This window comes from Leucoraja erinacea, chromosome 18 (genome assembly GCF_028641065.1).
Source record: "Leucoraja erinacea ecotype New England chromosome 18, Leri_hhj_1, whole genome shotgun sequence".
Lineage (NCBI taxonomy): Eukaryota > Metazoa > Chordata > Chondrichthyes > Rajiformes > Rajidae > Leucoraja > Leucoraja erinaceus.
The window spans coordinates 35,756,084-35,884,950 of NC_073394.1; the positions used below are offsets into that span (position 1 = coordinate 35,756,084).

The window sequence follows — 128,867 nt, forward strand, 5'->3', positions numbered from 1 at the left end:
GTGGTAGAAATAATTACAGATCTAAAGGACAATAGGATTGAGCAGAAACTGCATTAATGTCTTTTCAAGCTGTGTCTAATGAATTCAATAAAGGGGAATCAGTGGTGGTGTATTTGGATCTGTGGAGGATTTCACAGAGAAATGACCAATACATGGAATGGTGGGTACTGTACTTAAAGAAATTGAGAATTGGTTATAAAAAGGAAACAATGAAAGGGAATAAATAATCCTCCTCAGGTTACCAGGCAGCGACTCGTGGGGATAAATGCTTGGGCACCAAATACAATTTTTTAATCAATAATTTGGCTGGGGATTAAATATCATGTTTCTAATTTTGCTGACCAAACTAAACCAAGTGGGATTGTGAAAGATGTAGTGGTGTAGGAGCTGATGCATTTTGATGCACAAAACAGAAATGCAAACTATTCAGGAAAACGGTGAAAGATTGGGTGGTGTTGATATTCAAAGGGATCGAGGTTTTCTACCCAAGTCACTGCCAGCCAACATGCAGGTGCAGTAGGTGACGGATGTTAATTGGCATGTTGGCCATCTTTACAAAAATGGAGTTAAGTACAGGAATAATCTAATGGCCTCAGTATTGTGCATAATAGGTTTCCTTTCTCTATGCTGCTGTGGGAGTGCAGCAAATAATCACTAAATTGTTCTAGGGATGGCGGGTTTCCTGCATGAGGAAAGATTGAGTAGACTGGAACTACGCTCAAGAAGTTAGAAGAATGGCAGAATTCTCATTGAAATTTACAAACTCATATACGGTTCACCAGGCTGAATGCAGGGATGGAGTTACCCAATGTCAAGGAGTCTAGAAATAGAGGGCAGAGTCTCAGACTAAGGGATGGGCCATCTCAGGACTGAGATGAAGAGACATTTCTTCACAGAGAGTAGTTGCTCTTTGGCTCTCTCTACCCAGGCGGCTGTGGACGCTCCATCATTAAGTTCAAGTTCAAGTGAGTTTATTGTCATGTGTCCCTGTATAAGACAATGATATTCTTGCTTTGCTTCAGCACACAGAACATAGTAGGCATTTACTACAAAACAGATCAGTGTGTCCATATATCATAATATAAATATATACACACATGAAAATAAATAAACTGATAAAGTGCAAATAACAGATAATGGGTTATTAATAATCAGAGTTTTGTCCGAGCCAGGTTCAATAGCCTGATGGCTATGGGGAAGTAGCTATTCCTGAACCTGGTTGTTGCAGTCTTCAGGCTCCTGTACCTTCTACCTGAAGGTAGCAGGGAGATGTGTGTGTGGCCAGGATGATGTGGGCCTTTAATGATACTGCCAGCCTTTTTGAGGCAGCGACTGCGATAAATCCCCTCGATGGAAGGAAGGTCAGAGCCGATGATGGACTGGGCAGTGTTTACTACTTTTTGTAGTCTTTTCCTCTCCAGGGCGCTCAAATTGCCGAACCAAGCCACGATGCAACCGGTCAGCAAGTTCATTCATTTCTGAATATAGATGGAATAGAGGGGTTGGTGATAGTGGAGGGAAATTGTGCTGCAGTAGAAAATCATCCATTACCTTGCTGAATGCTGGAACGAGCTCAAAGCGCTGGATGGCCGACTCCTACTCCAATTCCCTATTCTCCAACATTCCTGATGGGCAGCAGGTGAAGTGAGGGAGTGCTGCCCAGTACATGCTGCTGCCTCTGCACTGTTGTGTGCTTGGCACACGTTATCCCTGTCTTCGTTCTCTGACATGGTTCGGATCCTGATTAACATTGTTTTTTCCATCCTTACACAATTTGGATAGATCGGAAGTCTGAGCTGACTTCTGTTGGAGATGGGGCCATTTTGAGTATTAACCTCAGGCTCCCAGGTTTGGGAAGGGGGTAGTCATGCAATGTCAGCTTTCCAGAAAGATCACTCAAGATGGTGGCAACCATAGAGTCATATGAAGCATAGAAATAGGCCCTTCGGCACTGCTTGTCCTTGCCGACCAAGATGTGTTCCTGAGTTAGTCTCATTGGTTGCATTCATACCAAGTCAATAAATGGGGACCTGCTCAATAGAGCCACTAATAGCTACAAGGTTTGCACAGGTAATGAGCCTTCACTGTGCATTGCAAGTGTTATTGAACAAAGTTCAACGAGACAGAGGCAATGTTGGGATATGGGGATATTGGGTTAGCCTTGGACAAAGGTAGAGTTAGAAAGAAGGTGGAGGAGCAGAGAGATTGGGAGTGAATTCCAAACCTTAGGGACATAGCACTAAAAGGACCCACTGCCTATGGTGGAGTGTTAGATGATTAAAAGACTGGAACTAGGAAAGTGGATCTTGGGAGAAGAGAGCTGGATGTGATTCTAGAGTCATGGAAGATGAAAGTGTAAGGAATTCAGGAACTATGAAAGCCCACAGTGATCAGAAGCAAGTATTGGATCCAAATACTGAATACTAGACTGGGAGGAGAAGAGGAAAAGGAGGAAAGAGGAAGAGAGGAAAAGGAAAGGGGAGGAATGAGGATGGGGAAAAGGAGGGTACTTAATCTATCCTCAAGGTACCAAAATATTATCAGCTTGTCTCTTGTACCACTGGGCAACAGAACACCCTCAACCACTGCCACACATCCATAAAAAATGCCTGCCTCTCCAGTTCTGGCCACATTTCAGGAACATCTGATCATCTAGCTGTTCTTCTACTCCCTGCTTACAAACAGAGACTGAAGCTGAAAGATCTGGTACAGAAAGTCATTCAATGTTGGTCTGAGGACATGGATGATGACCTACGCGACTGCTTTGAGTCAATGGACTGGTCCATTTTGAGGGAATCTGCGGCCAACCTGAATGAGTACGCTACTGCTGTGACAGACTTCATTAGTAGGTGTGTAGAGGAATGCAACCGGAAACCATGGATTAGCCGTGAGGTACATTCCCAGGTGAAGGCCAAGACCACTGGCAATCAGGAATGCCAAGACCACTGGCAATCAGGAATGCCAAGAGACAAACTTGAGTCCCAGCATAACCACTCAAACACCCGTTGACTATGGCAAGAGTTGAATACTATAACAGGCTACAAAATGGTCAGGCAGCCTCGCTTTTGATAGTACAGCCCTCTCTGATGAAAAATGCATTCTATGCTTGCCTTGTGTTGGAGGCAAACATGGCGATGACATGAGTCCCGACAGACTCGAGTGTGCCTGTTCCCACAGTCACTGTTGCAGAAGTAAGTTCAACCTTCCTGAGGAAAGCCTCCCATGGAAAGCAATAGGCCCAGATGGAGTCCAAGTCCATGTCCTCAGGAACTGCACAGAACAACTAGCAGGAGTCTTCACGGACATATTTAATCTTTGCCCACTCTGTTCTGAGGAACCCCGCTGTGGAAATAGCAGGATGATAGAAGACCACTATCAATCTGGTGCCAGTTCTCATGCTTTAATGACTACTCTCCAGTGGCCTTGACATCCACTGTCATAAAATGCTTTGCGAGTTTGGTTATGGCACACTTTAACTCAAGCCTACTAAGCAGCTTTGACCCACTGCAGTTTGCCACCGTCACAACAGGTCAATGGTTGATGCCATCTCCCTGGCACTTACACTCATCTCTGGAACACATGGATAAGAAGGACACCTACGTCAGACTCCAATTAATCGATTATATCTCTGCTTTCAATACAATTATCCCAACCAAGCTCATCTCCAAACTCATGGAATTTGTAGTCAGCACACCTCTATGCAACTGAATCCTTGGCTTCCTGTCCAAGAGACAATCAGTGGAGGTTGGTGTCAAAACATTCTCCATGATAATTCTCAAGCAAGGTTGTGTTCTCAGCCCTATACTATACCCCTTATGCACTCACGACTGTGCAGTCAAATACCAATTGAACTCAATCTACAAGTTTGCAGATGACACCACCGTAGTGAGCTGGATGTCGCATAATGATGAGGTGGAGTACAAAATGGAGATTGAGAACCTGCATCTTGGTGCCAAGCCAGCAACCTCTCCCTCAATGTCAGCAAGACAAAGGATCATGTGATTGATTATAGGAAGCGAAACAGTACGCACACAACAGCTTACATTGTTGGCACCAAAGTAGAGATGGTCGAACGCTTCAAGTCCCTAGGAGTAAATATCACCGGCAATTTGTCCTGGAGCAGCCACCTTAAAGCTACGGCCAAGAAAAAACACCATGCGTCTACTTCCTTAGAAGGATTAGGAAGCTTGGCATGTCCCCAACAACCCTCACTAACTTCTACAGATGAGCTGTAGAAAGCGCCTTATTGGGGTCACAACCTAGTTTTGGAACAGCTCCTTCCAAGATTGCAAGAAATTGTAGAGAGTTGTGGACGGTGCTCAGACCATCATACAGACCAACCTCCCTTCCATTGATTGCATCTATACCATGCCATCTCAGCCAAGCTGCCCGAATGATCAAGGACCATTCTCACCCTGGTTCTCACTTCCCTTTCCTATAAGGCAAGAGGTACAGAAGTTTGAAAATGCATACCTTCATATTCAGGAACAGTCTCTTCCCAACTGTTATCAGACAAGTTGAGCACTCCTCTCATTAGTAGGGTACGGTCCTGATCTTCCATCTGCCTTATTGGAGACTTTTGAACTATCTTTAATCGGACTTTATCAGTTTTCAATTTTAGTGGACTTCAATCTGGCCCTAAATGTTGTACTCTTTATTCTTAATCACTGCACTGTGGATTGCTTGATTATATTAATGTATCACACTGGAGGGCTGGTCACCTACGCAATATTCCACCTCTCCACCAATTCCAATACTGCTCACGTGGGGTGGGGGGGCTGTCTGTTGCGCTAGTATGGGTGTTGCGGGCCGAAGGTACTGCTTTCCAGAGGGCTAGTATAGACATTGTGGGCCGTATGGATGCTTGGGCAGGCATCCAACTTTTGCAATGATTTTAAAAGCCAAGCCAAGGCAAACAATTGGGCTGCAGACACCCGACAACCAAAATTAATTTAGTGAACACAAACTTTTTAAAAAGGGCTGCAGCCACTTTACAGCCGCTTCGAGGGGACTCACCGTGTAGTAGACGTGCGTTCAGTGTTATTCGCAGCTCAGAGAGCCATGACCCTCTCGCTTCCTGGGTCTGGCAGAGACTGTGAGGCACGACACTTCCAAGTTTTATAGTCCCTCCCCCTGCCGCCAGCGGGGGCAGCAGAGAGAATGGGGAATTTTGTAAAAACATTAATATCTCTCTCATTTTTAATCGACGGTAAAAATCCTCCACACTCATATGGCGGAGGGGGGCTCTGAGCGAGGTGGCCAAAAATGACGGCCGTAGGTGGCGGCGTTCTCTCGGTAATCGCAGCACAGGCGGCCAAAAGCGCTCAAGATCAGAGATTTAGTAATATAGTCTTTTCCTTGACCGGATAGCATGCGAACAAAAAGCTTTTCAATATACCTCAGTTCATGAGACAATAAACAACTAAACTAAACTAAAAAGTGGAAGTAAAGGAGAGGGGTTTGGGACAAGAGTGGATAAGAATCATGCTTGTGAATTCTTGTTGAACCATAGATAGGGATACTGTGAGACGATAGTTGAAATTTGGTTTGCATCATTGAGGGGTACAGACGGGTTATGACATTGTGACAGGGACTGGGTAAGGTGATGCAGGACACAAGAGGTTAACAGTGAGGTGATGTGTGCGCAGGTATATAACAAATATCCCGGCCACGAGAAGTTGAAGTAAGCTTCTGGGGAAAGGTGATTAAGTTGGAGAGGAACTAAATGCTTTTAATAATCCTGATTTCAGAGAATACAGCTTCCGACAAAGCCACAGCAGCCAGAAACTTCCTGTAAAGTGCAGAACTTGGGGTGTGGGTTTCTGAACAAAGGGGAAGAGCCTGGGAGCTGAGCTGCTCTCAGACAAAGTGGCTGGGAGTGTGGTGAACCTGAAGAATGAGGGACGCAGGAAAACACTGCAGTCAGAACACACGCCACCCCAGTCAGGTGTGGGGCCAGGGCTGACATCTTCCCCTGTGCCCCCGCACTGGAGGAACAAGATTACAAGCACCTTAAGTAGGAGGAGGCTATTTGGCCCATCACACCTGTGTCATTCAATAGGATTATGCCTGAACTTTAATCTCACTGCACCTTTTCCTGGACTAACCCTGTAGCCCTGAAAAATCTGTCAATTTCTTGAATATACTAGTGATGGGAGTGCCCACATCCCTTGCAGGCAGTGACTTTAGGACTGAGATGAAAATTGCTTCTCATCTCAATATTGAATGCCCATTCAACTTAATTTGAGACTGTGACCTCTGATTGTGGATATCCCAGGCCAGGGAAACATCACTGCTATCCTACCCTGACAAGCCAAGAAAGATTTGGCATGGTTTAGAACACCTCTGAACTTCAGAGTTCAGGTGTAGGCTGCTAACCTCACCTCATATGCCAACCTCATGGAACTATGACACTTGGTTCCATTCCCAAATATCTGGTCAGGTGAGGGATTGCCAGGAGTACCTTCCTCTTTCCCCACCTACGCTGCTGCCACTGGCATTCCGCAGGATCTACCATTGGTGCCCTTCTCTTTCTCAACACCTTGCCAAACCTTGAGAAGATCATCTGAAAACTTGTCAGTGTTCCTACATTGTCAGACCATGTGTCTGATCTTCAATACTGGGTCAGCAGTAACTCCATGGAGCTTCATTGACCCTAAATGTCACCCATTCCTTTTCTCCAGAGATGCTGCCTGACCCGCTGAGTTGCTCCAGCATTTTGTGTCTATCTTCAGTGTAAACCAGCATCTGCAGTACCTTCCTACAAATATTCCAACAGACACCTGTCCAACCTCCTTCTTATTGCTTAAATAAGCTCACCTGTCATTGTTGATCATGTCCCAACTCCCACCACATTCCATCCACCCTCAATTCTGTGTTCCTAGTTGGGCAACTTCCACCACAACCACCCATTTTCAAACCCTGCTACCTTTCCCCTCCATATCCCTGCAACCATTTAATATGTTTGGACTCATCCAAGCTCTACACACGCTCCTACCCAAAGTTAATCACTCCACCATCAGGTCTAAAACAGGCCATTCAGTCCACCACATCCACATCCACATTGACCAATCGGCACCCAACCATATTGATACCACCTTCCAGCATTTTGTCCATAGCCTTCTATAAGTGAGTGTTTTAAGGTCACATCAGGTAGAAAAAAATGCTGGAGAAACTCAGCGGGTGCGGCAGCATCTATGGAGCGAAGTATTAGGCAACATTTCGGGCTGAAACCCTTCTTCAGAAACCCTTCCATCAGTCTGAAGAAGGGTTTCGGCCTGAAACGTTGCCTATTTCCTTCGCTCCATAGATGCTGCTGCACCCGCTGAGTTTCTCCAGCATTTTTGTCTACCTTCGATTTTCCAGCATCAGCAGTTCCTTCTTGAACATAAGGTCACATCTGGGCACTTCTTAAATGCTGTCAGTGACTCTGCTTCCATCAGTAGTGTATCCCTGGTATTTACCACTCTCTGTGCGAAAAAGGTCTCCACAGGCCCCTTCTGAATCTCTTACCCCTTCCCCAATATCTATATCCTTCAGTTTTATCTAACTCTGCAATGAGCAATAGGTTCCTGTAATCTATCCTATTTATACCTATCTTAATTTTATATACATCAGTCATGTTCCCAGTTAGCTTCCTCTGCTCCAAGCCTGCCTAGTCGCTCCTCATATCTGAAATGTTCCATTGCAGGCAATGTCCTGGTGAATCTCCTCCATGTAGTTAGTGTCCATCACTGGGAGACGTGGGTCCAGCTGCCATTACTCTATGCCCCAGAATTCCCACCCTACCACCGAACCTATCTAAACCTACCTCTCTCCCACATCCTTAACACTTGGTACTGACCAAGCTTTTGGCCTGGTTTAATATCTCTTTATGGGATGGGGTCTCTGTCTGTTAATTGTGCGAGAACTCTGTCTTGTGTGGGAACATTAATAGGGTGAATCTTTGGGATGGTTTGACACGGGACACGCGCTGAGGGCTGATCATCCTGCAGCGGGCCGCCTTTGTGGAGGGTGTATAGTGTTAAAAGGCCGAAACACCCAGTGATGCAAGGGTACACTACTGATGATGTGTCCTGTGCCCAACTATCCTGAAGGTTACACAGGCCAAGATATACGTATCACCCCCCCGCCCCCCCACCGGTGTTGAGCGTCTACCACTCTCAACAATCAACGAATGTCGTGAAATGCTCACCACCTATTGGCACAAGGGACTTTTAACATCTAGTCCTGTGTATTTGATTCTTCTAGAGTGAAGTTGCTAAATACTAGGAAGTTGCTTCTTTTGGGATTCCAATAGTTAAGGGAGTTCACGAACAAAACGTAGACACTGAAAATTCTCTGGTTGTGTTTATCAGCTTTTAATGACTGCTCAGGTAAGCACATGTGCAAGCTTACCCAAAGTGACCAAAGCAAACTAAGAACTTCACTCTCATGGAGCTGAGAAACATTGCATCGTGCCTGACACCTTTCCATGTTCACTGAGAGAATGGCACATTAAGGGTGTAATAGGACAGGTTAGAAGCTCAGCTTTCACATTAGAGAGGCACTTGGCAACAATAGGTAGAGCAGGAATGTCGGGCCTTCCCAAGGCATGGCAGCGATGGCCTGCACTCATCAGCCGCCTTGGGCTCTATCAGTGGCCCAGCATCCAAGACAAATTGCAAAATCGTTACCCCTACATTGGACATCTCGTGATCAACAGTACCACTGGAGGGACTGCAAATTGATCCAACGCTCAAGTGTCTGCCGTCCACAAGGAGGGCTGGGTCCTGAGGATGAGTCAAAGCAAGAAAAGGGCTGTTTCAGGCAATGAGGTGACTAGTTCAATCACAGAAGTGGAGAGTTGGCTGAAGTGGGACATTACGCCACATGGTGCAGAGGCATAGAAACAGTGGCAGACATTGAAACATGTCCTTCATGATTCTTAAATTAAAGACATAGAATTACTTCAGAATGGGTGATTAATTAAAGAATCCTGACCCGAACATCGTCCATTCATTTTCCTCCACAGATGCTGCCCAAGTTAAAGTTGGTATCAGTTTGAAAGAAAAATGCGAAAGAATTGTGGAAAAACCCAGAAAAGTACGAGGAAAATAAAATTGCTAAAGAGGTGAAAATACCATATGAGTGTGAGAGAACAGAAAGGAAATGCACTCACAGAGGCAGACCATGAGGAACTGTGAGGAGTGATCATTGCAACATTAACCTGGGACAGAATTGGCAGTCATTTGGATTGACCCTAGGAGACCAGCAAGCACTTGTTGAAGGCAAATCCTGTGGAATTTGTTTTGATGAATCAACAGAGAGAAATGGGGTTGAAGTGGTTTATATGGACTCGAACACCCAGGAATGGAGAAGATTGCAAAAGTGGTGAAAACTGCCCAGTATTTCACGAATACAGACCTCCCCACCATCAAAGGGACCCACAATCTTGACTTGACTCTCTTGATGCTTGGATTTCAAAAAGGCTTTTTATAAGTTGCCAGAGATACCAAAGGTGCCAAAGGCAATGGAACAAAAATGGAAAATAGTCTCAGTAATAACAAACAGTGCAGGATGCTTTGGGATGGGCAGGCAAGTGTGCAACTGGACTTTCACAGGAGGCAGGACCAAAGACCATATATTAATGGGAGGGGAAGAGGCATGTGTGTGGACGGGGAGGTGTAGGAGGGGGGGAGGGGGGTGGGGGCGAGGGTGTGTGTGTGGGGAGGGGGGTGTGTGTGGGGGGAATGTGTAGGTGGGGGGGAGGTGTGTGTGGGTGGGAGAGGTGTGGGAGGGGAGCAGGGATGTGGGAGGGGGGTATGTGGTGGAGGGTGTTTGCGTGTGGGAGGGGGTTGTGGGTGTGGGTTGTTGGGGGAGGGTTGTGGGGGGAGGGGAATGCGGGCAGAGGGGTTGCGGGGGGAGGGGTGTATGGGGGTGTGGGGGTGGAGGGGGGGGGGGTTGTGGGGGGGGGGGGATGTGGGGGAGGGGGTTTGTGGGGGAAGGGTGTGGGCGGCGGGGTGGTGGGTGTGTGGGAGGGGGAGTGTGTGGGTGTGTGGGGGGTGGGCATGTGTGGGGGGTGGTTTGTGGGGGGGGGTAGGTTTGTGGGGGGAGGGGGTTTGTGGGGGGTAGGTTTGTGGGGACAGGGGGTTGTAGGGGCGGGGCGGGTTGTGAGGACGGGAGGGTTGTGGGGGGAATGTGAGGGCGCGGGGGTGTGGGGGGGGGGGGGTGTGTGGGGCGCGGGGGGTGTGGGGGCGCGCCAGGATGGGGGGTGTGTGTAGAGGGATGGAGCCAGCGAGGGGGACCAGAGGGGTAGTGGCTGGAATTGGCGGTGTGATGGGGATTCACAGCGGGCGCTGGTCACTGGTCGTTCTCCTCTGCCAGGATCAGAGTCTCCGCTTTCCGTTTAGCGACATCAGCAACATCTCCGACTCTGGGCTGGGCTGGGTCTCCCACGCTGGGCTGGGCTGGATCGGATCTCCGACGCTGGACTGCTCGGGGCTGGGCTGCTGCTTGGGGCTGGGCTGCTGCTTGGGGCAAGATTGCTTCGGGCCCCTCCGAAAGTCCGGTTTGAAAACTCTGCCGGCTTTCCTCAGCTCCATTAAAGACACGATGGCGCAGGAAGGGGCGGACCGTCCCGGTGAGTGACAGGGGAAGAGATGATTCCGCGCTGCACTGGAAGGCAGGAGAAGAGATCGATCTGCGCACGCACGGTGTAACATTTTTTTAAACCTCGCTAACTTTTACGACATTCAACCCATCGGAACAAAACTTGGTGCAATCGCAGCACAGGAGAACGGTGAGTGAACTGATGAAAAATCGTAGCGCTATTGCGAACTGTTTTTGGGCAAATAGAATGACCGCCAAACTGCAATATAACAAGATCAGAGTTTTGGTTATGTATAGATTTACTTTGAACAGTATTTATTGACCATTCCTGATTGCCATATAACTAGTGCTGTTGGGAAGAGATTCCAGGAGCTAGACCCAACCACATTGAAGAAGTGCCAATGTATTTCTAAAACAGCCTGGGGTGTTGCAGGTGGTGGTGTTTCCCTGTCTCTGCTGTGCATGTCCTTCTTGGTGTTACAAGTCATGAGTGTGGAATGTGCAGTTGATATAGCCTGGGGAGAAACTGCAGTGGTCAATGTAGATGATGCACACCTTCCACTGCACACCTTCCACTGCACAACAGCCACTGCACACCTTCCACTGCACACCAGCCACTGCAATCCAGTGGTGGATGGAATGAATGTTTAGGGTGGTGGATGGGGTGCCATGCAAACTAATGCTTTATCATTTGGTCATAAAAAGCTCATGTAACTCAACGGGTCAGGTGGCATTTCTGGAGAAAAGGAATAGGTGACGCTTCGGGTCACACATTTTGTTCGATGCTACACATTTTGTCAAGGGTGGTGTTGAGCTTCTTGAGAGCTGTTGCAGCTGCTACACTCATCCAGCACTGTGGAGGATGCTCGATCACACTTCCGACTTGTGGATTGTGGGGAAACCTTGGGGAGTCAAGGATGTTAGTCACTCCCGACAGGATGCCTAGTCTCTGCTTTGCTCCTATGGCTGGTTCATTGGTGGGTATAAAAAGAGGCACAGGGTAAAAGAGCAAGGATGTAATGATGAACATTCATTTAAACAAATACAAAGTGCTGGAGTAATTAAACCCCGAAGCAGGGTCCTGACCTGAAACACTGACTATTCATGTTTTCCAGAGAAACTGCTAGACACGTTGAGTTACTCCAGTACTTTGCATCTTTTTTTGTAAACCCGCATCTGCATTTCCATGTGAGAATATTTATAAATGGTGTTTTGGGGCCACAGTGGTGGTTTTGTCTTTATTTCCAGGCACTACACCTTGGAAAGGGTGTGAGGACTTTGGAGAGGGCATGGGAGGGTTAATGGCTGTGAAAGAATATAGTTACTAGCTTGTTCTTCAACCCAGGGGGCGATTGCAAGGGTATTCGATTCAAGTACTTAAATCACGAGGGGTGGAGAGAGATAAAGCAGAGAGTGAAGAGGTCAGTGGTGCAGGACTAACAAAATTGCTGTTACATAGAACTGGACTAATGTGCGATAGACTCATTGGACCAAACGGCCTCATGCCTTCTATTGTGATTCTCTGATTCTACAGAAAGAAAGTGAGTGGCAACAGTTAATGTGGGTCCCTTAGAAGCTGAGGTAGGGGAATTAGTGAAGGAAATTGGGAAGACATTAAACAAATATTTTATCTGCCTTTTACAGCACAAGGCAGTAAAAACATACCAAAAATAGCAGGTAACCGAGACACAAACGAGAATGGGGAACTTTAAATCGGATCACATCAGAAAATGTGCTAGGCAAATTAATGGAACCGCGGGCTGACTAAACCCCAGAACTGAGGCTTTGTATCTGGGTTAGAAGGGGTTGGCTGCAGAGAGAGTAGATGCATGTGTTGGCATTTTCCAATATACTTTGATTCTGGAGAATTGCAGCTGATTGAAATGCAGCAAATACAACACTTCCATTGAATAAAGTGGAAAAATGTAGGGTCACCTGTTCAAAACAGATGAGGTGGGGGTTTTTTCTCTCAAGGTTGTGAAACTCTCTTCCTCCCAGGGTAATAGGAGCAGACTGAATAGTTTTAAGGTAGAGGTAAAAACAGGGGGAAAGACTATAAGACTATCACAAGTTGAGAGGTTTGCAGCAAAGATCTTATAGCAGAGCTCCGCTATAAGATCTTTGGTTTGCAGGTTAAGGTTGGATCACCATTCTCTTATGAATTAAATGTTGCAACATAAAATTAGTAGTTGGGGAGGGGGAGGTGTAATTTGTTCACAGGCTCTGGTAAAAATGCAAGGTGCTGTCGAAAATCTATCTAACCCAGAATGGAGAAATTTTTATATATTTCCAAGTCTTTTAAAACCTCTCAGGAATTTTATCTTCTCGTTCTCAATGTTAAATGCCTCCAAATTACATCAGCAGCAGAACGAACAAGAATAATTCCCGTTTGCACCCTTTTGTCTTCTGCATATGAAGATGTGGAGCAGGTTGTGGTTGGAGTCATTGCAGTCTGGAAGAATGAGTGGGGATCTCACTGACACAAGTAAAACTCTGGTTCTACATTTCAATCTCCTATAAGATGGCGCCAGAGCATGGCCATTCTACCTGCTGGTTTCAAAAGAAGATCTACAATCATTCACTGCATCTCTCCCACTTTTTATCAGGGTTTCTAAAAGTACTAACAGTATTCTCTTTAATCTGCCTTCAGGTCTGGCAATCTTAAGACATCTGAGATCAAACGATTTCCCAGACCGGCTACTGGATCCAAAAGGACATGACTAGTAGTAAGGCTAGAAATATTAGCAGGTGGAAAACATTTGTGCCTTCCTACCTGTTCCATGTCCAGTAAGATTATGGGTGAACTTTTACCTCAGCTATACTTTCCTGCACAACTTCATATCCCTTTGATTCCCTTAGTATCTAATAATCCACCAATCCCTGCCCTAAACATACTCAGGCACTGAACCTACATGGTCCCCTTGGGCTGAGAATTCCAAAAAGTTACCACATTGTGGGTGAAGAAAGTTCTTCTCAAGTCAGTCCTGAAAGGTCAATCCCTCGTTCTGTAATTAGCCTATTCAAACAGTTGAAGATTCCTCAGCCAAGGTACCCATCTTCTCTGTTTCTACGGTGCCAAGCTCCAAAAGACTCTTGCATGTTTCAATGTAATCACCTCTCATTCTTCCAAATTCCAGAGAATGGACCCAGGCTGCTTAAATAACTCCCCATTTGACAATCTTACCATCCCAGGAATTAATGTAATGCACTCCCATTATCAATAGCAGTATTTTTAGGTAGGAAAACCAGAGCTGTGCACAAGATCCTAAGCAGCTGTACATCTTTTTCTTTGTACTCAAATCCCTCCACCACATGTATTTGCCTTATCAATAATTTGCAGTATCTGAGCATTAACTATCAATAGTTCCAGCACAAACATACACAGTTCCTTTCAACACCAACAATTGCCAATCCCCAACACTACTGCAATGGTAGTCCATAGTTCTCTGGAAGCTGCACCATCTCTCTTTCAATCTTGCCAGAGAGGATGAAGTTTGAGCCAGAGTGTCAACAACCTCACTTAAATGGAGCAACAGAGGTCAGAAATAGACCCCACAGCACACCTTCCCCACATGACCATCTACGCTGATCACTAGTAAATGCAAATCCAAATAAAAACTGCAAGAGATGCATGTTCGAAATGAAAACAAAAAAACATTGCAAAAACTCAGCAGTTCAGGAAGTATCTGCGAGAAGAGAAACGGGTGATGTTCCTTCATCAGAACTGGGAAGGAGGGAGAGAAGTAAATGTAACATCAACCATTAGCTCTGTTTCTTTCTCCAGACACAGGTAGAGCTGCAGGGCATTTTCATCCTTGTTATTGTTGGTTCTGGGGATGGGATGGGCTGGGGAATTGGCGGGAAGCTGGAATGGGATGGGTTTCAGGATCAGGTGTGGGAGGATGTGCTAACCACCTTTGTTCAGTTGCAGGTGACAAGGAAGGACAACAGTGGGCTGCGGGCTGCAGAGCAGTGGCCCTGTGATGAATAAGGCAATGGGCAGGGCAGGATCACGATCTGAGATGCCAAAGGGCAGGAGTCATGCGATGAGCAACTGCTTCAGTTCCCGTTTCACCCAGTAAGTTGCAGCAAGTTGTGCCATATCTTGGGACAATGGGTATGATATGGAACTGCTGAACTAAAATTTACAACAGTGCTCAGAGTTCTCACACCAGTCTGGGAAACCACTAAATGCTAAAGTGTATGGAGTGTATTAAGAGTGAGCTGTGCAGTCTCCACAACCTTACTCAAAGCAAAACTTTCAGTTCCCATGTGTGGGATTGGGGAGTGTGTTTTTCACTGGATGAAACTCGCCAGCAAAAACTCTCAAAGGCATTCAGCCAGTTTCTTTTTAGGACAAAGGGCTTCTCCTATTCCACTGTTCCTTCAACTTCCTCACCAAAGTCATGTCAAACTGGCGACCATGTTCCAATTCAGACTTCAAGCCCTGCGGAGCTTGCTGGGGGTGTGCTGTGAGAGGCTCCATCTCGCTAACTGCACCAGCACAAAGTATCATGAAAACCTGTAGCGAGACTGCAATATGGTGACTACAATAATACTGTAGCAATAGCATGATTGCAGAGAGAGTCAGAGTCATATAGCGTGGAAACAGGCCGTCCCGCCCACTTTCCCACGCCGACCAACATGCCCCATCTACTCTTATCCCAACTGCCCGTCCTCGGCCCATATCCCTCTATTCCAGCAGCTGATGGGCAGTTATAGGAAGAGATGTAACGCCGGGCTAACTGCAATAAAGGCAAGGTTGTATAAAAGGTTGTGTCCATGGGAGGAATAAAAGGAAGATTGCGTTAATCGGATACAGGAGTTTAAACTACAGGATTATTAACCAACAAGTACATTGCATCATAATTCTGTTAGCAGGACCATGATTGTTAAAATGTCGAAACCAATTCTAACAGTGCATTAACAGATAGACAATAATATAACAGTAATGTTAAAAACAGGTAATTGGAGGAGTGTTACAGGTTGAGTACAACAGCAAGAGATTGTGACGGCAATGGCTAGGTAACTGGCGACGTGTAACAAGCGAATGGGAATAATTTAATCATGATTTCAACAAGTAAATTGTAGCAGCTCTAATGTCGGGATAATTTTAGTATCAGGAGCACAGTACTGAGATGGTAATAATAACAAAAGTGCAACATAATCAGACGCTGAATGAGTGGGGAAGTGTGACTTTGCAAAACCACAGCAATTAATAACCGGAGGGACTTAAATGTCCGGACTGGTGATGAATAGTTTCGTATGAACAAAGTTACAGTGCGTAGCCTGACGTCCACTGGAAGGCTCGTCAGAGAAATATAACAGGCAGGAACACGGTCACGGGAGGTTTTCCAGTATTGGGGTGATGACAATGTGTGGAGAATGATTTCAATAGGGGCCACATTACATTATAGAACACGCTTGGTACAAAAGCCCGCTCCAGCAACGAGGGAATTGTGAAAGTGGAAGGAGTGTTGTGAAAGAAAGTGGCATTGAGACTAGTTTCTGCAGGCAACGTGGTGTGTGTATTCTTGACACAGCAGAAGGATAGGGTCAACATAGAGTGTAGTAACGGGGAGAATGACAAGGAGTAACATGGGAGGGATGGTAATAACGGGTGTAGAGTAATGATGAACTAAAACCCACAACAGGACTCGGAGTTCTCACACCAGTCTGGTAAAAGAGTAAAGGACAAATAAAAACTTTGGTCTGGTCAGAGAAGAGGTTGTGAGAATGAGTTGTGGATGATTGGACGTTTGCAACAACAGTTCCAGGAACACAATGACCAGTTTGTTAAATGAAGCAGTGCAAAGATACGCCTGTGTAAGGAGCAGTTTTGGTCAGTGTTCCGCTCCAACCACTGGACGAGAGCGATCACTCCGGCGGGCCGGGCGTCAGACCCAATGGAACCATCACATGTCTCTGTCTTCACAGACGCTGCCCGCCCCGCTGAACACTTTCTGTTCCACAAATAAAAAACCTTCTCTCCCAGAGTGCCACCAAACAATTCTCTCTCCATCCACATTTCACAAAGTGTCCTCTTTGCACACATTAGCAGCGCGGTTCCCACAAGCTAAGAGGGAAGGGGCGCATTGCGCTGAATACTCAGGTACACAGTGAGGACGCGAATGGTGCCACATAACGCAGCCCGTTACAACATCGTGCCTCGGACAAAGCATCTTGACCGTCACCCAACACATTCTTGATGGCACTGGGGGAGCCAACAGTGGGAACACAAAACTGTTCCAGCCAGCTCTCTCCCAGTGCGGACACACGTGATCCCCTGTCCACATGGAGAGGGCTTATGGAGAGAAGGTCCCTGTTTCTGGTGACCCTTCCCCCCGCATTACCCGCAGCAGGTCCCAGGGTGGACCTCCTCAAGGGCTGGGCTGGGCCGGCAGTCACTGCCTCTGAGCCCAGGGGTGGAGTCTGTGGTAGAAGGCCGACCGGGAGGTTCCTGTTTATCTGCCGTCGATGCTGACCCCAGTGTCAGACGCTGATCATCCTTCTCGCCGGCCTGGGCTATCTGTCTCCCAGCCCAACGCGCTGGAAAAGGCGTGCGCTCAATCCGACAACGTCCAGGTGTTGGAGGAAGGTGGGAGATGTTAGTAGCGGCCTGAAGGACGTCCCGCTCCGGCCCACAGCGCTGCCCCGTCCTGTGACCAGAGGGGGGAGAGCTATGGAGGGCTACCTCATTGCTCCGGTAAGCACCCCCTTGACATGTCCTGCACGGGTTGGTCCTGGCTAGGTGCTGGTGAGAGGTGACAAGTGAGCCTGTCTCTTTCAATTGCAGTATCCCGAGGAAATGGTCACCTATGACAGCGATGTGTATAGGCAGCCGGAATACTACACCTACCTGAGTAGCGATGGGGAGAGCCATGGTGGTGAGTTGCTGCTTCACTAAGTGCGAGGTCACCTCGCATACCCAGGGGCGTGGGAGGGGAGGGGGGATCTGGCGAGGCGATTTCCTGCATGGACACTGACCCCGGGCACGTTTTATTTCTGGAGTATTGTGTACAGTCTTGGTCTCCTAATCTGAGGAAAGACATTCTTGCCATAGAGGGAGTACAGGGAATGTTCACCAGACTGATTCCTGGGATGTCAGGACTTTCATATGAAGAAAGACTGGATAGACTAGGCTAGTCCTCGCTAGAATTTAGAAGATTGAAGGGGGATCTTATAGAAACTTACAAAATTCTTAAGGGGTTAGACAGGCTAGATGCAGGAAGATTATTCCCGATGTTAGGGAAGTCCATAACAAGGGGGTCACAGTTTAAGGATAAGGGGGAAGTCTTTTAGGACCGAGATGAGAAAAACATTTTTCACACAGTGGTAAATCTGTGGAATTCTCTGCCACAGAAGGTAGTTGAGGCCAGCTCATTGGCTATATTTAAGAGGGAGTTAGAAGTGGCCCTTGTGGCTAAAGGGATCAGGGGGTATGGAGAGAAGGCAGGTACAGGATACTGAGTTGGATGATCAGCCATGATCACATTGAATGGCGGTGCAGGCTCGAAGGGCCGAATGGCCTACTCCTGCACCTATTTTCTATGTTTCTATGCATCTATGTAAGTAAGATGTCAGTAGGAATTGGGACCTCGGAATGGTTATTGGGTGAGGGCGAGGAAAATTAATCACGGCGGGAAGAAATGCTATTTAAGTTGTAAAAGAAAAGGATGTTTCTGATGTTGAAAGAGAGCACACTTTAATCCGCGAGCCCAGGAGTGTGGGACAGGGCGAGGAGTCGGAGACTCTTCCACAATCGTCTAGACTTTACAAACTTTACCCATGACTTGTCGAGATTGGCAGTTTCTGTCTGCCATGAGTTGGTGACTAATAATTACCCCGCAATGTAACCACGCTTCTGTGGGACTGAGTCTGAGACTGCACAGTCTGAAGAAGGGTCTCGACCCGAAACGTCACCCATCCCTTCTCTCTATAGATGCTGCCTGTCCCGCCGAGTCTTGTCATGTGTGGGATCCTATTGCGCACAAACTAAACGCCGCCTTACCCATATAACATGAGGGGTTGGGTTGGCTTGATGTTGCGGCAGATAATACAGGAATATAATCCATCCTCAATAAAATAGATGTGAGGGGAGGCCATTGGCCCTTCATACCTGTCCCACATTCAGTAACATCAGGGCTGGTCGTTCACCCCCTTTCCTGCACCAACCTCACAATCCTCTGATTCCCTAATATCTAAAGATCAATAGAGATACCGGTCTGAAGTATTTGGTGGAAAGTTTAGAGGGGAGGATGATGGAACATTTCTACACCTACAAAGTGGTGGGGGTGTGAATGTAGATGGAGAGGCGTTAGCTGCAGGTCTGTAGATGGACCCAGCGCTGGAGGGGGAGATCAGACCGGAGTCCCCACTGACCCACCCAGACGCAGCAAGTCAAACGGCCTCCTTCTGTGTAATATCTTTCCCGTGATTATCGAACTCCTGGTCAAAAATACAAACTAATCCGAGTTATTGGGGTACAGCAGGATGTAGAGACGTGACAACTATCTCCACATCACATACGGGAAGCCATCTCGACCCTACAAGTCCACGCAGGCTCACACAGCAAACACATTCCCGGAACTGCCCCCAGAATCACCGACACACCGGGGCCAACTCACTGAATGTGTCACTAACTCATGACTTCGCAACTGTGAAGCGAACGAAAGTGCAAGTGAAGGCTGGGTAAGACAGGCAGGGGCAGAGAAACAGGAAGAAAGCATTGTAAAATAGGGCAATGTGACAGGGCAACGGAGCAGGAACGGACATGACCACAAGATGGACGAGGACAGAATATACACGGGACATTACAATACGAGCAATACAACAGAGCAGGTAAAGAATTCCAGACAGGTAAAGCATTACAAGACTGGATTACGGAATAGAACAGAAAAGAAGCATCACATGGGGCAGCAATGTTAAAAATATAGGCCAGGATCTTCTTCTTGCGTATGGCGTGCACAGCCTAAAGTTGTGGGTCAACTTGTTCTATTTGATCGTTTGTTTGTGCATGTCGGGTTAATTCCATTCGTCCAAACAGGATGGGCCACGTGAAGGTTGCAATCACCCACCCCAGGCCAGGATGATAGGACAATATTGGATAGAACGACAGTACATGACGAATAATATATGACGACATTATAACACGAGGCAGAAATATAGGTCAAGCCAAAATTTGATGCAGGATAGGCGGGGGGGGGGGGGGGGGGGGGGGGGGGGGGGGGGGGGGGGGGGGGGGGAGGGAGGGAGGGGACTGTGGGAAAATACTGGACAGGTGTATAAGCAGGACACAAACTGGAACTTATGGAGTGGAGCAAGGCAATTGGAAGGGGAACAGGACAGCAATATAGGACATGAAAGCAGCAAAGAGCAGGACCACAGCAGAGGGCAGACCACAGACTAGGGCAGTGAAAAAAAGATAGAGGAAGAACAATAGCCTGGCATAGAAGTCAAGGCAAAAATATAGGGCAGAAAAATATTATTGGGCAGTGTAACAAATATAGGGTTGCAACCAGATTGGCAGGTTGGTGGTAGGGAGAGTGACCTTAGAGGGGAGGGCTACATTGAAGGGGAATTAATATCATAGTCATACTTAGCTGTAGCATAGAAATAGACCTTTCAGACCAACTCCCGCAAACCAACCTAGTTGCCGAACAAGAGCTAGTCCAACTTGCCAGTGCCTGGCCTATTGTATCCATGTATATATATAACATATAACAATTACAGCACAGAAACAGGCCATCTTGACCCTTCTAGTCCATGCCGAACACGTACTTTCTTATCCATGTACCTGTCTGTATCTTTTAAACATTGTTACCTGTGTAATTGTTACGGTACGTACCTCTAGCCACTTCCTCTGCCAGCTCGTTTCATATATGCACCACCATCTGTGTAAAAAAGTTGCCCCTCAGGTTGCATTGAACATTTTCTCCTCTCACCTTAAGCCGATGCCCTCTAATTATAAACAGTTCCACCCTGGGGAAAACGACTGTGGCTTTTCACATTATCTATGCCGCATCATTTTATAGATCTCTATAAGGTCTCACTTCTGTTTCTTTCGCTACACGGAAAAAGGACCCAGCTCATCCGACCTGTTACACTCAAATCCCACAGATCGGCTAATGTTCTTGTATATCTTTTCTTGCACCCTTTCCTGTGTAATAACATCCTCCCTGTTGCAGGATGAACACAAATGCACACAATCCTCCAGATGTAGTCTCACCATAATCTTGTATAGTTTGAACATAATGTCCCAACTCCTGTACTCATAACCCTGACTGATGAAGGCAAGTGTGCCAAATGTCTTCATCGCCACCCTGTCTTCTTGTGTTGTTACCTTCATGGAACTATGTACCTAACCCCTTATGTCTCTCTGTTGCACAATGCTCTCCAGGGTCCTACCATTCACTGTGTAAGTCCTGCCATGATTTTCATGACCAAAATGCAACATCTCGCATTTATCTGAATCAAACTCCATTTATCATTCCTTGGCCCATTGGCCCAGTTGATCGGGATCCCGTTATAATCTTAGATCATATTCCTCATTGTTCACTATATCACCAATTGCAGTTTCATCAAAACCTACCAACAATGCCACCTATATTGGCATCCAACTCATTAATATAAATAACCAACACCAGTGGACCTAGAACCAGTCCCTGTGGAACACCAGTTGTTACAGTCATCCAGTCTGAAAATCAGTCCTCTACCATCATGCTTTGTCTCCTACCTTCAAGCCAATATTGTATACACTTAGCTATCTCGCCCTGGATTCCATATGATCTAACCTTCTAGACCAGCCTGCTACTGTATATTGTGAAAGGCCTTGCTAAAGTCCATGTAGGCAACATTTACTGCCCAGTCCTCATCAAGGCCTCTTCAGAAAACAATCAAATTGGTGAAACACAATTTCCCAGGCACAAAGCTAAGCTGTCTATATCTAATCAGTCCTTCCCTTTCCAAATTCATGTAGATCCTGTCTCTCAGAGTTCCCTCCAATAACAACCACCACTGATGTTAGGCTTACCAGTCTGTCATTCCGAGGCTTGTCCTTGCAGCCTTCCCTAAATAGTGGTGAACATTGGCTATTGAAGATACAAATATATCTGCCAGGAACCCCATCATTTCTTTGTGAGCTTCCCACAACATCTGAGGATACACCGATCAGGTCCTGGGGATTTATCTACTTATTTTAAACCTCCATCATCTCCTCCTCTGTAATGTCCATTCTTTACAAAACATCACAATTAACCTCCCCGAGTTCCATAGCATGGATGTTATTTTCAGTGGTAAAAGTGGATGAGAAATATTCATTTCACTTCTTGCCTGTGCTTCCACACATCAATATCCATGTTGAACCTTTTCAAATCAGCCAAACATCCTCCACCACTTCTCTCTGCCTCCTCTCACCTAGACAGTTTTTGAAACAATCAGCCAGCTTGCATTGGATCTCATGTGCCTTCTGTACCACCCTACCATGCAGGATAGTGTCAGATGCCTTACCCACATCCATGCCCTCATCAATCATTTTGCTTACCTCCTCAAAAACCTCAATCAAATTAACAGGTTTCATTTCTCTAATCAGCCCTTGCATTTCCAAATGTACATATCCCTAGAATTTACCCCAACAATTTCCGCCACTAATGTAAGACTTGTCCTTGCTGCCTGCTGCCCTTCTTAAATAAAGGAACGAAGATGGAGAAATCAGTGAGGGCCCCAACTATCTTCCCCTTGCTTCTTACAGTGTCCTGGGAGAGACCTCACCTGGGCCCATATCCATTCTGTGACATCCAGCAACTCCCTCGGCTTATCATTAAGGAGAGGGCAACAGTATGGGGTGGGGAGGGGGTGGGGGTGCTACATTACAGGATGCCAAGGGTGTACGCTCGCAAAAAACATTCGGCCATAATAGGACCGGCCAATATGGGAGTAGAACGATATAAGTGGGACAACAGTGTCAGGGAGAAAAACAGTATAGGTCAGAACAACAGTGTAAGGTTGGGCAGGGCTGGAAATGGTGTAAGGTTGGATGATAGTGTAAGCAACAATGTCAGGTAGGACAAAGTCTAGAGCAGGACAAAATCCAGGCTACCTTTTTGCCCATCAACACTAATCCCATTTGCTTGCATTCAGTCAGCACCCTTCACTGCCTTGCTTATGTTGTGTCTGTCTGTTGTGTTGCGGCTGTCCAAATAACTGAAGCCTTACACCGTGATAAAGGTCCAAAGACTTTATTGACGACATAGCCCAGGTAACTCCATGCTAGCACGTTTTTTTTAATAATGCCGGAACCAGGCAGGGAGGGTTACTGTAAAGCTAGTGGGCGTAACTACAAAAGCATGACTCAAAACATGAGTGACACTGACCTACACCGTCTAAATACCTTTTCAACCTAGTCGCTGTTTCCAATGCATGCAAGTTCCAGATATCATTCACTTTCATTATAAAAAACATACCCTTCAGATTCCTCTTAAAACTCATTGCTTTCACTTTAAACCTATTTCCTCTTTAAACCTATTTAATCGTTACTTTTTTGCATATCTTTCATTCATTGTTTTTTTATCTCTCTACATCATCATCTATATCTCTTGTTTCCCTTATCCCTAATTAGTCTGAAGAAGGGTCTCGACCTGAAGTGTTACCCATTCCTTCTCTCCAGATATGCTGCCTGTCCCACTGAATTACTCCAGCATTTTGTGTCTATCTTCGGTTAAAACCAGCGTCTGCAGTTCCTTCCTACACATATGATTTAATGTGTTTGGCTCAGTCTATGTACCTATACTCTGCTGCAAGCACGATTTTCATTGTACCTATTCCTCACAGTACTTGTGCCCATGACACTAAACTTATCTTCACTTGACTTGTCTAGATTTGAGAAAGAGAGAGAAGGGGAAAGCATTTTTAGAAGGGACACATAAAGAAGACATAAGGGCAGAAACTAACAGGAGCACAGGAACACATGACAAGAGCACACCTTGGGCAGGGCAGGGCAGGTAGGACAAGGGACCACCATACCTGACAGGACAGCGAGTTATTTAGGAAAAGATGGCAAAGCTGGGGTTTGGAAGGACATTGGACAAAAATGCAGGACAAAATGGTACAAGAATGTAAGACAAGGACATGAGATTGGAATTCTATATCAAACCAAATGTTATAAAAAATATAGGAAGAGGCAACAATAGGGGGTAGGTCAAGAATTCTCCACCCAACATGACCTTTGGGAAGGTCTTCAATACAAGATACAAACAGGATCGAATACAAGCACACAACCTTGCAAAACCCAACGTAGGCCAAATTGAAAGGCAAACGTCGCAAGTCAGGATAAAATACAGGACAGCACGTGATAGCAACACAAGCAGGAGCAACAATGTGCTGGATATGGAACAGCACTTCTATTTAGCACAGGGAAAGGCCAAAGGGGTTTACATGGAGGAAGGAATAGCAAATGCTAGTTGACACCGAAGGTAGACACAAAATGCTGGAGTAACTCAGCATCACTGGAGAAAAGGAAATAGTGATGTTTCAGGTCAGGCAGAGGTTTATTCTCAATCATTGGCAAAGTGGATAATCGATGATGCTATCAAGCTTCACCTGTTCACAGAAGCTCAGTTCCAATCCCGTCAAAGTCATTCATTATAACCTCACTATGGCCCATTATGACCTTAGCCCAAACATAGATATTAGAACTGAAGCCCAGAGATGAAGTGAGAAGTACTGCTCTTGACATAAAGGCTGCATTTGATCAAGTATGGCCTCAAGAAGCCCTGGTTCAACTGGAGTCTATGGGAATTGGTGAGGGGTGAGGGGGGAATCCTCCATTGGTTGGAATCACACCTGGCATAAAGGAAGATAGTTATGGCGGTCGCAGGTCAATCATTCCTGCCCCAGGACATCTCTGTAGGAGTTCCTCAGTATAGTGTGCTGGGGTAACCGTCTTCAGTTGCATCAACAATGGCCTTCCTCCAGTCACGACAGAAGCTGGGATGTTCGCTGATGATTGCACAATGTTCTGTGCTACTCATGACTCCTCAGATAATGAAGCAGTCCACATCCAAACACAACAAGACCTGGACAATATTCACGTCTGGGTGGATCGGCAACAAGTGACATTCATGTTATACAGCGCGGAAATAGGTCCTTCAGCCCACCGAGTCCACACCGACCAGCGATCCCTGCAAACTAACACTATCCTACACATCCAAGACAATTTACATTTATACTAAGCCAATGAACCTACAAACCTGTATGTCTTTGTGGTGTGGGAGGAAACCGAAGATCTCGGAGAAAACCCACACAGTTCACGGTGAGAATGTACAAACACCATACAGACAAGCACCCATAGTCAGGATCTGGCTCTGTAAGGCAGTAGCTCTACCGCTATGCCACCATGCTCCTCCCAACAATATCCAACAAGAGAAAATCCAGCTATCACCCTCTGACATTCAATGGCACTACCATCACTGAATTCCCCTGTGTCAATATCCTGGGCTTATCATTGACCAGAAACTGAACAGGAGTAGCCAAATATACAATGTGGCTACAACAGCAGGTCAGAGGCTAGGAATCTTGTGGTGAGTAATTCCCTAGAAAAAAACTCAGGGGGTCTGACATCATCTCTGGAGAAAAGGAATAGGTGACATTTTGGGTTGAGACCCTTCTTCAGACTGAGCGTCAGGGGAAAAGTTCAGGTGAGTAAATCCCTTCTAAACTCCCCAAAGCCTGTCCACCATGCACAAGGTTCAAGTCTGAATTGTGATGGAATACTCTCCACAGATGCTGCCTGACCCACTGGTTTCTCCAGTTTGCTTTATGCTGATAACGTAGCTGCCAGTTTGATAGGCGCCCCCATCCACAACCATCACACATTCAACCACTGACTATTTGTACTGAGTACATGGTGCACTGCAGCAACTCACCAAGTTTTCAGCTCAGGTCAGGGGGAGTTCTCCCCGCCACGGGTACCATGTAATCCCGTGGTACCTGCTCCGTGGTCGGATAGTCGACGACTAAACCATCTACCCCTCCTGGTTTGTCAGGTGAGGAGGGGGCTGTGGACCCCCAGCAGGACCAAAAACAAGACCTGTCAAAGGGCAGATGAGCTTCGAGCGAGCCAACGGCCACCCACACTTCAGTAGAAGATGCGACCACTGTCGTACACGACATTGTAAGGAATGATGATAAAGCACACACACCCAAATCCTATACTTCCAGCGGCGGAAGTCCGCAGGAACTGGAGGACAAAGATGTGTGGTGCACCCATCACCGTTCCCACTGGAAACCAGCACCACTGCGTCGCTAATGTTTTCGACAATTATGAATAAATGAATGAATGAATGCAGCAACTCACCAAGACTCCTTAGACACCACCTTCCAAACCCACAACCTCTCCCAGCTAGAAGGACAGGGGCAGCAAAAGTCCTCAGGATATCTTCACCTGGAATTTGTACCTGTACTGCTAGGTCCTTCATTCCACTATATCCCCCAAGGCTCTACCATTCAATGTGAAAGCCCTACCCTGATTCAACTTCTCAAAATGCAACACCTTACACTTTCGGAATTAAACTCATTTGCCATTAGACAAATTACTGATCCAGCTGATCTAGATCCTGCTATATTTTTCGATAACTTCACTGTCTAATGTACCAACTATTTTAGTAGCATCTGCAAACTTACCATTCATGGCTTGCACATTCTCATCCAAATCATTGATATAGATGACAAACAACAATAGGCCTGGCACCAATCCCTGAGACACACCACGAGACATAGGCCTCTAGTTTGAAACACTGCTTCCTGTTAGCTAGCTCTACTTAGATCCTGTGTGATCTAACCTTCAAGAGCAACCTACCTTGCATAACATTCTCAAATGTATGAGGTTCTGAGGGGTGAGAAGGTCGATACTGTGAAGACTTTTCCATGGGTTGGAGAATCCAGAAGGAATGGGCATTTCTCAAGATAAAAGGTTACTCATTTCAGACTGGGATGAGGAGGATTTTTTATTGTTCGAGTTGAAATGTTTGGAAGGCAGTTATGATGCTGTCACTAAGCAAATCGAGGATGGGGTGGATAGACAATTGACAATAGACAATAGGTGCAGGAGCAGGCCATTCAGCCCTTCGAGCCAGCACCGCCATTCAATGTGATCATGGCTGATCATCACCAATCAGTACCACATTACTGCCTTCTCCCCATATCCCCTGCTTCTGCTATTTTTAAGAGCCCTATCTAGCTGTCTCTTGAAAGCATCCAGAGAACCTGCCTCCACCACCCTCTGAGACAGAGAATTCCACAGACTCATCACTCTCTGAGAAAAAGTGTTTCCTCGTCTCCGTTCTAAATGGCTTACTCCTTATTCTTAAACTGTGGCCCCTGGTTCTGGATTCCCCCAACATCGGGAAAATATTTCCTGCCTCTAGTGTGTCCAAGCCACACACTAGGGGGAGCAAAGGTCAAAGACATCAGTTGGAAATACCTAGTTGATGCCAGATATCAGATTGGCCATGATCTTATTTAAAGGTGGGCAGGTTCAAAGGTCTGAATGGCCAAATATGCTTCTATTTATTCAATCCTTGTATAATGCAGAACATGAAACCAGCAAAGAACAAAATGAAGAGCAAACCAGATAAGATAATGACAGAGCATGTAAACAGGGGCAGAGAGAACATAGTGGTGACTTGACTGGTAGCCAGAGATATGTTCAGCACTCACTGTGGAATTTATATTGCTAATTAAATAAATCAGTCAATAAGACAGTTGCAACTTATTCCTCTTAAGATGTAGCAGTAGTCGTTAATTTGATCTTATTTCTCTCTCTTTCTCTCTCTCTCTGCATTGTATCGATCTCTCCTAATCTCTCTTGATTTTCCTGCATTGATCCCTCCACTCCCTTCCTCTTTCTCTCTCTCTTCCCCGACACTCTCTCACTCCCCACCAACATTCTCTCCCAGCCCTCACTCTCTCTTCATCTCACATCTCACATCCCAGCATGGCCTTTCTGTCTAATCCTTGAGTCCTTTTCGGTTCCCACATTGCAAAAGTGACCACACTGAATTATTTCTTTGACGGGGTGTTTTGGGTCTTCCTGTTGCGATGAAAGATAACATGTATGCTTGAGGGTTTCTTTACTTTTGCCTCTCCCTTTCCCTTCTCACCTAGTTTCACCCCTTCTTTGTCCCTCTTCCTCTATTTCCCTCTTTGTTTACAGCATTCATTTTGACACATTCTGCTTTTCCTCCCTTCTCTATCGTTCTTCATCACCTTCTCTCCGCCATTCTCAGTTTTCAAGCCTTCCCCCCCTGACACTCCCACTATGTCTCATTCTTTCTCTCCCTTGATCTTTTTCCCACTTTCACACCTTATTGTCCCATCTCCTGCAGTTGTCCACCTCTCTCAATATGTACTGTAGGTAGACACAACATGCTGGAGTAACTCAGGCAGCATCTCTGGAGTGGAATAGGTGACGTTTCGGGGTCGAGACCTTCCTCAGACTGAATCCTCAGAGATGCTCGGATCTCGTCCTCCCTCAATATTGTAATCAGTGTTATTTCTCTGCCTCTCTCCTCTTCCAGTAGCGGACCATTTCTGGGATGACTCTGGCAACCACTTCTACAGGGACCTGGAGCCCTTCTCGGACAGTCACTTGACAGAGCTGCAGAGTGTGCAGCCCCCACAGCTGCAACAGTTGTACCGCCACATGGAGATCCAACAACTGCACAACCTGGAGTCGCTGCCCATCGCAGGCAACCGCATTAGCGCGGCTGCTCATTACACCAAAACACAGCCGTCAGCAACCACCAGCTTCACCGCACCCCAGGTAGGACGAGGGCTGTTCTGGCGTAGTCAGTATCGAGAATAAGCTGCCCCTCTCTCAGTGCTGTGACTGAATGTCCCTACCCGTGGTACTGAGTGTATCCCTCAAGTAAAGGGCCTGTCCCACGAGCATGTGACTGCATGCAGCAAGCACGACCAAACCGGAAGTGGGGGCCGCGTGGAGGTCGAGTGATCCCGTACGAGTTGACGTGGTTTGAGCGAAGTCCGCGGGAAGTTCGCGCTAGGCGTACGCGTTAAGACGCTGCGTACGCCCGTCGAGACGCTGCGCACGCCCGTCGAGGCGGTGCGTACGGCCACAATGTGGCCGCGGGCCGCCAGGCCGTTGCCGCGAGGAAATTTGGGACAGTGTCAGTTTTTCGGAGCCCCGCGCAATGTCGGGACCAACTCCGCACAACTCCATACGGCTCTGGCGATCGAAGTGGGACCGGCCCCGCGAGGCCGTATGGCTCAAGCGACCACGTTAGGTCGTGCTTGCCACATGCAGTCTCATGCTCATGGGACAGGCCCTTTAAGCCATGTTTTGTCATGTTTGAAGCATAGCAGGAATAGTTCCAGCTGCTGGAGTCTCTCAGTGGTGTGTGTGTGTGAGAGGCAGGAGTGGGATTGAGAGGGCAGGCGTTTCCTTCAGCAACCGTCGGTTGCCCAAGGTCAGGAAGTGTTGCAGCCCAGACTCAGCTCAGGACATTGCAGAGCCCAGGAAGTGCTCACCAACGGTAAAAATATTTCCTCGGCTCGAATGTTTGGAACATGTCTGTGAAATACCAACATTGCGACACAACTCAGGCCAAATCGTCCTTCACCATCCCCGGAAACAAGCTGTTTAATCACATCTCACGTCTCCTTAGCTATTCAATTGTTTTGTTTTTTTATCACATCACACCTATCATTTCAGTTTGCTGTTCATCAGGACAAGGCTCCATTTCCAAAGCTTTCCATTTTTGCTTCACTACACCAGACTGCATCTTTAGTGATTCTGCCCCTGACGTCACTCTCAGTCAAAGAGGACTTCAGCACAGAAACCAGTCCTTCGGCCCACTGTCCACACTGATCATCAAGCCCCCATTTACACCAATCCACACTGATCCCATTTCATTATTTCCCATCAAATCTGCTTCCCTCCACCCCACAGATTTACCCAACCATTACCTGTAGGTGCATTTTCCAATTAACCCACCAACCCTACATCTCTGGGATGTGTGAGGAAACTGGGACACCCGGAAGAATCCCACACAGTCACATGGAGAAGGTGCAAATGCCACACACACAGACAGGGCAGGAGGTCAGCACTGGAGCTGGGAGGCCAGAGCTCCACTAGATGTGCCACTGAGCCACTCTTTTAACAAAAGGAGCCCACTGAGCTGAATTGTTTTATACAGTTTCACTAATTTGCCGTGTTTTCAAAAATCTGCATCACAAAATAAATGTGACTTTTTTCCCAGCTTCATTGGTCCTGCCCAACCTGCCGCACAAATCCCTAGATCCACCCCCAAAACAGAGCTTCCTCTTGTCGCCCACTTTGTTAATGTATTGCCTGAAGTAGAATTGGGTCAATTCTTAGCCAACTCCTTTGCCTTGTTCAGATCCTTTTTCCAGACTTTTTGGTCTTCTGGAAAAATATCCATGTACCAAATGATGTAACCAGCTTCTAGACTGAACACAAGAAGTGAGTGAGCCCTGGAGTGAGCCCCGTGAAACACGTTGTACACACTTCCACTCACTCTGACCAGTTGCCTGTAACACGCAGATTCCTCCTCGCTGCAGTTTCTGGTTGCCCATCTCATTCCACAGGCCCTATCTAGGAACTTTGCATCTGCCAATATGTCAAAAGGCATTTGAAAGTCGGGACACTCTCCACCCAGTGCATTCCCTCGCCTCCTGTGTACACTGTTCATGACGCAACATCTTCCATTCACCCTTAATCGAACATCGCTCCTCCAATGTTTAGAGGGATTCCTGTGTCACTTTGTCATTGTTATCAACATGGCCCCTTGAAGGAACTCGGACACACATCCATCTATAGTGCCACGCGGAACATCAGCAACATTGTCACAGAGGACTCCAAGATGTTTACCAGCCCTGTTGCCTTGCCTTCCTTTAACTTCATAAACTTAAATAGGACACAATTCCAAGAGACAAGAGACTGCAGATGCTGTAAACCTGATCAAAAAGCCAACTGCTGGAGTTCCTTGCAGGCAGTATCGGGCACTCCTGTTATTCCCAAACATTGGCATTTTCAGTTTCTGGATGAACAAAACTTGGGTGAACGATACATACCTCACCCTGGCTGCACACAGCCGGCCCCAGTGCAGCTTCCCTTCAGCGCAGCTCTCCCAGTGCTGCCATCCATCCCCCAGGTGTTACCCCCACCTCCCAGCCTTCTCTTTGGCTAAGTATCAGCAGCGCACTAATGCCTCACGCCTACTCTTACCTGCACAGTACACATTCACAATGGTCCCTGCCCCTAACAATGCTCTCTGCCTTTGCAGAGGGCAGATTGGTGCCAGTCAGACTTACTTAGCCTGGCGTAGCGTGCCCTGGCCCAGTCCTGGTGAAGCCAGCCCCGGCCTGTCCCAGTGTAGCCAGCCCCATTCAGTCCTGGTGTAGCCTGCACCAGCCGTGGTGTAGCTAGCCCCATACTTTCTCTATAATCATCTTCAGCCCAGTAGCCTCATATAGTAGAACATGAATTCTTGATTTTGAGTATTTCTTGAGTATTTCCAGTATTTCTCTTTGTTTATTTTGAGAATATACTTATAATTTTGAGTATTTCTTGAGTACTTCTTGATTAGTACGGACGTCAGAGTTTATAGGGGGGAAGGAAGGAGAATGGGGTTAAGAGGGAGAGATAGATCAGCCATGATTGAATGGCGGAGTGGACTTGATGGGCTGAATGGCCTAATTCTACTCATATTCCTTAGGTCCTTAAAATAGAAACAAGGAGCAGGGGTGTAGGCCATTCAGCCCTTTACACTGTTCCCTCACTGTGGCCAATCATCTAACTCTACATTGTCCCACTCTCTCCCTCACACTTCTTTTGTGTTAGCAAAACTCTCTACCTCCTCATTAAGTAGATCCATTAATGGCCTCTGCGTCCCTCTGTAGCTGAGAATTTACCCTCCGAGTAAAGAAATATTTTCTTCATCACGGTCATCAATGTCTTAACTGGTATCTTGGGACCGGTTTATAACCTGCCAGCAAGACAAAGTATTCTCCTTGCTCTCTCGTGTTGAGCTTCGTAAGAATGTTGTAATTTTCAATGAAATTTCCTCTCTAAAATCTCTTTGTGCTTAGGCTTAGCTGATCAACAGGCCCTTTAGTTTATAATGTCTGTGCATAAACATGATGTCTAATTGAACTAACCTCCTCTGCCTACATATGATCCATATCCCTCCATTCTCTGCATACCCTTGTGCCTAAAAGCCTCTTGAGCACAGTTATTGTTTCCTCTTTTACTGCCATCCCTGGCAAAGCATTCTAGGCTCTCTATCAAACATTCCCCATCTCACTGTAAAGTTATGCCCTCTAGTATTTAGCATTCCCACCCTGCGAAAAAAAGTTTTAATTATTTACTCTGTAGGAAAGAACTGCAGACGCTGGTTTAAATCAGAGATAGGTCTACCTTCCAATTGTCTATCCTATCTGTGTCTTTCATAATTATATTATTGTATCTATCCTCTGCCTTTCAGTTTTCCTACATGTGAATAACTTCACATTTATCTGCCAAGTAGTGACCACACATTTGACTTCCTTAAACCTCCACCTTTCTCACGACTCACAAACCCACCCAGGTGTCTTTCAGCCTCCACACCCAAACCACGGCCTTGTACTGTGAACAGCTATGTCCCCCGCACTGGTGTCTGCAGTACCATGCAACACTGCACTGGTCATTGCAGTACCCCACTGGTCATTGCAGTACCACACTGGTCATTGCAGTACCCCACTACCCCACTGGTCATTGCAGTACCCCACTGGTCATGGTCATAATTCTGGCCTCATGCTCACCTCTGATTTCAAGGTCTTTGCCGTTTTGTCCCGAGGCTCTAGGTTTCTCATTAAACATGTCCTTTTCTCTACTTCCTTCAATGCTCCTTCAGCCTGGCACGACCTGCTGCCTGTGTGGCTTCTTGTCTACGCATTGCTTCAACTACACTTTCAGAAGTGTTCCTACACTGGACGTGTTCACTCCATGTGGGCCATTGGTCTGACACGGGAATACAGGCCACATTCAGGGGCAGGATGATGTTTGGAGGTGATCTCCTTGCAATGACTGCCCTCTCTGCCCCAGGTGCCCTATGTGCCGCACTGGTGCCCACAGTACACACACTCGGCCGAGCGCAGTTCCGATGAGGAGGACCTGGAGAGGCACAGTCCACCGCTGGAGGTGTCCGACGGAGAGACAGAAGCAGCCGAGCACTCTGCTCAGATGGTCGGCGCAGACACAGGCAAGTACAAGATAGCACGGTGGAGCGGTGTGTGAGGGGTGAAGCAAGCAGGAGTACTGCCACCCCAGGATTAGGAGGGGGGACAGCTGCAGGAAGGCTGTGTTGGTGGGAGGTGTGCAGTGATGATGTGGCTGTTGCATGGTGCATCCAGCATTATGACCAGTGTGGCCACAAAGCGCAGGGTCGCGTTGGCTTTCCAGCGACTCACTCCACTTGCACAAGGGCAGCAAGGTGACACAGCTGGTGGAGCCTCTGCCTCCAGTGATAGGAGCAGAATTAGGCCATTTGGCCCATCGGGTTTACTCCAACATTCAACCATGGTTGATCTATCTTCCCCTCTCAACCCCATTCTCTGGCCTACTCCCATAACCCCTGACACCCATACCAATCAAGAATCTATCTATCTCTGCCTTAAAAAATCTCCATTGACAGCCTCCACAACATCCTGTGGCAATGAATTCCACAGATTCACCACCCTCTGATTAAAGAAATTCTTCCTCATCTCCATTCTAAAGGAATGCCTTTTTATTCTGAGGCTATGATCTCTGGTTCTAGATTCTCCCAATAGTGGAAACATTCTCTCCACATCCACTCTATCCAGGCTTTTTACTTTTTGGCAAGTTTCAATGAGTTTCCCCCTCATCCTTCTAAACTGTCGCGAGTAGAGGCCCAGTTCATCATCCTGGAAACATCCTAATACTCATCCTAATATGAGAAGTCTTCACCATACTCTGCTTCCCGAGCCAGTGTGGGATCCAGTGTGGGAGCCAGACTGTCTCTATCCCATTTAAAGCCAGGCAATTTAATTTTGCTCTATAGTCAAGTGGCACCATGTTAAATTTATGAAAGTCCACATGCACAATAAGAACATTTATCAATCGCGACTGCAATCACTTCACCAAATAGCATAACCATATAAGCAAGTTCAGTATTCCGACTGCACATGGCCAGGTCATAGGTCACCGGAGATAAACATTACTCAGCAGCTGAGCTGCTGCGTGTATACAGACCTGCGTTTCATCTGTAGTCAGGATCGAACCGGGCCTCTGGCACGGCAAGCGTTGATGAATAGTAAGATTGAATGAGAATGAGTTGAAGTTCAGCTCAGTTTGAAGTTTGATCTTTATTTTATGAGGAGTAACGATGAGGGATTACGTGAAGAGCCCGCCAGCCCGCATGCGCGTCAATCTTCAAAGCAGTGGTGTGAAATCACAGATAACAGTAGTTGAACTAAATATAGGAAGATTCGAGAAACTAGAACTACAAGCTGACCTTTATGAGAGAGGGTTGGGAATGGAGGGCACGTAATCCCTCATCGTAACTCCTCATAAAATAAAGATCAAACGTCAAACTGATAAGTTCTCGTTTAATCTTACTATTTTACTTCGGAGTCACGTGAGTGACTACGTGAAGATTTCAAAGCTCTGTGATTTCATGCCATGAACACGAGTCCATATGTCACACACTGCATTAGTTGACCAAGGATGAGTGAAATGTAATAATGCATTCAGACATGACAGATTTAAAACATGCTGATGCTTTTTAATGACCTAATGATAATAATAGTGATCCCACTCATCCGGGAGGAATTATAAAACAGAACCTAAAATATAGTTGGCAAATACCCCTGGTCTGACAATGGGTTTGTTATAAAACATTTGAAAGTTTGCTCGTTTGACCATCCTGCAGCTGCTAGAATGTGGTCCAGCGGAACATCCATAACCCTCGCTGCTGATGTTGTTGCAGCCCTGGTGGAGTGAGATTTGAAAACATCAGTGTTTACTCCTGCACAAGCCAAAACCCGTTTTAACCACCTGGAGATGGTCTGTACTGATACCTTCTTATGAGGTTTTTTGTAACTAACAAACATTGCTAGTTCAGAGCCTTTAAGGCTCTAGGTGACCTTAATGTACTGTTGTAGATGTGTGACCACACACAACCAAAGATCCATGGGGTATGCCATGAAAACTAGTTTGAAACCTGACGCCCCCGGTCTTATTCTGCTAGACTAAATCATAGGCAACGTTTCGGGCCGAAACCCTTTCTCAGACTGGACTACAATGAAAGCTTATTTGAAAGGGATGGAGTGCATGAGTTGGGATCCTTGTTGTAACTGTCCAGGATTTTGGTGAGACCACACCTGGAGCATTGTGGACAGCTCAGAAACTGTGGTATTTGAGGGGTTGCAGGAGGAATGGGGGAACAAGGGTATTGCAGAAGTGAGGTGAATGGTGTTGGGAGAAGGTGTGTTTTTAGTTTTTAGTTTAGTTTAGAGCTACATCACAGAACACAGAAACAAACCCTTTGGCCCACCGAGTCCGTACCGACCAGCGATCCCAGCACATTAACACTACCCTACACACACGAGGGACAATTTACACTTATACCAAGCCAATTAACCTACAAACCTGTACATCTTTGGAGTGTGGGAGGAAACCAAAGGTCTCGGAGTAAATCCATGCAGTCACGGGGAGAATGTACAAACTCTGTACAGACAGCACCCATAGTCGGGATCAAACCCGGGTCTTTGGCACTGCAACGCTGTAAGGCAGTACCACCCCTGCCGCTGTGTCATATGGTTATAGAGTCATGGGACACAGAAACAGGCCCTTTGGCCCAACTCATCCATGCCAACCAAAATGCCCCCTCTAAACAAGTCACATTGGCATGTGTTTGGCCCTTTTTTCTCTAAGGGATGATTAAACACCTTGGATACTGCAGCAAAGGTATCATGCGATGACTCCTAGGATGAAGGATGGTCCGATATGTAGAAAGGACCAGTTTTCTCTGGGGTTTAGAGGAATGAGTGGTGAACTGGTGAAAACACGTGAGATCCTGAGGATGCTACGTTTATGTTCCTAATCAGAGGTCAGTTTCAGACTTCATGTATTAGTTCAGATGGACATGAGGAGGAATTTCTTCTGTCAGAGGATGATGAGTCTCTGGAATATTCCCCCCACCCCCACCCACCCCCCTACATAGCTGTTAACTCTCTGTTAATGAATATATTCAAGGTGAAGGTTGACAGTGTTTTGACTGCAGGGTCAGCAGGGGCTTGGGGCAGGAAGTGCAGAAAAAGCTACGATCTGATCAAGCTGAATGAGAGAGAAGGTTGGGCCAAGCTGGAGGGTCCCAATGGCTAATACTCACTCTTTCTCAGATGTTCTACTATCTTGCCTAATTAAAACAGAGTAGTGTTACATATGCAACCCACTCTCCTGGCAGGCATTAATATTCAAGGTACGACTGATCTAACCCTCTGCAATTTCAACCCTCTGTAGGCGAGGAAGATTCTATCCAGTCCAGATGACCTTTCTTATTTGAGGACTGCTGAACTTTAAAGCACTTCCTGTTTCTCACATCCCCATTCTTTATACTATATTGACATCTCCTTCTCTGGTTGAATATTATATTTTTAGCACAGCTTCAAAGTGCTTTACAAGAGTGATCAATGGCAACATTGAACTGGTGACCACAAGAGGAACTATTAGGACAAGTGAATAGCAGCTTGGGGAATCGGTAGGTTCTGGCGGAGAGAGGAAAGGTGAGAAGGTCAGTGTTTGGGGAGGGAGGTCAGGAACCTAGGGCTTGGCAGCTGAAGGTAGGGTTGGCAGTGGTGGAACATAAGATACTCCCTGTGAGTTGTAGAAGTGAATGACAACAGAGATGAGAATCAAAAAAAGATATTGCAGATGCTGGAAAAAATGGAATAAAAGGAAAAAAAAATCTGAGAATGTCAATGTCAGGCAACATCTGTGGATCTTTGCTAGAATGTTCTGAAGAGGTGCTAGCGATCTGAAAGATTAGGCGTGTCGAAGAACTATGAAAGGACATTAAAGTTCTGTTGGTCTCTCGACCAATGTATGAGTTGTTTGAGGCACATCACGCCATGCTTAGTGTCACAAGGGGTTGGTTCCCCTTCATTGTCCGTGCTCTGCGCTGGACTCATTCATTGCCCACTCCTTTTGGCTGTGTTCCTGAGCCAGTCGAGGTCCTGTTCAGTGTTATGTGGAGGCCCTTCTTGGCCACATTAGCAGATAGTTTAGGATACACTGCTGCTCCTGTCATATCCTCATTTCCCAATCCCAAGCTGGAAAGGGTACGGAGAAGATTTACAAGGATGTTGCCAGGACTAGAAGATCTGAGCTATAGAGAGAGAGGTTGAGTAGGCTAGGTCTCTATTTCTTGGGGCGCAGGAGGATGAGGGGTGATCTTTTAGAGGTGTATAAGATCATGAGAGGAATAGATCGGGTAGATGCACAGTCTCTTGCCCAGAGTAGGTGAATCGAGTACCAGATGACATATGTTTAAGGTGAAGGGGAAAAGATTTAACAGGAATCTGAAGGGTAACATTTTCACACAAAGGGTGGTGGGTGTATGGAACAAGCTGCCAGATGAGGTAGTTCAGGCTGGGACTATCCCAGGGGTGGGGAACCTTTTCATGTTCGAATGCCGCATTAAGTTAGCTGTAATCTAATAAGGCCGCATCCAAGAAACTTCAATTAGACATGTACATTATTTTGTTAAAATAACCCTCATAACTTCCTTTTTTTTATTGTGGCCATCAGTTGGGGAGGATTATTTTGTTGAATCTTCTTTTAGTCTTTAGTATTTTAAATACGTTCATTTTAACATTAAAATAAAAAATAATATAGAACAAACAAAAACATACTAATAAAAATAAAAGGATTTGTTCTACAAAATTTGGATTCATTCAAAAGGCCGCACTAAATGGTGTTAAGGCCACACATTCCCCACCCCTGGACTATCCCAACCTTTAAGAAACAATAGACAATAGACAATAGGTGCAGGAATAGGCCATTTGGCCCTTTGAGGCAGCACCGCCATTCAATGTGATCATGGCTGATCATCCACAATCAGTACCCCGTTCCTGCCTTCTCCCCATATCCCCTGACTCTGCTATTTTTCAGAGCCCTATCTAGCTCTCTCTTGAAAGCATCCAGAGAACCTGCCTCCACCGCCCTCAGAGGCAGAGAATTCCACAGACTCACCACTCTGTGAGAAAAAGTGTTTCCTAGTTAGACAGTTAGACAGGTGCATGGATAGGACAGGTTTGAAGGGATACGGGCCAAACGCTGGCTGGTGGGACTAGTGTAGCTGGGACATGTTGGCTGGCGTGGGCAAGTTGAGCCGAAGGGCCTGTTTCCATGCTGTATCACTCTATGACTCTATGAATCTGTCTCTACCCTGCCTCGTTCCCCAGTAGGAGTCAAGAAGAAGATCAGACTTTATCAGTTCCTCTTGGACCTGCTCCGGAGTGGCGAGATGAAGGAGAGCATCTGGTGGGTGGACAAGGACAAGGGAGCCTTTCAGTTCTCCTCCAAACACAAAGAGGTGCTGGCGCACCGCTGGGGAGTGCAGAAGGGCAACCGGAAGAAAATGACCTACCAGAAAATGGCCAGGGCTCTGCGGAATTACGGCAAGACGGGCGAGGTGCGGAAGATCAAGAAGAAGCTGACCTACCAGTTCAGCGGAGAGGTGATGGGGAGAGGAGAGTGGAAACATTACACCCACTGAAGAGAGCCCGCCCACCACCTCCATCTCACAACCCTCTCTCCTGCAGGACCAACCTGGCGCCCCTCCCTGTCCCCAACACAAAGCACGTCTACGTGAGCCCATGCAGAGTCAGTGGGGAGAGTCACAGGCTGGGCAAGGGGAAATACTCGCCCAGACCACCAGTTCATTATGCCCTCCTCCCCCTCTGCCCTCTCCTCAGCCCCATCCCTCACCCTTCTCTTCCCTACATCAGCCCAATATACACCATGGTCTTCCTGCTCTGTCCTCCCCCTAACCCTGCCTGCTTCATCCTCTTCACCCCAGCCCATCTTTCCTCCCTCACCCTTCACCAGTCCCACCCTGCCCCCTTCAACACGTGCCCCATATCCGCACCCTCCATTGCCCCTTTCCATCCTCCCCATCACCCACCTAATTATCTCCCCTCTCCTCCTCCCCCTTCTGTGTTCTCCCATTCCCCTTTGACCAGCCTGTGACGAGGCAGATGCTCCCGACTGTCACCCCAAGCACTAACTCTTCTTGCTGGCACACGTCGGTGGTGTGTGGAGTGGGATTGGTCTGTGTGCGGTAACGCATGGGACTGAGCCTGGGTCATGAGTGAGGGTGTGGATGGATTGTGTGGACCATGTGTTGGGGGTGGGTTGCTTGGGGTTGTGTAAGGGGACATGAGTAGGGCTGTGTGTGAGGGTGTGTGTCGGGCTCTGCCTGGGGTTACGGATGGGTGCGGGCTGACTTCAGGTTTATGGTGGGGATGTGGGCTGATGGGTGGGGTGGGGTGGGGGGTGTTGAATAGTGCCTGGGGTTGTGCAGGGAGCTGTATGTAACAGAAACTGAGAGGTAGTGGGTGGGTGGATTTGGTGAGGTGAGGTGCACCATGTGTGCAGGAGTGGATTGTGAGGGGTATTAGGACCTATTTGTGCGTATGTGTGTGTGTGTGTGTGTGCGTGGGTAGATGTGTGGGTAGGTGTGTGTATATGAGTGTGTGTGGAGGGGGGGTGAGGTGTAGATTGAGTGAGGGCCTGTGGTCATGTGTGTGATAGATGGGCGAATCCTGTGTTAGTGTGTGTCTGAGTTGATTGGGTGAGTGATGGGTGGATTGTGTGTGGTCTCTTGAACTGTATGGGTCTGTCCATTCCCTTGTTGCCTTCTGGCTGGTGCTGGGTTGGTGGGATCTCTGCTAACTTACGGTGTCTGGCAGTTTTTATGTGGAACAAAGCCCTTCCCCTGCATTGTAGATCCACCAACCAGTCACCTCCCACTCCCCCCCGGCACTGTTCCACCTCTTGGGCCTGGGCTGGCATCTATCCTGGGCTACAGCTGGAGAGGGGCCTGGGCAGGGTCTCTCCTCCAGCTCGATGCAACCCAGCGCAGTGCCGGGGCTGAGTCCACCGCTCCTGATGGGACACCCACACCCCGAGGGTCCCTGCCTCACCCTCACTCTGCTGCGTGCGTCCAGCTTCACACAGACTCTGCAGAGGGGCCACGGTCCCTGCCTATTTCAGCCCCTCCAAGCAGTAATCCTCCCCTCCCTCCCCAGTTCCGTTGGACAGAAGCTGCCAGCTGTTGCCGTTCAAAGCCCAGGGTCTGGTGGGTGAGATGGTTCCGTGTGCAAGCTGAGATCCTTGCCATTCACCGAGAGCTCTGTTTAGCTTTTTTCAATGTATTTATGGACACTTTCTGTTTTGAATAAACTATAGTTAACCGATGTGACCAAGGTGTGTCTATCTCAGGGCGGCTGGGGGTGAAATATTAACCTCCTGCCCCAGTGATATGTGATTAATGTACAACAAACAGCAGCACCCCGTCAACAGCTCAGCCGGAAATAAATCCCCATAAGGTGCAGGAAGATGAAAGTGAAAAATAATAAATATACTGCTGTCCGTCGAGCATCTTTCGGGCTGCTCTCCTCCTGATTCTGCAAAGCTGTGATGGCGAGACAAGGGATTTGGCCGATGGTTCAGGTGATCTACTGACACAGTCTGGGAGAATATCAGAGCGTGGGACAGAGTGTGTACTCTAAACATGGCCATTGAATTTCTGAATGCACACAGTACCTCTGGCCTGTCAGGGAACGAGCTTTTACATAAGGGCAGCACAGTGGCACAGGTTGGGCTGCAACCACACAGCTCCAGAGACCCGGGTTCAGTCATGATCTCTGGTGCTGTCTGTGAGGAGTTGGCACGTTTTCCGTGTGACTGGGTGGATTCCTCTGGGTGCTTTAGTTTCTTCTCACATCTCAACAATGTGCAGGGTCTGTAGGTCAATCAGCGGCAGTGAATTGACCCTGGTATATGGGCGACTGGTGGAATCTGAGGCCATTTACTGCGAGTTAAGGGGAGAATAAAATAGGATTAGTGTAAATGGATGGTTAATGTGTGGCACAGGCTTGGTGGGCTGATGGGCCTGTTTCCATGCCGTGTCTCTCTCATGACTCCAGAAGCAGCAAGACACTAGTCTGTGATCATACCACATATCCTTTGCAATGGCTCCACTGAGCTTCAGAGTGTCCCTCAATGCAGACACCCAGGAATGTGCCAGCGGACACCATTCGACTCTTCTGCACGAGAGTCTTTAGCTGATGGGCCAGTGGAAGATTCATTTTGTTTGTTTTCTTTTCCATCCCTCCCCCACCCGTCTCTGCGTGTGACTGAGATCTTTCCTTCCCCTGGTTTTGGAATGAGCGGGGAGTTCCTCTTTCGTAGGTCAGACTCACTGAGCAAGGGCCTTGCCGAGTCAAAGAAAAAGTTTCTGAACAGCCATCTGAGAATTGTTCACTCACTTCCTTCTAAAGTGTGGAGTCTTCAAAATTCAGCGATTTGCAGGCACAGCTATTTCAGTCCTGCCAGATTTAGCTCACTTCCATACCAAAAAAGGCTGAGAGATGATCTGTGCGATTAAAAATGTTTCACAAGCAGCGAGCATAAATCGGTCAGGTCATAGGCAGGAGACAAACCCCAGGGTGTGCTGCAGACTAGAATATGATCAGTTTTTTGACTGACTTCTGTAGAGATCCATGTGATTCCCCCCCCCTCCTAAGGTAGCAGTAGTCTTGGGACGAGGTGGAGGGGGGTCAGGTAAAGAACAGCGGAACTGAAGGCTCCTGCTGGTCCTCACCAGTGCCAGGTCAGCCCATCCAGGCACCATTCTGGATGCACTTCCCCTTCTCCACATCAATACATCTTGTGATGAGCTTGACGCCCTCGTCTGGTGTCTGCTGTCTCAAAGCTTGGGAGCTGGAGTCTGAGTGCAGGTCTAGTGACTGGCGTCTGTGTCTGGTCCTGGGACTAGAGACTGTTGTCTCTATTTGGTGTCTAGTGAATGTGGCTGGTCTTGGAGCCTACACTCTATGTCTACTAGACATTGGTGTCTTTGTTTGATCCCGGAGCCTAGGCTCTGTGTCTACTTCTGTTGACCGGTGTCTGCGTCTAGTCATGGAGCCCAGACTCGATGTCTATGTCTGGTGACCTGTCTGTGTCTGGTGCTGATGACAGATGTGTGTTGTCGCTGTGTGGAGAATGGTGTCTAGGTCTGGTCACTGGTGTCTGCGTCTGGTTCTGGTATCTGGACTCTGTCTAGTGCTTGTGTCTGGGTTCCGGTAGCTGTTCTCCACTGCCCCCTTGTGGGAGAGGCTGGTTGGCCCTCCTGCTACCCGTGAGGCAGACGTCTCCTGCCGTTGTCTATGTCTGGTTCTGGCGACTGGTGTCTGCATCTGTGTCTGTCCCTGGAGCCTGGATTTGGTTTTCTTCTGGTTGCCGTCTTGGTGCAGGAATTAGCCATGGGAGCGGTGGGAAGGAGACACTCGGGATTATCAGACATGGATAGAAGCATATAAAATGATGAGAGGCAGAGTTAGGGCAGACAATCAGAGCCATTCTCCCAGAATGGAGATGTCGAAGACTAGAGGGCATATATCTTTAAGGTGAGAAAAAAATTGTGCTGGGGAAGTCTTTTACTCAGAGAGTGCACTGCTGGTGGAGGTAAGTGCAATGGTGGCATTTAGAAGACTTTTGGATAGGCACATGGATATACAGGCAATGAATGAATATGGATCACATGCAGGCAGAAGAGATTAGTTTAACTTGGCTTCATGTTTGACACAGAGATTGTAGGGCCTGTTCCTATGCTGCACTGTACATGGAACATAGAACTATATACATGTGTATCCACGTATGTACTACATGATATACACGTCGATCTAAGTATGTCCCATGAGACTCTTCTGGGAGCTCACCGTAACAGGACAGGAGGGGCAAATGAACTGAGGAAGAAATGCTCCTTTTACATTCTTGTTTTAGTTTGCACCCTCAATGTGGAGTTAACATTGGGAGCCGCACTGCCCACTGAATGGTGTTGCACATTTAGTTTTAGTTTAGTTTAGAGATACAGCGTGGAAACAGGCGTCTTGGCCCACGCCAACCACAATCGCCCGTACGCTAGTTCGATCCCACGCATCAGGGATAATTTACAGAAGACAATTAACCTACAAACCTGCTCGTCTTCGGGATGTTGGAGTAAACACAGAACACCTGGAGGAAACCCACGGGGTCACAGGGAAAATGTCCAATCTCCATACAGACAGCACCCGTAGTCAGGATCGAACCCGGGCCCTGTAAGGCAGCTACTCTACTGCTGAGCCACCATGCTGTCCATGCTTGGTGAAGCCATTGGCAGTCGCCCTGTCTCCCAGAGAGGAACAGGGTTAAGTTACAGAAAGTTTATACAGGAGTCCCTCAACCTCAGGCAGTGAAGACTGGGAACCCGACAGGGCAGCGAATGATCAGGCGGAGTCTCGGGAGCTCAGGACAATCCTTCACTATTGGGGGGAATTCCAGAATGATGGATGTGAGGATGAGGAGCATGGAGGGATGGGAAAACAGGAACAAGGGCTGTACAGTGAGCTGCATGTGGGCAGGGGTCTGTGTCAAGGTAGCTGGTTGGATGATGGGCAAAGATATTGACTGGTTTGTTCGGTTGCTGTGCAAAGTAGGGATGGAATCATCATCGACTCAATGGTTCATTGCAAGCTCACACATCGCATGCCGCCTCTCATATCAAGCAGGGAGCAGGGACCAGTCCGCACCAGCAGGGGGCAGCACCAGCAGGGGACAGTTCGCTCCAGCAGGGGCCAGTCCGCACCAGCAGGGGGCAGCACCAGCAGGGGACAGCACCAGCAGGGGGCAGCGCTAACAGGTTCACCACCAGCAGGGGGCAGCACCAGTAGGGGCCAGTCCGCACCAGCAGGGGGCACAGCACCAGCAGGGGCCAGTCCGCACCAGCAGGGTGCAGCACCAGCAGGGGACAATTCGCACCAGCAGGGGACAGCACCAGCAGGGGACAGCACCAGCAGGGGGCAGCACCAGCAGGGGACAGCACCAGCAGGGGCCAGTCCGCACCAGCAGGGGCCAGCACCAGCAGGGGCCAGTCCGCACCAGCATGGGACAGCACCAGCAGGGGGCAGCGCTAGCAGGTTCACCACCAGCAGCGACCACACCAACACTAGCAGGGGATGGTCTACACCATCAGGGGACAGCACCAGCAGGGGACAGTACCAGCAGGGGGCAGCACCAGCAGGGGACAGTACCAGCAGGGGGCAGCACCAGCAGGGGGCAGCACTAGCTGGGTCTGGGACAACACCAGCAGCGACCGCACCAACACTAGCAGGGAATGGTCTACACCAGCAGGGGTCCACATGGCAGAGACCAACTCACAGGGTGGTGAGCAGGTGCTGGGACCACACCAGCAGAAGATTGGACCACACCAGTGAGGTTACTCCCCTGATAGTGGGGGCTGGACACTCTCTGGGTGATGCTGTTGGGAGTGGGTACCCTGGGTGCGGAAGGGGACGGGGCTTTTGGGTCGTGACCCTCAATCAGATTCCCCAAATCCAGTTGTAGGGGGCGGTGGGAGAGTACAGGAGCCTGGCCATTCACTGGCCGGCTCATCGCTGTCAGAGGTATCGGGACCCTCCATCGACATGGACCCCGGGGGTAGGATCACGCTGGAGGAGGGGAAGTGTGATGTAGCTATCTTGCGCAGTGGGGCGAGCGAGCTGGCAGCCGGCTGCAGGCCTCCGAACTCAGACAAAGACCTTGAATGTAGTGAGGGGGAAGATGTTGCTTCAGGTGCCAGTGGGTTGGTAGAATGCCCGGATTCCAGTCCTGTGTCTCGAGGGACCGGCCTCTGGGAGATTCGGGAATTCCTGAAAGAATCCAAGGGCAGTAGGATTAAAGTCCAGTTAGCTGTCAATAGGTGGCCGGACCTGTCGGGACTTATCCGGACACTTGAGGCTTTCCTTCGCAGTAAGGATGGTGGTCTTCTGGGGTTTGAGAAGCGTTAGTTCGGGGACTTTTTGAAACTCCTAAGAGAGATGTGACCCCATTCCTATGAGGAGTGTGAGGAAAAAAGCCTAGTGTGTCTTCAACATGAAGATTACAGTTGCTAGCCTAAACATAAATGGCGGAAGGGGGGACCTTCGTAGATTTCACCATCTATCAATCCTCAGAGAAGGAGAAGTATGAAGTGAGTTTCCTGCAAGAGACGCATACTGTTGTGAGTGATGATCCCACCTGGCGACTGGAGTGGGAAGGGGGGGTCTACATGAGCCACCTCAGCACAAGTTTGAGTGGGGTGGCCTTCCTGTTGGCCCCAACTTTTCAGCCAGAGATCCTGAAGGTGCAGGAATTTGTGCCAGGACGTTTGCTCCATCTGGCCAGGAGCCTGGATGGCCTGCCATTACATTTCATTAACGTGTACGCCCCCAGCTCCGGCACGATGCAGGCCTGCCTACTTCAGGAGATGACTGCTTTGCTGAGCACTATTGATTGCGGAGAGTGTGTCTTCCTTGAGGGGGATTTCAATTGTACCCTTGAGGTGTGAGATGGCTCTGGTTCTCAGTGTGCCCCTGCTGTAGCGAAGAAGTTGAGATGTTTGATTGATTCCTTTGAATTGGTTGATGTGTGGTGGAATCTAAACCCTGAGAGGTCTGAGTGGTTTCCAAATCGATCGCATGTACATCTCCGGAGCGTTTGTCTCTCATGTCTCGGCGGCCTCTCTGCAGCCAGTGCCGTGCTCGGACCACTGCCTGGTGCGAGTGGACTTTATCCCAGCGTGCACAGGGACAGGGTCCGCGTACTGGCACTAATAACCGGCAGCTGGAGGATCGCCGATTCCACGATTCATTCACATTTTTTTGGGGTGAAGTGGAGAGAGAGGAAGGGAAGGCTTCCCTTCCCTTAGGCAGTGGTGAGATGTGGGGAAAGGCTTGCATCCATCTCTTTTGTCTGGAGTATACGCGGGGGTCGACCAGAAGGCGGGACGTGGCGGTCGAGAGACTCGCGAGGGAGTTATTCGACACAGAGTCTTGCTTGGGTCGGATTGGCGAGGACTCCTGTGAGTGGGGAGAGTATCAGGAGAGGAAGGAAGCAATGAGGGACCTGCAGCTTGAGCGGTCCCGAGGCACTTATGTGAGGTCTCGGGTCCAGATTCTGCACGATATGGACCGAGGTTCACCTTTCTTTTTCTCTCTGGAGAAAGGGCGGGGAGCCCGATGATGGCTCCTCTGTCACTGATCCGGAGAGGATTTAGCCCGGTCCTCTTATGGGTCCCTGTTCTCTGCAGATGGTTTCAATGGGGAGGCTCAGCGGATCCTGTGGGAGGGTCTATCGACTGTAGATAGAAGGTGTTTGAACTCCTTGATGACCGCTTATCACTGGAGGAGTTGACTAGTGCCCTGCACCAGCTCAGGAGGGGCAAGTCCCCAGGGCTGGATGAGCTGGCGGTAGAGTTTGTTAGAGCCTTCTGCGATGTCCTGGGGGGTGACTATAGGAAGGTCCTGGGGGAGAGCCTGGCGACCAGGGAGATGCCCCTCTCGTGGCTTAGGCCAGTTATTGTCCTGCTGCCCAAGAAGGGTGAACTCCGTCTGTTGAAGAACTGCCGCCCGGTCTCGCTCCTCTGTACAGAGTATAAAGTTTTTGCATGGGCGATGGAAATCGCCTGGGCTCCGTGCTGTCCAAACTGATCCACCCAGACCGGTCCAGTACAGTCCCTGGCCGGTGTATTCAAAATAATATCCACCTGGTTTCGGGTAGAGACCCTTCTTCAGACAATCACAAGTACTCTCACCGATGAGAGTTCAGTTCACTGAAGGGTCTCGACCCGAAACGTCACCCATTCCTTCTCTCCAGAGATAATGCCTGTCCCACTGAGTTACTCCAGCATTTTGTGTCTATTTGTCAGTGTGAACCAGCATCTGCAGTTCCTTCCCACACATGACCGCACGAGGCTGGAGGGTGATTGGGCACTCAGATGCGGGGTCTGGACCAATCGCTGACAAGTCCCGCCCTCCCGGCGACGTCATGTCCGTTATTTGGCTTTTTGGTGTCGTTTCCGTTCGGTCAGTTGGCTTCCACTTGTTCTCTTCGGCATCTCGTGCTTAGACGTCACGTCCGGGTAACGGTATTCCTACCTCAGGGATCAGTCTGATGAACCTTTGCTGCACTCCCTTCACAACAAGAACATTCATCCTTGGATAAGGAGCCCAAAACAGCTATAATACTAAAAGAACAATCTCACCTGGGCCCTGTATAATTGCAGCAAGACGTCCCATCTCCAAAACTGAAATCATCTTCCTATGTTGGCACATATCAAGTGCCATCTTGATCATCTGCTCCACCTGCACGTTTATCTTCAGCGATTGGTGCATTGGGTGGCGTGGTACCTCATTGGGTGGCACCATGAGTGGCAGTCTCGTCAGCAGTCCGTCTGTCCTTTCGCCGTTTTTGTTATTTTTAGTGCGTCTAAATGTATGTTTTAATGTTTCTCGGTATGTCTGATGTGGGGGGGGGGGGGGGGGGGTGGGGGAAATTGGGGGAAACCGTTTTCAGTCACTTACCTCGACGGAGATGCAATGTTTCTCTTTGTCGCATCTTCACCCCCCTCGCGGCCTAACAACTGGTTTGGTGAGGCCACTCCACACCGGAGACGGGCCCAGAGCTTCACCGGCAGGCGCGGCACGAACATACCATCGCGGAGCCTGGGATCCTTTGCCGGGGATCGCCAGAAGGAGTGCTCCACCCACTGGCCCGTGGTCTTTAACATCATAAAGCCACGGCCTCCGGTAAGAAGCGGCTGATTCGGGAAGTCCAAGCCGCGGCGTGTGTTCTGATCCATCCCGACGGCGGAGTTTCGATCATCCCGACGAGAGGGCTTGTACATCGGGCTGCCCGTAGCGGTGACTGCGAAGGGTTCAAGTCCCGACCACGGATGAACAAATGGAGGAAGATTTACTGAACTTTATCGCCTTCCATCACAGTGAGAAACGTTGATTGCACTGTGGTGGATGTTTATCTTAAACTCTGTCGTGTGTTGTGTTCTATTTACTGGTCTGGCTGTACGGTAACTCAAATATCACTGGACCTTAATTGGTGCATGTGACAATAAATGTGAATGAACAAGGACACAGGTTTTACGCATTTTACCTTTTGCAAACCTATTTCTGTTCAGATAATGAATTCCATTTCTGTTGCCACCAAAGTGGATCATCTCACATTCATCCACGTTACACTGCATCTGCCATATACCTGCCCACTGCCTCAACCTCCCTCAAACTTGAGCTTCTCTGCATCCATCCCAGTGTTCTCCCTCCCATCCAGATTGGTGTTGTCTGCAAAGTTGGAGATATTATACTGAATATCCTCATCCAAATCATTAATCGATCCCATGGAGAGATGCGATCCCAACACTAATCCTTATGGCTGCCACACAGAAAGAGGCAGTGGTAGTCTACCCTTTGTTTCCTGTTGGCCAACTAGTGTTCTGTCCTTATTCTTAATTTTACAACCAACCACACATATATTAAGTTTGCATACTAATCTGTTTGATGGAACTTCATCAAAAGTTTTCTGAGTGTCCAAATACACCAAAGAGCATCGTAGAACAATGCTGCACAAGCCTACTAAGTATGTGCCACCCTAAACTAATCCCATCTGCCGGCACATGGGTACTCATCCCTCTATTCCCAGCTTGTTTATGTGCTTTTCTAATGCCTCTTAAATGTTACCATCGTATCAGCTTCCACTGCCTCCCTCAGCAGTGAATTCCAGGCATCTACCATTCTCTATTTAAAAAAACTTGCCTCACAAATCTCCTTTGGACTATCCCCCTCGCATCATAATCCTATGCCCTTTAGCGTTTGTGATTTGCATCATTAGAGAAAGATTCCGATTGTCTACCCTGTCTCTGCTCCTCATAATTTGGCCTTTGATGCTCCACAGAAAACAATCCAAGTTTGTCCAACCTTTCCTGACGGGCGAGCGCTCTAATCCAGGCAACAACCTTTTCCGCAACCTCGCCAAAGCCTCGATACTCTTTTTGTAATGGGACAACCAGAACTGAACACAATACTCCAAATGTGACCTGTCCAAACGTTTGTACAGCTGCAGCAAGACTTCTGCCTTTTACACTCAATACTCAATTGATGAAGCCAAGCATTGCGTCCAGTTTATTTACCAGACCTTTGTTACATGCCGGCACAGTGGGGCAGTGCTAGAGCTGCTGCCTCATAGTGCTACAGACCTGGGTTGGATCCTGACCTTGGGCACTATCACCACCATTTCAAGAACACATTCCAGCTCATGGCAACTGACTGCTAAACTTGGTCCTTATCTCACTGCTCCTTGTGCTGGTTTTAAATTTCCACTCTCTCATTATTAATCCTATTAGAATCCCTTACTATGAAACTCCTCAACCCAGGGCAACACAGTGGTGCAGCTGCTATACTCCTGCCTGAAAGGTCAAGCAACTCGGATTCAGTCATAACCTCCAGTTCTGACTGTGTGAAATTTGCATGTTCTCACGGTGAACGCATGTGTTTCCACCGGGTGCTCACGTTTCGTCCGACATCACAAACACGTACGTACTTGAAGGTTAATTAGTGTGAACGGGTGATCAATGGTGAATGTGTACTTGGTGGGCTGAAGGGTCCTTTTCCATGCTTCACCTCTAAACTAAACTCAAGGGCCTGTCCCACTTGGGTGACCTAATCCGCGAGTTCTGGCGAGTTTTCCCTCGACTCATACTCGCAGCATGGTCGACGCAAGGTCGTTGGAGGTCTTCGCAACTCTCCTTCATGCTCGAGAGTGGTCTCCGCGTACTCGAGGCCTCAGCTAAGTCGCGGCGTTTTATTCAATATGTTAAAAAATGCCCTGAATAAAAAAAGGTCGCCATGGAAAAAATCGATACATTTTTTACTCCTAGGCTCAGTCGTAGTAGGTCGTAGTAGGTCAGCATGTTAGTCGTAGGTAATCGAGGGTAGTCGGAGGTAGTCGTAGATAGTCTTCATCATAGTCGAAGGGAGGTCAAAGGAGATCGAAGGAGGTCGTCTTCACTCTCCACTATTCGGTGTCCAATTTTCCTGAAATTAGTCGTAGCTGGTTGAAGCTGGTCTTCAACATAGTCGAAGGAGGTCTTCAACATGTCATTTTTTTCAAACTCTTCTAAACTCGCCCATTAGATCGCCCAAGTGGGACAGCCCCTTCCTTCTTTACCATTCTATCTACTTGTGTTTCTACTTTCAGAGAAGTTTGCACATCAATGCTCTTGAGGGTCCTGCTTTACTTCCCTCTTAAAGTTGACCTTCCAAAGTGCAACACCTCACACTTGTCTAGAGGAAACTATCTTTTACTTCTTTGCCTAAACTGCATTTATCCTTCGACAAGCTTCTTCACTATCCTCAACACCACCAATTTGTCTGCAGATCCAATGTTCTCCAGAGATGCTGCTTGACCCACTGAGTCACCAGCCCTCTGTGCCTTTCCTCCCCCCCCCCCCCACCAATTTCACATCATCTAAAACAGTGGCGCAGCGGTAGAGTTGCTGCCTTATAGCGCTGGAGACCCGGGTTCAATCCCAACTACGGGTGCTGTCTGTATGGAGTTTGTACGTCCTCCCCGTGACCACGTGGGTTTTCTCCGAGACATCCAGTTTTCTCTCACACTCCAAAGACGCACAGGTTTGTAGGTTAATTTGCTGGGTATAATTGTAAATTGACCCTAGTGTGTGTAGGATAGCGAACTCGTTGGGCTAAAGGGCCTGTTTCCGCCCTGTATCTCTAAACTATACTAAAACTAATAATAAACTACCTGTAAGACCCCCTACATTTTCATCAGTTATTTACATATCATAAACAGTAAAGTTCCCAACACAGATCCTCTGATCACAGTCTTCCAGTTAAGAAAACACCTAAACACCCTCTAAGACCTTGTCTTTTATGGCCAGGCACATTTTGGATCTAACAACTGGTTAAATAATCATTCCATGTGACATCATCTTCTGAAGCTTTTTACCATGAGGGACCTTGTCAAATGATGTATTAAAATCCATGGATGCAAATCTACTAATCTAACATCATCAAACATCTTGGTCATCTCAAAATACTTCATCAAATTTGCTAGACAGGTCATCCCCATCTCGAAGCCATGCTGACAATCTCTAATGTCAGTACCTTCCCAAATGCGAGTAAATTCTGTCCTTCAGAATCTTCCCCTATATTCTGCTATAACGTGTATCTCTGCTCTGCAAGTGTCCGTGTGTCTCTACAGGTTATCTCTCTCTCGCTCTCTCCGCCAGTTGATGTGACTATTTCTGTCTCAGTGTTTACCGCCCCTCCTTTTATCTGTGCCTGCCTGCAATGTATCTCTGGTTTGCTGATGTATGGTGACGTGTGGAGCTTGTACTTCAAATGTCCGCGAGTCAGATGCCCAAGGTTATTGTGCTGGGAGACGGTGAAAGGCGAGCGAGGCCCCGGACCTCTGTACAGTGGACAGCGGACATTGGAAATCTGGACATCAGGAGTTTGGACACCAGACTCTGCGCACTGGGACACGGGCTACAGGACATCTTAGCATCAAACTCCCAAGGCAGCGGGTATCAAAGACCGGGCACTCATTGGAGAAACCCGGGACATCTGGACACAAGAGCCCGGTGTGGAACAAGTGCAGGATGCCCGAACCTGCGAGGAAGTCTGGTGAGAGACAGTGTGTGTGTGTGTGTATGTGTATGTGTGTGTGTGTGTGTGTGTGTGTGTGTGTGTGTGTGTGTGTGTGTGTGTGTGTGTGTGTGTGTGTGTGTGTGTGTGTGTGTGTGTGTGTGTGTGTGTGTGTGTGTGTGTGTGTGTGTGTGTGTGTGTGTGCGTGTGTGTGTGTGTGTGTGTGTGTGTGGGTGTGTGTGTGTGTGTGTGTGGGTGTGTGTGTGTGTGGGTATGTGTGTGTGTGTGTGTGTGTGGTGTGTGTGTGTTTGGGGGGGGGTATGTCAGTGGGGGGGGGGGGGGGGGGGGGGGGGGTCAGCGTGTGTGGCTGAGGTTGGCCGTGTGGTGTAGGGTTTGTGTCCAGGTGGGCAATTGAGTGTGAGGATGTGTGTGTGAGTAGCGATGTTTGTGAGTGTGAACGTGTGGGTGGATGTGGATGCGTGTGTCGGGGTATTTGTGTGAGTGGAGGCTGTGTGCGTGTGTGCGGGGCAGGTGGAGCTGAAATAACAGAGGACAGACACAGAATGCTGGAGTAACTCAGCGGGACAGGCAGCAGCAGCAGCAGCATCTGTGGGTCGAGACCCCCTAGAGTGTGAAGAAGGGGCTCGATCCGAAACTGCATTTTGTGTCGATTTAAAGCAGCTTCTGCAGTTGCTCTCCACCCGTTGACGATGCAACAAAGCGGGGTCGGGAAAGCTGCTGTCCGGGATGGGAAGGGTGGTCCCGGGAACACGGGGAATGTTTTGGGGGAGTGGGAGGAGGAAGGATAGAGCTCGCCCACCCCCTCCTCATGATCTCTGGGCTCCCCAGCTCCCCCACACCCCGGATCTCCGTGCTGTCCTGCCCGGTGCTGGCAGTGACTCCAGCCGGTGGGAGGGGAGGGGGCTCCAGCGCTACCCGGCGGGACAGGCAGCGGGAGACGTCACCAGACCAGTGGATGGGCGGCCCTGGGCTGAGGGTGGGGGATAGAGAGGGTGGGCTTGGGTGGAGAAGGAAGGTGGAGGTGAGTGAGGTGTGTGGGTGCAGGTTGAGGTGGGTGGGTGGTGGGGGGTGGGGGAGGTGATGTTGGGGATGAGTATATGAGGCAGGTGTGGGTGGCAAGGTATGGCTGGGTACATGGGTGGGTTGAGGTGTGTGCAAGGGTGGGTAGGAATGTGCTTGGGGTGGGGGTGGGTGCAGAGTGAGGTGCTGTGGGCTGTGGGTGAGGATTGGTAACTGGGTGTCGGTGGGGTGGGTTGAGTTGGGTCGGTGTGATGTGGGGCAGGTGAGATGCTGCAGGCTGGGGTTGAGGATGTGTGTGTGAGTGGGTGGGGGTGAGGAGCAGTATGGTGGGGGTGGGGTGGGGATTGTGTGGGATTGAGATGGGATGGATGGATGGGGCGGTGTTGGGTGGTGGAGCGCTGGGTGAAGGTGGGCGGGTTGTCACTGTGCATCGGAGGGTGGTCCCATCCTCGGACCCCTCACCGTGCCTCCTGCCCTCCTCTGCAGGCTCCTCGTTCACCAAGAAGCCCCGCAGTGTGGTGGTGACCCCGAACAGCGATGCCACCTTTGTGGCGGAGACGGAGAAGGGGGGGATCAAGGTGAGATGGCAGCGCGACGGGGTGGACATGGGTCCCAGCGACCAGTGGACCATCACGGACGAGGGGACCAGGCACACACTGACGATACACAAGGTCTCCAGCCTGGACGCCAAGAGCTATGCGGTGATCGCGGGCAGCTCCAAGGTCAAGTTTGAGCTGAAGGTGAAAGATGAAGGTAGGTGGTGTGGAGGGAGGGAGGAGAGGGTGGTCTCACTGGGAAGGGCAGGACGTGATCTTGCCCTGACCACCTACTTTGCCAGGTGTAGCCCCAGTGCTGGACCCCACCAACGGGGGCTCACAGAGGGGTCCCTCTACGCAGGGATTCTCCCCCTCTACATTGGGGACCTGGGGTGGAGGGTACTGCACCGAGGAGTTCCCTGCAACCTGTTTCTCTCGCGGTTCACAGACTCGCCAGCCGCCTGCCACTTTTGCGGGCTGGAAGAGTCTGTGTACCACGTGTACATGGAGTGCGTGAGGCTGCAGCCACTGTTTGAATATCTAAAGGGGCTGCTCCTTGCCTTCTGGCTGCATTTTTCACCCACCATCCTAATCTTTGGACACCCTGTGCGTAGGGGAGAGGGTAGGGCTGAAGATGTCCTGGTTGGGTTGCTCCTGGGCCTGGCCAAGCTGGCCATCCGCGAGTCAAGGCGCCAGGCGGTGGAGGGCTCTACCCGGGCCGGCTGCCTGCCCCTTTTCCGGGGTTACGTTCGTGCCCGGGTGGGATTAGAGAGGGAATACGCCCTGTCTGTGGGTACCCTGAGGGAGTTCCGGGACCGCTGGGCTCTGCAGGGTGTTGAATGTATCCTCAATAAGGATTGTATCATAATTGTATAATAGTTTAGTATGGATATATGTTTGTATTGTATTTATGGTGGTGGGTTCTGGCTTGTTTTATTGTAGTGTAAATATTATTTTTTAATAATTGAATAAATTTTTTGATTAAAATAAAAAAAAAAAAAAAAAAAAAAAAAACGGGGGCTCACAGCAGGTCAGTCACGGGACATGTCATTACACAAGAGCTCGAGTCCACACCTTCACTTCAGCTGTTTAAGATTCGGTGACAAGTTGATCAGATTCTTCCAAAAATTGTTTCACTGATATTGTTTCACTGATATTACATTGGGATGAACCTTATTCCAGGAACGTGGCGAGGGAGGGGAGATTCACTTTGTGTCAGCCTCTGTCCACCCTTGTCTGAGAGACGTGGAGGCTCTGAGATCAATGCAATTTCTGTCCACACCTGAACTCCATCCACCTGCTCAACTCCAACGGGGCAGGTGGGCTCCTCCATCTTGTTTCAGGAAGAGTCACAGACTGAAGGATGGGACACAATGTTGTGGCAGTACAGGTGTGGAGGGAGACAGAATCGCCCCTCCTCTCCCTCCTGCCCCTGCAACAAACACACACACTCTCTCTCTCTCCTCTCTCTCTCTCTCTCTCTCCATCTCTCTCTCTCTCCCTCCCCCTCTCTCTCTCCCCCTCTCTCTCCCTCCTCTCTCCCTCTCTCTCTCCCCTCTCTCTCCCCTCTCTCTCTCTCCCCCTCTCTCCCTCTCTCCCTCCCTCTCCCCCCCTCTCTCTCCCCACCCTCTCTCTCCCTCTCCTCTCCCCCTCTCTCTCCTTTCCTCTCTCTCCTCTCCCCCCTCTCCCTCTCTCCCTCTCTCCCCCTCTCTCCCCCTCTCTCCCTCTCTCTCTCTCTCTCTCCCTCTCTCCCCCCCTCCCTCCCTCTCTCTCCTCTCTCCCCCTCTCTCACCCCCTCTCTCTCCCTCTCCTCTCCCTCTCTCCCTCCTCTCTCTCCCTCTCTCTCCCTCCCTCTCTCCCCCTCTCTCCCCCCTCTCCTCTCTCTCCCCTCTCTCCCCCTCTCCCTCCCTCTCTCCCCCCTCCCTCCCTCTATCTCCCTCTTTCTCCCTCTCTCTCTCTCCTCTCCCCCTCTCTCTCCCCCTCTCTCCCCTCTCTCCCCCCCTCTCTCCCTCTCCCTCCTCCCCCTCCTCTCCTCCCCCTCCTCCCCCCTCTCCCCCTCTAACCTCCCCCCCCATTCCTTCTGAATGCCCAGCCAGAATCCAGCAGTGACCAGGCACACTGTAAGTAAGTAAGTAAGTTAGTTTATTCACCAAGTATTCACATACAAGGAATTTGCCTTGGTGCTCCGCCCACAAGTAACAACATGACATAAAGTGACAGTTACGAATGACTCAGAAAACACTAAACAGTCAGTAAACGTGTGGGGTTTGGCAGGTGGCTGGACAAAGGGAAGAATGAGGGAACATTCCATTGTCAGAGGAGTTCCAGCTACAAAGAGAGAGGTGAAAACTACTCTGGACAAAAGGTCACCAGATGGGGTTGCAGAATTATGGCCGGGCATTGGCTGGAGATTCATTTCAAGGCTTTAGTGAAGAGACTGGAAGTAGTGGTGGGATGCAACATGAGCGATGAGCGATGTGACTAACAGCATGCATACAGGCCCTTCGGCCCACTTACCCCATGCCGCCAATAATACTAATCTTACATCACTCCACATTTTCATCAACTTCCTCCTGGACCTATCCCTCACCCCTCACCCCACACACCATGGGTAATTTACATTGGCCAAGTAACCCACTGGCATACCCGGAAATGGGATGATGGAGGAAACTGGAACACCGGGATGGGGGGGAACCCCACTCTGTCACAAAGAGGCAGCACTGGAGGTGAGGATTGACCCTGGGTCGTTGTTACTGTGAGGCTCTTTAATTCCTCTGCAGAAGCAGAAGAAGGTGTATGCCATATGGCCCCTTCAGCCTGCCTTGCCATGTGTCACTCCCTTGGCTGATATTACACTTCAGTACCACTCTCCTGTCCTGCTCCACCTTTTGTCAATGCTCTGATCTCCAGCTTTCATTTTTGCTTCAAACACAGTCGTGGAACTGATCAAAATGAGGTCTAGGCCATATACTGGACTTGCATCGTGACGATTTCTACCTACAAACCACAGTCGTGAGGTACGGAGACAAGCCCTTCAGCCCACTGAATCCATGCCCACCATGTACACTAACCCTACACCACTCTTACACCCCTGGGTCTCTGTTCCTGAACCCATTTACCCAACTGAACTGTATGACGTGACATGCCTATCTGTTCAAACTCATTCACCACATGCCTCCCATTCCACCAGCCTGTCTACACACATTCCCATCAATTCCACACACAGTCTACATGCAACTACACTAATAGCAATTTTCATTGGCAAATAACCAAACGATCTTCAGGTCTTTAGTGGTGGGGGTGGAAACCGGAGCACCTGGAGGAGACCGAAGCGGTCACAGGGAGAACATGCAAACTCCATACAGACAGAACTGGAGGTCAGGACTGAACCTGAATCGCTGAGACTGTGAGGCAGGAGCTCTACTAGCTGCATCACAATGTTCCCCTATGTTAAGGGATTTCGTAGTAAGGGATTCTGATGGGATTAATAAACAGAGTTGGTGCAGTTACATGGAATTGGGATTTAAACTAAAACGAAAAGAGCAGTGAGATAAGGAGCCAGGTTTTGTACAGTCAGTTGATGTGAGCTGGGATGTGTTCCCGAAAAGGTGTCAAAAGCAGATTCAATAATAACTTCCAAAAGATTAACTGGAGACTGAAGGAATGGGGACAACGTCGGGGAGAGGGGGGGGGGGGGGGGGGGGGGGGGACAATGAGCAACTGGAATGTGTGGCTGTTGTGAGAGGTTGAGAGGGTTCTTGACAAGAGGATGACGATGACCAGCATCTGCGAGAGTGCAGCTGCAGTTATTCATAGATCAAACAATGGCCGTTAATAGCTCGGAAACTCACATTGGGGGATGGAGAGTGAGACACAGATGGCCAATTCACTCTGCGACTCCAAGGTTTCTTGCCCCACTTACAGTGGCCAAACAAAGGTTAAGAGGATGCAAGTATTTCCAGGGGCGGTTCCAGCTATCTGCCTCACTCCTAACATGGGCTAAGTTAAAATGACACGGGATCTTTGCTTCAGGACTTTACCTGGAGCTGGGGCTTGGCTGGTATCTACTCACAGACACCATATGTGAGGAAGGATGTGCTGGCGTTGGAGAGGGTCCAGAGGAGGTTTATAAGATTGATCCCAGGAATGAGTGGGTTAACATACGATGAGCGTTTGACAGCACTGGGCCTGTACACGCTGGAGTTTAGAAGGATGAGGGAGAACCTCATTGAAACTTAAGGGCCTGCCCCACTGTACGAGCTAATTCAAGAGTTCTCCCGCGTTTCCCCTAATTCGAACTCGGAGAATTACAGCAATAGCCGCCTGTAGGTACTCGGGGCTCTCGTGTTGAAAAATCTTCACGAGTCTTCACGAGTTTACCTCGTTTCCCACGTACCTGCCGTTAGCGCTACGAGACGTCCCGAGCGCTGACGTACCCGCTACGTACATTCTACGTGCTTACCACGAGTTTGATTTTTTTAAACTCGGGAGAGCTCTTGAATGACCTCGTACAGTGGGACAGCCCCTTAGCCGAATAGTGAAAGGCTTGGATCGAGTGGATGTGGAGAGGATGTTTCCACTAGCGGGAGTCTAGGACCAGAGGTCATAGCCTCAGAATTAGACCTTTAGGAAGGAGATGAGGAATTTCTTTAGTCAGTGGGTGGTGAATCTGTGGAATTCTTTGCCACAGAAGGCCTTGCGTGTGTGAACAGTCATTGTAACTGTTTACAAGTTGGAGTTCTTGTTAATCGAGGGTCATGACGTGTTCATGACGTTGTTTGAGGAGCAGGGAGCAGAGAAGGGTGGAGAACAGCTGGTTGTCAAAAGGCAGTGACATCCCAGGGACAAGGCTGGGACCATTGCCCTTTTTGAGATGGACCAGGGCTATATTTCAATGCTCACAGGTGCTGTGGACGTTGGGATTGAGTGTGGACAGTAACAACAGGCTGATGGAATGGGAGGCATGTGGTGATTGACATGGAACAGATAGGCATGTCACGTCATACAGTTCAGTCGGAAAAATGCGTACAGGAACAGAGATGGAATTCACAGATCTTTAAAGCTACCAGGACAAGTTGAGGAGGCTGTTTAAACATAAACCCTGGCCTCACTGAGCAACAGGTTTCAATGTTATTGTTGCAAAAATACTCGGCTGAGTTTTCCTTATTGACCCACATTAAACTCATCTGCTGCATCCCAGCCCATACACATATCCTGTCTATATCCTCCACACCCTCCCTGCATCTCCTCACATCCCGCACTGTGTTAGTGATGGCTTACACCTATGATCACAGGTTCAAGGCGTTCCCATCTGGGAAATATCTTCTCCTTGATTAACGGATTAAACTAATCTTGAGGCACTCAGCCAGGTTACTGGCTGGTCTCCTAATCTGAGGAAAGACATTCTTGCCATGTAGTGAGTACAGAGAAGGTTCACTAGACTGATTCCTGGGATGGCAGGACTTTCAAATGAAGAAAGACTGGATAGACTCGGCTTGTACTCGCTAGAATTTAGAAGATTGAGGGGGGATCTTATAGAAACTTACAAAATTCTTAAGGGGTTGGACAGGCTAGATGCAGGAAGATTGTTCCCGATGTTGGGGAAGTCCAGAACAAGGGGTCACAGTTTAAGGATAAGGGGGAAGTCTTTTAGGAGCGAGATGAGAATAACATTTTTCACACAGAGAGTGGTGAATCTGTGGAACTCTCTGCCACAGAGGGTAGTTGAGGCCAGTTCATTGGCTATATTTAAGAGGGAGTTAGATGTGGCCCTTGAGGCTAAAGGGATCAGGGGGTATGGAGAGAAGGCAGGTACGGGATATTGATTTGGATGATCAGCCATGATCATATTGAATGGCGGTGCAGGCTCGAAGGGCCGAATGGCCTACTCCTACACCTATTTTCTATGTTTCTATGTTTCTATGAGATGAGATCTCCGGAGTGTCCAATCCTTTCTGCATGTTGACTTGCTGGAGTGAGAGAGAGAGAGCCCAGTGGAAGGAACTGCAACTCTTCTGTGTCTCCCGACAGCTGGCATTGCAGAGAACGTTCCCGGAGACGGCAATGGGCAGAATGTGGCTGCAGCAGCAAACGGCGAGGTGGCACCAGGAGACCCCACGGGAGTAAACGTTCCGGATGCCCAGAGTGCCGGGGAAGGTGCGGGAGAAACGGGCACGCCGCAGATTCCCGCAACCCCGGGCAATGGCACAGCCCAAGCGACTGAGAATGAAGGGGTCAGCGCGGCAGCTGCTGATGGCTTGTTCCTGGAGAGGCCCCAGTCTGGGACAGTGATGGTCGGTAAGGAATTCCACCATTCTAGCAACCACTGCCCCACGTAACTCACCCCTCAAACATCGCTCACATCCGGCTGAGGCACAGTGGTGGAGAGAAGTCATTGCTGCCACTGACTGCCTGTGTTTTGTGCTTGCTCTCTTCAGGTTCCGATATCACTTTTGTCACCAGGGTACCAGGTCCCAACATCCTGAGGAAACCCAACATCAGATGGTTCAAAGGCAAATGGATGGATCTCGCCAGTAAAATAGGAGCACACCTACAGCTGAAAGAGATGTATGATCGCCACACAAAGGTACCAACATTGGCCACCCTAGTCAGTGGGAAACACTCACACCTTCCCCTGGTCACTGGGAACCACTGTTATCCAGCTCTAGGGGCTAGTGGAATCAAGGCAGGCACGGGTTATTGATTGGGAACGATCAGCCATGATCACAATGAATGGCGGTGCTGGCTCGAAGGGCCGAATGGTCTCCTCCTGCACCTATTTTCTATGTATCTATGTATCTATGGTCACTGGGAACCAGTTTCACCCTCCACTGTCACTAGGAACCAGTGTCACTGTCCACTGGCCAGTGGGAATCTGTGTCCACTGGTCAGTGAGGAATAATCCATTTCCTGCATTCGTCTTTTTCCACCAGTAAGTGTGGATGTTTTATTCCCATTATTGCAACCAGTCGTGATCTGCAGTCAAAAGTGAACCATATCTGCTCCCCTAACATGTCACTTCCTTGGCTGAGAATTACGTACAATGTATCCCCCCGCCCTTCACTCCCTCCTGGTCCATGTCGAGTGATGGGCAGTTCCATCTGCCCAGCGCGGCCACTCCCCGTTTGTGCCCTCTCCGCCAGGCCCAGTGTTGGGCAGAGATGGCCAGCTTGGGCCTGCATGGTGCAGGATGACCACCACCAGGCTTGTATTCACTGGAGTTTAGAAGGATGAGGGGGCATCATATGAAATTATATATAAATTATATATAAATTATATATAAAAACATATAAAATTATAAAAGGACTGGACAAGCTAGATGCGGGAAAAATGTTCCCAATGTTGAGCGAGTCCAGAACCAGGGGTCAGTCTTAGAATACAGGGGAGGCCATTTAAGACTGAGGTGAGAAAAAAACCTTTTCACCTAGAGAGTTGTGAATTTGTGGAATTCCCTGTCACAGAGGGCAGTGGAGGCCAAGTCACTGGATGGATTTAAGGGAGAGTTAGATAGAGCTCTAGGGGCTAGTGGAGTTGAGGGATATGGGGAGAAGGCAGGCACGGGTTATTGATTGGGGCCATGATCACAATGAATAACGGTGCTGGTGGGACTGAAGTGATGGCTGCCTCTGGGTGGAGCCAGTCCCCTGTCCCTCTGGTTCTCCAGGTTGGGTGATGGAGCTGCCCTTCCACCGTGTAAGCCTCACACTGCTCTCTCCTCCACAGGTCTACACCTTTGAGATGCACATCATGCAAGCCAAGCTGAATGACGCAGGAGGATACCGCTGTGAAGTAACTGACAAAGACAAGTTTGATTGCTGCAACTTTGAGCTGACCATTCAAGGTGAGAACAAGCAACATCTCTTCAAAAACTGCTCCCCTTCTACAGAAGCACCTTGCCAGGACCTCCACACTGGCCTCAGCTCAAAACGACTCCATTACAGACCGAATGGGCTTCTAATCCCAACCTGTGCCTGGTTGAGAACAAGGCTATTTTAGCCGAGCAAATTCAGAAGCAGATTATTAGTAACGGAAATAAAAGTGATAAAAAAAATAGCTCAGTAGATCAGTCAGCCAATGCAGTGAGAGTATCAATTATCATATTCTAAAGAAGGGTCTCGACCCGAAACATCACCCATTCATTCTATCCAGAGATGCTGCCTGTCCCGCTGAGTTACTCCAGCATTTTGTTTCAATCTTCGTTGTAAACCATGCATTTGCAGTTCCTTCCAACACATTATTTCAGATGAGTTACATAGAAAATAGGCGCAGGAGGAGGCCATTTGGCCCTTCGAGCCAGCACTGCCATTCATTGTGATCATGGCTGATCATTGGGAAATATGCCAGTGAATATCTACTGCACCCTCATTAAAACCTCTGCATCTTACTTGTAGTTGAGAGCCCAGAGGCAGAGAAAAGCGTGAGAGGAACAAAAAGGAATTAGCTGCTCACAGATTCACACGCACAATAGGGGCGATTGACAGTGAGAAAGCACTTACCATCCCGTAGCATGCAAACTCCACGCACACAGTATCGGAGGTCAGGATCGAATCAGGGCGCTGGTGATGCGAGGCAGCATTTCTACTGACTGTGTGACCCATTTGCCCAATCCATTTATTAAATACTGGAGGAGTTTACGGGGGGGGTGACGGCAAGGCCTCTAGAATGTCTAGAAGGATGGGCTTTGTATTTCACCCCACGGTACAATTTGTACGTGCTCAAAGCAGAATTGTAAATGTTTTCTATAAAAGTGGTCTGAAGTCTGGAGAAGGGTCTCGACCCGAAAGGTCACCCATTCCTTCTCTCCAGAAATGCTGCCTGTCCCGCTGAGTTACTCCAGCGTTTTGTGTTGATCTTCTGTAAAAATTAACTTTGGCTTGTTCTAATCCTAGAGGTCCCAGTGCACGAGGAAATAGACATTCTGTCTCAATTCAGACGCACGTAAGTGTTTCGACGTTGATCATAGTTGTGTAACGTGTTTTAACAAAGCGGAATCATTGAAGCTGACCCTGAGTCCCCCTCCCTCACACAGGTGTAGCCCACTGGGGGGGCTCAGACGATGCTGACCATTGTCTGACCATCTGACGGCCATCTGTCCCAGTCCGCAGGGATGTCTGCACCGTCTGGCCTCAGCCCATGTCCCCGTACAGTGGGTGCTGTCTCAGTGTCATTGTGACAGTCCCACCCAGACTGGGCAGATGACTCCAACATGGGAAACTTGATGGTCTAACACAGTCAGCCAGTGCCTGTCTATTCAGTGCCAGCCCCTTGGTCAAACATGGCAGCACATGGTTCAAAGTGGCAGTCTATTGGTTCCCGTTTGCCCGTAACAGCCCCTTCTCACCCACCTGTGGGTGAGTTGAGAATCTTAAGGGCCTGTCCCACTTAGGCGACTCTTTAGGCGGCTGCTAGGGACTAGTTTGAATGGAATTCACCTACGATACTTGGCGACAATCTACAACAACACCTACGTCAACCTACGACAGCAAAAACTGTTGCCACTGTCGCCGAACATTTTTGAACATGTTGAAATTTTTGCGGCAGTCGCCTGTGGTCGCCCAAAACATCACCTAAGTGGGACAGGCCCTTTAGAGTTGTACAGTACAGAAACAGGCCTGCTGGCCCAACTCATTGTGGTGACCAAGATAGCCATTCAAGCTTGTCCCATTTGTCCGCACCTAGGTTACAGGTCTCTAAACGTTTCTATCCCTGCACCCATTCAAATGCCTTTTCAATGTTGTAACTGTACCTGCCTCAACTCCTTCATCAGATTTTTTCTTCCACAAAACCATCTTTGAAAAAGTGCCTCTCGGGTTCCTATTAAATATTTCCCCTCTCACCTCAAACCATGCCCTCTAGTTCTCGATTCCTGGACCCTGGGGTTAAAGAGTCTTTGCATTCACCCTATCTATTTCCTTTCACGATTTTGTCCTCTATGAGATGTACCATCAATCTCCAATGTTCCAAGTGATAAAATCCTTGCCTACCGGCCTTAAGGATCAGACCCTCAAGTCCTGGCAACATCCTCGTAAATCTTTGCCCACTTTCCAGCTTACTGGCGTTTTACCTGTAGCAATGTGACCAACACTGAACATAATACTCCATGTGTGGCTTCACCAATCTCTTGTACCACTGTACAATATCTTGAACATCGAGTCCCATGTTCCCCAAGTGTTTAGTTCCTGACTGTTTGGGGCTTGATCGAGTCCATTTGTGATCCGTAACGGCCTGTCCCACTTGGCTGTCATTTGCGTGTAATTTACGGCACATCATTTACGCAACACAACGTATGACACGTGCGTCATGACACGTACGTGATGCGCGCATTGGCGCATTACGGGCGTATGGGGCGTGATGACATAGGCAGTGACGCAGGGCCGCGTGTGGTGTCGCAGGATTTTGTGATGTACAAAATCTCCGTGTGCCATCTACGTGGCGCGCAAATGATAGCCAAGTGGGACAGGCCCTTGACTGGGTTGGATACATGGCTGTTGTGTTCGCCCCTGGGCTCTTTCCATGTCCCTGCCTTGTGTGCACGGAGCTGTTTTAACCTGTGCTTCAAACCATCATCTAGGAGCCTGTCACCAGTGGGACAGCGACAGCGGAAGACCAGCAGCAGGTAGTACTGTTTGCAGCAGTGCTCAGAAGCCCGTTGAAGCGGGACACAGGCACAGGCACAGGCAGGGGGCTTGGCTCCACAGCGAGCCATCAGCCAGCTGGGCGGCAAACAGTGAACGCACCCACTGGCCTTCTTGCCCCTTTGCCGTGCCTGTGGCCTCTGTAACAAACTGCGGCTCTGAGCTGCTCAAACAGCGATCCCAGAATCTCTCCCGTCTCCCAGAGCCCGCGGGAAAGGGTTGGATTCTGGGGATGCCAGAATGCTCACAATGATCACACAGTCACTGTCGTTTGTAACGTACCTGCCTGGGACTGTGTGTCACCTGCCCTCTCACCCACCCCAACACGTCCTCACCTTCCTGCTCCCTGAACCTCTTCCCCACTTCTACTCCCCCCCTCCTTGCCACCATTACCCCCTCTTTGTCCCAGGTTCTTAACATGCTAACACACAGTCATCCATCATGATCACTGCTTTGTTAGCAAAGGACCTCCCCACCCCGACCCACATCTGTTCCTTTGTAAAACCGCGTGGCATGTCCAAGCATTGACCTCAGTGGAGGAGTTCAAGCTGCCCCAGGGTGTGTAGGTGAAGCAGAGGCCTGACTGACCGCTTGAGTAGTGTACCTTGGTGTGTGTGCTTGATTATGGATCCACGCTGCTCCAAGGGGACTGTTATTGATCACAGAACAACACGTTTTACTAGAAGACAGCCAGGTATTCGAGGGGTAAACACTCCAACCTCTCTCAAGGCTGCTCATCCACCTCTCCCCTCCCCATCCCATCTCTTCTTTTTTTCCCCTCTCCTCATCTCCTTGCTCACCCTTCCTCTTCTCTGCTCCTTCTCCTCTCCTGCCCATTCTCCCCCCACTCTCCTCTATCTTCTCATTCCCTCCTTCTCCACTCCCCTCCCCTCCCCTCCTCAGTACGGGATACTGAGTTGGATGATCAGCCATGATCATATTGAATGGCAGTGCAGGCTCGAAGGGCCGAATGGCCTACTCCTGCACCTATTTTCTATGTTTTTATGTTTCTACTTTCTCTCTGCCTCCTTGCCTCTCCCCCCCCCCCCCCCTCCCCCCCCCCCCCCCCCCCCCCATCCCCCGTCACCATGATGGAATGCAACAGTAGCATCATTGACCTTGCGGTCGTGCCATGCCAGAGGTCGGGTGACAAGATGGCGCAGGCTCTGGGCTGATTTATTGATCTCTGTAGACTCATTAACACCAGCACCTGCGTCCTGTGCCTGGGCTTTACTACAAGGGATTAACACTTCAGCACCAGCCAGCCGTCAAGGGCTTGGGCCACAGCGCAGGGAGGCAAGCTCACACCGTGACCCAAACAAACACGGCAGCAGCAGGGGAACACTGGGGGACTCTCGGTGCCCACTGTCATCTGTGGAGAGAAACAGAGTTGTCATTTTTGGGTTGAAAATCCTGCAGCAGAACTGAGAAGTGTTAGGAAGGAGTGCGCCTCTTAAGCCACAGTGAGCGGAGGGAGGGGAATCTCCAGACTTACCCTGACGCAGATATTCACACCCTCTAAGCTCCCCATGCAGTGTGTGGCAATGGTTATGCACAGTATATATTTCCAGTCTGTGTTTGGCAAGTCAGTAGGTATTGTGGAGGCAAGGCACAATGAGTGATCGCAACATGTGCAAACTTCCCTCGTCACTGCCCCATCACACACTCCCCCAGGCAAGGGCAGTGTGGGGGGGGGGGGGGTCATTCTGGGTCTACCCCTTGCCTGGGGAGTGTGTGACAGGACAATACAGTGAGAACTTTGCCCAGTTTCGACCGCTCATTGTCCTGCCTTGGGCCACCGTAGAGAGATCTGGTCTGACAGGCCTATGCGGGAGCTTTGTAGATGCAGGTATTTTAGGCATTAAAGAGAGAAGATTCATGGATCTAGAGCACACTTGTCAGATGCTGAGCAAAAAAATAACTGCTGGAAGAACTCAGTCAGCATCTGTGGAGGGAAATGGACAGGCAATGGTTCAGATCAGGCCCTTCATTAGATCGATTCATCCGACTGAAGAAGGGTCCCGACACAAAACTTCATCAGTCCTGTTCCCTCCACTCAAGCTGCCTGACCTTCTGAGTTCCTCCAGCAATTTGTTTTATTGATCGATTCCAGCATCCGCAGTCTCCCGTGTCTCTACCTGCCCCGATGTTTCTGACTTTGTGAGTCTAAGATTCGGAAAGTTAAGCCAACTCTGTTGTGCAGAGGAGAGTGGCGTTGAGGGTCAGGGTGTGAGCGGGCAGTGCTGAGGCCTCGCTCGGACTGAGACAGCCTCTGCCCAGGGGATGAGAGGATCTGTGTCAAAGCCAAACCCCAGCTACAACCACTTGCTCTCTCCCTACAGTAGCACCGACGTTGGCAAGGAGTCCGGAGAGCTGGACTTCAGCGGCCTGCTGAAGAAGAGGTGAGCCCGGGGATATTGACTGGGTCGTGTGTGTGGGGACTCGGACCTTGTGTAGAGGCTGGGTGGGTGCTGCTCCGGATAAACTGGTGGGACATTTTGCATGGATTCTAGAGAGGAGCAGTGGCTGCTGAGAGAAGAGCCTTCACCTTCCTTGTACTATCCCTGTGTTGGGCCATACCTGTGTGTGCCTGCACTTCATGCCCTAGTGCCGATGATGCTTTTTACGGGGTGGCACGGTGGCGCAGCGGTAGAGTTGCTGCCCCTTGCAGCGCCAGAGACCCGGGTTCGATCCTCACTACGGGTGCTGTCTGTGTGGAGTTTGTACGTTCTCCCGATGATCTGCGTTGGTTTTCTCCCAGATCTTCGGTTTCCTCACGCACTCCAAAGACGTACAGGCCTGTAGGTTAATTGGCTTGGTGTATGTGTAAATTGTCCCTAGTGTGTGTAGGATAGTGTTAGTGTGTGGGGATCTCTGGTCGGCATGGACTCGGTGGGCCGAAGGGCCTGCATCCACGCTATATCTCTACATTAAACTAAACTAGATCATCGTGGGGGGAAGGAGCAGGGGATGTTGCTATGGTGAGTGCCTTTAATCCTCTGTACAGTGGGACTGGTGCCTATGTTCTGGTCTGAGAGTCAGGCTGCTCCCCTGTAATACAGTGCAGGCCCTGATTTACATCGATTCTCCCACTGGGAATTTCCCCCTGTAAGATTGTTTTTCAGGCCATTGCGGTTTTTCTTGTGGGGAGGGGGAGAGATTGCGGGCAATGATAATGTGACAATAGACAATAGGTGCCATTCGGGGCAGGCCATTCGGCCCTTCGAGCCAGCGCCGCCATTCAATGTGATCATGGCTGATCATCCTGTGATCATTACTGGTTCCTCTGGTCACCATGAGGTGGAACCTGTGAGTGGTGGTGTTCTCTTGCTTCGTAATCACTTGAATGAATTAGGAACTAACAATTTTCCGCTTCCCTCCGGAACTGGTGCTGGGACCTCCCTGACGTTTGCCCTCTCGCCATTCTTGCACCCATTATCGCCTGGCCTGGAACTAACATCAGAGGGTAAGCCTCCACTCTCAGCCCTTTTCCTCTCCTTGCCTTACCTCCATTGCTGCCACCATCTCTTCACTCCTTGTCTCTTCCCAAACTCTCCCCTCCTTCACCATCCCCGCCCATCTCACCTCTTGCCCTCCTCCTTTCCATCCACTCCCTTGCCCTCCACCCTCACACCCTTCACACTTGTACTCTCTTCTTTCACATAACTAACGTTCCCACTATATTCCTATTATGCCTCTTTCACCCCATCCTCCGACCCACCCACCCTCCTTCCTGCCCTTACCATCCCCACTCTCCCTCCCTCTCATTCATACTCTTTCTCGCTCTCCCCGATTCCCCCTCCCACTCTGCCTGTTACCCCCAAACTCTCATCCCCCACTTCCCTACTCTCTCTTACCCACCCACTCCCTCCATCCCTTACCCCCCCCACACACTCTCTCTCCCTCTCTCCCCCGCACTCTCCGCTCTCTCGCTCCCCCCTGAACTCTCCCTCTTTCTCTATACCCGCACTCTCCCTCCTCTCACCACATACTCGCCCAACATCTCCCACCTTCTCCTCCTGCTCTCCCTCCCGTTCTCTTCCCCGTAATCCCCCTTCTTCAATCCCCCCTGCATTCTCCCTCCCTCTGTGTACCCTGCCCTCTCCCTCCATCTCCCCACATCTCTCCCCCGCACTCTCCCTCCCTCTCTTGACCCAACTGGAGACGGGGCGGTTCCAATGGTCCTTGGTTATGTGGGCTGCTTTAGACGGGGTCAATGGCAGGTTTGTGGATGGACTGGACTGAATACACAACTCTGCAATTCCTTACAGTCTGGGGCAGAGCAGTTCCCAAGCCCAGTACACATCACTCTCTGATTGGCAGCGGGGAATAGTGGTCTAGTGTTTAGAGGTTAAAATGTTAATACGTATCTCATTTGGCCAAGATTATTGGCATTTCTAGAGATTATGCTGGAATGTGGTGGCTCTTTGCTTCCCAGAAGAGGATTTGTATTATCCATTAGACCTGTTACATGCCCTACTCATGTACAGTACATTTGACAGGGTAGCACGCAGAATATGTATCTCGGGTAGCATAAATCTCGGTTTACATGACAATAGTTGTCAACTAAGTTAAACAGTTTTCCCACTGCCTTCCCCTGGGCTTTAGTACGGCTGCCTCAGCGTGTAGACTGACTTAGTATTCGTGGGGGCCGTGAGCCGAAGTATTGCAAAAGGCCCAGGCCCAAACTTTGGGAAGGATTCAGCCACAGGCTCAATACCCCGAGCACTAGGTCAGGGCTCAGTGTGTGGGCAGAGGGAGTTCCAGCGCACCACCCCATCACTGAACCGCCAATGGTCGCACTCTCGCTGTATGCCCACCCCACTCTCTGCCCCCATCTCACTCACCCTCTCTGCCCCTCAAGCCTTCTGTTCCCTCAGTGATTCTCCGCCCTCTCTCTCTCTGCTCTCTTCCTCTCACTCTGATGCCCTTTGTCTCACCCTCTGCCTCCTTACTATCTCTCTGCCCGTGTCCTATTCCTGCTACTCTCCCTCTCTCTCTGCCCCCTCACTCTTTCTCTGCCTCCCCTTTCTTGGCCCCCTCTCTCTGCTCTCCTCTCTCTGCCCCCCCTCTCTCTGCACCCTCTGTGCCCCCATCACTCTGCTTCTCTCTGTCCCCCATCTCAATGCCCCCCCTCTCTCTGCGCCCCTCGCTCTCTATGCTCCCCTCTCTCTGCCTCCCCCCTCTGCCCTCATCTCTATACCCCTCCTCTTTCTGACCCCATCTCTATGCCCCCCTCTCTCTCTCTCTCTCCCTCCTCACTTTCAATCTCTCTCCACCCCCCCTCCCCCTCTCTGTCTCTGCTGCGTCTCTATTTCATTAACCCCCCTCTCTCCTTCTCTGCCTCCCTCTCTCCTCTCTCTCTCTCTCTCTCTCTCTCTCTCTCTCTCTCTCTCTCTCTCTCTCTCTCTCTCTCTCTCTTCTCCTCTCTCTCTCTCTCTCTCGTCCTCCCCCTCTCTCTCCCCGTTCCCTCTCTCTCTCTGAGTGACGGTCCCTCTCGTCTCTCTCTCCCACAGGGAGGTGAAGATCTCTCTCCTCTCAGCCCGAGGTCTCTCTCTGTGGGACATCCTCTCTCTCTCTCTCTCAGCTCTCGCTCTCTCTCTCTCTCTCTCTTCATATTCTATCCCCTTCTCTCTCACCCTTCACTCCCTCTCCCTCTCTCTCTCTCTCTCCTCAAAGGCTCTCCTCTCTCTATCTGTCCTCCCATCTGTGCCAGGCTGTTCTCCTGTGTGAGTGACGGTGTGCGTGCGGCTGTCCCACAGGGAGGTGAAGATGCAGTCCCAGCCCGAGGTCGATGTGTGGGACATCCTGCAGAAAGCTCCAGCCTCGCAGTATGAGAAGATTGCATTCCAGTACGGGATCACGGACCTGCGCGGGATGCTCAAACGCCTCAAAGGCATGAAGAAGAAGGAGGAGAAGAAAAGCACAGGTGAGGAGCAGTGTGTGTACAAGGCAGTGTGTGTACATGACAGTGTGTGTACACGGCAGTGTGTGTACATGACAGTGTGTGTACACGGCAGTGTGTGTACACGGCAAGTGTGTGTAGACGACAGTGTGTGTACACGACAGTGTGTGTACACGACAGTGTGTGTACATGGCAGTGTGTGTACACGGCAGTGTGTGTACACGACAGTGTGTGTACACGACAGTGTGTGTACACGGCAGTGTGTGTACACGACAGTGTGTGTACACGGCAGTGTGTGTACACGGCAGTGTGTGTAGACGACAGTGTGTGTACACGGCAGTGTGTGTAGACGGCAGTGTGTGTACATGGCAGTGTGTGTACACGGCAGTGTGTGTACACGGCAGTGTGTGTAGACGGCAGTGTGTGTACACGGCAGTGTGTGTACACGGCAGTGTGTGTACACGACAGTGTGTGTACACGGCAGTGTGTGTACACGGCAGTGTGTGTAGACGGCAGTGTGTGTACACGGCAGTGTGTGTACACGGCAGTGTGTGTACACGACAGTGTGTGTACATGGCAGTGTGTGTACACAGTGTGTGTAGACGGCAGTGTGTGTAGACGGCAGTGTGTGTAGACGGCAGTGTGTGTAGACGGCAGTGTGTGTACACGACAGTGTGTGTAGACGACAGTGTGTGTAGACGGCAGTGTGTGTCCACGACAGTGTGTGTCCACGACAGTGTGTGTACACGACAGTGTGTGTACACCGTGTGCGGACGTGGCATCGAAGGATGAGAAGCCGAAGGAATGAAGTCAAAGCCAAATAGCCGAATGGAAACGAAGCCGAAACGCCAATGAACCAATAGGGCGGGACGACGAAAGCCGCCTAACCGAAAGTCTGTGTCGCCTACAAGCCAACTCACCGAATGGCCACTCTGCCGAAAAGTCAAACAATAGCTTGTGTGGGAAAATGACCCCCACCCTCCCGTCTCCACCGGCCAGTGATGTGATGGACGCGGGGGTCTGGAACAATCGCTGACAAGTCCCGGCCCCCAGCGACGTCATGTCCATTATTTGAGTTTTCGGTTCGTTGACGTTTCGGTTTGTTTCCGTTCGGCTATTTGGCTTTGACTTCTTTGCTTCGGCTTCTCATCCTTTGATGCCTCGTCCGGGTACCTGTGTACACAGTGTGTGATAGGCAGTGTGTGTGGGGGGGGGGTGGGGGAGGGGTGCGGCTGTATTGGGGGGGGGGGGGGGGGGGTCAGTGATCCGGCTGGTTTCCAGCGAGTGTTTTTCACCTGCAGCCTTCCTGAGGAAGCTGGAGCCAGCGTACCAGGTGGACAAGGGGCAGAGGATGAAGCTGGTGGTGGAGGTGGCCGACCCTGACGCGGAGGTGAAGTGGATGAAGAATGGGCAGGAGATCAAGGTCAGCGGCAGGTGAGACGCTGGCACCCGCCGGGCTGCCCCTGGGGACAATGGGCAGGGCAGGGCAGGGTAGAGCATGGGGTGGCAGGGTGAAGCAAGCAGGGAGCAATGGGCAGGGCAGACTGGCATTGGTGGGTGATTGGGAGATGAGGTGTAGCGATGGGTAGGGGGTGTCACGGGAGTGTGTGGAGGGGGAGTATAGGTTGTCATGTGGAGGGTGGAGGGGGCGTCGGTTGTTACGGGGAGGGTGGAGGGTGCATGTAGTCACAGGGAGTGTGGGAAGTGAATGACAGTGCTGGGGAGAGGGGGGTGTGTTATCAAAAGCGTGAGAGAGTGATTGGGGCACAGTAGCTGGGCATGGCAAGGTTGAAGGGCAGTGCCAGCCTGAAATTGGGTAAGGGCTGAGGTTGTACAGCAGTGTGCCATCTCCTAATGACAATTCTCTCTCTCTCTCTCTCCCCGCCAACCTGCATTTGACCATTCACATCTGACTGGCTCCGATCCAACCACCACTACAGCAAGTACGTATCTCCCATCTGTTTATTAGCTTTGTGTACATTGGCTCAACTAACATACCATTTCCCCTCCATCCACACCTCTCCCTTACCTCTGCCTTCTCGCTCTCCTTCCCTCCATCTCCCACTCCCCCCCCCCCCCCCTCCCCCCACTGCCACTCTGTCACGAGGCCATTCCTAGTCCCTGGGGGTGAGGGTGTACTGTCTTCATTCCCTGCACTCTGTCCTCTGTGCTGTTCGGCAGAATGTAATTGTGGAATGTGTAGGAAGGAACTGCAGGTGTTGGTTTACACTGAGGATAGACCCAGAATGCTGGAGTAACTCAATGGGACAGGCAGCATCTCTGGATCGAAGGAATGGGAGACGTTTCAGGTTGAGGCCCTTCTTTAGACTGAGAGTCAGGGGAGAGGGAGACTAGAAGGATCTCGAAGGATGCAAAGTATGTTAGGTGTGAAAAGGACAGATCAAAGGAGAAGCTGCTCTGGGAAATGCACAATGGTTTATTGATGGCTGGGGGAAGTAGACAACGAGACATACAGACAGTAAAATTAATCAGGAGGCCAGGGAAACTGGTCAGAGAGCTAGGATGTGGGAGGGATGGAGAGAGAGGGAAAGCAAGGGTTACTTATAGTTAGAGAAATCAATATTCATACCACTGAGTTAGAAGCTGCCCAAGCGAAATATGAGGTGCTGTTCTTCCAATTTGCGTTTGGCCTCACTCTGACAGTGGAGGAGGCCCAGGACAGAAAGGTCAGTGTGGGAATGGGAGGGGCGGTTAAAGTGTTGAGCAACCGGGAGATCGTGTAGGCTGAGGCGGACTGAGCCGAGGTGTTCAGCAAAACGATCGCCGAGCCTGCGCTTGGTCTCGCTGTTATATAAGAGTCCACACCTGGAACGGTGGATACAGGAGATGAGGTTGGAGGAGGCGCAAGTGAACCTCTGCCTCACCTGGAAAGACTGTTTGGGTCCTTGGATGGAGTCGTGGGGGGAGGTTAAGGGACGGGCACTTGTGGAAAATTGTGTGAATGAGCAGCATTGTTGAAGGCTGCTGTACCATCCGATCAGGCTCCATGTTCACTGAACGCATCATTAACAAGTAGTGAGGAAGGCCAATGCTGGGCTAGATTTTATTGCAAAAGCCACTGGCCATAAAAGATGTAAAACTCCTGTGCAACTTTCCCAACTGCTGACAAGATGTATCTTCACTGCTACGCATAGGTTTGCTGTTGTTGTTCAAGGAAGAGGCAGTGCAGAGAAGGTTTGTCTGATTTGGTTCCTGGGTTGAATGGGCTACTGTATGGAGAGAGATTGAACAGGTTATGGTTTTACTCAGAAGATAGACACAAAGTGCTTGAGTAACTCAGAGAGTTGGGCAGCATGTCTTGAGAAAAAGAATGGGTGATGTTTCAGGTCGAGACCCTTCTTCAGGCTCCCACCTTTTAGTGGTTTGACTGACTGGGGTAACAAGAATGAAAAGTGCCCACAGTGACAAGGCAACGTTGTGAGGGCCATTGGCGGAGTGGTGCTGGGAGGATGTTTCCCTAGTGGGGACATTTAGAAATGGGCACTTTCAGAATAACCCGTCAGCTATTCCAGACAGAGATGAGGAGGAATTTCTTCACTCCAGCTCTGGAATTCTCACCCAGAGAGAGCTGAGGAGATGGGGCCAGGGAGTATGTTCACGGCAGAGGCTGGTGGATTTGAATGGCAGTGAGAGTCAAGGGGTTTGGTGCAGGAGAGAGGAGCTGAGGCCAAGATTGGATCTGCCATGTTCTTATTCAATGGTGAAGCAGAGGCTCAATGGTATCTCCCTGTCCCTACTCCCTGCCTTCTTATGAAGAGAGGAGTGTGGTCCCTGTATTGACAGGCCTGAGTCCAGGCTGATCAAACGACACACTGTGCAATTGAGTTTGAGTGTTTGTGTGTGTTTGTGGCTGTGTGTGTGTGTTTGAGTGTGTGTGTGTGTGTTTGTGGCTGTGTGTGTCCATGTGTGTGTCCATGTGTGTGTTATGATACATTATGTGTGGGTCGCGTATGTCTTTCTACGTGTAGTGTGTTTCGGTGCGTCAGTGTACGTACAGTGTGTGGACTGTTTGTGAGCTACTTGCCTCACTCGCCCATCTTGTTTCACTCTGCCAGGTTTATCTTTGAGAACATTGGGAACAAGCGGGTTCTGACCATCAACAACTGCTCACTGGCGGACGATGCAGCCTACCAGTGTGTGGTGGGGGAGGAGAAGAGCATCACTGAGCTCTTTGTACGAGGTGTGGAGGGACCCCAACCGCAACTCACTGCTCACAACCATCTGAAGCAGCTGGGCCCTGCGGGGACAGCAGCGCATGGGGGGGGGGGGGGGGGTGGGGGGGGGAGACAGCGGGGTGGGGGGGGGGGGAGGGGCAGGGTGTGTGGGAGGGGTGGTGTCTGTGCAAAGGCAGGGTGTACAGGGAAGGGGTCTGTGCATGAGGCAGGTCTATGGGGGAGCTGGGGACAGTAGGGAAGGGGAAGGGGTCGAGGTTGTGTGGGAGGGGTCGGGGGAGGGTACGGGTCAGAAGGCGGAGGGGAGTGGTCAACGGGAGGGTCAGGGGAGGGGGCCAGCAGGGGAGAGGTGGGGTTAGCGGGGGTGGGAGGGGGTCAGTGGGGCTGGCGGGATCTGGGGGAGTGGTCTGGGAGGGGGAGGGGTCAGGAGGAGAGGAGGGGGAGGGGAGGGGTTACAGGAAGGGGAGGGTTCGCGGGGAGCGGAGGGGTTAGAGGGAGGGGAGGGGTCAGTGGAGGTGTGGAGTGGTTAGCGGCGGTCAGGGGGGTGGGATCTGGGAGGAGGGGAGGAGAGAGGGGTCAGGGTCAGGGGGGGAGGGGAAGGGTCGGCAGGAGAGGGAGGGGTCCAGGGAGGTGAGGGGTTTGGGGGGAGGGATGGGGTGGTAAAAGCAGAGGGCCGCGGGCCTGTGTTGCTGGTACTGACCCTGGTCCTCCCCCTCACAGAGGCCCCAGTGCTGATCACCCATCCGCTGGAGGATCAGGCAGTGATGGTGGACGAGAGGGTGGAGTTTGAGCTGGAAGTGTCGGAGGAAGGGGCTCTGGTCAAATGGTAAGAGCTGCCACGGACTCGGCCATTACACACGCGTTACACTGCAGCAAAACTGAGCAGATCAATATTACAAACTGGTCACGTTGCTGCTTCTCCCATACAGCTTGCTATTATAAGTCTGTCAAGTACAGCGTTATTACAGTCTTCACAGCAAATACTGTTCTCTTCCATTGGATGCTTCCAAGATGCCACCCACACCAGGCGACTATTTGCGTTCTAGCTACAGAAGCAGGTGTACAATCATCATTACAATCGTCCCAAACTCTTAAATCTCTATTCCTAATCTACACACTGTAAATGGCTCGATTGTAATCATGTGTTGTCTTTCCACTGACTGGATGGCATGCAACAAAAGCTTTTCACTGCACCTCGGTACGCGTGGCAATAGACTAAACTAAACTAAACTAAACTAAACTAAACTAAACTATCCCACAATGTACTGTTCCATACACAAACCACCACCCTGCCCTGGGTTTGTCTTGCAGGATGTTGGAAACATCACTCCTTAGCGTCCATTACAATCTGACATTACAGTAAATAGACACAGAAAGCTGGAGCAACTCAGCGGGAGAGGCAGCATCTCTGGAGAGAAGGAATGGGTGATTTTTCTGGTCGAGACCCTTCTTCAGTATCTCTGGAGGACATGTAAGTCTGAAGAAGGGTCCCGGCCTGAAACGTCACCTATTTATTTTCTCCAGGGATTCGGTTTGACCCGCTGAGTTACTCCAGTACTTGATGCCCTACTCTGCAATGAACTCTGCTACATGAGATATTACAAATCTATCACATTGCATTAAGTGCTGGGTTTGTATTACAAACTTGGGTTAAATTGACTGCTGTGCTGCTCTTTATTACAAATTAGTCACTGTAGCAAGTGGCTTGCAGTCAGATGTTGCAAACCTCATTCTGTAGCGATTCTATGAACTGATATTACAAACCTGTAATGCTTCAACTGATGTACATTCTAACTCCGTTACCCTTGCTTTCCCTCTCTCTCCGTCCCTCCCCCGACTAGTTTCACTGTCCCCCTGATTAATTTTACTGATATTTTACTGATTGTACCCCCCGTTGTCTTCTTCCCCTCAGCTAACATGAACTATTCTACATTTCCTTTACCATCGTCTGCAATGCTCTGTCATTTTCATACCACACCCTTCAACGTCCCTAGTCTCCCTCTCCCCTGGCTCTCAGCCTGAGGAAGGGTCTCGACCCGAAATGTCACCCATTCCTTCTCTTGAGAGATGCTGCCTGTCCCCACTGAGTTACTCCAGCATTGTGTGTATCTCCAGAGAATGCTATACAGTCCAATATTACATATTCATCACTCAGACTGATAACAAACTTGTCACACTGCAGACAGTTCTAAAGTCAGACATAACACTACAGTAAGTGCTGCACAGTGAGTTGTTACATAGCCCATGTCCCTCACTCATGCTAGCCATCCTAAACTAAACCTAACACCTTGGTAACTGCTGGGTGTTTCTCCTTTTCCAAAAAGCGCATGGAGTTTAATCATGTTGTTATTACGATTGTGTTACAAGATATGGTATTAGTAGTCGGTTCATTAGACCAGCCTTGTTACTACATGTGATATCACCTAGCTATTCTTGCTTGGAGGGCAATCTTTCCAAAATATACTCTTGTCCCTATGCACCAAAAATTATATTTGTTCAAATCGCTCATTAAAACCACTTTATTTTTACTACACATTTTCCAGCCTTTATATATATGTATCTAACCACTACACAGTGTCCATACAATATTCCCAGCTCCTATATCATATCTTTCTCTTAAGTCCAAGGTAGGATTGGGTGTGAGCGGAGGGGAAACCTGCAGGTGGTGGTATGTGTTTTGTTGTGACCCTCTTGCATCGAGCGGTATCCACCCTAAAAAGCTGCCAGCATCATCAAGGATCCACACCATCCTGGCCACTCACTCATCTCCCCGCTGCCTTCAGGTAGAAGGTACAGAAGCCTGAAATCTGCAACATCCAGGTTCAGGAATAGCTACTTCCCCACAGCCATCAGGCTATTAAACTCAACTCAAACAAAACTCTGAACATTAATAGCCCACTGCACTTTATCTGCTAATTTATGTGTCTATATATATGTATATATATATTCAATGGTATATGGTCACACCGATCTGTTCTGTATTTATTTATGCCTTCTATATTCTGTTGTGCTGAAGCAAAGCAAGAATTTCATTGTCCTATCTGGGACACATGACAATAAACTCTCTTAACTCTTGGATCTTGAGAGAGAGGGGGTTAGAGAGGGGAGGGAGAGGGAGGGAGGGAGAGGGGAGAGGGGAGAGGGAGAGGGAGGGAGGAGTGATGGTCAGTGCCTCGGTGTTTACTCCCTGGTTCTCTCGTGTGTAGGGAGCGGAATGGCCAAGAGCTGACAAGGGAGGAGACTTTCAAGTATCGCTTTAAGAAGGACGGCAGGAAGCACACACTCTTCATCAACAACGCTACCAAAGAGGATGCAGGACATTACACCGCCAAGACTAACGGCGGTCAGTCGGTGGCGGAACTCCTGGTGCAAGGTGAGCTTGATCCTCCCACTCCCCCTCCCTCCCTGAAACCTGTGGCCTCCCCATCAGGAGCGATGAACCTCACACCCCACACAAGTACATTCCCTCATGTTTTATCCAAGCTCTGCCCTCACCCCTTGTCTCCCAGCATCACCCGCAGACTCAGCTGGTGAGCAGAAGGGGAGTCTGGAACCACATGGAGACCCTCCCCAGCTGAAGGAGAGCCAGTTGCTGATGGCCGCCACATTTCTCAACCAACTGAAGCGGGTGTGGGTTTAATTCCGACTGTGGTTGGTGAGGATTTAAATGCTTATAGCTCGAGCAGTGAAACCACTAGATTGTTACAGAATCCATCGGATGTGGGGACCCCCGCAGTTATCAGACTGCTGAATGATGCTCTCATAAACTAACGATAAGTTCCCCATCTTCCAACCTATCTCATGGCCGTCCATGCACTTTTTCTTAATCTGCACTTTCTCTGTGACTGTAACGCTATCTGTAACACGACTGCATTTTCTGCACTTGGGTATAGTTCGCTTTGTACCAGTTGCACCTGTGTCATTGCTTTTTTATGACTGTTGGCAAATGAATCTCCCTCCTGGGATGAATGAAGTAATATCGTATCGTATATGTAGTGTGATATGCTGGATAACTGTAGTACCAAGTTTTTTCATCATCTCTATACTTATGACCATAATATACCAATAGCAGGTTGTAGTGCAATCTGAAGATGTGTAAAAAGAAAAAAAAAACTATTGTGTAATTAAAAAATAACCAATGAAGTAGAGCTAAGAGAAGGTATGATGTAGGAAGGAGCAGCAGATGTTGGTTTACACCGTAGATAGACACAAACGTCTGGAGTAACCAGCGGCACATGGGTGATGCAACCAGCGGGACAGGCATGGGTGATGTTTTGGATCGAGACCCTTCTACACACCCTGTGTCCTGACTGCTGCGATTGTTATAATCAGGACCTGCAACTCACCATGGCCCCTTCCCCTCACACCGTCGCTTCAGGCTCTCCGATTGTGTCTACAGGTGATAGCTTTGTCTCAGACTCCATTCTGCCACCTTTTTCCCTCCTTCCCCACACCCCCCCCCCCCCACCCCTCCTGACCTGACCCACCTGCAGAGAAACAGCTGGAGGTGTACCAGAGCATTGCCGACCTGACGGTCAAAGCCAAGGATGAGGCGGTCTTCAAGTGCGAGGTGTCCGATGAAAAGGTGAAGGGGACGTGGTTCAAGAACGGAGTGAAGGTGGAGCCCAGCGACCACGTGCAAATCTCACACATCGGCAGGTGAACGGGGGCAGGCATGGCGAGCGAGCGAGTAGCGACGGGGCGGGTGGGCATTTGTATTATTTTTTAACCAAAAATAATTTAAATCAAATATTTACAAGAATAATATTTACAATATAAAACAATACACACCACCAGAGCACAAAGTAAAAACAAATATTCTGAAATATCAATATACTGAAAATGAACCAACTGTATTACAATCCTTGTCAAGGATGCATTCCACACACCGCGGTGCCCAGCGGTCCTGGAAATGCCCCAGGCCCGGAGCTCCCATGGACAGCGTGTAGACCCTCTCCAATACCAAGGGCGCAGACGTAACCCCGGATAAGGGGCAACGGGTTGGCAGTTGTGGGGCCAGTGGAGGAGAGCAGTGTCTAACCTCTGATGTAGCTGTGGGCCGGGCTCTCTGTTACAGCCTGTTGTATTACTATTACCATTACTATTACTGGGCAGTGGCAGAGTTGCTGCCTCACAGCGCCAGAGACCCAGGTTCGATCCAATCTATGGGTGCTGTCTGTGCGGAGTTTATAGGTTCTCACCATGATCGCGTGTAGTTTTCTCCAGGTGCTCCGGTTACCTCCCACACTCCAAATACATACAGGTTTGTGGTTAATTTGACTTCGGTAAAAATTATAAATAGTCCCTAGTGTGTCGGATAGTGTTAGTGTAGGGGGGTCGCTGGTCGGAACAAACTTACTGGGACACAGGGCCTGTTTCCACGTTGTATCTCTAAAATAAATTAAACTAAATGAGATACAGAGTGTACAGCACCCAGCTTTACTACCAGACACACATTATTAAACACAGTATTTCTCCCACACTGCCCACCTAAAACCACAAATACAGCCTGATCCACAGATATCATTCGGGCTCACACTGTTGAGGGCCTGTTCCATCAGCATGCGACTGCATGCGGCGAGCGCGACCTAACATGGTCGCTTGAGCCGTACGGCCTTGCGAGGCCGGTCCCACTTTGATCACCGGAGCCGTATGGAGTTGTGTGGAGCTGGTCCCGACATCGCGCGGGGCTCCGAAAAACTGACACTGGCCAAAAACTCCGCGCGGCAACGGCCTGCCGGCCCACAGCCGCATTGAGGCCGTACGCAGCGTCTTGATGGCGTACGCCTAGCGCGTGGCGTTACGTGATGACGTCACCGCCCGACGCCATGCGACGTCCAAATTCTGTCGGCCCACCTCCTGCCCAGCTGATTGGTGAGTATGATGTCGGGACCAGCCCCGCACAACTCCAGACGGCTCCGCGGTTGGAAGTGGGACCGGCCCCGCGAGGCCGTACGGCTCAAGCCACCACGTTTGGTCGCGCTAGACCAATGCAATCGCATGCTGGTGGGACAGGCCCTTAACACTCACAGTGTTACAGTCAAGTACACACCACTGTAGGACTCTCCAACACGGGCTCTTGCAGTGTGCTGTAACAGATACTGTAGCAGCTGATTGTTTAATTGTCAGGCACAGTGTTTCAGCCTGTTGTATTCCTGTGACACCCACACTGATACAACCTTCTATTTTACTGTCAGGCACACTTTATAGCTGATGTATTACAGATGATTAAAACATCAAAATATGCACAGTTGTCACCTATTGTATTACAGTCAGACACAGACTGTTACAACCCACAGTATTGCTAACAGGGGCACACACTTACAGCTTGTTAATTTACATTCAGATGCTAAAGGGCCTGTCCCACTGTATGAGGTAATTCAAGAGCTCTCCTGAGTTTAAAAAAAATCAAACTCATCGTAAGTACGTAGAATGTACGTAGCGGGTACGTCGGAGCTCGGGACGTCTCTTAGCGGCTCGTAACGCTAACGGCAGGTACTCGGGAAACGCAGTAAGGTGGTGAAGATTTTTCAACATGTTGAAAAATGTCCACGAGAGCCCCGAGTACCTACGAGTGGCCATTACCATAATTCTCCGAGTTCGAATCAGGGGAAACTCTGGAGAACTCTTGAATTACCTTGTACAGTGGGACAGGCCCCTTAACTGTTAAGCCTGATGTTAGTATCTGATGCTCATGTCTGTGTTTGTGCTTCGCAGGATCCACAAGCTTGTAATTGACAACGTACGTCCGGAGGACGAGGGGGATTACACTTTTGTACCCGATGGCTATGCCTTTAACCTCTCAGCCAAGCTGAACTTCCTGGGTGAGGTGCTGAGATTGAGGGGGGTGGCGCTGGGAGCTGGTGTGGAGGAGCGGGGCTGTGTAACAGTCTGCACAGCAGTATTGTGGAGTGTGGGGACAGGCTAGGGTCACTCTTCCAACAGTACATGTCGTATGGTCGCATAACTTGGACATCTCTAGTCCATGTCATCATTAATATGAGGGAGAACCTGTGGATGAGGTGTAATTGGACCTTCGGGAAGCTTTGGACAAATCTCACCAAAACTTAATGTACATGTAGTTAGGGGCAAGGCGCTGATATGGATAGAGGACTGGTGGACCGAGGAAATAAACTGGTCTTATTCTGAATGGCAGTGATGAGTGGTGTAGAGTAGGAATCCTCAGTGTGCTGGGACCCTCAGCTTTGCATGGGATGTATTAATGACATGGATGTGGATTTTTATGGTAACGTCTCCGTGTCTGCAGAGAACACAAAGCTGGGTGAGAGGAAGAGACTTGAGGAGGATGGAGAGAAGTCTGCCTTCTATTCACCAGACGTTAGAAGACTGAGAGGGGATCTTTTTAAAGCTTGTAACATCTGCTGGAACTGGACTACCTGGTTACAAGATGTTCCTGGTGGTGGTGGCATCTAGGGCCAGGGTCACAGCCCAAGGATAATATTGAGGACAGAGATGAGGGGAAGTTTCTTCACCAGAGAGAGTAGGGAACTTGTGTGATTCTCTACTGTAGAGAGCAGTTGAAGCCCAATCATGAAATGTATTTACAAAGGAGTTCGACATTGTTGGGTTTTAAGTGTTGGGGAGAAAGTTGGAACAGAGTTGTGAATGTTTATCCGTGATGACATGGGATGGTTGGGCAGTCTCGAGTGGCCAGGACCTCCTGCTGCTCATGTTATGATGTTTCTGCACTTGTATGAATTGGATTTAGAGCCTTCTGTTGCGGTTGTGAGTCAGTGGGATGTTGATGGTGGGTTGTCTTGTGGACTTCAGCTTTACTCTCATGGTGTATTCATTCTCTCTCTCCCTCTCGCTGCCTTCCACAGAAGTGAAAATCGACTACGTCCCCCGACAAGGTACGGTCTTGATATTTCCTACAGCTTTCCCAGTTTTAACCCATTGTGTGGCCGTGCTAGTACCTGCTTCTCGTGCCGCGCTAATGGAGATGTTTCCGCTCCCCGCAGATCCTCCCAAAATTCACCTGGACTGCCTGGGCAGTATCCCCGATGCCACCATCGTGGTTGTGGCCGGGAACAAACTGCGGTTGGACGTGCCCATCAGCGGCGAGCCCGTTCCCATGGTGGTTTGGACCAAGGCCGACAAGGTAAGCTGGGATAGAGGGGCGTCATGCTCCCCCACCCGTGACCTTGCCCCTTGGGCTGGAGACCACTGGTAGCTCACAGCTCACCTGCAACAGTAATACATAGGAACTGCAGATACTAGTTTACACCAAAGATAGACTCAGATGCTGAAGTAACCCAGGCAGCACCTCTGCAGAAAGACACAACGTGCTGGAGTAACTCAGCGGGTCAGGCACAGCATCTCTGGAGAAAAGGAATAGGTGACCACAGTTTAAGAATAAGGAGTAAGCCATTTAGAACGGAGACGAGGAAACATTTTTTTTCACAGAGTGGTGAGTCTGTGGAATCCTCTGCCTCAGAGGGTGGTGGAGGCAGGTTCTCTGGATGCTTTCAAGAGAGAGCTAGATAGGGGTCTTAAAAATAGCAGAGTCAGGGGATAGGGGGAGAAGGCAGGAACGGGAAACTGATTGGGGATGATCAGCCATGATCACATTGAATGGCGGTGCTGGCTCGAAGGGCCGAATGGCCTACTCCTTCACCTATTGTCTATTGTCTATTGTCTATTGTGACTTTTTCAGATCGAGGCCCTTCTTCAAACTAAAATGTATAGATGAGAATCGGTGATCATTACACCAAACACTTGCGCTCGTTCCGCCAAGGCCTACAGAGTCTCCCGCTTGCGAACCACCTGAACTCCCCTTCCCATTCCCATAGTGACCTTTCTGCCCTCGACCTCCTCCATTGCCAGAGAGAGGCCACCAGCAAATTGGAGGAACAGCACCTGGTATTTCGCCTGGGTAGCTCACAACCCAGCGGTATGGTGGTTGATTCCTCCAATTTTAGGTGACTTCTACAATCACCTGTCTTCCTCGCCCTTCCTTCCATCCCGCCCCCCCCCCCCCCCCCCCACTAAAAGTCCATTAACCAGTTCCACAGTTCACAGTGATGTACCCCCTTTGGGCTCACACCATCTCTAGCCAACAATTGGCTGATCAAGGAACCTCCTTCCTTGAGTTTAGCTGTTGCAAGCGCTGTTTGTCCTGCTTTTTCCTCGCATTCCAGTTTCCACTCCCCTCACCCCCACTGCAATCAGTCTGAAGAAGGGTCCCAACCCAAAACGTCACCTATCCATTTTCTCCGGAGATGCTGCCTGACCTGCTGAGTTATTGTTCAAGAAGGAACTGCAGATGCTGGAAGATCGAAGGTTCACAAAAATGCTGGAGAAACTCAGCAGCAGCATCTATGGAGCGGAGGAAATAGGCAACGTTTCGGGCCGGGACCCTTCTTCAGACCCGGGCACTTTCCGTTGCAACCGCAAGAAATGCAACACCTGTCCCTTCACATCCCCCCTCGACTCCATTCAATGACCCAAGCAGTCGTTCCAGATACGACAAAGGTTCACCTGTATCGCCTCCAACTTCATATACTGCATCCGCTGCTCTAGATGTCAGCTGATTTACATCAGGGAGATTATGCGGAGGTTGGGCGATCATTTCGCCGAACACCTCCGCTCAGTCCGCAATAACCTACCTGAACACCCGGTGGCTCAGCACTTCAACTCCCCCTCCCATTCCCAATCCGACCTCTCTGTCCTGGGTCTCCTCCATTGCCAGAGTGAGCAACACCGGAAATTGCAGCAACAGCACCTCATATTCCGCCTGGGTTGCTTGCGTCCGGATGGCATGAACGTTGAATTCTCCCAGTTTTGCTAGCCCTTGCTGTCTCCTCCCCTTCCTTAACCCTCGAGCTGTCTCCTCCCATCCCCCCACCCTCGGGCTCCTCCTCCTCCCTTTTTCCTTCCTTTCTCCCCCCCACCCCCCATCAGCCTGAAGAAGGGTTTCGGCCCGAAACGTTGCCTATTTCCTTCGGTCCATAGATGCTGCTGCACCCGCTGAGTTTCACCAGCATTTTTGTGTACCTGCTGAGTTATTGTCTCTCCCTCCACCTCCCTCTCCCTCCCCTCCCCCCCTCTCTCATACTGGGTTTTGGTCTGATTGATTAAATGAGCACCTTTATGAAACTGTGCAGTACAGAGACAGGCCTTTCTGCCCATCGAGTCCATGCCAACTATCAAGCATCAATCCCATTATATTTTGTTGCTGTTCCAGACCTGACACGATTCACATTCTTTCAGCCATCGCCTCTTCCCCTGACCCTGGACCCTGGTGGAGGGGTACCCGACTCCACCAGAGGCGGGCGGAGGGGTGGCTGTAACTTGGGTGGAGGGGCGAGGGACAGGAGTAGCTCTGACTCTCTTGCTGTGTACAGGTGATCACGGAGATGGTGGGCCGGGTCCATGTGGAGAATCATCCTGATCACTGCGTCTTCATCGTGGAGGGAGCGGAGCTCTCAGACCAGGGGGTCTACACCGTGCTGGTTCAGAACCCGGCTGGGGAGGACAGGGCCGACATCACCGTCAAAGTGGTTGGTGAGTATAGGTTTCCCAGCCATGGTGTAAAGGAGCTGGTTCCTGCCCCCCGGCACCTTATACAACTGTATGGTGAGGGTGGTGTTTACAGGGGTGCCTCGACAATTCCAAACCCAGCTATTGGGAGCATTTGGCAAAAGGATGGCAGCAGCCACAAACCATTCACCCCCCCTCCCACCCTCTCCCCACCATCCCCCCTCTCCCCACCCTCTCCCACCCCCCCCCCTCTCCCACCCCCCTCCCCACCATCCTCCCTGCTCCCCACCATCCTCCCCCCACCCTCTCCCCCTCCCCCCCCCTCCCCCTCCCCCTCACCCCGCCCCTCACCCTCCCCCTCCCCCCACCCCCCCCCCTCCCCCTCCCCCTCCCCCTCTCCCCCTCCCCTCCCTCCCCCCCCCCCCTCCCCCCCCCTCCCCTCTCTCCCCCCCCCCTCCCCCCCACCATCTGTCCCCCCTCCCCCCCTCTTCCCTCTCCCCCCCAGCTCCCCCTCCTCTCCCCCCCCCTCCCCCTTCCCCCTCTCTCCCCCCCTCTCCCTCTCCCCCCCCCCCTCCCTCTCCCCCCTTCCCTCTCTCTCCCTCTCTCTTTTCTCTCCCTCTCTCGCTCCTCTCTCCCTCTCTCTCTCTCTCCCCCTCTCATCCTCTCTCCTTCTCTCTCCCCCTCCCCTCTCTCCCCCACCATCTCCCACCCCCCTCCCCACCATCCACCTCCCCACTTCCCCCCCTCTCCTACCCTCCCCCCCCTCCCCCCCATCTCCCACCCCCCCCCCCCCCATCCTCCCCCCCCCCAATCATCCACCCCCTCCCACCGCCTACCCTCTCCCCCCTCCCCCACCATCTCCCACCCCCCTCCCCACCATCCTCCCCCCCCCTCACCATCCCCTTCTCCCCCTCTCTCCCCCTTCTCCCCCTCTACCCCCTCTCTCCCACCCTCCTCCCACCCTCCTCCCCACCATCCCCCCCCCTCCCACCCTCCCGCCACCCTCCCCCACCCCTCCCCCACCATCTCCCATCCCCCTCCCACCTTCCACCACACTTCCCCCAGCATCCCTTCAACCCACCACACACCCCCCCCCCCCCCCAGCCCCACCTTACCTGCTGCAGGCCAACCCACTGACCGCTGTTTGCCTTTGCCAGATGTCCCCGACCCTCCAGAGGCGCCGCGGGTCTTGAGCGTTGGAGAGGACTGTTGTACCATCGAGTGGGAACCGCCGGCATTCGATGGGGGCCAGCCCGTGCTCGGTAAGAGGATGAATGTGCCAGCGTTTCAGGGCAGGAGGGGAAGCATGTCCTCTTCTCTCCCCTCCACCTGCTCCCCACAACCCTGCTCCCCTCGACCATCGCCCCCCACCTCTGCTCCCCCCCCCCCCCCTCCCCCCCAACCCCATCGCTTCTGTCCCTTCAACCACTGACATTTCAGCCCCTTCGCCCTCTGCCCAATGCCCTCTCTTCTTCATGTTTCCTCTGCCCATTCCCTTCTCTCCACTTCCCATCTCCCACTCTCCCACTCTAACTCCCTCACTCTCTCTCCCTCTCCCTCTCCTTCTCTCACTCTCTCTCTCTCTCCGGTAGGTTACGTACTGGAGAGGAAGAAGAAGAAGAGCCATCGCTGGATGCGGCTGAACTTTGACCTCTGGAAGGAGACGAGGTTTGAGGCCAAGCAGATGATTGAAGGCGTTCTCTATGAGATGCGAGTCTACGCTGTCAATGTGATTGGCATGTCTCGTCACAGCCCTGCTTCCAAGCCCTTCGTACCCATTGGTGAGTGCGGCCACTCAGGGGAGAGGCAAGGTGGTGGGTCTGAAAGGGCAATGTGGTGGGGCTGCCGTCTCCAGAGACAAGACTTGTGACCCTTCAAGGGAAGGAATTGGAGTTGAAGAATGTGATCTGTGTACAGTCACAGAGTTGCTCAGTGATGAAGCAGGCCCTTCAGCCCACCAAGTCTGTGTTCAGCATCAACCACCTATTTTCACATTTTCAAGAAGGATCTCGACCCGAAACATCTCCCATTCCTTTTCTCCATTGATGCTGCCTGTCCCATTGAATTACTCCAGCTTTTTGTGTCTATCTTCGCTTTACACCAGCATCTTCAGTTTCTTCCTACCTATTCTCACCAATCCCACTTTATTCTCCCCATGCTTGTATCGTCCCCCGTATTCTCCTGTACAGAGTCCACCTGTACACAGTGCACCTCCATACAGTGCACCTGTACATAGTCCACCTCCATACAGTGCACCTGTACACTTTGCACCTGTACACAGGCTGCAGTTTACAGACGCCACTTAACCCACTAACCCAAATATGTTTGGGACTTGGGAGGATATCAGCCTATGTGGCCCCAGGGAGGGCATGCAAACTCCACACAGACAGCAAACTCCACACCAGAGGTTAGGGTTGAACCCCTATCACTTGAGGCAAGGCAGTGGTGGATCGATGTTATTGGCCCCACCTGCCAGTCTCCGGGGTGTAGCACGATGCGTAGTGTCTGCCATTCCTGGTGCCCGGGAGGACGGTTTAGGTTTAGGTGATGAGCAGGAGGTGGGTTTGCTGCCCCAGCCTCGTCTTAATGGCTGTGTTTCACCGCAGCTCCGACCAGTGCCCCCACCCACCTGACGGTGGACGATGTGACGGACAGCACCATTGTCCTGAAGTGGAGAATCCCAGAGAGGGTTGGAGCAGCTGGGCTGGACGGGTACCTGGTGGAATACTGCATGGATGGAGGTGAGTGGCAGCACACACTGCCCACCCACTGTGTGCACGCACACATACACACACACGAGCACACACTCATCCGCACACACATGCACAACCCTGCGGCATTACACACACACACCCGCATGCACACACACACCCGCACACACTCACACGCACACATTCACCCGCACACACTCACCCACACACACATGATTACATGCACACAGGCACAGCCCTGAGGCAGTACACATACACACGCACGCACATGCACACACATGCACACCCACATACACATGCATACATGCACACACATGCACACCTGCATACACTGTATACATGCACATAAGCTCAGCCCTGAGGCAGTTCACTCACACATGCACACATAGCACACATGCATGCACACACACGAGCACCCCCTGACACTGTATACACACACATAAGCACACACACACACAGGCACACACACATATATACGCACACGCACACACACACACACACACACACATTCACACACACACACACACAAACACACACACACACACACACACACACACACACACACACACACACATGCATACACGCACACAAGCACAATCCGGAGGCAGGGTCCAGTAGGTGGCATTCTCTGGGCAGGGCAGAGGTGTACACTACAGCTTGTTGCTGAGCTCTCAATGTCCACTCTACTCACCAGTTTACTCACCAGTTAGACTGGCTTTTAAGGAATTCGATTTACCTTCTCATGCTGCTCAGTATTATACAGAGTCCAATGTATTAATGTAGATCATATGATGCTCATGTTATTACAAAGATGAGATTTCACTGTAAATATTGTCATATCGTTCATAGTTTGACCAGTTATCAGTTACCACAAACTTACACTGTTTAGTTTTAGATCAGTTACCAGTTGTCACTCAAAGGTAGTGGACATATTTGTAAATGATTCACTTTCACATGTGCTATGAGGTATTGTACAGAGCACATGTGTATACACACAATCTCATTCTCCCACACTCACGCACCCTCATAATCACACACTCACACAAAGATCACTATCAGGCCATAAGGAATAGTCAGTGTGTACTCGAGTTTAGAGATACAGTGCGGAAACAGGCCCTTTGGCCCATCGTCCGTGCCGACCAGCGAATCCCACACGCTAACACCATCCTACACACTAGGGGCAATTTACACTTTTACCAAAGCCAATTAACCCACAAACCTGTATGTCTTTGGAGTGTGGGAGAAAACCAGAGCACCCTGGAGAAAACCCAGTTGGTCACAGGGAGAATGTACAAACTTCGTACAGACAGTACCCCTAGCCATGATCGAACCTGGGTCTCGGCCCCTTGAAGGCAGCAACTCTACCACTGCGCCACCGTGCCACCCCTAATTTTCAGAAGAAAGGGTCTCGACCCGAAATGTTACCTATCTACGCTCTCCAGAGGCCCATCATTAGACTCCATGATGGTGAGTTGCACAGCACTAGGATATCACAAAGACTAGTGAAAGGATATATCTGCTCACAAGCTGCTCACTAATCCGCTGGATGGTAATGTACAAGTCTCTGCTCACATTATGGGATATAGTCCATTATGAGATAATGAAAGGTTTGGCAGCTCCCACATGTTGAGGTTTGATGGATTAGCATTATCTAAATCTGTGGACCCACAAACTGGCAATAATCATAAAAGGGTTTGTGTACAGTAATAGCGGTGGGATTGGCACGTTCACAGTTGATTATCGTCTAATAGTAAGGCATGAAAATATTATGCAGGGCGATAATATAATTACTGTCAGATGAGCTGGTGTCATGCATTGACGTACCTAACCTAAGATGGGTGATGTTATACACGATAGTCCCTGCACTGGGCATGTTGCACATTAGCAGCTGGCCTTCAGTGAGAATTGTCTTACTAACGGCAGCTCAGCAGTGCCAAGTAGAATGGGCAGATAGTACTATACCCAGGATGGTCAAGATACAGCATTTTTACACACATATTTACACAAGTACAAACTTATTTATGCAGTGCTGCTCTGTAACAATGCACAACAGAAGCAGCTGTCCATTGTACGAGTCTGTCACAATTGTCACCAGCAGTCTGTGTGTATGTGAGTACATCCAACATGAGGTGTGGGCATGTCCTCTTGTACTTGCATCTGATTACGCCACAAAACATTGGTTGGGCGGCACAGAGTACAGTGGGGAATTCTGGTCACCACTACAAAGACTACAAAAAGTAGTAAACACTGCCCAGTCCATCATCGGCTCTGACCTCCCTACCATCGAGGGGATCTATCGCAGTCGCTGCCTCAAAAAGGCTGGCAGTATCATCAAGGACCCGCATCATCCTGGCCACACACTCATCTCCCTGCTACCTTCAGGTAGAAGGTACAGGAGCCTGAAGACTGCAACGTCCAGGTTCAGAAACAGCTTCTTCCCTACAGCCATCAGGCTATTCAACTCAATTCAAACAAAACTCTGAACATTAATAGCCCATTATCTGTTTATTTGCACTTTATCTGTTTTATTTATTCATGTGTGTATATATTTATACAATGGTGTATGGACACACTGATCTGTTCTGTATTCATGCCTTCTATCTGTTGTGCTGAAGCAAAGCAATAATGTAATTGTCCTATCTGGGACACATGACAATAAACTCTCTTGAATCTTGAATCACTCACAAGAAGATCATGTGATTGTACTGTCGGGAGGGGGGGGGAAGGGCAGAGGAGATTCACCACAAGCTTTGCTTCATTGGAGGGAATTAGTTCTGGTATAATTTCTTGAATGGCCCTCTGTCTTCCTTCCTCTTGCACGCCTCGCTTTGACCTTGTCTTTCTCTCTCCCACACCTATGTCTCCTTCCCTCTATCCCATCCCAGCGGATGAGTGGGTTCCAGCTCATCAAGGGTTAACTGAACGCAACAGCATCATGATCCGCAACCTGCCAACGGGAGAGAAGCTGCATTTCCGTGTGAGAGCGGTCAACATGGCGGGACCAAGCGAGCCGGCAACTCTGGCCCAGCCCGTTACCATCAGAGAGATTGTTCGTGAGTATCTGTCCCGGCCATGCCCCTCACCTGGCCACGCCTCTCATCCGGCAACACCCCACTCACCTGCAACATCCCATCACCTGGCAACCCCCCTCCCCCCCCTCCCCCCCACTCATTCTTCGGAATGGTCAGATCCACTAAATGAGGAAGCTGCAGATGCTGGAAATCTGAGATAAAAACAGAAAATACTGGAGATACTGCAAACAAGCATGTAGGGAGTTTCTGTGTAGGGGAGAAGGTTAGCAGCTCGTCAGTGGTTAAAAAACAACTTTTTAGAAAACTCCTTGATCACCCTTGTGACCAAACAGTGAATTGGAACATAATGTTAATGTATTTCCCTCTCTACAGATGTTACTCGACCTGCTGACAGTGTCCAGTTACCTGTTTCTTTGCTGCTCCTATGTCATGTGTTGGAGGGTGAAGAGAGTCTAATTCTCATATGTATCACAACTGAACTGTGAGATTCAGGTCTGCTGCAGCATTTACAGGCCCATTAATGGAACAAATAAGTGTACAATAACACAATAAATATCAGGTATATTCAGTAACCAGAGCATAATAGTGCAAGCCAAAGTATAGCGTGCAATCCATAAACAAAGTCCATAGTACTTTAGTGCTGAGGTAAAGGTAGGGTTGTGGCTAGACTTGTTCACTATGGTTCAAGAACCTAATGGTTAATGGGGAGAAGCTGTCCTGGCTCCTGTATTTTCTCCCCAGTGTTGGTAGCAAGATGAGAACGTAGTCTGGGTGGTGTGGGTCTTTGATGATATTAGCTGCTTGCTGACGCAGTGCTTCTTGTGATGGTGGGAAAGTCAGTACTCATGATGAACCGTGCACTGTGCGCTACTTTCTGCAGCCTCCTTTGTTCTTGGGTGTTTGAATCAAAGATCCTACAGCGAGCAAGATAGATCGCTCGACGAAAAAGACGTAGTACGGTCATGGGTAATCTTTGGCCCCATTTCCGTAACCGGCTTCCGTCTCCGCACCAAAGATCCCATAGGACACTAGTGCGGAGACGGAAGCCGGTTACGGAAACATCCTCGTAAAAATAAAAGTTCTTTGGTAAAAATCTTCTCCTCATTTTCAGAATTATAATTTATTAACACAAACTGTTCCCCCGCAAAGTTGATTACACTGCGAGTCGGGTCGGGTCGGGTCGGGTCGGGTTACTGAAATGGATGAAAAAAAGTCCCACGTTCCGCTCCATTGCGTACTACACGTCAGCCCATTGCATTTAGCAGGAGTGGTCTATCTTGCTCCGCTATAGAATCTTTGGTTTGAATCACTGCACCACCCAGTCAGTCTGCTCTTCACCACAGACCTGTAGAAGAGCCATAGAGTATTTGGCAATTTGCCAAATGTCCTCAAAACATCTGAGGAAGTAGAGGGAGCACAGACTGACATCTGACTTAAGGGGCTGTCCCACTCTTCCGAGTTATTCACAAATTCTCCTGAGTTATTCACAAATTCTCCCGAGTTTTCAAACTCGCAGAATGTTCGTAACAAGTCCGTGGATATATCGTAGCGGCTCGTTATGCCAGCCACAGGTACTCAGGGCATCACGTAAGTCGGGACGTTTTTCCAGCCTGATGAAAAATGTCCACGAGTAAAAAAATAGCCCCGAGTACCTACGACCTCTCTGCATCTCTCCCGAATTCAACTTAAAAAGGTCTAGAGGCACCAAAGATTTTGACTGTGGTTCAATCAACAGTATCAGCCGGATCTTTCCTGTAACTCACCATCTCCCAGCAACAGCTGATGTCACTGGAGAGCTCCTGTTGAGCTTCTTGCAGCTGCTAGCACTCGGCTGCAGCCTCACCCGCCAGTCCTTAAAGGGACATGCACGATGCTGTCAGCATTCTCCCAGCTACTGGAGACTGATGGTCCTTTCAGCAGCGAATCCAAGGGCAGGGAGCTCCACCCCACAGTCACCGACAGAGGCGGTGGCAGTGAATGGCAGTGAAGAAAGCTAATAGCATGTTGGCCTTCATAACAAGTGAAGTTGAGTATAGGAGCAAAGAGGTCCTTCTGCAGTTGTATCGGGCCCTAGTAAGACCACACCTGGGGTATTGTGTGCAGTTTTGGTCTCCCAATTTCGGGAAGGACATTCTTGCTTTTGAGGGAGTGCAGCGTAGGTTCACGAGATTAATTACCAGGACTGTCATATGTTGAAAGAATGGAGCGACTGGGCTTGTATACACTGGAATTTAGAAAGATGAGAGGGGAGCTTATTGAAACATATAAGATTATTAAGGGATTGGACATGCTAGAGTCGGGAAACATGTTCCCGATGTTGGGGGAATCCAGAACTAGGAGTCACAATTTAAGAATAAAGGGTAGGCCATTTAGAATGGAGATGAGGAAAAACGTTTTCACCCAGAGAGTTGTGAATCTGTGGAATTCTCTGCCTCAGGAGGCGGTGGAGGCCAATTCTCTAAATGCTTTCAAGAGCGAGTTAGATAGAGATAGGGATATGGGGTGAAGGCAGGAACGGGGTACTGAATGTGGATGATTAGCCATGATCACAGTGAATGACATTGCTGGCTTGAAGGGCCGAATGGCCTCCTCCTGCACCTATTGTCTATTGTCTATTGCCAGGAGCGGTTGGTGGATTGCTGGACAGACACTCTGCGCCCAGGATCAGGCCACAGAGACTAGGGTCGCTGTCAATGCCCATCAGCCCAACTCAAGGGTAGCTTAGTTTAGTTTATTTTAGAGATACGGCGCGGAAACAGGCCCTTCGGCCCACCAAGTCTGCACCAACCAATGATCCCCGCACATAAACACTATCCTACACACACTAGGTACCATTTTACATTTATACCAAGCCAATTAATCTGCAAACTTGTACATCTTTGGAGTGTGGGAGGAAACCGAAGATTTTGGATAAAACCCACGCAGGTCACATGGAGACCGTATAAACTCAGTACAGACAAGCACCCGTAGCCAGGATTGAACCCGGGTATCTGGCGCTATAAGGCAGTAGCCCAACCACTACGCTACCGAGCCACCTGTAGCTGTTGAGAAATTAATTAATAGTACTAAGGGGCTTTCGACAAGACTTTCTCTTCCTGCCTCTCATGAGGGGGCAGCGAAGGGTGAGCTTAAGAGTGAGATCAGTGCTGGCATGTTTTACAATTCATGGTGAGGTTTCCTGGGGAATGTTTTCTGGACAAGGGGACACCAGCCCCCATGTCCTGTCCCCACCCCCTCCTTGCATTCATTGCTCCAGTTCACCAGAGGTACAAGCACTGGTTCCTTCACCCCAGGTATATGACACACCTGAGCCTGGCCTGAGGGTTTCTAGATCTGAATAGAGACATTAACCCTCACGTTTTACAGTGGGTAGCGCTGGAGACAGTTGGCAGGTTAGGCAACGTCTGTGGAAAAAGAAGCAGTGTGTTTCAAGGTGGAATATCTTTCATCAGATTGATAGGTAGACCTGGAACAATGAACCTGGAACTTCTCACTCCAAATCTGACCTGCAAATGTTTCCAGTGCTCTGTGTGTTTATATGCACAAATAGCTGATTCAGCGGGTCAGACAGCATCTTTCTTCACACCGAGAGTCAGTCCCCTTTCCCCTGACTCTCAGTCTCAAGCAGTGTCTCGACCCGAAACGTCACCTATTCCTTCTCGGAAGATGCCGTCTGACCCGGTGAGTTACTCCGGCTTTTTGTGTCGATCTTCGATTTCAACCATCATCTGCCGTTCCTTCCGACACTCTCTGTCTTTATGTCGGGTTTCCAGTGGCTGCAGCGTTCCTCCTGGGCAAGTTTTAATCCGTCTCTTCCTTCCAGAGCGGCCCAAGATCTGTCTCCCCCGAGCTCTGCGACAGAAACTGGTGAAGGTGGTGGGAGAGACCATCAACCTCATGATCCCCTTTCAGGTGAGTGAGACGAGGGTGGTGAGAGAGGAGGTACTGTGTGGGAGTGGAGAGGAGGAGGGGGGAGGTGGAAGGAGTGGGAAATCTTGTTACATGGGGTGGGAGAGGGTTAGTATGGGCAGGAGCAGCATGGGGAAGAGTGGGCAAGTTAGTGATGTGTGGACATTGGCCCTGGAAACCTGCCCCACACTGCATCCCATCTGCAGCCCAGGGATTTCCGTGAGACACAGTCCGTGTTTACTGCCCAGTAGGACCAGCACCAGGTTTATGTCTGCAAGCCTCCACTGATCTACACTCTTCACTGTGCACAGTGAGCGACAGAGGTAGCTGCGTTAAAACCCTGTCCCACTGTACGAGTTCATTCAAGAGTTCCCCCGAGTTTGCCCTGATTCGAACTTGGAGATTTACGGAGATTTACGGTAATGGCCGCTCGTAGGTACTCGGGGCTCTCGTGGACATTTTTCAACATGTTGAAAAATTTTCACGAGTCTTCACGAGCTTACCTGCCATTAGCGTTACGAGCCGCTAAGAGACGTCCCCTAGCTCCGACGTACCCGCTACGTTCATTCTACGTGCTTCCACGAATGTTTTTTGAAACTCGGGAGAGCTCTTGAATTAAATCATACAGTGGGACATGGCTATTACCCTCGGGACTGCCTGCTTCCCCAGCACTTGGAGCATGGCGGAGCCAGTGGGAACTGGCTGTGGATGAGAGGTGACCAGGGGCTGGGAATACCCACTGCTGAGTGAAAGTGGGCAGACGTGTTGCAGTGCACTTAGAGAAGAGTGAGGAAGGAGTGCCGTACTGTTTTTTTATTTTATTTTAATTTTTAAAAATTATACAAATAACTTTTATTCAAAAAATAAAAATAAACATACAGAGTATTAACACAATCAAAGACTGCCTATGTTGACAGTTTACAAACAAACGATCATCAAATTAATATAACGTCATAACGTGGGCCACCATTGTTATCCGTCCCACCTGCTGGCACAGGTATTGCAACTCTCTACATATTCCAGGCAGGTAAACCTGCAGAGTGCGAGGTGAGTGCTGTGGTCGGGTAGTACTGAGGGAGCGCCGCATTGTTTTTTATTAATTTTTAAAATTATATTTAAAAAAAAAAAATATATATATATACAAATTAGCACAATCAAAGACTGCCTATGTTGACAGTTTGCAAACAATCGATCATCAAATGAACATAACGGCAACTTTATCAACAAAACACTCAAGCTCCCGCGGCGACCAGCGTTCACGGAAGGCCTCCAAAGTCCCTGTGGACACCGTGTGTTCCCTTTCCAAGGACACGCGGGCACGGGCGTAGGCCCGTAAAAGGGGCAGCAGTCAACCCTGGTGTGGCCGTCGACCACCAGCTGCCTGGACCCGTGAATGGCCATCTTGGCCAGGCCCTGGAGCAAACTGAAAGGGAGATCCCCCCCTCCTCCCTCCTGAACTTCTCCCCTCTGTACCAGGTGCCCAAAAATCAGGAGTGTGGGGCTAAAATGTAGCCAAAACTCGAGGAACAGCCTCTTCAGATGCTCGAACAGAGGCTGTAACCTCTCACACTGCAAGTACAAATGGAACACGGTCTCTTCCTCGCCGCTGAAGTGACAGGCGGCTGGCGAGTCCGTGAACCGGCTCAAGTATCTGTTACAGGCCACAGCCATGTGCAGCACTCTCCACCCCAGGTCCCCGGTGTAAAGGGGGAGGACCCCCTGATAGAGAGACCTCCACTGAGGACCACCCCCGCCGTCAGGTGGGAACACGGAGGGGCCGCACTGTGGAAAAGTGGGAGAAGGTGAAGTCTTGCTGGTCGTTGAGTGAATGGAAGGGAGCAGAATGTGTGAAATTGTGAGGATATCCACTCGGATGAACACAATGGACAAGCAGAGTATTTGTGAAATGAGTCATTTGGAAGCGTTGACGTTGGGAATGTGGACATGGATACATTGTGATTAGGAGGACAAATTATAGGTTAGCCTTTATCACGGGAGAGTTTGGCAGGGAAAGCTGAATGTAGTATTGGGTCTTTCTGAGGCCGCAGGTAAGTATTATACACGGCTGTTATTTCCGCTATGAAGATACAATGCGCATGGTAGGTGTCACACCTGGACTCGCATCCATTCCCCTCCTCCCCTTCCACCTATAGACCCTCCATTTCCATCTTTATTTCACACCTTCTGCCTTTTCATCTCTAGCCTTTGTCCAACCAGCTGCTATCGAAAACCTCCCCTACCTGTATCCACCTATCACTTGCCAGGCTTTGTTATGCATGAGCTTTCTCACCTCCACCCCGGTCAGTCTGACGAAGAGTCTGGCCCAAAACATCACCTATCCACATTCTCCAGAGATGCTGCCTGACCCGCTGAGTTACTTCAGTACTTTGTCTTTTTTTTGTAAACCAGCATCTACAGTTCCTTGTGCCTGCAGTGACAATTCACTAAATTGGTTTCTGGGATGGCAAATGTCCAGTGTGAGAAATGGAATACTCTGGAATTGCATGCATGAGGTTTTAGAAGCTGGAGAGAAGGTCTCTTTAAAATGTATAAGATTGTTAAAAGGCTGAACTGGGTAAAATGCAAAGAGGATGTTTCCACTGACTGAGGAACACAGAAGCAAGAGGCAGGGTTTGAGAGAAAGCTGCAGGTGTTGGGGAAATTCTTTGACTCGGAGTGATGAAGGTTTGGAATTTTCAGCCTAGAGGAGTGCAAAGGCTCAGTCACCAAGTTTAAAACTTAAAGATTGATGGATGTCTAAATATTGAAGGAATCTAGGAATCTATGGTGATTGCGCTAGAAATTGGTGTTGAGGTTGGAGATCAACTGTAATCCTGATGAGTGATGGTGCAAGTTTAGATTGAGTGGATCTCTCCTAAAGCCAGAGGATGTGGAAAGTATTTATCCGGTGGTATTGGATCCTGTTGGTATGCAGACTGGTTGCTATGTTTCTATACTGCTCGTCCGCCTCTGCCTCTCTCTCTGCAGACTCAGTGAGTTTCCATGGCTGAAGATAGACACACAAAGCTCGATTAAGCCCCAGTCCCACTTAGGAAACCTGAACGGAAACCTCTGGAGACTTTGCGACCCACCCAAGGTTTCCGTGCGGTTCCCGGAGGTTTTTGGCAGTCTCCCTACCTGCTTCCACTACCTGCAACCTCCGGCAACCACCTGCAACCTCCGGGAACCGCACAGAACCCTTGGGTGGGGCGCAAAGTCTCCAGAGGTTTCCGTTCAGGTTTCCTAAGTGGGACAGGGGCATAACTCAGCGGGACAGGCAGCATTTCTGGAGAGAAGGAATGGGTGGCGTTTCGGGTCGGGACCCTTCTTAAGGAAGGGACATGACCCAAAATGTCACCCATTCCTTCTTGAAGAAGGGTCTAGACCGGAAACATCACCCATTCTCTCCCTCCAGAGATGTTGCCTGTCCTGCAGAGTTACTTCAACATTTTGTGTCTACTTTTAGTGTAAACCCGCATTTGCAGTTCAATCCTATGTCATTTTCATGGCCCCCTGGTTTACAGACTGGCATTTGAAGCTCTAACAATGACTTGTCTACTTGCAGGGCAAGCCCAGGCCAAAGGTCACGTGGCTGAAGGATGAGCAGCCTCTGGACTCCCAGACCATCAGCCTCCGCAACAGCGACAGCGACACCGTTCTGTTTGTCCGCATGGCTCAGCGCCAACACTCGGGCACCTACCAGCTGGAGGTGCAGATCGAAAACACCCAGGACAGAGCCAGCATCCAGATCCAGGTCATAGGTACGTGAGTACTGATGCTCCTACCACTGATCATGGTCCCTTCAAACACCAGGACCAGTAGCCAACCTCTCTCCTTATTCCAGGGCACCAGCCTTCCACTCACTACCCCTTACAAATGGACCAAATGGTCTCCTTTTCTGCGCCATACAACTTTACCTCTTTCTCTGCCCTCTCCACGACCCATGTACATGGAACCCATATTCAACAGCAATTTGTGACAGATGTCAAACGTGGACATCTAGTCCAGCGCACGCTGCAGCCAGGCTTCACCTTACTATGTGATATCTGGCAGTAATCATTTTCAGGCAATCCCCTCCGGTCCTCGACTCTCCGACCATGGCTCTCTATCTTTCCATCGACCTACACTCCATGGAATGCCATCCCTGCTTTGCATAACCTCGTCTTGTTATTCTACCCCTGGGGACCAGCGTCAATTCAGAAATCCACACCAGGCTTTGTCAAGGTCCATCTGTCCACCCTGAGGGACGTAGGTGCTCTAGGTGTGTCCTCACCAGGGCAGTGCGGAGCCCAGAGCAGAGCCCAGTGCGGAGCCCAGTGCAGAGACCAGTGCAGAGCCCAGTGCGGAGCCCAGTGCAGAGCCCAGTGCGGAGCCCAGTGCGGAGCCCAGTGCAGAGCCCAGTGCGGAGCCCAGTGCGGAGCCCAGTGCGGAGCCCAGTGCGGAGCCCAGTGCGGAGCCCAGAGCGGAGCCCAGTGCGGAGCCCAGTGCGGAGCCCAGTGCGGAGCCCAGTGCAGAGCCCAGTGCAGAGCCCAGTGCGGAGCCCAGTACACATCAGTCTGGATGGAAAGGGCAAACATCTATCAGCTGTTTTGATCATTTCCTCCAGCTGTGTTCAGTGGGCTGGCATACACACAATGGGCCGAATGGCCTGCTTTCTGTGTCATACATTTCCAATTTGTTTTCTTTGACTCTCCGTAACCCATGCACAAGGAACTCTTGTCCCTTAACTTTCCCAGTTTCCCAGTGTCTATATCCTGCAGAAGGATCTCTATTGTAAATCACAACCAGATGTTCCTCGGCACTTCCTGGGATTTTCGGGGGGCAAAGATGCCTAGGTCTAGGTGGAGATGCCAGTGCCCCGGGAGATGTCCCTATCATGGGGAAGGCAGTTTTCATCCTGCAGTGTAAGAGGGGCGATCTCTACCTTTCGAGCTTCCTCAGCCTTGACTACAAGACCTTTCCCCAGCCCTGTCCACCTGGCTGAGCTCTTTGCTGGCTCTAGTGATGCACCCTGACCGACCCTTATAGCCCAAGCCAGTCTATTCACAACAACATCCAGCTGATCCTGGGCCTAATCCAACGTTCTCAAAGGGCTGTCTAGGAAGGAACTACAGATGCTGGTCTACACTGAAGATAGACAAAATGTTGAAGTAACTCAGCGGGACAGGCAGCATCACTGGAGAGAAGGAATGGGTGACATTTTGGGTCGAGACCCTTCTTCAGACTGAGTCAGGGGAGAGGGAAACTGGAGATATGGATGGGTACAAAGAAAATGTAAGGTGTGAAAATGACAGATCAAAGCAGACGATGATGAAGGAAGTGTAGAATGGTTCACCGCTGGTTGAGGGGAAAGTGACAATGAGGCATACAAACAGTGAAATTAATCAGGAGGACAGTGAAACTAGGGTGTGGAGGGGTGGAGAGAGAAGGAAAGCAAGGGTTACTTGTAGTTAGATAAATCAAAACTCACACCTGGGTTGTAAGCTGGCTGGTCTGTCGGTTGCCTTACCTCTCTTGAACAGGAGAAGGTGCTCATCAGGATGGAACGCAAATGTCTTTATGGGATTTTGTGCACATTAAGACTGGCTGCATTTCCTGGCTTGGATCCGGCTCTTGTACACTGCTCCAGGGTGCATGGTGAAAATGGATAGGCACTTGATGTCATCCCTTGGCTTTAGGATAGGAGAGCATCAGAAGTACATCTGCATGGGGCTGTTCCTGCGTCTTTGGAAGGAGGAGGACAATGGGTCCGGGTCTGTGGACCAAGCATGGAAATCAGCCTCTCAGCTTGACAACGTGTTCATAGTTCCCATTAATCCACGGAAGATGTCCCATTGGGTTTTTTTTGGCCACATGGGTGAATTCTCCCCAAGTGGGAGAATTGCTCTGGACTCCTGCTGGGGCTGCAATCCTTGCCAGGGGCGGGATCCTTGCCAGGGGTGATGAGCCTGTTCAAATGTAGCACAGTGCCTCTCCTCTATCTGGGAATCTACCCCTGCCTTTGCTGCAAACATCCAGAAGAAGCTGGTGTCAAGAGGAAACACTGTGGTTCCGAGTCTCAGCAGCCCCTTGCATTGCAACCTCCCCTCTCTGCTGTTCTCTCCCCAGATAAGCCAGGACCCCCTGTGAACGTCAAGGTGGTCGAGGTGTGGGGGTTGAATGTTGCACTAGTCTGGCAACCTCCCAGTGACAGCGGCAACAGTGAAATCACTGGCTACACCATTCAGAAGGCGGACAAGAAGACAATGGTACGTATGTATGCTGGTGAACAAGGGGGCACGTAAGTGTTTGGGCTGTGAAGCAGCAGAGTCCGCCCCTTGCTCTGGGACTCCTCTCCTCAGGCAAGGCTCGATCTGAGTTAAAGGCGCTCCAATTAAAGGCAGATTGGCCTTACTCTGGGGCTCCCGTCAAGGAATAGATAGAATGACCAGAAGAGCGAGATTAGGACGGAAGAATGAGCAGGAAGGAAGGAGGGACAAAGAGGGGGCCAGAGAGAGAGGCAGGAAAGGGGTGAGAGGAGGAGAGAGTGTGGATAAAGAGATAAAGGTAATGAGAGGGAGTGAGAGAGAAAGAGGAGAGGAGTGTTTGTAAAGAGTGAACCGAGAAGAAAGGAGGATAAGAATAAAAGTATAAAGTATCCTTGTCATTCAAACTTTTGAGTTTGAACGAGAATTAAGTGCCTTGCAGTCAGACATAGAAACATAGAAACATAGAAATTAGGTGCAGGAGTAGGCCATTCGGCCCTTCGAGCCTGCACCGCCATTCAATATGATCATGGCTGATCATCCACGAGTATCCCGTACCTGCCTTCTCTCCATACCCTCTGATCCCCTTAGCCACAAGGGCCACATCAACATGACAGAGAATAAAATAACAGAACACACAATGAACACAGTTTACCATCCACCACAGTGAGTCTACCAGGCACCTCCTCACTGTGATGGAAGGCAAAAGTCTTAAAGTCCTTGTCCCTTCCTTGTTCTGCCTCTGCGTTGAGGCGATCCAGGCTTCCGATGTTGGGTGATGGCAAGTCCCGCGGAGGAATCCGAGCTCCGCTAACGGGCCGGATCAAACTCCGCGGCCCGGGGCGGACAAAGCTGCCACCCTCCAGTCCAATGGACGAAGCTGTTGTTGCGGGAGCTCCCGAGATTCGGTCGCCAACCTGGGACCTGCGAGCTCCCGACGTTGTCGTCCATTGGGCCCGCGGCCGAAACCTCCGAGTCTCCGAAGTCGGCCAACTTCGCGATGGCCTCGAGGTCGGCCCCAGTCGGAGGCCGCCAGCTCTGTGATTAGGCCTCAGCGTAGACAGAGACGGAGACGAAGACGGAGACGGAGATACAACAAAGAAGAGGTCACATCCCCCCCAAGTTTCCCCCGCCCCCCACACATACACAACTAAAAATAAACTAAAACATATGTCCAACAAGACAAAAGAAAAAGACAGACGGACTGCAGGCGAGCCGCAGCCGCAGCTGCTTGGGCAGCGCCGCCACTTCCGGAACGAGGGGGGAGGAAAGGATGAAGCGTGAGAGAGAGAGAGAGAATTGAGCTCACTAGCCACTAGCATTTATCTACCTGAGTCACTGTTCTTGCTGGAGCTCAGCAGATCAGGCAGCAACTGTGGAGGGATATGGACAGATTGAGTCTTGATCCAAAACATCGTCTGTCCACTAAGCCCCCACAGATGCTGCCTGACCTGCAGAGTTCTGGCTGTATCACTATGACTGATAGCTTGAGGGCACGGCTCAGGGGGAAGGTAGGGACCCAGGTACATTAGAGCAGTGTACCATAGTCCAATATGACTACGATACTCCAATATGATCTCTGCTGTAAAATCTGCAGAAAGCCCATTGTGATTAATTAAGATGTTATCAGTATAGTGCAGAGCTGGTGCAGGGAGACACTGAGTGGAAGATATGGCTTTAACCTTTACCCTGCACGGAAACGTCTCTGTTGCTGGTTTTGCAAAGAGTCAAATATGGAATTCTCCTTTATAAGTTTCTCTTTCTCTGCCTTTGTCACCTCCCTCTCCCTGTCTGTTTCTCTGTTGCCCTTTGTCTCCTCTGCCTGTCCCTTGAACTGCCTCCCACCCTCCTTCCTTCTCCCTCAACCTCACTCCTGCGTCGATGTCCGCCCCGCTCCAGGAATGGTTCACGGTCCACGAGCACTATCGTCGACTGCAGTGCTCGGTGTCAGAGCTGGTCGTGGGGAACGAGTACTTCTTCAGGGTTTACACTGAGAATCTGTGTGGCCTGAGTGAGGATGCCGGCATGTGCCCAAAGAGCGTGTACATCCAGAAGCCAGGTAACCCACTGAGGCTCAACAAATGCATCCATCCCTCCACCAACAACACTTCCACTCAGTCATGGGCTCCATCACCTGGTGAACTCAGCACGGCTTGTAGTCATAGAAACGGGCCTTATAGTTTCCAAATGCCCTGCTCCCTTTATCCCCATCCCACTTAACTGCATTCATTTGGTTTAGTTTAGAGATACAGCGTGGAAACAGGATCTTCGGCCTACTGAGTCTGTGCCGAACACTATCCTACACACACTAGGGACAATTTACAATTTTACCAAGCCAATTAACCTACAAACCTGTTCAACTTTGGATTTTAGGGGGGGAGGGGAGATCCCGCAGAGAACCCAATCAGGTCACAGTGAGAAGGTACAAAGTCTGTACTGACAGTATTCGTGGTCAGGATCAAACCCAGGCCACTGCGCCACTGAACCGCCCCATGTAGTTCATAGTCTGCCCTGCCTTAGTGATTTGTGCTTGTGCAGCTGATTCTTGGATGTCGTGAGTGTCTCTCCTTCCCCCCAGGCAGTGTGTTCCAGATTCCAACCACTGGGTAGAGAATCCCCCTTCGGATCCCGCCAAACCTCTTATCTCTTGGCTTAAACGTATGCTTCCTTATCTTAAACACCTCATATATGGGGAAAAAAAGGTTCTTACTATCGACCTGACTGATCCTCTTCCAAAGGTTATAGACATCTATCAGTTCATGTCGAAGCCTCTTACACTACAGGGAAACTAAACCCAGCCTGTCTGATCCAAGCAACATGCTGGCGAATCACCTTTGCACCCTCTGCAGGGCATTCACATACTTCCTATAGTGTGATGTACAGACTACACATTGCTCCAGCTGGGCCCAACCAGTGTTTTCTAAAGTTGTACCAAAGCTCCCTACTCATAAATTCCGTGAAGCCAATGTTAATGAAGTCCAGCATGCCACAAGCCTTCTTTATTACCGGATCCATCTGCGCCAACAATTCTAGTGATATATGATATACTCCAAGGCCCTGCCGTTTATATTGTATGCCCTTTATCATTATTTTACCTTCCAAAATGCATCACATTGGACTTTTAGGAATAAATTCCTGTCAATGCTCTGCCCAAATTTTCATGCGATCTATATCCTGCTCTTGCCTTAGACAACCTTCCTCAATGTGTACAACTCCACCAATGTCCATGTCATCTACAAATGTACTAATCTACTCCTGGATTCACATCACAAGTTGCTAATATACACCACAAACAACAGGAATCCCAGTATCAATCCTTGTCGTACAGCAGTGGCCATAGGATAGGCATCAGCTCACTTCACCACCCTCTGTGACCCATCATCTGGACAGATTTGGATACTATTTACTAGGCTCCAGGGGCTCTGACCATTTATGCCAGCCAAACAGGCGGGACCTTACTAAAGGCCTTACTAAAGACCCTTTGCCCTCCTAATATTCTTTTTAAGTGTTCTCCTGACACTCTGCACTCGTCGAGGGTGTCTCCTGTTTTCAGTTCTCTATGTGTAGGAAGGAACTACAGATGCTTGCTTAAACCGAAGATAGACACAAAAAGCTGGAGTAATTCAGCGGGACAGGCAGCATCTCTGGAGAAAGGGAATACGTTTCGGGTCGAGACCCTTCTTCAGAGTTCTCTATACCCGTCATATGCTTCATTTTCTTTCTTCATCAAAACCTCTAAATCCTTTGTCACAGAGGGCTCCCCAGTCTCACCATCTGTGCCTTTCACCCTTAGGAGAACACATGGACCTTGAACCCATCACAACCTTTTAAAAAAATAACCACTTGTTGATGTTCGATGTACAAACCGCGGCTCCTAGTCTATTTTTGCTACGTCCTCCATGATGTAATTTGAAAGTTGCCTTCCCCCCCAGTTTAGGACCATATTTCCAGACCATCTCTATCCCTTTCCACAACCACCTTGAAACTTAAAGAATTATGATACTATCGCCAAAATGGTCCCCACTGACATTTTCACCAATTGCCCATTCACATTTCCCCAAATTTGGTTCAATACAACCTTCTCTTTATGAGGACTATCTACAGATTGTCGCAAAAGATTCCCCTGATCGCCCCCTCCCAATAAAGCAATACTAAGGAGGTTAGAATCCTCCACCACTATAACCAGTTTACTCTTACACCTTGCAGTGATCTGCTCCTTGATCTCCCATTGACTATTTTCAGCTTGTAGTGTAACGTTTCTCTTTTCTTATTTCTAAGTTGTGCAGAAAAGCTTTCCAGGATATTCCCCCTGGATTCTACCATGTCATTCTTCCTAACCATCACTGTGATGCCCCCCTCCTCTTTTACCCCCTCTTTATCTCCCTGAAACCTCTCTACCCCAAGACATTGAGCTACTTTTCCTTTCAACCATTTTTGTGATTTATATTGAATGCTCATGTGCAGATCAATGCTCCAAGTTAATCAGACGTCTTGCATTAAAATGAATGCAGCTCAGCCGACCAGCCCTTATTCCATCCCAATCACAGAGCTGTTCAAGAAGGAACTGCAGATGCTGGAAGTTCGAAGGTACACAAAAATGCTGGTGAAACTCAGCGGGTGCAGCAGCATCTATGGAGCGAAGGAAATGGGTGACGTTTCGGGCTGAAACCCTTCTTCAGAATGATGGGGGGGGGGGTGGGGGGGGGGGGGGAGAAGGAAGAAAAAAGGGAGGAGGAGGAGCCCGAGGGCGGGGGGATGGCACTCCATTGCCAGAGTGAGCAACACCCGAAATTGGAGGAACAGCACCTCATATTCCGCCTGGGCAGCTTGCGTCCGGGTGGCATGAACATTGAATTCTCCCAATTTTGCTAGCCCTTGCTGTCTCCTCCCCTTCCTTAACCCTCAAGCTGTCTCCTCCCATCCCCCCGCCCTCGGGTTCCTCCTCCTCCCTTTTTCCTTCCTTCTCCCCCCCACCCCCCATCAGTCTGAAGAAGGGTTTCGTCCCGAAACGTCACCTATTTCCTTCGCTCCATAGATGCTGCTGCACCCGCTGAGTTTCCCCAGCATTTTTGTGTACCTCCAATCACAGAGCTGTAATGGTGTGTATCTAATTAAAAAAATGCAGATGCCGGAAGCCCGAAACAAAAACAGAAAATGCAAGAAATACGCGGCAGGTCAGGCAGGGTCTGTGGACAGAAGGCCAATGGAACGTATCTGGTCAATAGCCCTTCTTCAGATTGTACTGACATTGTACAGTTGGGACCAGAGTCAGTGTTCAGCGGGGTTAGAGGAAGGGATGGATAAGGGACCTGAACCCAACAATCAGGCACAGTTCATCCCATCTTTATGTTACTGCCAATATAAATTCCCATCTCAACAATTATAATGGGGATCGCCGTGCAAATGTCACACTGTTTCTTCGTGTCTCTGGTTGGAATGATGAAGATTGCCCCAGCAGTGATATGTAATACAGTGATCCAGTTTCCTGCTTCTCTCCTCGCCTTCCCTTATGCCTGGGTTTGGGTTTTGCAGGTTATTGAGCTGAGGTTTGGTGGGGGGGAATCTCAGTGAGACTCTAACTGCACCTCTTCCTTGTTCCCTTCTGCAGGAACTGAATACAAGCCACCCAGCTACAGGCAGCACGACTTCAACGAAGCGCCCAAGTTCACCCGCTCCCTGGTGAATCGCTCTGTGATCTGTGGGTACAATGCCACCCTGAGCTGTGCCCTGCGAGGGAGACCCAAGGTACTTGGCCACCCGGGCACACAGTGCTACGCCCCTCCCCACCACAACACTGCAGTTAACATGGCCAGTGTACCAAACTCTCTCTCACACTCACACTTCCCATATGACCCTCTCGCTTTCTCTTTCTCTCCTTCCCTCTCTCCACCTCTTTCCCTTCCTCTCTTTTTCTCTCTCCCTCTCGTTTTCTCCCTCTCATTTTTTTTTCCTATTTCCTACTTATTCATTTTTTCATTCTCCCTCCCTCTCTCATTTTCTCCCTCTCCTTCCCACTCGCTTTTTTCCCCTTTCCTTTCTTTTCCTCCTCCCTCTCACTCCTTTCCTCCTTCTCGCATGTTTTCCTGTCCCTCTCTCTCTTTCCATTACCCTCTCTGTCTCTCCCTCTTTCTTGCTTTCTTCCTGTCCAGCCCTCTTGCTACTTTCCCTCTCTCTCTCTTCCTCTATCCCTCTCATCAGGTTTCCCCATCGCCTCCCTCTCCATGTTGCATGCTTTCCCCTGCTCCGTCTCTCGGTTCCCCCTCATAGTCATTGCTCTCCTCTCTTGCCCTGTCTGCTGCGGCCCCAGCCCAAGGTGATGTGGTACAAGAACCAGATGGACCTGTCGACTGACGCCCGCTTCAGGATGTTCAGCAACCACGGGGTGCTGACACTGGAGATTCGGAAGCCCTGTGCCTTTGACGCTGGGACCTACAGCTGCCGAGCCGTCAACACCCTGGGTGAGGCCGAGAGTGAGTGCAAGCTGGAGGTCCGAGGTAAGGACACACTCACTGGCATGGCAGGGCTCCAGAGCAAGGTGCAGTCTGTCTGAAAGGGGAGAGAAGAACCGTGTTCACGCTCACAATGTCCCCCAGTGCTGACCACTGTAACATGGTTATCAGGTCAATTACTTTGTGTACAGTCAGCTCACACTGTGAACTGCGCAGCCCTGCTGGGCACTGTTGGCTGAGCATCACAGAGTGGTCAGGGTACAGGGCAGGCCCCCTCGCACTGTATCAATGGTGGGAGACCACCTGCATCTGGAGGAGACAGTTCCTCAGCACTGACCCACTGACATGTGGCGTTCCCCCATTACTGCCCCTCCCACAGTGTGGCATACCCTTGTCATTGCCCCTCCCACAGGAGGCCATACCCTCATCATTGCTGCCCCCCCCACTCCTCTTACCATGCAGCACTCTCTCAGTACTGCCCCTCTGTCAGTGCAGCACGACCGCAATGTTGCAGAATGTGTCGGGCTGGGCCAGACTCAGGTGCCTGGTGGTTTGAACCCCAGATCTTTATCTCAGTCAGTTATACAGGAAGTGGAGAGTAGTGACAATGTTATTGAATGGCAGTCAGCTGGAGTGGCTGAAGCCCCTTTATGTGAAGTCGCACGTGTGTGTCCACTTGATCCTGTACTGCCACCCAGTTCAACGATTTATGAATCTGTCTCCCACCAGACCCCATCCATCTTCCTTGTTCTCCAAGGTTTTCAACATTTCCCAATCCTCTGAATTAAAATCATTCCTTTCTCAGCCTTAAAAACACATCCAGTGACCACGTCCTTAGTTCGAACCAGAGAACACAGTTCTCAAAATTTACCGTCTTTGAATCGCAAATTGTTGAAAGTACTTCTCATTGCTCTGAACTCCTTTCATTGCCGGCCCATCCTCCCCAATCCCTCCTCATCAGATAACCCGCTACTGCGGCGATTCTATTGAAAGGACCTTCACCTCATGCCTTCAAACTGGTACATTATGCCACCTACAAGGGCTTTTATTTTGTGTCATCTGTTCTGTTATAAATGGGTGAATTTCACAGTGGCGCAGCGGTTACAGCTGTTGCCTTTCAGTGTCAGAGACCCGGGTTTGATCCTAACCTCGGCTGCTTTCTGTTTGAAGTTTGGGATCGCTGTGGTCTAATTACGGAAATGTGTGGCTGAAGGATGCCCAAAGCTGACAACTTGAGGACATTAGGCATTGGGGGCAACGAGGAAACAAAGCGTTTTTATTTTGGTATGATAACCAAATTATAGTCATAATATTGGGCTCAATAGGAAATTAAAAGTGCAGGGGCTGATCGTAAATTATACAGAGCTTTAATAGTAAGATTAAACGAGTACTTACCAGTACGAAGTTTGATCTGTATTTTATGAGGAGTTACGGTGAGGGATTAAGTGAAGACCCCAGCTCCAGTGCGCATGCGGCATACTTCGAAGCAGCGGTGTGAAATCACAGAATAGACACAATATTTGAAGTAAGATAGTAAAGATCACGAGACATCAGTTTATTAGCTTGATCTGTATAATGAGGGTGGGAGCGGCGGGCACTTAATCCCTCACCGTAACTCCTCATAAAATACAGATCAAACTTCGTACTGGTAAGTACTCGTTTAATCTTACTATTTTACTTCGGAGTCACGTGAGTGATTCCGTGAAGACTTCAAAGGTCTGTGATTTCAAACCGTGTAACAGTTTTTATTTCACTCACTGCCGAAGTTTATGAGGGAGGAAGTGTTATCGTAATCAACCAGTGGATCTGCTTTCAAAAGAAACAGAAAGGTATTTGTTAACAATAACAACATAACAGAGCTCCTCTGAGCTTAAATTAATATTGCAGTTTGTAATATTCTCCTGCAATTAAATCAGGTTTATCAACGGTTTATAATAAAAAATGTTCTGAACGCGGGTCCCTTGACCATTCTGCTGTATTGAAAATGTGGTCAACCGGGATGTCCATTCGTTCAGCCGCTGATATCAATGCTGCCCTAGTGGAATGGGATTAAATGTATTATTATCTATTCCGGCAGCTTTCAGTACCTGTTTGAGCCACCTTGGAGTGGTTTGGCTCGTACCCCGTTTTGGGTTACTGTGGTTGACCCATAGGCTTTCCTCTCCCTCTAAGATAGTGGGTTGTGTCTATATATAGTAGTAGATGGGTCACCACACTCAACCTGGACTCTGGTGGGTAGGCCCGGAATCCCACCAGTGAATCGGGCGTTCCTGGTCCATATAGCCATATAACGACTACAGCACGGAAAACACAGGCGATCTCGACCCTGCTAGTTCGTGCCGAATCCATATACCTGCGAGTTAGATTTTACCAGACCTAAATATGAACTTGATGCGTCTGGGGTAATCACCATGTATCCAGTCTAGTTTATGGAGTGACCGGACTCTTTGAGCGTGTACGAGAGCCATAAGCATGAGCCTTTTTTTAAAACATAGATTAAGCAAGCTGAGGGATCTGGCTGGTGCCATTCTCTGAGGTATGTCAATATCACACCAATATCCCATACATGGGTATATACCTGGGTGTTTGGGGCTTATATTATAGTTGCCCTTCATAAGTTTACCTTCAGTGGATGGGATCCCATGCTCTGCTGACATGCGGTTTTAGATAAGCAGATAAGGCGCTCCATGCTGTATTTACGGCACTGTAACTCACCTTTTAGTCATGGTGTAGATGTTCCAGGAACTCCAATACGTCAGTGGTTGAATAGTTCGTTGTCCCTGCGTCGTGGCAGTATTTTTCCCATGTTAGCTTTTAGTGACTGTTCGCAGGGATGCCGACATGGTGGTAATGGTTCCTTTGGATAATCCCAGTCCCTGGTAAGGTCTATTCAAAACCTGCACCCAGGAGTTTGATGTTTCCCTGGCATGGGTGGCTTATGCCTGATACTGGGTTGAGTCAGCAACCATGGTCCACTAGGGAAATCCATAGGTGACTCGCCCACCGTGTCGTGATGAACTGGGAACCATGGCTGTAGGCCGGTCGGGCACGTTCAATATCTCGGAGACAGATCCCATCTGTATTGCGAAGTGCCCGACGGATGAGGCAGAAGGGAGGAAGGCAAAGCAGAAATTCCCCTTTCCAGCGTATAGGCATCTATCGCTGCTGCCTCTAATCTGGTTCCTAAGTCACATACATGGGTTACTGGTGATTCCGTCTTGTGCAACCAAATTGATATCTGGCTTTCAAACTGCTTAATAAATTTAGCAGATATTTTGGGTTATGACATCTATTCAATGTGATCATAAATTGTACCCCGTGACATGGTGTCTCCTACTGTGTTCTAGCTTCCTAGGACATAGGCAGCTGATAGTTAAAATGTCTTTTGACACACCATTGACAGATTTGTTTGACCAATTTGTTGCACAATAATGATTATTATGCTCCCCATATGGTTGATATAAGCCACCACCATAGTATTATCAATCCGTAACCACATATGTACGTGCTGCATTTGAAATGCATATGCTTTTTAGCCCAATAGGCGATCACCAATCCCAAGAAGTTGATGCCCGGTATGTGTAGTAACGATGTTTGTGACTTGGTCCATCTGTTACCTGTGCTGGATATGGAGTTTAGTTGCTCCCCAGCCTAAAGTACTGGCATTGGTTTTTAAAAATAACCAAGTTGGGATTGGTGATGATAATAGGGCTGAAAACTATGCCAAATATATGTCTGCCCACCACCTTAATTGTGATATAGCTTCAGTGGGTACATTCATGATTTGATTATAGTGACCCAAGTGTCTTGGCAAAGTAACAGTCATATGGACGGAATTGTTATTGAAGCCCAGATAATCCTTGGTAGTAACGCTTCAATTCTGGTTTATCTGGGCGTGGGATGAACCTCAGCTTTAGGGAGCTGTTTCGTAGCTAGAACTGCTCCACAGCTAATTCCTTTGTTCCCCCTAATATGAGGATATCATCCAATATGTGCCATGATTATGCTTGTTTTCTTAATATTTTCATGGCCATTTTTAATAGTTTAGGGCGGAGGTTTAGACCATATGAAATGCTATATGCTCCCATGGTTGCCCTAACCGGGATATCCATGATCCAGGTAAATATATTTAGGTATCTATAATGATCCTAGTGTATGGTATAAGATAGTTAGCATCTCCCATATCAATGCTCCCCATAAGTATCCTAGGGAGATCAGATGTCTGGCAGTGACAAAACTCCACCTCCATCTTAAAGTGGATATACTCAACAGATTTATTTAGTGATATTAGATCAATGATGATGCTACATTCATCATCTTTTATAGTTTTGGTGAATATATTCGATACAAATTCCAATCCGTTTAGTAATGTGCCTGTTTAGTTCAGCTTGCCTTCTCACTTCTCTTTTCTTAGAGGGAGAAACAGCCCTTTGGGCGCATTGCTGAACTGGCAGTAAAATGCCCGATTTGAATTCGTTTTTATCCTCTAATGCTGTTGAGTATATTTTGGTTATTTGTGACAGCATCCCATGCTTAGCCCACTCCCCATGCAGTTTAGTAGAACACCCTTGTTTTAGTGTAAACTGGGAGGAACCAGACTACCTACCTCCATGCTTGTTGTTTTTCATGAAGGCGTAGTTTGCTGGTATGCTGGTGCTGTCGGTGGGGCGGCGCATCTTCCCACGGCTCCGCTCTGGGCCCCGTCTAAAAAGAACTATGGGGATCTGCAGCGGTCACCAGGCTTTCACCAGTCCTTGTTTGATATTGCTGGTGGATGCCGAGGGGTGCTGCCAGCTGGGTGTTGGATGTGATGTCCTGCTCGTCCCATAGCCTGCTCCCTCTTCCCCGCAGCAGCGGTTTGCATAGCCCCATATATTCGGGGTTGCGGGCAGGTCTATATGCACCATCGTTCAGTCGAGTATCCCAAATATGGGAACATCTTAGGCGTCAGCACCAAAGGCGAGCAAAGGTGGTAACATCTTGACCTTCTGTAGAATTCGCTGCTTGTCTGTGAGTCTACGAGACCCAGCTGCCTGCGGATTTGCCTCTGGAAAGGCCTGTTCCTGCAGGGCTTTTGTTGGGAAGATGGTCGCGTGGAGGAGCCATGTAGTGGCCCACGACACCCAGTGGCTCTTCCTGATCCTGCTCCCCTGGCATACTGCTGTTCTCGTCCGCCTGCCCAGCACTTAAGCCAGCCCAGCCCTGGCCTCCTTAGCCCTTAAAAAAGGAGCATAAAGGATGCGCTAAATGGGAGGAGGCAAAGCACTCCACTCCGCTGTTGCATCAATCCCTCGACAAGGGAGATGGCTAGTGCAATAGCACTGGGGTAAGAGTCAGCTCCCTTGGCATTCAGCCAGTGCCCCTTTACACCGGCGGCACAGGGAGCGGCTCGGTGTCGAGTGAGCGGGAGCATTGAAATAGCTCCACCGCTACCGGTGGCTGCCTCCCAGATAAGGACCCTCGTGTGGAGTTGGGCAGGCAGTCCTTCTCCTGGAGGTGAACTTCATGACCTCCTCTGGCTTGGGGAGACAGACATACTCATTTTTGCTGTCTCCACCCTGTTCCAGCTTGGAGGAAGATGGCTCCTGTAGAACCTGTAAATTGGTAAGATTTCCCCTTACCTGTATGTAGAGGCTGCCTGCCGTTTTCCAGGCGGCGTTGTGGCGGTTCCCGGGCGGTGATTCTCCTGGTCAGGAGTCTGCAGGGCTGCCGGTCGGGTTTTTTAAAATTTCCCGCCGGTCCGCGGCTGTACGGAACAGCTGTTCTGCGGACCGGCATAGCGCAGCTCCTAGCAGCGGTCCGCAGCGTTAGCGGTCCGGGTGGCACCTTTGGTCCGCAGCGTTAGCGGTCCGGGTGGCACCTTTTCCCCGTCACTGTCGGCCCCACGCTGGAGTCGAAACGGGGCCCGCTCACCATGCCTCACTTTGCTCCCCCTGGAGCAAAAACCACAAGGCCCGATTAAGGTAAGTACTTACCTCTCGTCCTTGGATGCGGGAGCTAGCCCGACTCCCGCTGGCTGCCGCGTTCTGCACGCTGTGCGATAATGCCGCATGCGCACTGGAGCTGGGGTCTTCACGGAATCACTCACGTGACTCCGAAGTAAAATCTACATGCGGACTGGAAAGTCACATAATCAGTGATAAGGTGGGGCATGAAGTGTGTAGGAAGAAAATGCAGATGCTGGTTTACACCGAAGACAGACACTAAAAACTGGAGTAACTCTGCAGAATAGGGAGCATCTCTGGATGGAAGGAATGCATGACGTTTCAGGTCGAGACCCTTCTATGAATGTTTCCAACGTCCGCAGACCAAAGAGTCGAGGAACCCAGTGGGGAAAAGGTTATTTCAGATCTTGCTTTGTGGAATGACAAAGGGTTGATGGGCAGTGTAGGGAGGAGCAGTGATCATGACGTGATAGAAAGTTGCACTGAGTTTGAATATATGATAGAGTACATGTGCGTACCAGGACAAGAAGCTGAGAAAGGAAGGGAAGATATAAGGTGAGTAACTTGACAGTGTAAGAGCAAAGACTAGAGAAGGGAAATGTAGGCCCCTTGCAATGGAATTTATAATGGGGAATAAGGAAGAAATGTCTTCATGGAGGAAATAACAACAATAGTAAAAGAATCTGAATCTCCCTCTCGCTCCAGTTGTCCACACTTTGAATGCCAATCACTAACCAGTGCCCTGTTCTGTCTTCCCACAGGGATGTAGAATCCTCGTCGGTGCATTGCCAGAGGTAAGAGTCAGTGGAATGAGGGAACATCTGGAGAGGGAGTGAGAGAGGGGTAAGGTAGACCTGGGGAGTTTGAAAGGGGACAATGAAGAAGCCAGATAACCACCTTGAGTTCTCGGTAATAATTCAGGGGGAAGGCTGGAAGTTGTTGGCAAATGGAGATGCAATTGAAACGGCCTGTAATTCCGGCCGCTAAGGCTGTCCACTGATTCTGTTTCTGTTCGTAGCCGCAGAGTGGAGCGAGGTGGCGAGGTCCGAAGAGCTGAAGACCAGCGTCACACTGAGCCTTAGTCCAGGGCTCAGGCTGCCTGACCAGTGTTGAGTTGGTTCTTCTCACCTCTAGTTTAGTCACGGAGACTTTGTGGACATATGTGTGTTTTCTGTCATCCACTTCAATGTTCGACACCCTGGAATGGTGATACTGGCCCAGCTCTGCTGCTTCTGATCACTTGTATCACATTTTATTCTGATGTGCACATGAACGTGTGTTTGTAATTGGTGGGAGGTGAGGGGAGAACATGTTCTTGCTGCGGAGACTGTAGTGACTGTAGCATGATTTGGCTGTGGGAGGAACACTGTGTCAGAGCAGCTCTCCTTTGTTCAGAGTTGTGTGTTACATTAGGAGTCCGATTGTGATGTACTGGACACCTCTGCACACAGAAATAAACCCTTCCACCACTTGATTTACTGAAAAGCACAGCTCACTTTCTATTACAACTTGCCGTTACTTTTCTATGGCTCTCTTCAATCAAGGAATATTTTAATTAGAAGCTTCTCTGAGTAGACAGTCTACAAGACAGGTTTGGAGGGATATGGGCCAAACACAGGCAGGTGGGACTAGTGTAGCTGGAACATGTTGGCTGGTGTGGACCATGTTGGGCTGAAGGGCCTGTTTCCATGCTGTATCACTCTATGACTACTGGTAATCGACAAAGAAGGGAGGTTTGACAAAGGGAGCTTTTTCCCATCAGTCCCCATGTAAGGCAGGCTTTTGTGTTCCTCCTCACCCCCCCCCCATCCCCCCCCGCCACCCCCCCCCCCCCCCCCACAGTTGTAGCGGGTGAGGTATCAAGGGAGGAACAGGTTTGGCAATGATACTAATGGAGAACCAGCGACTATCCCCAGACTCGCTCACATCCTGCAGGGACCGTCAGCAACACCCTGTGGTCTGCAGAACCCTTTCATCTTTCTATCTATATATTACTAAAACTTTCATCTTGTTTGTTTGGATGTCTGCGTGTGAGTGAGATCCTGAAATTACGCCAAAATGGTACACGGTAGCGCTACAATTTTTGCACCACCTTACTCACAATTGTCTTGTGGTGTGTTTTCATCCAGTTTCATGGGGGTGGAAGATTGCAACCTTCACGTGGTCCGCCCTATTTCAACGAATGCAATCATCCCGGCTTGCACAATCAAATAAGATCAAATAGAACAAGTTGTCCTACAACTTTAGGATGTGCACGCCATATGCAAGAAGAAGAAGATCCAGTTTAGTTCAGATTGATGTTATATTTTATGTTATTCACATTTTTAACTACAAAACCTAGTTTGAGAAAGAATGACTTGAACACTGCAGTGGCAGTTGCAGTGGCAGTTACAGCTATGACATCACAATGGGATCTCATTTACATTAAAAAAACAAAATTTAACTTCTCACTGTAAAGAATCCAAATCAAACTGAGTCCTGTCCTTCACACTGAGTCCTGTCATTCACACTGAGTCCTGTCCTTCACACTGAGTCCTGTCCTTCACACTGAGTCTTGTCCTTCACACTGAGTCCTGTCATTTGAAACATTGTAACGGGCAGGGGCAGGGCAAGGGAATTGGATTTAAAAAATTTTTAAAAGAGGGAGGGTGAGGAGGAGGGGTGGGAGAGCTGGGGGATGAGGGGAAATGAACTGCCAGCGCAGTTGGGGGCTATGGGTGAGTGGTGGAATATTGCGTTGGGGAACGGGACCAGGCCTCCCGTGTGATGGGTCTAGTATACTTGGTCTAGTATATTTATGAAGGCTCCAAGCTCTGCGGATGAGTGTTTGACTAGGTCTCCACCACGTTAGAGCCGTGGGATTGGGTGGAGTGAGGAGCTACAGAGAATGAACTTGGTTTCAGTACTGGTTAACACTGAGGGTTAGAGTAGACTATAGCTGGGATGGCAAAGTCAACTTGTGTCAGGGGATTAAGTTGAACATATTCACGGATCTGTGGATAATTTGTGGTGTGTTGTCTCAGTCTATGTGCCTGTGATGCTGCTGTAAGAAAGGTTTTCATCGTACCAGTACCCCACTTGTGTATATAACAATATACTCGACTTGCCTGTGTACATCAGAGGAGGAGCAATACAGGAGATTTGGAAAGGAGCCATTAGTTCCTGCTAGTTGGAGCAGAGCGGCCATTTTGGCGTGGCCATCTTCCGCAGTTGTTCTTCTTGAGGTCCAGATTCCGTGAATGAGGGTGGGAGGTGGGGCTTAGACCTGAGAAGCTCCGTGGAGGTATAAAGTAGCATAACGTCTTTTACAAAAAAACAAACTGCTGTAGGAGCTCAGTGGGTCAGACAGCATCTGTGGGGGGCAACGGACATTGTTAGCCGGGACCCTTTAGTTCCGTTTAGATCATTATCGTAACATGTACCGAGGTACAGTGAAAAGCTTTTGTTTGTCTGCTATCCAGTCAAAGAAAAGACTATACTTGTTATAGACTTTTTTAGAGATACTGCACAGAAACAGGCCCTTCAGCACATCGAGTCCACACAGACCAAGGATCACCCCATACACCAACACTATCCGACACCTTGACATTAGGGACAATGTACAATTTCACCAAAACCAAGTAACCTACAAACCTGTATGTCTTTGGGGTGTGGGAGGAAACTGGAGGACCCGAAGTACACCCACGTGGTCACAGGGAGAACATACAAACTCCGTACAGACAACATCCATGGTCAGGATCAAACCCAGGTCTCTGGCGCTGCAGGGCAGAATCTCTACCTCTATGCTGACCTTATACATGTGTAGAATAAAGCTATCCACAGTTCACATTTACAGGTACAACATTTAGTGCACGGTTTAGTGTAGTCCAAATAGGTCTGGTTAAAGATAGTTCAAAGGTCTCTAATGAGGTAGATGGGAGGTCTGGACCACAATCTTGCTGATGAGAGGATCGTTCAGTTGTCAGATAACAGCTGTGAAGAAACTGTCCCTAATCTGGAGATGTGCATTTTCACACTTCTGTACCTCTTGCCTGATGGGAGAGGAGTGATCGAGGTGAAACTGGCCCTTGATTATGCTGGCGGCCTTGCCGAGGCAGTGTGAAGTGTAGATGGAGTTGATGGAAGGGAGGTTGGTTTGTGTGATGGGCTGGGCTTCATCCACAACTCTCTGCAATTTTTAATAGTCTTGGATGGAGCTGTTCCCAAACCAACCTGTGATACATCTCAATAGAATGCTTATTACAGCACATCTGTTGAAGCTGGTGAGGGATTGCTGGGGACATGTTAAACATCCTCATAGCCCTGTCCCACAGTACAAGTTCATTCCAAGAGCTCTCCCGAGTTTAAAAAAAATCAAACTCGTGGTAAGCACAGAGAATGAACGTAGCGGGTACGTCGGAGCTCGGGGACGTCTCTTAGCGGCTTGTAATGCTAATGGCAGGTACTCGGGAAGACTCGCTAACAGCAGTTAAGCACGGGAAGAATCGTGAAGATTTTTCAACAAGTTGAAAAATCTTCACGAGAGCCCCAAGTACCGACGAGTAACCAATACCGTAAATCTCCGAATCAGGACAAACTCGGGAGAGCTCTTGGAATGAACTCGTACTGTGGGACAGGGCTTTAAGCCTTCAAAGAAAGTAAAGGCATTGGTGTGCATTCTAATGGGCCTGTCCCAGGTGAATTATCAGCGGACTGCCGGCGACTGTCAAGAGTGGAACACGCACTAACACACAGCTTCCTTCACCAGCCCGTTATGCAGGTGGGGGACAGGGCAAGCGGGGGGAGCGCTGTCTAAAAAATTCACACGGTGCAAAGCCAAGGTGAAACAGACATACACTGCGATGAACGGGAGCTGTAAAAAGACGGCTAAAGCACAGTGTACGGTAACTTTTTTAAAGGGGGGGGGGGGGGGAGAGAGGGGAGTAGGAGTGGAGACAACTTTTATGAAGCCAGAGAAACACGGCTGTGAAGCTCGGCGGACATTTAAGATTACCGGTTATCCTTGGTTCTGAAAACTACTGCTTACCTTTTTTTCCCCCAATGAGCCAATGAAATTCACTGGTCAGCACCGGCTACAATCTACGAGAACCTCAGAGAATCTTCGACCTCCTGGCAACCCACCTACGGCACGAGAATTCACGCTACTCTCCATGGCGGCTTCATTTTGAAAAATTCACGGCGACCCATAATGAGGCCGCGACTAATTCCCAGAATACGGGAACTCCTCACGACCATGAAGGCGACTCCCCGGCAACCACCCGCGAACATGTGGCGACCATGTGGTGACTGCAGTGCATGTGGGACAGGCCCATTAGTATAGCTCACCACGGCTTCAATGTGGATGGTCCAGGATAAATTGCTGGTATTTATAACTGGGAACTTTTGATCATTCCCACTTTGGCACCATCAATGGATACTTTGTTATGTGTACTACTCCACTTCCTGAAGCCAATCACAATCTCCTTTGTCGCGGTGACATTGAGGAAGACTTTGTTGTTTTGGCACCAAGTTACAAGGTTCTCAATCTCCTTTCTGTGCTCTGCCTCGTTATTATTCGATATATCCAAGCCACGACAGGGATGTCATCTGCAAATTTATAGAATGAGTTGTATTTGTATTTGTTAGCTGGGAGAAAGTGACAGCGGAGCACACAGAGATAAAATGCAATCAGCGACAGTCAGACTGATCGGAAAACTAGGAAAGGGGAGGGATGGAGACAGGTGGAGAGTGAGGGTTACCAAGTTAGAAAGGTCAGTATTCATACTGCTGGGGTGTAAGCTGCCCAAGCAAAATATGAGGTGCTGTTCCTCCAATTTGCACTGGGCATCACTCGGATAGTGGAGGAGGCCCAGGTTTAGTTTATTGAGATTGAGGATCAGCTCCGCTAGGCAGAGGAGAGGGTTGGTAAAGGTGCACCGAGGTACAGTGAAAAGCTTTTGTTGCGTGCAAACTATTGTATTGTATTGTATTCAAATTTATTGTCATTGTCTCAATTGGAGACAACAAAATGAATTTTCCTTACAGGCAGTATCATAAAAATAAATAAATAATGAATAATAAAACATATTAAAAATAAAATTGAATTGAATTAAAAAAAAGAAAAGCACAAACACAGAAAGTCCACGACACAACACAACACAGTGGCACCAAGGTGAGGAAGGCACCATAGTCCAGCCAGCCTCCCCTCCGATCTTCCCAGATGTTCATCCGTGGTCTGGGCCTTCCGAGCACCCGCAGTCGCTGCACTGGGCGGTCAGCGGAAAGATAATACATTGAGCCATTCACAGTCCAGACTCAACACATGCCCAGCATTACTGCGCATGTTGTTCCATTGTTTAAAAAGGGTTCTAAGAGTAAACCTAGCAATTATAGACCTGTTAGTTTGGCGTCAGTGGTGGGAAAATTAATGGAAAGAATACTTAGAGATAATATATATAAGCATCTGGATAAACAGGGTCTGATTAGGAACAGTCAACATGGATTTGTGCCTGGAAGGTCATGTTTAACTAATCTTCTTGAATTTTTTGAAGATGTTACTCAGGAAATTGATGAGGGTAAAGCAGTGGATGTTGTGTATATGGACTTCAGTAAGGCCTTTGACAAGGTTCCTCATGGAAGGTTGGTTAAGAAGGTTCAATGGTTGGGTATTAATGGTGGAGTAGCAAGATGGATTCAACAGTGGCTGAATGGGAGATGCCAGAGAGTAATGGTGGATGGTTGTTTGTCAGGTTGGAGGCCAGTGACGAGTGGGGTGCCACAGGGATCTGTGTTGGGTCCACTGTTGTTTGTCATGTACATCAATGATCTGGATGATGGTGTGGTAAATTGGATTAGTAAGTATGCAGATGATACTAAGATAGGTGGGGTTGTGGGTAATGAAGTAGAGTTTCAAAGTCTACAGAGAGATTTATGCCAGTTGGAAGAGTGGGCTGAAAGATGGCAGATGGAGTTTAATGCTGATAAGTGTGAGGTGCTACATCTTGGCAGAACAAATCAAAATAGGATGTACATGGTAAATGGTAGGGAATTGAAGAATGTAGGAGAACAGAGGGATCTGGGAATAACTGTGCACAGTTCCCTGAAAGTGGAATCTCATGTAGATAGGGTGGTAAAGAAAGCTTTTGGTGTGCTGGCCTTTATAAATCAGAGCATTGAGTATAGAAGTTGGGATGTAATGTTAAAATTGTACAAGGCATTGGTGAGGCCAATTCTGGAGTATGGTGTACAATTTTGGTCGCCTAATATATAGGAAGGATGTCAACAAAATAGAGAGAGTACAGAGGAGATTTACTAGAATGTTGCCTGGGTTTCAGCAACTAAGTTACAGAGAAAGGTTGAACAAGTTAGGGCTTTATTCTTTGGAGCGCAGAAGGTTAAGGGGGGACGATAGAGGTTTTTAAAATGATGAGAGGGATAGACAGAGTTGACGTGGAAAAGCTTTTCCCACTGAGAGTAGGGAAGATTCAAACAAGGGGACAAACAAGTTTAGGGGTAACATGAGGGGGAACTTCTTTACTCAGAGAGTGGTAGCTGTGTGGAATGAGCTTCCAGTGAAGGTGGTGGAGGCAGGTTCGTTTTTATAATTTAAAAATAAATTGGATAGTTATATGGATGGGAAGGGAATGGAAGGTTAAGGTCTGAGCGCAGGTATATGGGACTAGGGGAGATTATGTGTTCGGCACGGACTAGAAGGGTCGAGATGGCCTGTTTCCGTGCTGTAATTGTTATATGGTTATATGGTTATTACCTGTAGCATAGAGGCATCAAGCTATGGAGGGTTTGTACTGAGGGCGTTCCACACTGTGGAAGGGAAGTACCAAAGAAGCTCTGCATTAAGGGGAGAGCAGTGCTGAGGGAGGGAGCACAGGTCCATGAGATACAGACACGCGGTCAGCGGGCTATCAGGAGAGAGTACGGGAAGGATCCCCTTCCCTCAACGTGTGTCTCACTGGGTGATCTTGCATCACCAGGGGGAGTCAGGTGAGTTTTCTCCACTGTGGGCACAGTGCAGTGTTGGAGCTACAGAGGTGGGGGAGTCTGTGCAGGAAACGCTGTGGGTGAGCTGATTTGTCTGGGCTGTAGTCACATAACTGCTGTAGACGGAAACCAGTGAGAGTGAGTCCAATGTCAGGGCGTAACAACAGTCTCTTCATTAATTTCTCCCGTTGAGGCCAGCATTTATCCCAACCCCGCATGCCCTGGAGGATATGGTCATCTTTACTATGGATGTTTAGTCATCCTCCACCAAGAAGGCTGTTGTGGCCGTTTCTGCCTCGACTACTGAAGCATCCAATTTCCCTCCACCAACCCTCTCCTCTGCCTAGCGGAGCTGGTCCTCACTCTCTAGAACTTTATCGACTCCTCCCACTTCCTCCAAATCCATGGCGTAGCAATGGGCACCCGCATGGGCCCCAGCTATGCCTGCCTCTTTATAGGGTACGTTGAACACTGTTCCAGGTGTGCATGGGCTCTATCCCCAAAGCTGCTGTATTGACACCTACATCGGGTCTACCTCCTGCAGCCATGCAGAGCTCATGGATTTCATTAACTTCACCACCAATTTCCATCCTGCATTCAAATTCACTTGGACCATCTCCGACACCTCCCTCCCCTTTCTTGATCTCACCGTCTCCATCACAAGATATAGACTATTGACTGATGTCTATTACCAACCTACTGACGCCAACAACTATCTAGACTATACTTCTTCCCACCCAGCCACCTGCAAAGATTTTATCCCCTACTCTCAATTTCTCTGTCTATGCCACATCTGCACCCAAGATGAGGTGTTCCATACCACAATATCCAAGATGTTCTCACTCTTTAGGAAACAGGAGTTCCCCTCTTCCATCATAGCTGGGGCCCTCACACGGGTCTCCTCGGAACCCTGCAACTCCACTCTTGCTACTCCTCCCCCATTTGCAACAGAAACAGAGTCCTCCCCGTCCCCACCGTTCACCCCATCATCCGTTGCATACAGCACATAATCTTCAGACATTTTCGCCACCAACAAAGGGATCCCACCACTAGTCACACCTATCCGTCTCCACCCCTTCCTGCCTTCCACAGAGACCATTCCCTGTGCAAATCCCTGGTTCATTCATCCCTTCCCATCCAAACAACCCCTTCCCCAGGTACTTTCCCTTGAAACTGCAGGAGATGCAACACCTATCTCTATACTCCTCCTTTCTTGACTCCGTCCAAGGACCCCGACAGACCTTTCTGATGAGGCAGAATTTCATATGCACTTCCTCCAACCTCATCTACTGTATCCGTTGTTGAAGGTGTGGAGTCCTATATATCGGCGTGGCCAAGCACAGACTGGCCGATAGTTTCACTGGACACCTTTGCTCAGTCCGCCTTGACCCATGCAATTTCCCAGTTCCCATTCCCATATTGACCTTTCTGTCCTGGGCCACCTCCATTGTCAGAGGGAGGCCGCGTGCAAATTGGAGAAACAGCACCTCATATTTCACTTGGGCAGTTTACAACCCAATGACCTGAATATTGATTTCTCTCATTTCAAGTAACCCCTGCATTCCCCTGCTCTCCATCCCTCCCCCACCCTAGTCATCCTGCCAGTTCCATTGTTCATATCCATATTATCACCTCGTACACAGCCAACAATGGATAATTGTGGGCTCCATCTATCCTTGGCCATCGGTGCTGGCTCTAATTTGTTCTGAACCTTCTTTCCTCCCCTGACTCTCAGTCTGAAGAAGGGTTTTGATGCGAATCGCCACCTATTCGTTTTCACCAGAGAACTACTCCCGAGTTTTGTGTCTATCTTTATATGTGATATGTGTAGTTCTTGGAAAGGCAATGATGCAGTACTGCAGGAGTGCTGCATTGTTGCTTTTGCTGCAGGGCGGCACTACAGCATTAGAGTCCAATACCAGGGGCTTTGTAAATGCTCGTCGCCCCCACAGTCTGGGACCAGAGGCCATGGCCTCAGAATAAAAAGACGTACCTTTAGAAATGAGATGAGAAGGAATTTCTTTAGGGTGGTGAAGCTGTGGAATTCATTGCCATAGATGGCTGTGGAGGCCCTTAACAATAGACAATAGACAATAGGTGCAGGAACAGGACATTCAGCCCTTCGAGCCAGCACCGCCATTCAATGTGATCATGGCTGATCATCCCCAATCAGTACCCCATTCCTACCTTTTCCCCATATCCCCTGACTCCGCTATATTTAAGAGCCTTATCCAGCTCTCTCTTGAAAGTATCCAGAAAACCGGCCACCACCGCCCTCTGAGGCAGGGAATTCCACAGACTCGCCACTCTTGGTGAGAAAAAAGTGTTTCCTCGTCTCCGTTCTAAATGGCTTACCCCTTATTCTTAAACTGCGGACCCTGGTTCTGGACTCGCCCAACATCGGGAACCTGCTTCCTGCCTCCAACATGTCCAAACCCTTAACAATCTTATATGTTTCTTTGAGATATCCTCGCATCCTTCTAAACTCCAGAGTGTACAAGCCCAGCTGCTCCATTCTCTCAGCATATGGCAGTCCCGCCATCCCGGGAATTAACCTTGTAACAGATAATTTAAAGGTGGACAATGACAGATTTTTAATTAGTAAGGGTGTCAGGGGTTATGGGGAGGAGGCAGGAGAATGGGATTGAGAGGGAAAGATACTGTTGATCAGCCGTGATTGAATGGTGGAGTAGACTCGATGGGCCAGATGGCCTCATTCTACTCCTAGGACTTCTAACACATTTTAAATGTCTCAAGTCCTGATTCAGACCCTGACCCGAGATGTCTGGAAGTTCTGTCCTCCCCCCACAGATGCTGCTCAAACCCATCCCACCCATTGCTTTAAGAGGCGGAGCACACTGATGCTGGATCTGGCTCTTACCCACTGTCCCCACCTGGGGTGGAGGTTGGGGACAAGGTTGAGATATCCAACATTTCCCAGGGATGATCATGACCCAGACTAGAGACAGGGGTAGGATGCTTAGTGGATGTTTGCGGCATGGTTGTCATGACAGGGGTGCACTTTTCCAGTCTTTAGCACAGTGACTCCACGGCAGGGCTGGGCTGATGAGGCTGTGGTGGGACGCTGGGCCAGGGGTGACCTCTCTCAGGCCAACTCGGCTACCTACGCCTGCCCTTTTCCCTAGATTTGATTGAAGACCTTCTGAGCGCTTGGAGAGTACAGGCCGTCTCCCGCATCACTCGCAGGTCCCTGTGGTCGATCTTTTAACACCAGAGGGTCAGTTCTAGTCAGCTGTTGCTCTCTATAACTCAGCCACTTGAAATTTTCCTTAGCCCCTCTGAAAGCAACTATTGAGACCTTGAAGAGGCAAACAACCTCTGGTCACAGCTAAATACAGTAGTAGCTGACAGGGCCTTTCCATGTGTACGTGGTGTACTCTTCCCAACGTTCACCATATTGACGGTGCAAGGCTGCCCCTTGTCGGTAGAAGCCAACAATGTCCAATCTCCCTACCTTGTTCTTCATGTTGTTATATTGTTATGATCGAATAACTAGGACTCAAATGTTCAGCAACAAATTACTTTGTTTTGTCGCTAGATGCCAGTGGAAACGAGTGAGTAACCACACTGCAGACTTATATATTTATAACTGATCGAATCTGTGACTTACTTGTTACATACAATTGAAACGGCAATACTGTGAACTTCACAACAGACATAGCTGCAATGACCATGTCTGTTCTAGCACCACTAATAGACCGCGAAACAGCTGATATAACGAATGCCTTTGCCAGATTTCGACAAAAATCAACAATGTGTTTCAAGAATGTTGGTGAGAGTGAGAAAGCTATCTACCTGCTTCTTTGGATGTGAGAGAAGGGAATAGAGTTGGATAATAGTTGGACATTTGAGCACGAGCAAATGTTATCTTAGATACATTTGCAAAACATTTTCAGAGAATCTCTGGAACTCTCTGCCACAGAAGGTAGTTGAGGCCAGTTCATTGGCTATATTTAAGAGGGAGTTAGATGTGGCCCTTGTAGCTAAAGGGATCAGGGGGTATGGAGAGAAGGCAGGTACAGGATACTGAGTTGGACGATCAGCCATGATCATATTGAATGGCGGTGCAGGCTCAAAGGGCCGAATGGCCTACTCCTGCACCTAATTTCTATGTGTCTATGTTTAATGCCTTCGAGAGCTAAGGTATAATCCTCAAAACTGAGCCCCTTCTCTACTCCTTACACATCCACAACTGTACAGCCAAGTACAAATCGAACTCAGTCTACAATTTTGTGGATGACACCACCATTGAGGGGCCAGATAACAAATTATGATGAGACAGAGTACAGGAAGGAGATTGAGAGACGCGTGACCTGCTGTCACACCAACAACCTTCCTCTCAATGTCAGCGAAACAAAGGAGATTGTGATTGACGTCAGGAAGTGAAGTGGTACACATACATAGTGGTATGCATTGATGGCGCCAAAGAAGAGATATTTGAAAGCTGTAAGTTCCTAGGAGTAAATATCACCAGGAGTAAATGTGTCCTGGACCACCCATATTGAAGTCATGGCCAAGAAAGCACCCCATGTCCCCAACAACTCTCACCAACTTCTACAGTACCTGAGCAGTATTCGCCAACACATATGATCTCATGACAATGTATCCTGATTGCTTTGATGACGCCATCGGCTACTTTGAGGACTCGAGTACCACAGTACTCAAGATCCATCAGTGAAACCATACTGCATACAAACTGCACACTGAATTCCACTCGAACTGAAAGATAAATTCAAAGCAGAGTTGAATACAATGTAAAAGAAGGGAATCATTGTCAAAGTTGACAAACCAACATATTGGGCCAACCACATCGAAGTGAAGGAATAGCCCATTGGCAGACTGAGGATAAGCCTTGATCCTCGTGATCTTAACAGAGTCTTGAAGAGAGATCATTACCGCATACCTGAAGAAATAATTCCTTCATTAGCTGGAGCCAAGGTGTTCACCAAGTTAGGTGCAAGGAATGTATATTGGAATATTAAAATTGATGAAGAGTTTTCGATGCTCACAACCTTCAATACTGCCTTTGGATTTCAGCACCTCCCTTTGGTCTTCAAGTGAGCCATGATGTCTTCCAGCAGAAAATTGGGTGAGACTTACCACGCCTGCAAAGGAGCAGTTGGGATAGTAGATGTCATGCAAGTCTTTGGGCAAGATGCCAAAGTCTATGACTACAACCTCCATGAGTGGATGAAACTGACATACAATGATTCTCCATGTGAAAGAGAATCAAGCGGGGAAATGCTTCCCGTGGTTGACCACAAGCCTCCTGTAATAATTGTTGTTGTCCATCGGCCTAGTACATTGTCCATCCTTTACCCAGTGGTCTCGTTTGGGATTCCGCACCAGATTCTTCCCACTTTCTCAATTCAACCCCAGCAGCAGGCATTTTGTCAGTATTTACTGACCTTCTGTTAGTAAATTCACACAGACAGCTATTCTCCCCTCAATAGTGTTTCCACATTCTCTAGCTGCAAGCAAGATTTTCATTATACCTGTGCCTCGGGGTACTTGTGCTAATGACAATAAACGTGACTTGACTGCGTACACCAGCTAGTACACGAGTGTAATGAGTCGAGTCGTGCACACGTCAAGGTGCAACACATATTTATTAAAGTACTCATACAGCATTTGTCTGCAGGGTTTTGTAGTAACTAGTAGTTACTCAGTCGAAATTACGTAGGCAAACTTCTGATAATGTAAACCGCATAATAGGCCAAGCTTCTACTAACAAGCACTACAATTAGTTAGTAAGAAGTAACCAATCTACATCTTTCCTTGTAGAAACAAAATAAAGCATAGATACGTGAATACATGGTGGCTAAAAAAATACAGTAGCCGAAACGGTAATAACACATATGGGGATGGTTACACAAAATCACCGTATCTAAGGGGTGGCCTGCTGACCCGTCCGGCGCGTGTGTGGTACAAATCCGTGTCTCCTTTCACCGGTGAAGTAACTGGGGAAGGGACCGGGAGACGGCACCGGAGGCCCACTGAGTGGAGGTGGTGAAATAGGCGAGCTGGGCGCTGAACGCCGTGGAGAGGCCGCGGGGGACACAGTCTCCGGTTGTTGAGCAGTCGGCCCAGTAGCGGGAAGGTAAAACCTCTGGAAACGGAGCCGCAGGACGTGGTTCCTTCACAGGAAGGAGATGTTGACCTTTGCGTCTGTAGATGCCTCCGTCTGCGCTTACCAGGTAAGAGAGTGGTTCTTTAGCAAGGCCGTGGATGTGACCCAGTCGGCCATAGCCCTTGTTAGTCTGGAGACAAACAACCTGTCCACTGGAGAGAGGTTCAAGTGGCTTACTGGACATGTCAAAAAAATCATTTTTTGTGCATCACGCTTCAATTGTAATTGTTTCTGGACCACAGGAGGTGAATGGACCTGTGTCTGCAAAAGCTGCTGGGGTACAGGCAGGGCAGCACGGGTTTGACGAGACATCAGTCGTTGAGCTGGAGAGCCCAGTATGGGATCGCGGGCAATGTTCCTTACATTGAGCAGGTCCAGGTAGTCATTGGATTTTGCAAGATAAGAACGTTCCATTAGTTAATTTGCGCCCCTCCAACACCCTCACCCCCTCGGTCACTATATTCCCTCGTAATGTTTCACTCTCAACTCTAACCCAATGTTGGCAACCCTGCCCTTATCTCTTATCCCCCTCCCCCCAACATCTCTCTCTCCTTCCAATCAATCTCTCATTTTCAACTACCTTACCCAGCATGTTCCAGGCTCCCCGTCTCCATCCTATTCTGGCTGTTCCCCCTCTCTACTCTCAGTCCTGAAGCAAGGACCTGCCCCTCCATACTTCCTGTTCTCCACCCACAGATGCTGCTCAACATGCTGAGTCGCTGAGTCCCTCCAGTAGATTGCTTGAGGAGGTGAATGGCACTTATACAGCTCATTCCCACAGGGGTGGAAGTTGGAGGCATGGCTGTGATATTAGGGATGCGCTTTCCCAGGGATGAGAATGATCCAGTCTTTAGCACAGCGACTCTGCGACAGGCCCGGGGTGATGGGGCTGAGGTGGGAAGCTGGGCCGGGGGAAGGGGGGGGGGGAGGGGGGGGGGGGGGGGTGGTGACCTCTTTCAGGCCAGCCATTTCTCAAGCTTTGGTGAAGCCCTTATGAGCTCCTGGAGATTACCATACTGTAGCGAGTCTTTTAACTTACACTTGAATGCAACATTTATGCTTTAAATTGAATTAGGTATGAATAAGGTTTGGCTAAATTACATTCCTAATTACATTCCACGGTAGAGTCAGGCGCTGATCAACAGGTGCAGCACATGAGAAACCGTGAGATAGGTACAGGTTTAGAGGAATATGGGCCAAATGCAGGCAGGTGGAACTGGTGCATAGCCCTCCAGGGGATCTATCAGCACCAGGGCCAGTTCTAGTCAGCTGTTGCTCTCCATAACTCAACCACTTGAAATTCTCATTTGCCCATCTGCATCAGAAAGCGACTTCTGGGACCTTGATTGAGCAAGAATGAACAAGTCCTGTTCACCGCTAAACACAGAAGCCGCTGACGGTGCTTTTCCGTGTGTACAGAATGTACTCCTGCCAAGGCTCGCCGTTCGTGCAGAGCAAGGTTGCCCCCTATTGGTAAAGGTCAACAATGCCCGGGCGTTAAACGTCAAGATCCAGGGACTTTGTAATGGGACAATTAAGTAAAGTAAGATAGATCTTTATTAAAATCAGAAGACTTAAAATGATTAAAGTTAATTGAAAACACCCAGGCAGTGTAAAATGAAAAATATAAAGAAGCCACGATGGACCTGATCTGTGTCTGACTTCCAGCCCGGGACCGTCTAGCCGTGAAACTGATGTGGGGGCGTGGGCGGAGTACAGCTGCCGGCAATATTCCAAATCCAATCCTTGAAGTATTCCCATTTTAGGTAACCATTTCTTCCTCTGTATCCCTGTCAAACCCTCACTTTCCAATCAACCGATCCTTCTTCCCCATACGCCACCTCCCGCCCACCGGGGCAGGTTGGAGGCGAGGTTGAGCTATCAGCCATTCCCCCAAGGGATGAGCATCATCTGTTTTTGAGCGCAGTGACTCCACCGCGGGCCCCAGGGGTGGCGACGCCGTGGACTCGCTGACCCAGGGGTGACCTCTCTCAGGCCACCTCTGGTATTTCCCCCCCCCAAATGTGGTGATGAAGCCCTTCTGAGCACACGGAGATTTCTACCTGTCGGTCGGATCACTTGCAGGTTTCTGCAGTCGATCCTTTAACACATGGGGGGCAGTTCTAGTCAGCTGTTACTCTCCATAACTCAACCATTCGACATTTTCCTTCGCCCCCTCTGTAATCTGAAAGCGACCTCTGAGACCTTGACTGAGCAAGAGGCAAACACAACCCGTGGTCACGGCTAAATGC

At 49.3% G+C, this 128,867-nt stretch overlaps 2 protein-coding genes across 3 annotated transcripts; both read left to right on the forward strand.

The window, feature by feature from the left end:
- The first annotated feature begins 14,454 nt into the window (after window positions 1-14,454).
- Window positions 14,455-39,362, forward strand: spi1b (Spi-1 proto-oncogene b). 2 transcript variants are annotated; one of them, XM_055649857.1, is made up of 5 exons: window positions 14,455-14,668; window positions 17,387-17,477; window positions 28,164-28,408; window positions 32,711-32,867; window positions 38,095-39,362. In XM_055649857.1, exons 2-5 carry the CDS (start codon window positions 17,399-17,401, stop codon window positions 38,403-38,405), a joined length of 792 nt encoding a protein of 263 aa, XP_055505832.1. In that variant the 5' UTR covers window positions 14,455-14,668; window positions 17,387-17,398; the 3' UTR covers window positions 38,406-39,362. The 2 variants fall into 2 exon arrangements, with proteins under 2 accessions (XP_055505832.1, XP_055505831.1); XM_055649856.1 differs by lacking the exon at window positions 14,455-14,668 and adding an exon at window positions 15,404-17,296.
- An 11,803-nt stretch (window positions 39,363-51,165) lies between these two features.
- Window positions 51,166-113,959, forward strand: mybpc3 (myosin binding protein C3). Its single transcript, XM_055649860.1, has 31 exons — window positions 51,166-51,423; window positions 52,912-53,178; window positions 58,992-59,258; window positions 59,399-59,547; window positions 60,684-60,801; window positions 61,850-61,898; window positions 65,938-65,997; window positions 67,059-67,061; window positions 69,358-69,524; window positions 70,802-70,934; window positions 71,441-71,443; window positions 73,577-73,701; window positions 74,414-74,519; window positions 76,900-77,066; window positions 78,187-78,352; window positions 80,411-80,517; window positions 81,538-81,567; window positions 81,676-81,815; window positions 84,061-84,220; window positions 85,354-85,458; window positions 85,789-85,977; window positions 86,803-86,937; window positions 89,793-89,960; window positions 93,763-93,851; window positions 97,414-97,609; window positions 99,957-100,096; window positions 101,993-102,152; window positions 105,702-105,838; window positions 106,401-106,587; window positions 113,249-113,281; window positions 113,506-113,959. Exons 1-30 carry the CDS (start codon window positions 51,399-51,401, stop codon window positions 113,254-113,256), a joined length of 3,756 nt encoding a protein of 1,251 aa, XP_055505835.1. The 5' UTR covers window positions 51,166-51,398; the 3' UTR covers window positions 113,257-113,281; window positions 113,506-113,959.
- Window positions 113,960-128,867: the final 14,908 nt, after the last annotated feature.

Bases quoted from the DNA above. Each gene is read 5' to 3' on its own strand.
- spi1b (XM_055649856.1), top strand. From the start codon at position 17,273: ATGGAGGGCTACCTCATTGCTCCG. The intron at 17,297-17,386 runs GTAAGCACCCCC...TTTCAATTGCAG, and splicing joins AGGGCTACCTCATTGCTCCG to TATCCCGAGGAAATGGTCAC. The intron at 28,409-32,710 runs GTAGGACGAGGG...TCTCTGCCCCAG, and splicing joins CCAGCTTCACCGCACCCCAG to GTGCCCTATGTGCCGCACTG.
- mybpc3 (XM_055649860.1), top strand. From the start codon at position 51,399: ATGCCCGAACCTGCGAGGAAGTCTG. The intron at 59,548-60,683 runs GTACCAACATTG...TCTCCTCCACAG, and splicing joins TGTATGATCGCCACACAAAG to GTCTACACCTTTGAGATGCA. The intron at 78,353-80,410 runs GTGAACGGGGGC...TGTGCTTCGCAG, and splicing joins CAAATCTCACACATCGGCAG to GATCCACAAGCTTGTAATTG.